The following is a 139,441-nucleotide window of genomic DNA, read 5'->3' as shown; positions in this document are numbered from 1 at the left end:
ATTACATCAGCACTTTGTTTTTGAATGTATGCAGGACATTGTTGAAACAGGGAAAATTTGAAATTGATGGTGGTTGAATTGTATTATGAGATGAGTTTGAGTGAAAAATAGTGCATCCAATGCGTGTATTTATAGAGACGGGACAAAACATGGGGCGCTTGAGGATTCACGCCCACATGACAATCACATGCACCAGATGAAATTAGCGCCCACACAACCCAAATGCACCCCAGGCGACACTAGCATTGCGCTCATCATGAGGCCCAATGCAGGCGCCACTAGATTGGCGCCTCCTCATGAGGAGCGCAATGCATGCGCCAATGCTGTGGCGCTCAGCGGTGAGGAGCGCAATGCATGGCGCCAATGCTATTGACGCCTCCTCTTTATGCATTGGGGTGCCCCAGTTCATCTGAACGCATCCTCTACCAAACCTGGTTATTTTGATATTTTTTTAAATAATTAGTTATTTTGAAAAAAAATAAAAATAATTATTATTTTGAAAAAAAATTCCAAACGTTTTCCTACTGCATCTTCAAGAAACCCATATTAATGCCTATTTGAATCTGCTCAAACTTTAACAAAATTCAGAAACCGATATCCTGAATTTCACAAAATCCCAATATCTTTATATCTGAGTACAATTATCGGACTATGTAATCAAGCTTCATGTTAATCCTATCATAGAGGATATGAATTCTACTTTTTCATTACTTGTGCATAAGACAATGATTCAATTAGTAAAAAATCTGAGCCTACAAAAGTAATAGACAATCATGAAATAGGGTATCTATCGGTTATATATAACTGTCAACTGAATAGGGTTTCAGAGTTATAGATATATCCAAAACCAACAATGCTTAAAACCAACAGTGCAACAGTAACAATTGACCCCAAACTCCATATAATATAACTATATTAATTCGATTCAAAGCCATTAATTCAGAAAGAAAGGAAATAGCATAACATAACCAATTTCTTTTTCTACATATCATTACAATGACTTCAAGATAGCCCATGGTTCAAAAAGTTACGAATAATTAACCTGTAATTTAAAGCCTAGTGTCGAGGGTGAGGCACAAATTGTTATTATCTCCAGCTCAGCCAAGTGATTATGCATGAAAGGATACCACATTTTCTCTGGGAGAAGCAATTTAAGCATTCTAAGAGAAACTTGAGAAATACACATCAACTGCATAAAAATGCAGTAAGACATCAAAGAGTAAAGGTAATCAGAAGAACTGTTACCATGGTTTTTTAAACTGCTTTCCAAAGAACGGCGACAGTATGGTGACTACAAGTCTACAACCTAGCTTTTAAGATCTCAACAAGCACATCAAATCAAGCTATATCGACTACAATATTCTACATATCAATATTCATAACATAACCACCACAACTGTAATTAAAAAACTTACTTAATGATAACAAGATGTGGCATAAAGTAAACTAGGTTGTTACAATTTTTACATTACATGTTTTAATGAACCAAAATAAAAAAAAAGAACCGGCTTTTCCTTCTATTTTACAGGTAAACCGAATGCTAAATTAAGCCGATAAATAAGAGACTCGTCTGTCATCATCAAACTATGAAAATATGGATAAATACACAAAAATGCTCATCATCAATCCCACACTATCACTAATTACTACCACAATAACTAATAACTAACATGTGTGTGATCAAAACCATAAAAACACATCAAAACCAAGCCAACAACATATACAATTTCATCAATTACACCATATCTTGATAAAAACAAAAAATTGCCATTTAGATCTATGAAACACTGGCACATATATAGACACGACACACAGGGACTAGTTGAATAATGCGGTAATGCGGAATACCAAACAAACACATTCATCTAAAGTGTCAAGGCTACATCGTCATGATCAATCATCATCATCATGCATCACTCATCACTGAAAACCCAGCTTTCTGTTCCCTTTCTTCTTCGTCTTGTGTTGTTCCAAACCCTCATCATCATTTCTGTTTCTCCCAGAACCTTTCACCGCTTCATAATCCACAACAGAAGCCCAATTATCGTCAAACAGCTCCGCAGCAATCTGACCACCCTCCTCCTCCTCCATCATCCTCCTCTCCCCATACCTATCCCTCAGCCCACGAAATCCCCGTCGCGGCTTCTTAGGCTGAGGTCGCGGCCTCGGCCCCAACTGATTCTTAGGACACTCATACGACAAATGACAAGGCCCCCACACTCTTAGGCTGGGGGCTGAGGACGAAGCGCAGTAGCGGGTAGTAGAAAACGTCGTCGTCTTTATCGCTGGTCGCTGTGTTTTCGTTGTGTTTCTTCTTGCTTGACATTTTTTTCGGTTCAGGTTTTTTCTTTCCGGCAACGGCGTTCGGTTCCGGCGACGGAATTAGTTCTCGATGCTTCTTTAATCTATAGAGGAAATATGAGAGTGGAGAGTTCTATAATGCGTTGAGAACCCTAGAGAAGTGAAGCGAAAACTCCAAGCGGATCTGGGACATGGATCCAGATATTTTGGATTGGTTTCATATATGGTTATCCATTCTTATTTTTTATAAGCAGTACTATCCATAGTAAAGGGGACAACTTGTCACCGCCAGAGTACTTGTAAAGATAGCATAAAACTAAAAATTATTATGTTTTAATATTTTTTTCTTTAATTGGTAAGCCAACAATCTGCATATATACATGTTTTTTTAACTAATTTTTTGTTACTATGATGCTAGTTTTTAAGACAAAAATTTCTAGTCGTTAGATATACAATTTTATTATATTATTTTAGATTATATTTTATATCTAAGAAAATAGAGTTATTAAATTTAGCAAAATAGAATAGAGTGAAATAGAAATTTTATTACTTTATTATTTGAATACATTAGCGATAAAAACAAAGTAAGTTTTTGATTCTGCTCATATAAAAGAGAAACAATACTGATGGAAAGTGTGAAAATTTTCATTCTGCTCATATTAAAGGGAACAATCTCTGTAGAAAGTGATCAATACTAGTAGTAGAAATTGATGTAATTTTTATTCCTCATATCTAAGGGAAACAATGTAATGAAAAGTGATGAAATGAAATAAAATAGAATAATAAAATTTATTATACTGGATCTGATTTAATTAACTCAAACAATGTAATCTTATTCTAGTTCATTCATATCACTTCATATCATTCATTGCATCAATTTAAGCAAAACCTTAGTCTAATAACTTCAGTTTCAAACATTAAAAACTTTATGTAGAATTTGTCCAGAATTGAGAGGACTCATCTCTTACTAGAACTCAACAATTAATTTGTTTTCCAAAGTCATGCTTATTTATACGCTTAGATTATGTTTGGACATCTTAAATGAAGATATAAGAATATAAAAATGAAATAGTGAATCAACAAAATTAGAAGTACATACGATTTAAATGCATCAAAATCGATGACATCTTTTAAATTATTGAACTTTTCGCATTAGACTTTTTCTATTGTATTATTTTCAACATCATTTAATTTCTAGAACTCTTCAAGAACACCCATATTAATCCTATTTGAATCTGCTCAAACTTTAACAAAATTCAAGAAACCGATATCCTGAATTTCACAAAACTCCCAATATCTTATATCTGAGTACAATTATCGTACTATGTAATCAAGCTTCATGTTAATCCTATTCATAGAGGATATGAATCTACTATTTTCATTAACTTGGGCCATAAGACAATGATTCAATTAGTAAAAAATATGAGCATACAAAAGTATATAGACATCATGAATATGGTATCTATCGGTATATATACTGTCAACTGAATATGGTTTCAGAGTTATAGATATATCCAAAACCACCAATGCTTAAACCAACAGTGCAACAGTAACAATTGACCCCAAACTCCATAAATATAACTATACTTAATCGATTCAAAGCCATAATTCAGAAAGAAAGGAAATAGCATAACAATAACCAATTTCTTTTTCTACATATCATTACAATGACATTCAAGATTAGCCCATGGTTCAAAAAGTTACAGAATAATTAAACCTGTATTTAAAGCCTAGTGTCGAGGGTGAGGCACAAATTGGTATTATTCTCCAGCTCAGCCAAGTGATTATGCATGAAAAGGATACCACATTTCTCTGGGAGAAGCAATTTAAGCATTCTAAGAGAAACTTGAGAAATACTCATCAATCTGCATAAAATGCTCAGTAGACATCAAAGAGTAAAGGTAATCAGAAGAACTGTTACCCATGGTTTTAAACTGCTTTCCACAAGAACGGCGACAGTAATGTGACTACAAGTCTACAACCTATGCTTTTCAAGATCTCAACAAGCACATCAAATCCAGCTATATTGACTACAAATTCTACATATCAAATATCATAACATAACCACCACAACTGTAATTAAAAACCTTACTTATATGATAACAAGATGTGCATAAAGTAAACTAGGGTGTTACAATTTGATTACATTACATGTTTTAACTGAACCAAAATAAAAACATAACGAACAGGCTTTTCCTTTCTATTTACAGGTAAACCGAATGCTAAATTAAGCCGATAAATAAGAGAGTCTGTCATCATTCATTAACTATGAAATATGGAATACACAAAAATGCTCATCATCAATTCACCACCACTATCATAATTACTACCATAACTAAATAAACTAACATGTGCTGTGATCAAAACCATAAACACATCCAACCAAGCCAACAACATATAAACAATTTCATCAATTACACCATATCTTGATAAAAACAAAAAAATTGCCATTTAGATCTATGAAACACTGGCACATATATAGACACGACACACAGGACTAGTTGAATAATGCGTAATGCGGAATACCAAACACACACCTTCAATCGAAGTGTCAATGCTACATAGTCATGATCAATCATCATCATCATGATCACTCTCATCACTGAAATACCCAGCTTTCTTCCCTTTCTTCTTCGTCTTGTTGTTGTCCAAACCCTCATCATCATTTCTGTTTCTCCCCAGCAACTTCACCCGCTTCATAATCCACAACAGAAGCCCAATTATCGTCAACAGCTCCGCAACAATCTGACCACCTCCTCCTCCTCCTCATCACCTTCCTCCTCCCCATCCCTATCCCTCAGCCCACTAAATCCCCGTCGCGGCTTCTTAGGCTGAGGTCGCGGCCTCGGCCCCAACTGATTCTTAGGACACTCTACGATAAAGACCATCCCCCCACACTCTTAGGCTGGGGGTTGAGGACGAAGCGCAGTAGCGGTAGTAGAAAATGTCGTCGTCTTTATCGTGTCGTGTGTTTCGTTTGTGTTTCTTCTTGCTTAACAGTTTTTTTCGTTCAGGTTTTTCTTTCTGGCAAACGGCGTTCGGTTTCCGGCGACGGAATTAGTTCTTCGATGCTTCTTTAATCTATAGAGGAAATCTGAGAGTGGAGAGATTCTATAATGCATTTGAGAAACCCTAGAGAAGTGAAGCGAAACTCCAAGCGGATCTGGACATGGATCCAGATATTTTGGATTGGTTTCATATAGTTTTATCCATTCTTATTTTTTATAAGCAGTACTATCCATATGTAAATGGACAACTTGCTCACCGCCAGAGTACTTGTAAAGATAGCATAAAACTAAAAAATTATTATGTTTTAATATTTTTTTCTTTAATTGGTCAGCCACCCATTGCATATATAAAATTTTAATTTTTGTTAATGATGCTAGATTTTTTAAGACAAAAATTTATAGTTCGTTAGATATACAATTTTATTATATTATTTTAGATTATATTTATATCTTAAGATAAATAGAGTTATTGAAATTTAGCAAAAATAGAATAGAGTGAAATAGAAAATTTATTACTTTATTATTTGAATAATTAGCGATAAAAACAAAGTAAGTTTTTGATTCTGCTCATATAAAAGAGAACAATACTGATGGAAAGTGATGAAAATTTTCATTCTGCTCATATAAAGGGAACAATACTGTAGAAAGTGATCAATACTAGTAGAATTGATGTAATTTTTTATTCCTCATATCTAAGGGAAACAATGCTAATGAAAAGTGATGAAATGAAATAAAATAGAATAATAAAATTTATTATAGGATTGATTTTAATTAACTCAAACCATGTAATCTTATTCTATTTCATCTCATATCACTTCATATCATCATTGCATCAATTTAAGCAAAACTTAGTCTAATAACTTCAGTTTCACAACATTTAAAACTCTTATGTAGAATTTGTCCAGAATTGAAGAGGACTCATCTCTTATGTTTGGACATCTTAAAATGAAGATATAAGAATAAAAATGAACATAGTGAATCAACAAAATTAGAAGTACATACGATTAAAATGCATCGAAATCGATGACATCTTTTTAATTTATTGAACTTTTCGCATTAGACTTTTTTCTATTGTATTATTTTCAACATCATTTAATTTCTAGAACTCATGCATCCTATCCAAAAAAGCAAAGTTCTCACTCAGATGTTTCTTCCTTAAGACGTTCTCTCCATTCTACGAATGTTGGTGGTAGAGGACACCCTCGTTTCAAATAAGCTTGTATAAAATGCATCTTAGTAGCAATCTGTCTAATCAAGACAACCCGACCATTTAAATTATTTGGAGGGCAACTTAGCAGAGGGAAAACGATTTACGAAAAACTATGTCTTGTAAACTAAACTAAAACTCAGTCATATACATTTGATATAAGATGACTCATTTCAGAAAAATTCATCCACTTTATTGTCGTTGTGGGGACACCAATTTTACTAAGGATCAAAGGATTTTGAATAGCTTGTATTTGTGCATTAGTCATATAGAGTCGCATGTAATTGTCGCACCTCAAAAAAAGATGATAATGCGATCCCTCGCGATAGGACGCGGAAAAAAAATGTTGTTCGAAATAGAGTCGCCACCGAACTTTATTTATTCCAATGAAGGAATAGGAAAATATCGAGAAAACCTTTAGAAATAAGAATAATGGTCGTCGCAACCATATTCGGGTTCGGGAGTCGATTACGCAAGGGGAAGGTATTAGCACCCCTCACGTCCGTTGTACTCAACGGGAACCTTTTAGTCTGATTTTGCTATTTGACTGTTAATTGACTGTTTATCTGCTTGCTTCGAGTAATAGAATTGATGATAGATGTGGATGAAGACCTCAGGATGGGGGAATGGGAGGTTTTTTATTAGTGTGCTCACGAAGATACAACAATCTCCTGCCTACGTATCCTTATGGTGCAATAAGGAAATCAGAGCATTCTTAGTTCGGGCTACTACGAATATTGGTTGTGTTTGTTTTGATGAACGACTGTGTAGGTCGGCGTTCTAACGGCTAAACACTGGCTTGTCTACTCTCGGTGGAGCTCTAGCACTGGTTTGTTGTGCGCATTAGAAAGGATTGACAGTGTTCTTTTTGAAAGGGTTTTGGTCACGCGGGGGTGACGAGTTGAATTGACGTGTTTGGATTTGATTGGTTTCGATCGCTCGAGGGCGAGAAGTTAGGTTTGATTTGTTGATGATTTGAGGAACGACGAAAGATTGAGCAATATGGTGTACACCAATCGTTAAATTCTTTCGAGGAATAATAAGGCGAGCGCCTTCTATTCCCTTTTCGTTCGAATTGTTTTGAAAGTTTGTTTGTGGATGTTGAATACGCACGGTAGTGAGGCGTACACCTCCTACTTGCTTATTCAAAGAATAACGAGGCGTACGTCACCTATTCCCTTATCCAAGTTTATTTAACGTGTTTTAGTCGGAAGTCGATAATTTGTGCAATATGGCGTACGCCAATTATCCAAATAATCGAGAGACGGTGAGGCGTACGCCTCCCATTTTTATCACCCGAGGTTTAAATTGTAAAAAGATATGTTTAGATATTGTATTCAATTTATGAAGATAGCTTGAATTTGGGTTGGTAGGTTTGGGTTTGTCGATGATTTGAGCAAGGTGGCGTACCCAAATATTCAAATAATCAAGGAGTGGTGAGGCGTACGCCTCCCATTCTCTATTGAAGTTGTATAGTTTATTTTGTAAAATTGGGTTTGATATAAGAGGTGATTTGAGTTTATTCGATTGTGTTTTAAGTTTGATGACAAAAACTCGAGCAATATGGCGTACGCCAATTATTCGAATAATCGAAAGATAGTGAGGCGTACGCCTCCTATCCTCTTTATTATCATAAATTTAGAATTAAATGTTTTAGAATTTGTAGTTAATTTGGAAAATGATTTGAATATGATGGTTGAAGTTTAGAAATAATTTGAATTTAGAACTTATGTTTGATTTGAAAAATTGATTTGAAATTGTATGATTATTAGGGTTTTAATTGAATGACGAAAATCCGAGCAATATGGCGTACGCCAATTATTCGAATAATCGAGAGATAATGAAGCGGATGCTCACTATTCTCCTTTTCATTCAAAGATTAATTATTAAAAATAAAACTTTTAGAATTTATAATTAATTGGTGGAGTGATTTTAATTTTATGGAGTTTTAGGGTTTTAAATGAATGACGAAAATCCAAGCAATATGGCGTACGCCAATTGTTCGAATAGTCGAGAGATAGTGAAGCGGAGGCTTACTATTCCTTTTTCATTCAAAATTAAATTAAATAATTTTTAAGAGAATACTATTTAAATACGGTGAATTTGAATTTATTTAGAATTAATATACTTTTGGGAAAGACTATTTGGTATTGGACCAACGTCAAACTTATTTATTAGAAAATAAAGTAAATTATTTTTGACGTTAACCATTAATCCACCATTTAACTAATTATAATATTATTACAAGATAAAAAGGAGAGTTGAAAATAGTAATCGAAACCGAACTAATAAATATTTCTAATATTAGTGTTATCTTAATTTTAATTAAAACAATCAAGAATAGCTCATAAACCAAGTAGACCAAATTGGAATGTTTGGGAAATAAATAAAAAGTTAGGCCCTAAACATTGGATCAAAGAAGGCCCAAGGGACTTAAAGTAGTGTTATTTTCGGGATGGGCCACAAGGCCCAAAATCCTCTCCTACTCAGCCAAGTGGTATCGCCGAGAAGAGAAAAGGTTGGCCTCGGTTTACCTACCGCCACGCGCATCATTGTTCATTGATAACATCATAAAGATTTTTGGAACATAATCTGACAGCACCCAAGTATCTATCATCAATAACATTAATTTACTCTAATAATATTTTAAAAGAAGAAACAATCACCCTTAAAGCAAAGAATAAATCAAAATAATTTTGTCTCTCTCTCTTAAAACGACTCTTCATTCTTTCTGGAAAATATCCTCTCCCTATTAAATTGTGTGCATGGTCCCAATCCAAAACTGCAGAGAGAGATAAAAAATTTAAAGGAAACCGATGAACACCCTTCGGTGTTCATCCTCAAACAAACCAGGACTCTAACATGAAGTTCAAAACTTCCAACGTGACAAACGACCACAATCCCCTCAAACCTCCAAATCCTCGACGGGATCTAGAAAACAGTAGCGAATCGGAACCTCAAAGGAAAACATAATCTTAGCTTCTAACCGTTTCTATATCACAATCAACAGCAGAAATTAACGAGTCAAAATACAAGGTCAAAGCACTTTAAAGCAAAATAAAAGGGAAGATTCCGCCGGAGCATCGTAGCCCCGACGAAGACCTGACGGCCATGATTACCTTCGGTGAGTATGTATGACGTTGTCCCTCTTCTTTTGCTTGTTGTTTCAAGTTTCTTCCTTTTCTTTCTATCCTTCTGTATCCACTCCTTGTTTTCTGTCTGATTCTGACTTTCTCCTCTAATTGATTGTCATTTCCTTTTGCACGCGATTGAAGGGGTCAAGCTCTTCAAACCTGATTTTCATTGAAGGACAATCATGTTTCCAAGGTCTGCAACATGGCCTGCTGTGGGAGGATTACTCTGAACTTGCGTCTGTAGCCGTTTCTTGTTTTTTGGGTGTGACGGCTTGTTTTTGCTGTTTTACCGTTCGGTAGCTTGTGACAGTTTTTCTTCTTTTGATCATAATCTCTTTGGGAAAATCCTTACTCATTGTTTCTTTGAATCCTGCAGGTTTCACTCATGATACCAAGTTTATTGCTTCTGGAAGTGTTTTGGTGAAGAGAGTGCATGGAGTTGTCGTGGTCAACTGTCATGATGTTTTAAGCTTATATACTTTTTTATTGTAATGTCCTCAAGTCTTTAGATCATAGGCCATGGCTGTGTGTAAATCATGAGGTCTACCAATATAACTGTAAACTATGCCCCTTACAAAATTTATTCTCAGAAGGATCGTGCCCATATGGAAAAAGAATGGTTTTGTACATCTAAATTTGTATTTTTTGATCAAAAGTAACATTATTATGAAGTCCATAGAAAACTGTTTCATTTTCTTTCTTATAGGAATTAAAAGACATTGAATCTAAATCCTCAGGAAATTTTCTCAAGTCAGGACCAGGAAATGCAAATCCTAGGCCATCCGTTAAATAGCTCTTTAGACGTGGCCCGAGATGAGTAGAAAAAAATGCTCATTTAATAAGAATGCTCGCCATGAGACGTGATGGACCATAATAATGCACCAATCTTGTAGGTCGGCCAAAAGGACTTGTTGATATGAATCAATTTGTACTTATGAACCAAATGATGCTTTTTATAATCTTGAATTAATGAGACGTGAGCCTTCGAGGCAACCTATGCATGGAGTAGATGATGTCATTGATTTGTGATTATTCTAATCAGTTGATTATAGTGGATTAAATCTGTGTGTATAAGGTGAAATCACTTTGGAGGGTGGACTATAGTAGCTTTGAGTTTCAAGCGAACGATAATAAAATACTTGTGTTTTTATCTCTTTGTTATTAACTTTTAAGTGGTGTTCTTGAGTTGGTAAAAAACTTTTGTTTTATAAAACTCAATTCAAACCCCCTTTCTTATGTTTTTCACACCTTCGGGGTTTGTTTTAATTCTGACGGGGCTACCACTAGCAGATTGCTTACTAAGTGTGGGGGTGTTTTTCGTGACAGTCAAGAAAGATAACTTTGTGGCTTTCATAAGACTATTGGTGATTGCAATAGTCTTGCTACAGAATTCTGGGGTGTCCTTATGGGTTTGGAGCTTGCTTGGAAGAGAGATTTCAAGAACCTTATTGTTCAAGATGGCAAAAAGACAGTAGCAGATGCTCTCCAAGGGTCGCCTTTGAAGTCTAAACAAGGTTCGACTTTGGCTAGGCATATTCTTCTTCTCCTTCAGCATTTTAAAGAAGTGCATTCATTCACATTTTTAGAAAAACTATTAAGTGTGCTGATTTTTTAACCAAACTAGATTTGTCCAGTTTTGATGGTTGTATCTGATTCGATGATAATTTTTTAGTAACGGTTCAAATGTCTATGAGACATGCTGCCTAATGTCTCCTCATTTTAGACCTTTGATCCTCCCATTTTACTAATAAATAAATATATATTTGATTAAACAAACTTAAATTTTTTTTTTATTATATGAGTTAAATAGTTTAAGTTTCAAATTCTGAAACGTCCCCAAAAAAAACTATTTACTTACATTCTGAATTTAAAAGAATATACATTTCAAATTCTGAGTTGTCACCAAAAAAAATTCTATCAATGAAAGCCCTAATCGTCACCAAAAATATATATTATATTTTATATTTCAAAGAATTTAAATTTCAAATTCTGAATTTATTACCATCAATTACATCTAAAATTATTAGATTACTTTTCACAATATAAATTCATAATTTAAAAAACAAATACTTTTAAAATTACTGACTTAAATTTATTTATTTATCTTCTATTTTGCTAAAATTATATTTTTTTACTCTCCAATTTTTAAAACTAATATTTTGGTTCGCTATTGAACAACGCTGCATTATTTTTAGTTTTCAAAACTTTACTTTCATTAGAGAGGTACTTCATTTCAAAATTATTTTACCAAACAAAATTTATCTCAAAATAAACATCATTTTACTTTTTCAATATCAATTTCTTTCAGAATGCCATTAAATAATTAAAACTTCTTTCAAGTCATTATTCTCCTATACATTTATGACAATTTATAAAAACCTTAAACTATTCTTATTTTAGGATGGAATGAGTAAGCAATCAATAGACATTTATGAACTAATAAAATATATCATTGTTTTTATAATTAATTTTATTTTTTATTTTATTTGTATTAAAATATTACAAATATATTAAAACAAACTTTTAGAATTTTTTTTCAAAATAACCATTATTTTCAAAAATAATTCCAAAATAACCAATTATTCAAAAATATTACCAAAATAATCAGGTTTGATAGAGGATGCGGCAGATGAATTGACGTACCCCCAATGCATGAAGAGGAGGCGCCAATAGCATTGACGCATGCATTAGACTCCTCGTGAGGAGGCGCCAATGCTAGTGGCGCCTACATTGGGCCTCATGAGGAGGCGCCAATGTTAGTGGCGCCTATGTATGTTTGATTGGTGTATGCGCCAATTCATCTGGCGCATACACCCCCTGCTATTTTTTTTTAATTATTAATATTTAATTTTTATTATTTAATAAAAAAGAAATAGTAATGAAAAAAAATTCATTGATGATGTAATAATTGGTTACATTGGACTGACAATAAACTAATGACCCGTCCGATTATAACGTCCCCCTGTTCCACATCCCGGTGCGTTAGTTTATCTCCTAGGTCTTCCACGATTTTCTTGAGGTGTTTGGGGTCTTTGTGTGCTGACCTGATCGAGCGATGGTTGGTTGGAAGGTCCAACGGAAGTTCCAGCGGTATTTGATAGATGTGTCATCATTTGCTCCCAATATCCGGAGGGGCTCTGGCCAACGGCGCTTCCGTAATGGAGTTCGGTGCCCATGTCATCGTAGTTAGGGCGTTGTGGTTGAGTGAATTGGGGACGATATAGTTGCCCAAATTGGGTCATTGAGTCGTTTTGGAAACAAAGCAATGGTTTCTGGGGCGACTATAGTTAAACAATGGTTGGGTGTTATTGATGGGGGGCTACGATGAAGTGACCCATATGAATCATCTGGGCTATAGACAGTTGTGGTTGCGGGGTTTGATTCTTGGTTTTGTGTTTGAGTGAGAGGTATGAATGGATTGCGACGTTGGATGGTTGGTTGTTGGGTGGTTGGCATGAACGGGTTGCGATGTTGGGTGTTTGGTTGTTGTGTGTATGTGGTTGGTTGATGTTGTATGGTTGGTTGTTGGGTTTGGGTGGGTTCACATTGGTGTTGGGTGGTGAATTGTTGTGGGGCATACGATGACGAAGCATGTTGGCGTGGATCCATCAAATACCGCGGCTCAGATACAAATTGTTGAGTTGTTACCGATCTAAACCATGCCATATATTTTGTTGAGTCGGTCTTGCACCATGGATATCTGGTTCGTTCAAGATGTGTTGTCTTTGATTCCTCTATGGACGACACATGTCTTTTGCAAAGTCTCTCCAATCAGAATAATCCCATTGTGCATCAACCCTTTTTTGATGTCAATTCCCCAAACACGTGGGAGATTCTGGAATCTGTTGTAGCATTCAGAACTGCAGTTTGACCCGGTCACTCTGGTGCATTTCCACCATAGTGAATCGGATAACCGGTGTCTTCGTTGTCCAAACTGCAGCATCGTCATGGTTCACATCATGATCCAGACCCAGATATGGCCTCCAGACAAACTGTAAAACAATACGAAACGATTAGATGGAAAATAATTTGAGAAGTATTTTTAAATTAAAATATAGTTGGGTAGGATTATTACATCGTCATGTCCAATGTGGTCCAATAGATTTCGATAGACTACAATAGCGTGTTTCAGACACCTGTTGTAGTTCATTCCCCTTACTGACCACCTAAGATAAAAAGAAGTGAAAAATATTATTTACTATTAATTATAATATAAAATATAATTAACTAAATGGTGAATGGTAAAGTGTTAGACTTACTTGGTTGCAAACGGGAACACGAATGGGCGCTCATTTATCGGGGCGAGCGACGACATTCTTGACCAACCCCAAGCTTGAAGCAAATACGCACATGAAAAAAAATATAGGTATTCTTTTTTGTAGTTCTATACATTGCACTATATAGATGGGCCAATACAGCTGAACCCTAACTATAAGTGTTTACCTTATTAATGTTGCGTAATAAAGGTAAATACATTATATTTACAAAATTACCTGTACTTTCTGGAAACAAAAAATTATCAAATAAAATCATAATATAACACCAAGCTTTTATTATTTTCTCATACTCGGTTGAATCGTCGGGAATTACTATACTGGCATAATATTGTTTAAGGTATTTTAAACTTATACCTTGCCCCCTTGCTTGACCGGACGTGTCTCCCTCAGTTTCGTCGTCTAGCAAATGGGCACCCAATAATTCATTGCAGATATTGTTGTCTTGGTTAACTCGATCATTCACTGCCTTTCCATCTATACGGAGACCCAACAACATGTACACGTCCTCAAGTGTGACGGTACACTCACCAATCGGAAGGTGAAATGTGTGGGTCTCGGGTCTCCACCTCTCCAACAAAGTTAGAATGAACTTGTAGTCCACCGAGTACGAAACAATGTTGAGTAGATTTCCAAATCCACATCCTCTAATATATGGTTCTATTAAAGGATCGTGGGGTACATATTCATGTACACGACATCTAAACCGCTTCGGATCCTAATAATAAAAAAGTAAGAAAATGCAATTAGAAGAAGAAATACATAATCAACAAGCACAACTCTATAAGAAGTAAGAAAAACATAGATAACAAAGGTATAAGACTAAAAATAGAAAAAGTAAAAAGAGAGAGATGACATACAAATGCCGATATATTCTCGAGCGTGCCTCTATGTTCATCGCCCATAGTCAACAAAGACATGATTTGATTTTGCAAAGCTTGAGTGTGGTAGAGGAAACAAGTGTGGTAGAAGAATATAATTGAGTATTGATGAAGATGATTTGATATTGTTGATATGAGAGGCTATTTATAGATGAATGAGTGAGTAGGTTTGCAACCTAAGATGAATGTGATTGGTTGCATGGAATGGCAAGAGAAGACAAGGGAATGACAAACTTCAGAAAGCATGTGAGAGATAGCATGTAAGGGAAGATGCGCCATTCCTCTTGGCGCCTACATGTGATTCTTCACATGCAAGGAAGAGGCTCCCTTCCTCTTGGCGCCTTAGTGTAGGGCAATGGGAAGGGGCGCCCTTCCTAGTGGCGCATAAGACCAATTTTTGTGAAGAGGCACCCATCCTTTTGGCGCCCCAGTTACTTTATGGCGCCTAGGGAATGGGCGCCTAGGTGGGAATCTCAGGGCTCAGGCGCATGTGTGTTCTTGTCACTCTTTTCTCTGCATGGTTGATTCTTTCTACTACATGCATGGTCAAGTTTGTACAAACAATGACCAAGTTATCAATGCAACGACCAAGTTAGCAATGAAACATTATTTATGTTGTGTGGATGAACAACTTAGCAATGCATTCAATTCCCTTAAAGATATCTACATATTTAATATTTCAACAAAATGTCTTCCACACAACATTACATGATCAGTGCCCATGTCGAAGGTGAAATATTTGATCATCAGTTGTTCGGTTTTTGTTTTCGAAACACAGAGGTAACTCGGTTTACAATAAATCGACGATCAAATTTTTCACATCTGAAACAAAGAATAGAAAAGAAATTGCAATGCAGTAATGTGGGCCAAATCATCTATAAAAATCCGGTTTGGTTTGTAGAAAACCAGGTTAAATTTTATCAGAAGAAGATTCGAGATGATGATGATATTCAGCATATGTTTGTCAGTCACGAACAATCTGGTTACAACGATATAGAGTTGTATATATTACCACATCAACAACAGGTGTCTCTGTACATTGATCAGTCACAAGTGTTTTGTGAGACTGATGACGAACAAGCTGAGGTGAATGTTCTAGATGACAAAGAAGAAGAATCTGAGATCATGGTTGATTCGATGGTGAACGCTGAAGAGGAAGAGGAGCCAATACCAACAAGTTATGTATACTGCCCACCCCAACAGATGACAAGGTTAAATTTGGGTTCAGATGAACCTTTAGCAGATGTATGGTACAATCCTTACGTGCAGATGCAAGGATCTTTGAAACAAGGAGACACATTTCGCACAAAAGAGGAATGTGTAAGAGCCATTAAGAAATTCCACATGCAACTATCAGCTGATTTCAGAGTTGACAGAACTGACGCATCGAGGTATAAAGTTTATTGTCCGAATGAGCACTGCCTTTTTATGTTGTCAGCTTCGTACCGGAAGAGGAGCGAGTCTTGGGAGATTGGATCAATGGGTCCAGATCACACATGCATGCTGACAAACCCAATCCAGGATCATCGTAAATTAAGCTCTCAGCTAATATGTGATGAAATATTATCTGTTATTAGCGACAATCCATCATTAAAGGTGAGTACAATAATCTCGCATATTAGGGCAGAGTACGAGTACACTCCATCATATAGGAAGGCATGGATAGCTAGGACAAAATCTATTGAAAAAGTGTTTGGCAATTGGGAGGAGTCTTACAAACAACTTCCAAAATACTTGTTGGCTCTAAAACAATATGCTCCCGGGACAATTGTCAAGCTGGAAACAAATTGTCCGCCTATACACCAGATGGTACGTGTGCTGTTGGAAATAAAATATTTCACCGTCTATTCTGGGTGTATCAACCAGGTATCATAGGTTTTTCTTTCTGTAAACCAATTATACAAACTGATGGTACATGGTTGTACGGAAAATACAAAGGAACGTTACTGATGGTAGTGGCACAAGATGGGAACATCAATATTTTTTCAATCGTCTTTGCCCTAGTTGAAGGGGAGACTGCTGAGGGATGAAGTTTTTTCCTAAGAAATCTCTGATTGCACGTTGCACCTCAGCCTAACTTATGTTTGATCTCCGACAGACACCCTTCAATCATCAGTGCATATAATAACATTGACAACGGCTGGCAAAATCCTCCTTCGACGCATGTGTTATGTAATAGACATATTGCTCAGAATTTCATGCGGGAAATCAAAGATAAGACGTTGCGGAAGAAGGTTGTCAATGCAGGTTACGCATTATCAGAACCTTCTTTCAAACACTACCGCAAGGAAATAAGATTGTCAAACGAAGATGCGGTACGGTGGATCCATGGTATTCCTTTGGAGAAGTGGACTAGGGCATACGACAACGGTCAACGTTGGGGCCACATGACAACAAATCTTGTGGAATCAATGAACTCTGTCTTCAAAGGCATCCGTAACCTACCAATAATCGCTTTGGTGCATGCTACATATTTCAGGCTAAGGGCGTTGTTTGAAACCAGACGCTTAAAATGGAGTTCAGTGTTGCAATCTGGACAGTTGTTCAGTGATGCTTCGATGAAATTCATCAGACATGAAGCTGCCAAAGCAAACACACATGTGGTTACGGTCTTTGACCGAAGTAAAGGTTGGTTTAGTGTTGTCGAGTCCATGGATCACAATGAGGGCATGCCGATGGGACAGTACAGAGTCGAACTAGATAGAGGTTAGTGCGACTGCAGAAAGTTCCAAGCCTTTCGTACCCCCGCTCCCATGTCCTTGCGGCATGCTCAAAGGTTCGAAGGGATCCATCATACTTGTTATCTGAAGTTTACAAAATCGTCAGTCTTTCAAATGTTTATAAAATTAGTTTTTTCGTAGTGGCAAAAGAGGATTATTGGCCAGAATATCAAGGGGACATCGTCTGGCACAACGAAGTTATGCGAAGGAAGAAAAAGGGTCGCCCAAACAGCATCCGAATTCGAACCGAAATGGATACGGCGAACAAAATGGTTAGACTATGTAGTTCATGCCGTCAACTAGGTCACAATCGTAATAACTGTCCTAGTGTTAGAATGAGCACAACCAGATAAATTTACATGTACCTCTATTGCAATATATGAAAAATTAAATTTATTTCATATTAGACGTCTGTCACGAAAGTACCATTGCATAAACAGTAACACATATAATTATAACAAATACAAGAACTATGCAATTACAACAAGCAAAACAATTTTGAACATGTAATGCATCATCCTACGAGCGTCTTGGTCTGTCTTAATATCCACCAATTCGCGTAATTCTCCGTGTTGGTTGAACGTGGACCCTCTCCAATTTCTCCCTCTAACCAATTGTACAACGTCCAATTAAGACGTTCAAACATATTTGTGTTCCAAAGTCGAATCTGTACCGGAGCCGCAACGGCAGAAAATATTACATCAGCACTTTGTTTTTGATTGTATGCAGACATTGTTGAAACAGGGAAAATTGAAATTGATGGTGGTTGAATTGTATTAGGAGATGAGTTTGAGTGAAAAATATTGCATCCAATGCGTGGTATTTATAGACACGGACAAAACATGTGGGCGCTTGAGGGATTGACGCCCACATGACCATCACATGCAGCCAGATGATTTAGCGCCCACACAACCAAATGCACCTAGGCGCCACTAGCATTGACGCCTCCTCATGAGGCCCAATGCAGGCGCCACTAGTATTGGCGCCTCCTCATGAGGAGCGCAATGCATGCGCCAATGCTAGTGGCGCCTCCTCGTGAGGAGCGCAATGCATGCGCCAATGCTATTGACGCCTCCTCTTTATGCATTGGGGGTGCCCCAGTTCATCTGACGCATCCTCTACCAAACCTGGTTATTTTGATAATTTTTTTAAATAATTAGTTATTTTGAAAAAAAAATAAAAATAATTATTATTTTGAAAAAAAATTCCAAACTTTTACCTACTTCCTCTTCAAGAACACCCATATTAATCCTATTTGAATCTGCTCAAACTTCAACAAAATTCAAGAAACCGATATCCTGAATTTCACAAAACTCCCAATATCTTTATATCTGAGTACAATTATCGTACTATGTAATCAAGCTTCATGTTAATCCTATTCATAGAGGATATGAACTCTACTATTTTCATTAACTTGTGCCATAAGACAATGATTCAATTAGTAAAAAATATGAGCATACAAAAGTATATAGACAATCATGAATATGGTATCTATCGGTTATATATAACTGTCAACTGAATATGGTTTCAGAGTTATAGATATATCCAAAACCAACAATGCTTAAAACCAACAGTACAACAGTAACAATTGACCCCAAACTCCATATAATATAACTATACTTAATCCGATTCAAAGCCATAATTCAGAAAGAAAGGAAATAGCATAACAATAACCAATTTCTTTTTCTACATATCATTACAATGACATTCAAGATTAGCCCATGGTTCAAAAAGTTACAGAATAATTAAACCTATAATTTAAAGCCTAGTGTCGAGGGTGAGGCACAAATTGGTATTATTCTCCAGCTCAGCCAAGTGATTATGCATGAAAAGGATACCACATTTTCTCTGGGAGAAGCAATTTAAGCATTCTAAGAGAAACTTGAGAAATACTCATCAATCTGCATAAAAATGCTCAGTAGACATCAAAGAGTAAAGGTAATCAGAAGAACTGTTACCCATGGTTTTAAACTGCTTTCCACAAGAACGGCGACAGTAATTGTGACTACAAGTCTACAACCTATGCTTTTCAAGATCTCAACAACCACATCAAATCCAGCTATATCTGACTACAATATTCTACATATCAAATATCATAACATAACCACCACAACTGTAATTAAAAACCTTACTTATATGATAACAAGATGTGCATAAAGTAAACCAGGGTGTTACAATTTGATTACATTACATGTTTTAACTGAACCAAAATAAAAAACATAACGAACAGGCTTTTCCTTTCTGTTTTACAGGTAAACCGAATGCTAAATTAAGCCGATAAATAAGAGACTCGTCTGTCATCATTCATTAACTATGAAAATATGGAATACACAAAAATGCTCATCACCAATTCACCACCACTATCACTAATTACTACCACAATAACTAATAACTAACATGTGCTTGTGATCAAAACCATAAACACATCCAACCAAGCCAACAACATATAAACAATTTCATCAATTACACCATATCTTGATAAAAACAAAAAATTGCCATTTAGATCTATGAAACACTGGCACATATATAGACACGACACACAGGACTAGTTGAATAATGCGGTAATGCGGAATACCAAACACACACCTTCAATCTGAAGTGTCAATGCTACATAGTCATGATCAATCATCATCATCATGATCACTCTCATCACTGAAATACCCAGCTTTCTTCCCTTTCTTCTTCGTCTTGTTGTTGTCCAAACCCTCATCATCATTTCTGTTTCTCCCCAGCAACCTTTCACCCGCTTCATCATCCACAACAGAAGCCCAATTATCGTCAAACTGCTCCGCAGCAATCTGACCACCCTCCTCCTCCTCCTCATCACCTTCCTCCTCCCCATCCCTATCCCTCAGCCCACTAAATCCCCGTCGCGGCTTCTTAGGCTGAGGCCGCGGCCTCGGCCCCAACTGATTCTTAGGACACTCATACGACAAATGACCATGCCCCCCACACTCATAACACAAAGCAGTCTCAGTATTGTACACGCGCTTCCGAATAAACTCCGGAGCACGTCCATTATCAGCAGCAATAGAAGCAGTTAGAGTCCTTCCATTGAGAATCTTCTTATTCATCTCCGCCACGGCGCGTTGGGCGTCATTACGAGAAACGAATTGGACAAACGCGACACCGCGGCTTAGGCGCGTGTGACGGTCTTTGAGAACGGTTACACGCGCGATGCGGCCGAAAGTAGAGAAGAGCGTATGGAGATCGGAGTTTGTTAGGGAGTAATCTAGATTAGAAACGTATAGCGTCGATTTTGATGGTGCTAAGGGTTCACCTGTTCCTCCTATTGATGATCCTTTGTTGTTCGGTTTTGATTGGGGTTGATTACTGGATGTGGTGCCGGTGGTGGTGTTGGGGGTTGAGGACGAAGCGCAGTAGCGGTAGTAGAAAACGTCGTCGTCTTCATCGCTGTCGCTGTGTTTTCGTTTGTGTTTCTTCTTGCTTGACATTTTTTTCGGTTCAGGTTTTTTGTTTCCGGCAACGGCGTTCGGTTTCCGGCGACGGAATTAGTTCTCCGATGCTTCTTTAATCTATAGAGGAAATCTGAGAGTGGAGAGATTCTATAATGCGTTTGAGAAACCCTAGAGAAGTGAAGCGAAACTCCAAGCGGATCTGGACATGGATCCGGATATTTTGGATTGGTTTTATATATGGTTTTATCCATTCTTATTTTTTTATAAGCAGTACTATCCATATGTAAATGGACAACTTGCTCACCGCCAGAGTACTTGTAAAGATAGCATAAAACTAAAAATTATTATGTTTTAATATTTTTTTATTTAATTGGTCAGCCACCCATCTGCATATATAAATTTTAATAATTTTTTGTTAGTATGATGCTAGATTTTTTAAGACAAAAATTTCTAGTTCGTTAGATATACAATTTTATTATATTATTTTAGATTATATTTTAATATCTTAAGATAAATAGAGTTATTGAAATTTAGCAAAAATAGAATAGAGTGAAATAGAAATTTTATTACTTTATTATTTGAATAATTAGCGATAAAAACAAAGTAAGTTTTTGATTCTGCTCATATAAAAGAGAAACAATACTGATGGAAAGTGATGAAAATTTTCATTCTGCTCATATTAAAGGGAACAATACTCGTAGAAAGTGATCAATACTAGTAGAAAGTGATGTAATTTTTTATTCCTCATATCTAAGGGAAACAATGCTAATGAAAAGTGATGAAATGAAATAAAATAGAATAATAAAATTTTATTATACTGGATCTGATTTTAATTAACTCAAACAATGTAATCTTATTCTATTTCATCTCATATCACTTCATATCATCTCATTGCATCAATTTAAGCAAAACCTTAGTCTAATAACTTCAGTTTCACAACATTTAAAAACTCTTATGTAGAATTTGTCCAGAATTGAAGAGGACTCATCTCTTACTAGAAACTCAACAATTAATTTGTTTTCAAAAGTAATGCTTTATTTATACGCTTAGATTATGTTTGGACATCTTAAAATGAAGATATAAGAATAAAAATGAACATAGTGAATCAACAAAATTAGAAGTACATACGATTAAAATGCATCAAAATCGATGACATCTTTTTAAATTTATTGAACTTTTCGCATTAGACTTTTTTCTATTGTATTATTTTTCAACATCATTTAATTTCTAGAACTCATGCATCCTATCCAAAAAAGCAAAGTTCTCACTCAGATGTTTCTTCCTTAAGACGTTCTCTCCATTCTACGAATGTTGGTGGTAGAGGACACCCTCGTTTCAAATAAGCTTGTATAAAATGCATCTTAGTAGCAATCTGTCTAATCAAGACAACCCGGCCATTTAAATTATTTGGAGGGCAACTTAGCAGAGGGAAAACGATTTACGAAAAACTATGTCTTGTAAACTAAACTAAAACTCAGTCATATACATTTGATATAAGATGACTCATTTCAGAAAAATTCATCCACTTTATTGTCGTTGTGGGGACACCAATTTTACTAAGAATCAAAGGATTTTGAATAGCTTGTATTTGTGCATTAGTCATATAGAGTCGCATGTAATTGTCGCACCTCAAAAAAAGATGATAATGCGATCCCTCGCGATAGGACGCGGAAAAAAAAATGTTGTTCGAAACAGAGTCGCCACCGAACTTTATTTATTCCAATGAAGGAATAGGAAAATATCGAGAAAACCTTTAGAAATAAGAATAATGGTCGTCGCAACCATATTCGGGTTCGGGAGTCGATTACGCAAGGGGAAGGTATTAGCACCCCTCACGTCCGTTGTACTCAACGGGAACCTTTTAGTCTGATTTTGCTATTTGACTGTTAATTGACTGTTTATCTGCTTGCTTCGAGTAATTAGAATTGATGATAGATGTGGATGAAGACCTCAGGATGGGGGAAATGGGAGGTTTTTTATTAGTGTGCTCGCGAAGATACAGCAATCTCCTGCCTACGTATCCTTATGGTGCAATAAGGAAATCAGAGCATTCGTAGTTCGGGCTACTACGAATATTGGTTGTGTTTTGTTTTGATGAACGACTGTGTAGGTCGGCGTTCTAACGGCTAAACACTGGCTTGTCTACTCTCGGTGGAGGCTCTAGCACTGGTTTGTTGTGCGCATTAGAAAGGATTGACAGTGTTCTTTTTGAAAGGGTTTTGGTCACGCGGGGGTGACGAGTTGAATTGACGTGTTTGGATTTGATTGGTTTCGATCGCTCGAGGGCGAGAAGTTAGGTTTGATTTGTTGATGATTTGAGGAACGACGAAAGATTGAGCAATATGGTGTACACCAATCGTTCAATTCTTTCGAGGAATAATAAGGCGTGCGCCTTCTATTCCCTTTTCGTTCGAATTGTTTTGAAAGTTTGTTTGTGGATGTTGAATACGCACGGTAGTGAGGCGTACGCCTCCTACTTGCTTATTCAAAGAATAACGAGGCGTACGCCACCTATTCCCTTATCCAAGTTTATTTAACGTGTTTTAGTCGGAAGTCGATAATTTGTGCAATATGGCGTACGCCAATTATCCAAATAATCGAGAGACGGTGAGGCGTACGCCTCCCATCTTTTATCACCCGAGGTTTAAATTGTAAAAAGATATGTTTAGATATTGTATTCGATTTATGAAGATAGCTTGAATTTTGGGTTGGTAGGTTTGGATTTGTCGATGATTTGAGCAAGGTGGCGTACGCCAATTATTCAAATAATCAAGGAGTGGTGAGGCGTACGCCTCCCATTCTCTATTGAAGTTGTATAGTTTATTTTGTAAAATTGGGTTTGATATAAGAGGTGATTTGAGTTTATTCGATTGTGTTTTAAGTTTGATGACAAAAACTCGAGCAATGTGGCGTACGCCAATTATTCGAATAATCGAAAGATAGTGAGGCGTACGCCTCCTATCCTCTTTATTATCATAAATTTAGAATTAAATGTTTTAGAATTTGTAGTTGATTTGGAAAATGATTTGAATATGATGGTTGAAGTTTAGAAATAATTTGAATTTAGAACCTATGTTTGATTTGAAAAATTGATTTGAAATTGTATGATTATTAGGGTTTTAATTGAATGACGAAAATCCGAGCAATATGGCGTACGCCAATTATTCGAATAATCGAGAGATAATGAAGCGGATGCTCACTATTCTCCTTTTCATTCAAATATTAATTATTAAAAATAAAACTTTTAGAATTTAGAATTAATTGGTGGAGTGATTTTAATTTTATGGAGTTTTAGGGTTTTAAATGAATGACGAAAATCCGAGCAATATGGCGTACGCCAATTGTTCGAATAGTCGAGAGATAGTGAAGCGGAGGCTTACTATTCTCCTTTTCATTCAAAATTAAATTAAATAATTTTTAAGAGAATACTATTTAAATACGGTGAATTTGAATTTATTTAGAATTAATATACTTTTGGGAAAGACTATTTGGTATTGGACCAACGTCAAACTTATTTATTAGAAAATAAAGTAAATTATTTGTTGACGTTAACCATTAATCCACCATTTAACTAATTGTAATATTATAACAAGATAAAAAGAAGAGTTGAAAATAGTAATCGAAACCGAACTAATAAATATTTCTAATATTAGTGTTATCTTAATTTTAATTAAAACAATCGAGAATAGCTCATAAACCAAGTAGACCAAATTGGAATGTTTGGGAAATAAATAAAAAGTTAGGCCCTAAACATTGGATCAAAGAAGGCCCAAGGGACTTAAAGTAGTGTTATTTTCGGGATGGGCCACAAGGCCCAAAATCCTCTCCTACTCAGCCAAGTGGTACCGCCGAGAAGAGAAAAGGTTGGCCTCGGTTTACCTACCGCCACGCGCATCATTGTTCATTGATAACATCATAAAGATTTTGGGAACATAATCTGACAGCACCCAAGTATCTATCATCAATAACATTAATTTACTCTTAATAATATTTTAAAAGAAGAAACAATCACCCCTTAAAGCAAAGAAATAAATCAAAATAATTTTGTCTCTCTCTCTTAAAACGACTCTTCATTCTTTCTGGAAAATATCCTCTCCCTATTAAATCGTGTGCATGGTCCCAATCCAAAACTGCAGAGAGAGAAAAAAAATTGAAAGGAAACCGATGAACACCCTTCGGTGTTCATCCTCAAACAAACCAGGACTCGAACATGAAGTTCAAAACTTCCAACGTGACAAACGACCACAATCCCCTCAAACCTCCAAATCCTCGACGGGATCTAGAAAACAGTAGCGAATCGGAACCTCAAAGGAAAACCTAATCTTAGCTTCTAACCCGTTTTCTATATCACAATCAACAGCAGAAATTAACGAGTCAAAATACAAGGTCAAAGCACTTTAAAGCAAAATAAAAGGGAAAGATTCCGCCGGAGCATCGTAGCCCCGACGAAGACCTGACGGCCATGATTACCTTCGGTGAGTATGTATGACGTTGTCCCTCTTCTTTTGCTTGTTGTTTCAAGTTTCTTCCTTTTCTTCTATCCTTCTGTATCCACTCCTTGTTTTCTGTCTGATTCTGACTTTCTCCTCTAATTGATTGTCATTTCCTTTTGCACGCGATTGAAGGGGTCAAGCTCTTCAAACCCTGATTTTCAGTGTGAAAATCAGAGTTGAAATACAGAGTTTTAGCGGAGCTTTTCGGTGTAAGGTTCGTTTGGGATTTCAGCAGAGTGACGGTATTTTTCTTCTCTCCTTTTTCAATCGATTAGCTTTCCTTTTTATAGAGTGAAATGAGCTCCCCAAAATCGTGTGTGGATCCTTGGCAGATGGTGCAAAAAGGAATCATTCCGTTAGCATCAAATCTTTCTTTAGATTTTGGTGGGGACCAATGTAAATGTGGTAGGAAACGGATTTGATTGTGGTCCCAAAAAATCTCCAAATGCGTGGCCGTCTTCACTGAATCTCCCATCTAGTTTTTACTGCGGTGAAACCTTCAACAATTGAGGTAAGGAAATTGGTATTTACTGGCATATATTTTAACCTTAATTGATGACTTCTCAACTTCGATTCACAACACTTCTTCCGTTTTTGCTGATGTGAGGACTTAATACATTTAGGTATGAATTGCTGCTCAAGTATTTTCGAATCCTGTGAATCTTTGCCTTTGGTTTATCATAACAATTGTGTGCTTACAAGTCTTATGACCATTAAATTGATGCCATGTTTGATACTTGGTTTGGTATTTGGTAGGTGATCTGAATGATATTCAGGATGCTTGATGATACTTGTATGGATGTTAACCTTGTTGATGGCTGAGCTTGGATTGCTAGTCTGTTGTGTTTTACATGGTGGTAGTCATGATTGCTCCTGTGATTCTATTACCATGAGGTTAGTCATATGCTGAAAACCTGTTAACTTGGAATGTGATGTTGTTAGCTATTGTGTTAGAAGTTTGAATGAAATTTTGCTATGGTAATGATTATTTTTGTTTTGGATACTTTGCTTGTGCGTGAGCTGATTTGTGGGTTGCTATGCTTGGTGATGCAATAGTGGTTTGTGCAGTTTTTAGATCGTATATTTGATCAAGGTTAGATGGTTTGGTAACAGGTTTCTTCTTTCATGGTTCAGCATCTGTCATGGTTCTCTGATAATAGGTTCTATTGTAACAGGTTTTTTTTTGAAGCATACCCTGGCACTGTTTTGGTTTGGAGCATTATGGCGTTTAAACCAATCCCGTCTTTAATTGATGATTCATAATGCAATGGTCCTGCCGCTATAGCTAAACCTTATGTCCCAAAAAGGTGAATCTTTAAATGTATCCTCATTTCCAAGTGTAGGCTAAGAGATACTCTCAACTGTGTTTAGCATGTTAGTTTTCTCGATTGTTTAACATCTCTGCTACCGACCAAATCCCTATCCAGTTATTAACATCAACATTCTGGAACTGAATCATCTGTCTTGGAGTTGTTAACCATCCTGCCATTGAAGGACAATCATGTTGCCAAGGTCTGCAACATGGCCTGCTGTGGGAGGAATACTCTGAACTTGCGTCTGTAGCCGTTTTTTGTTTTTTGGGTGTGACGACTTGTTTTTGCTGTTTTGCCGTTCGGCAGCTTGTGACAGTTTTTCTTCTTTTGATCATAATCTCTTTGGGAAAATCCTTACTCATTGTTTCTTTGAATCCTGCAGGTTTCACTCATGATACCAAGTTTACTGCTTCTGGAAGTGTTTTGGTGAAGAGAGTGCATGGAGTTGTCGTGGTCAACTGTCATGATGTTTTAAGCTTATATACTTTTTTATTGTAATGTCCTCAAGTCTTTAGATCATAGGCCATGGCTGTGTGTAAATCATGAGGTCTACCAATATAACTGTAAACTATGCCCCTTACAAAATTTATTCTCAGAAGGATCGTGCCCATATGGAAAAAGAATGGTTTTGTACATCTAAATTTGTATTTTTTGATCAAAAGTAACATTATTATGAAGTCCATAGAAAACTGTTTCATTTTCTTTCTTATAGGAATTAAAAGACATTGAATCTAAATCCTCAGGAAATTTTCTCAAGTCAGGACCAGGAAATGCAAATCCTAGGCCATCCGTTAAATAACTCTTTAGACGTGGCCCGAGATGAGTAGAAAAAAATGCTCATTTAATAAGAATGCTCGCCATGAGACGTGATGGACCATAATAATGCACCAATCTTGTAGGTCGGCCAAAAGGACTTGTTGATATGAATCAATTTGTACTTATGAACCAAATGATGCTTTTTATAATCTTGAATTAATGAGACGTGAGCCTTCGAGGCAACCTATGCATGGAGTAGATGATGTCATTGACTACAATGACATGTACCATGCTCAATGAATGAATAACAATAATATGCATCTTAATCCAGTGATCCACTTAATAAACAAAAGCTTCTTTGTGATTATTCTAATCAGTTGATTATAGTGGATTAAATCTGTGTGTATAAGGTGAAATCACTTTGGAGGGTGGACTATAGTAGCTTTGAGTTTCAAGCGAACGATAATAAAATACTTGTGTTTTTATCTCTTTGTTATTAACTTTTAAGTGGTGTTCTTGAGTTGGTAAAAAACTTTTGTTTTATAAAACTCAATTCAAACCCCCTTTCTTATGTTTTTCACACCTTCGGGGTTTGTTTTAATTCTGACGGGGCTACCACTAGCAGATTGCTTACTAAGTGTGGGGGTGTTTTTCGTGACAGTCAAGAAAGATAACTTTGTGGCTTTCATAAGACTATTGGTGATTGCAATAGTCTTGCTACAGAATTCTGGGGTGTCCTTATGGGTTTGGAGCTTGCTTGGAAGAGAGATTTCAAGAACCTTATTGTTCAAGATGGCAAAAAGACAGTAGCAGATGCTCTCCAAGGGTCGCCTTTGAAGTCTAAACAAGGTTCGACTTTGGCTAGGCATATTCTTCTTCTCCTTCAGCATTTTAAAGAAGTGCATTCATTCACATTTTTAGAAAAACTATTAAGTGTGCTGATTTTTTAACCAAACTAGATTTGTCCAGTTTTGATGGTTGTATCTGATTCGATGATAATTTTTTTAGTAACGGTTCAAATGTCTATGAGACATGCTGCCTAATGTCTCCTCATTTTAGACCTTTGATCCTCCCATTTTACTAATAAATAAATATATATTTGATTAAACAAACTTAAAAAATTATTATTTTATTATGAGTTAAATAGTTTAAGTTTCAAATTCTGAAACGTCCCCAAAAAAACTATTTACTTACATTCTGAATTTAAAAGAATATACATTTCAAATTCTGAGTTGTCACCAAAAAAAATTCTATCAATGAAAGCCCTAATCGTCACCAAAAATATATATTATATTTTATATTTCAAAGAATTTAAATTTCAAATTCTGAATTTATTACCATCAATTACATCTAAAATTATTAGATTACTTTTCACAATATAAATTCATAATTTAAAAAACAAATACTTTTAAAATTACTGACTTAAATTTATTTATTTATCTTCTATTTTGCTAAAATTATATTTTTTTACTCTCCAATTTTTAAAACTAATATTTTGGTTCGCTATTGGACAACGCTGCATTATTTTTAGTTTTCAAAACTTTACTTTCATTAGAGAGGTACTTCATTTCAAAATTATTTTACCAAACAAAATTTATCTCAAAATAAACATCATTTTACTTTTTCAATATCAATTTCTTTCAGAATGCCATTAAATAATTAAAACTTCTTTCAAGTCATTATTCTCCTATACATTTATGACAATTTATAAAAACCTTAAACTATTCTTATTTTAGGATGGAATGAGTAAGCAATCAATAGACATTTATGTACTAATAAAATATATCATTGTTTTTATAATTAATTTTATTTTTTATTTTATACCATTATTTTCAAAAAATTATTCCAAAATAACCAGTTATTCAAAAATATTACCAAAATAATCAGGTTTGATAGAGGATGCGGCAGATGAATTGACGTACCCCCAATGCATGAAGAGGAGGCGCCAATAGCATTGACGCATGCATTAGACTCCTCGTGAGGAGGCGCCAATGCTAGTGGCGCCTACATTGGGCCTCATGAGGAGGCGCCAATGTTAGTGGCGCCTATGTATGTTTGATTGGTGTATGCGCCAATTCATCTGGCGCATACACCCCCTGCTATTTTTTTTTAATTATTAATATTTAATTTTTATTATTTAATAAAAAAGAAATAGTAATGAAAAAAAAATTCATTGATGATGTAATAATTTGTTACATTGGACTGACAATAAACTAATGACCCGTCCGATTATAACGTCCCCCTGTTCCACATCCCGGTGCGTTAGTTTATCTCCTAGGTCTTCCACGATTTTCTTGAGGTGTTTGGGGTCTTTGTGTGTTGACCTGATCGAGCGATGGTTGGTTGGAAGGTCCAACGGAAGTTCCAGCGGTATTTGATAGATGTGTCATCATTTACTCCCAATATCCGGAGGGGCTCTGGCCAACGGCGCTTCCGTAATGGAGTTCGGTGCCCATGTCATCGTAGTTAGGGCGTTGTGGTTGAGTGAATTGGGGACGATATAGTTGCCCAAATTGGGTCATTGAGTCGTTTTGGAAACAAAGCAATGGTTTCTGGGGCGACTATAGTTAAACAATGGTTGGGTGTTATTGATGGGGGGCTACGATGAAGTGACCCATATGAATCATCTGGGCTATAGACAGTTGTGGTTGCGGGGTTTGATTCTTGGTTTTGTGTTTGAGTGAGAGGTATGAATGGATTGCGACGTTGGATGGTTGGTTGTTGGGTGGTTGGCATGAACGGGTTGCGATGTTGGGTGTTTGGTTGTTGTGTGTATGTGGTTGGTTGATGTTGTATGGTTGGTTGTTGGGTTTGGGTGGGTTCACATTGGTGTTGGGTGGTGAATTGTTGTGGGGAATACGATGACGAAGCATGTTGGCATGGATCCATCAAATACCGCGGCTCAGATACAAATTGTTGAGTTGTTACCGATCTAAACCATGCCATATATTTTGTTGAGTCGGTCTTGCACCATGGATATCTGGTTCGTTCAAGATGTGTTGTCTTTGATTCCTCTATGGACGACACATGTCTTTTGCAAAGTCTCTCCAATCAGAATAATCCCATTGTGCATCAACCCTTTTTTGATGTCAATTCCCCAAACACGTGGGAGATTCTGGAATCTGTTGTAGCATTCAGAACTGCAGTTTGACCCAGTCACTCTGGTGCATTTCCACCATAGTGAATCGGATAACCGGTGTCTTCGTTGTCCAAACTGCAGCATCGTCATGGTTCACACACCTGTTGTAGTTCATTCCCCTTACTGACCACCTAATATAAAAAAGAAGTGAAAAATATTATTTACTATTAATTATAATATAAAATATAATTAACTAAATGGTGAATGGTAAAGTGTTAGACTTACTTGGTTGCAAACGGGAACACGAATGGGCGCTCATTTATCGGGGCGAGCGACGACATTCTTGACCAACCCCAAGCTTGAAGCAAATACGCACATGAAAAAAAATATAGGTATTCTTTTTTGTAGTTCTATACATTGCACTATATAGATGGGCCAATACAGCTGAACCCTAACTATAAGTGTTTACCTTATTAATGTTGCGTAATAAAGGTAAATACATTATATTTACAAAATTACCTGTACTTTCTGGAAACAAAAAATTATCAAATAAAATCATAATATAACACCAAGCTTTTATTATTTTCTCATACTCGGTTGAATCGTCGGGAATTACTATACTGGCATAATATTGTTTAAGGTATTTTAAACTTATACCTTGCCCCCTTGCTTGACCGGACGTGTCTCCCTCAGTTTCGTCGTCTAGCAAATGGGCACCCAATAATTCATTGCAGATATTGTTGTCTTGGTTAACTCGATCATTCACTGCCTTTCCATCTATACGGAGACCCAACAACATGTACACGTCCTCAAGTGTGACGGTACACTCACCAATCGGAAGGTGAAATCTGTAGGTCTCGGGTCTCCACCTCTCCAACAAAGTTAGAATGAACTTGTAGTCCACCGAGTACGAAACAATGTTGAGTAGATTTCCAAATCCACATCCTCTAATATATGGTTCTATTAAACGATCGTGGGGTACATATTCATGTACACGACATCTAAACCGCTTCGGATCCTAATAATAAAAAAGTAAGAAAATGCAATTAGAAGAAGAAATACATAATCAACAAGCACAACTCTATAAGAAGTATGAAAAACATAGATAACAAAGGTATAAGACTAAAAATAGAAAAAGTAAAAAGAGAGAGATGACATACAAATGCCGATATATTCTCGAGCGTGCCTCTATGTTCATCGCCCATAGTCAACAAAGACATGATTTGATTTTGCAAAGCTTGAGTGTGGTAGAGGAAACAAGTGTGGTAGAAGAATATAATTGAGTAGGTTTGCAACCTAAGATGAATGTGATTGGTTGCATGGAATGGCAAGAGAAGACAAGGGAATGACAAACTTCAGAAAGCATGTGAGAGATAGCATGTGACGAATCTCTTCTAGGCGCATGTGAAGAATCAACATGTAAGGGAAGATGCGCCATTCCTCTTGGCGCCTACATGTGATTCTTCACATGCAAGGAAGAGGCTCCCTTCCTCTTGGCGCCTTAGTGTAGGGCAATGGGAAGGGGCGCCCTTCCTAGAGGCGCATAAGACCAATTTTTGTGAAGAGGCACCCATCCTTTTGGCGCCCCAGTTACTTTATGGCGCCTAGGGAATGGGGGCCTAGGTGGGAATCTCAGGGCTCAGGCGCATGTATGTTCTTGTCACTCTTTTCTCTGCATGGTTGATTCTTTCTACTACATGCATGGTCAAGTTTGTACAAAAAATGACCAAGTTATCAATGCAACGACCAAGTTAACAATGAAACATTATTTATGTTGTGTGGATGAACAACTTAGCAATGCATTCAATTCCCTTAAAGATATCTACATATTTAATATTTCAACAAAATGTCTTCCACACAACATTACATGATCAGTGCCCATGTCGAAGGTGAAATATTTGATCATCAGTTGTTCGGTTTTTGTTTTCGAAACACAGAGGTAACTCGGTTTACAATAAATCGACGATCAAATTTTTCACATCTGAAACAAAGAATAGAAAAGAAATTGCAATGCAGTAATGTGGGCCAAATCATCTATAAAAATCCGGTTTGGTTTGTAGAAAACCAGGTTAAATTTTATTAGAAGATTCGAGATGATGATGATATTCAGCATATGTTTGTCAGTCACGAACAATCTGGTTACAACGATATAGAGTTGTATATATTACCACATCAACAACAGGTGTCTCTGTACATTGATCAGTCACAAGTGTTTTGTGAGACTGATGACGAACAAGCTGAGGTGAATGTTCTAGATGACAAAGAAGAAGAATCTGAGATCATGGTTGATTCGATGGTGAACGCTGAAGAGGAAGAGGAGCCAATACCAACAAGTTATGTATACTACCCACCCCAACAGATGACAAGGTTAAATTTGGGTTCAGATGAACCTTTAGCAGATGTATGGTACAATCCTTACGTGCAGATGCAAGGATATTTGAAACAAGGAGACACATTTCTCACAAAAGAGGAATGTGTAAGAGCCATTAAGAAATTCCACATGCAACTATCAGCTGATTTTAGAGTTGACAGAACTGACGCATCGAGGAATAAAGTTTATTGTCCGAATGAGCACTGCCTTTTTATGTTGTCAGCTTCGTACATGCATGCTGACAAACCCAATCCAGGATCATCGTAAATTAAGCTCTCAGCTAATATGTGATGAAATATTATCTGTTAGTAGCGACAATCCATCATTAAAGGTGAGTACAATAATCTCACATATTAGGGCAGAGTACGAGTACACTCCATCATATAGGAAGGCATGGATAGCTAGGACAAAATCTATTGAAAAAGTGTTTGGCAATTGGGAGGTGTCTTACAAACAACTTCCAAAATACTTGTTGGCTCTAAAACAATATGCTCCCTGGAAACAAATTGTCCGCCTATACACCAGATGGTACGTGTGCTGTTGGAAATAAAATATTTCACCGTCTATTCTGGGTGTATCAACCAGGTATCATAGGTTTTTCTTTCTGTAAACCAATTATACAAACTGATGGTACATGGTTGTACGGAAAATACAAAGGAACGTTACTGATGGTAGTGGCACAAGATGGGAACATCAATATTTTTTCAATCGTCTTTGCCCTAGTTGAAGGGGAGACTGCTGAGGGATGAAGTTTTTTCCTAAGAAATCTCTGATTGCACGTTGCACCTCATCCTAACTTATGTTTGATCTCCGACAGACACCCTTCAATCATCAGTGCATATAATAACATTGACAACGGCTAGCAAAATCCTCCTTCGACGCATGTGTTATGTAATAGACATATTGCTTAGAATTTCATGCGGGAAATCAAAGATAAGACGTTGCGGAAGAAGGTTGTCAATGCAGGTTACGCATTATCAGAACCTTCTTTCAAACACTACCGCAAGGAAATAAGATTGTCAAACGAAGATGCGGTACGGTGGATCCATGGTATTCCTTTGGAGAAGTGGACTAGGGCATACGACAACGGTCAACGTTGGGGCCACATGACAACAAATCTTGTGGAATCAATGAACTCTGTCTTCAAAGGCATCTGTAACCTACCAATAATCGCTTTGGTGCATGCTACATATTTCAGGCTAAGGGCGTTGTTTGAAACCAGACGCTTAAAATGGAGTTCAGTGTTGCAATCTGGAGAGTTGTTCAGTGATGCTTCGATGAAATTCATCAGACATGAAGCTGCCAAAGCAAACACACAAGTTGTTACGGTCTTTGACCGAAGTAAAGGTAGGTTTAGTGTTGTCGAGTCCATGGATCACAATGAGGGCATGCCGATGGGATAGTACAGATTCAAACTAGATAGAGGTTAGTGCGACTGCAGAAAGTTCCAAGCCTTTCGTACCCCCGCTCCCATGTCCTTGCGGCATGCTCAAAGGTTCGAAGGGATCCATCATACTTGTTATCTGAAGTTTACAAAATCGTCCGTCTTTCAAATGTTTATAAAATTAGTTTTTTCGTATTGGCAAAAGAGGATTATTGGCCAAAATATCAAGGGGACATCGTCTGGCACAACGAAGTTATGCGAAGGAAGAAAAAGGGTCGCCCAAACAGCATCCGATTTCGAACCGAAATGGATACGGCGAACAAAATGGTTAGACTATGTAGTTCATGCCGTCAACTAGGTCACAATCGTAATAACTGTCCTAGTGTTAGAATGAGCACAACTAGATAAATTTACATGTACCTCTATTGCAATATATGAAAAATTAAATTTATTTCATATTAGACGTCTGTCACGAAAGTACCATGGCATAAACAGTAACACATATAATTATAAAAAATACAAGAACTATGCAATTACAACCAGCAAAACAATTTTGAACATGTAATGCATCATCCTACGAGCGTCTTGGTCTGTCTTAATATCCACCAATTCGCGTAATTCTCCGTGTTGGTTGAACGTGGACACAAGCCATTGTATTCTTCTAATCCGTTCACCCTCTCCAATTTCTCCCTCTAACCAACTGTACAACGTCCGATTAAGACGTTCAAACATATTTGTGTTCCAAAGTCGAATCTGTACCGGAGCCGCAACGGCAGAAAATATTACATCAGCACTTTGTTTTTGAATGTATGCAGACATTGTTGAAACAGGGAAAATTGAAATTGATGGTGGTTGAATTGTATTAGGAGATGAGTTTGATTGAAAAATATTGCATCCAATGCGTGGTATTTATAGAGATGGACAAAACATGTGGGCGCTTGAGGGATTGACGCCGACATGACCATCACATGCAGCCAGATGAATTAGCGCCCACACAACCAAATGCACCTAGGCGCCACTAGCATTGGCGCCTCCTCATGAGGCCCAATGCAGGCGCCACTAGTATTGGCGCCTCCTCATGAGGAGCGCAATGCATGCGCCAATGCTAGTGGCGCCTCCTCGTGAGGAGCGCAATGCATGCGCCAATGCTATTGACGCCTCCTCTTTATGCATTGGGGGTGCCCCAGTTCATATGACGCATCCTCTACCAAACCTGGTTATTTTGATAATTTTTTTAAATAATTAGTTATTTTGAAAAAAAAATAAAAATAATTATTATTTTGAAAAAAAATTCCAAACTTTTACCTACTTCCTCTTCAAGAACACCCATATTTATCCTATTTGAAACTGCTCAAACTTCAACAAAATTCAAGAAACCGATATCCTGAATTTCACAAAACTCCCAATATCTTTATATCTGAGTACAATTATCGTACTATGTAATCAAGCTTCATGTTAATCCTATTCATAGAGGATATGAACTCTACTATTTTCATTAACTTGTGCCATAAGACAATGATTCAATTAGTAAAACATATGAGCATACAAAAGTATATAGACAATCATAAATATGGTATCTATCGGTTATATATAACTGTCAACTGAATATGGTTTCAGAGTTATAGATATATCCAAAACTAACAATGCTTAAAACCAACAGTACAACAGTAACAATTGACCCCAAACTCCATATAATATAACTATACTTAATCCGATTCAAAGCCATAATTCAGAAAGAAAGGAAATAGCATAACAATAACCAATTTCTTTTTCTACATATCATTACAATGACATTCAAGATTAGCCCATGGTTCAAAAAGTTACAGAATAATTAAACCTATAATTTAAAGCCTAGTGTCGAGGGTGAGGCACAAATTGGTATTATTCTCCAGCTCAGCCAAGTGATTATGCATGAAAAGGATACCACATTTTCTCTGGGAGAAGCAATTTAAGCATTCTAAGAGAAACTTGAGAAATACTCATCAATCTGCATAAAAATGCTCAGTAGACATCAAAGAGTAAAGGTAATCAGAAGAACTGTTACCCATGGTTTTAAACTGCTTTCCACAAGAACGGCGACAGTAATTGTGACTACAAGTCTACAACCTATGCTTTTCAAGATCTCAACAACCACATCAAATCCAGCTATATCTGACTACAATATTCTACATATCAAATATCATAACATAACCACCACAACTGTAATTAAAAACCTTACTTATATGATAACAAGATGTGCATAAAGTAAACCAGGGTGTTACAATTTGATTACATTACATGTTTTAACTGAACCAAAATAAAAAACATAACGAACAGGCTTTTCCTTTCTGTTTTACAGGTAAACCGAATGCTAAATTAAGCCGATAAATAAGAGACTCGTCTGTCATCATTCATTAACTATGAAAATATGGAATACACAAAAATGCTCATCACCAATTCACCACCACTATCACTAATTACTACCACAATAACTAATAACTAACATGTGCTTGTGATCAAAACCATAAACACATCCAACCAAGCCAACAACATATAAACAATTTCATCAATTACACCATGTCTTGATAAAAACAAAAAATTGCCATTTAGATCTACGAAACACTGGCACATATATAGACACGACACACAGGACTGGTTGAATAATGCGGTAATGCGGAATACCAAACACACACCTTCAATCTGAAGTGTCAATGCTACATAGTCATAATCAATCATCATCATCATGATCACTCTCATCACTGAAATACCCAGCTTTCTTCCCTTTCTTCTTCGTCTTGTTGTTGTCCAAACCCTCATCATCATTTCTGTTTCTCCCCAGCAACCTTTCACCTGCTTCATCATCCACAACAGAAGCCCAATTATCGTCAAACTGCTCCGCAGCAATCTGAACACCCTCCTCCTCCTCCTCATCACCTTCCTCCTCCCCATCCCTATCCCTCAGCCCACTAAATCCCCGTCGCGGCTTCTTAGGCTGAGGCCGCAGCCTCGGCCCCAACTGATTCTTAGGACACTCATACGACAAATGACCATGCCCCCCACACTCATAACACAAAGCAGTCTCAGTATTGTACACGCGCTTCCGAATAAACTCCGGAGCACGTCCATTATCAGCAGTAATAGAAGCAGTTAGAGTCCTTCTATTGAGAATCTTCTTATTCATCTCCGCCACGGCGCGTTGGGCGTCATTACGAGAAACGAATTGGACAAACGCGACACCGCGGCTTAGGCGCGTGTGACGGTCTTTGAGAAAGGTTACACGCGCGATGCGGCCGAAAGTAGAGAAGAGCGTATGGAGATCGGAGTTTGTTAGGGAGTAATCTAGATTAGAAACGTATAGCGTCGATTTTGATGGTGCTAAGGGTTCACCTGTTTCTCCTATTGATGATCCTTTGTTGTTCAGTTTTGACTGGTGTTGATTACTGGATGTGGTGCCGGTGGTGGTGTTAGGGGTTGAGGACGAAGCGCAGTAGCGGTAGTAGAAAACGTCGTCGTCTTCATCGCTGTCGCTGTGTTTTCGTTTGTGTTTCTTCTTGCTTGACATTTTTTTCGGTTCAGGTTTTTTGTTTCCGGCAACGGCGTTCGGTTTCCGGCGACGGAATTAGTTCTCCGATGCTTCTTTAATCTATAGAGGAAATCTGAGAGTGGAGAGATTCTATAATGCGTTTGAGAAACCCTAGAGAAGTGAAGCGAAACTCCAAGCGGATCTGGACATGGATCCGGATATTTTGGATTGGTTTTATATATGGTTTTATCCATTCTTATTTTTTTATAAGCAATATTATCCATATGTAAATGGACAACTTGCTCACCGCCAGAGTACTTGTAAAGATAGCATAAAACTAAAAATTATTATGTTTTAATATTTTTTTATTTAATTGGTCAGCCACCCATCTGCATATATAAATTTTAATAATTTTTTGTTAGTATGATGCTAGATTTTTTAAGAAAAAAATTTCTAGTTCGTTAGATATACAATTTTATTATATTATTTTAGATTATATTTTAATATCTTAAGATAAATAGAATTATTGAAATTTAGCAAAAATAGAATAGAGTGAAATAGAAATTTTATTACTTTATTATTTGAATAATTAGCGATAAAAACAAAGTAAGTTTTTGATTCTGCTCATATAAAAGAGAAACAATACAGATGGAAAGTGATGAAAATTTTCATTCTGCTCATATTAAAGGGAACAATACTCGTAGAAAGTGATCAATACTAGTAGAAAGTGATGTAATTTTTTATTCCTCATATCTAAAGGAAACAATGCTAATGAAAAGTGATGAAATGAAATAAAATAGAATAATAAAATTTTATTATACTGGATCTGATTTTAATTAACTCAAACAATGTAATCTTATTCTATTTCATCTCATATCACTTCATATAATCTCATTGCATCAATTTAAGCAAAACCTTAGTCTAATAACTTCAGTTTCACAACATTTAAAAACTCTTATGTAGAATTTGTCCAGAATTTAAGAGGACTCATCTCTTACTAGAAACTCAACAATTAATTTGTTTTCAAAAGTAATGCTTTATTTATACGCTTAGATTATGTTTGGACATCTTAAAATGAAGATATAAGAATAAAAATGAACATAGTGAATCAACAAAATTAGAAGTACATACGATTAAAATGCATCAAAATCGATGACATCTTTTTAAATTTATTGAACTTTTCGCATTAGACTTTTTTCTATTGTATTATTTTTCAACATCATTTAATTTCTAGAACTCATGCATCCTATCCAAAAAAGCAAAGTTCTCACTCAGATGTTTCTTCCTTAAGACGTTCTCTCCATTCTACGAATGTTGGTGGTAGAGGACACCCTCGTTTCAAATAAGCTTGTATAAAATGCATCTTAGTAGCAATCTGTCTAATCAAGACAACCCGGCCATTTAAATTATTTGGAGGGCAACTTAGCAGAGGGAAAACGATTTACGAAAAACTATGTCTTGTAAACTAAACTAAAACTCAGTCATATACATTTGATATAAGATGACTCATTTCAGAAAAATTCATCCACTTTATTTTCGTTGTGGGGACACCAATTTTACTAAGAATCAAAGGATTTTGAATAGCTTGTATTTGTGCATTAGTCATATAGAGTCGCATGTAATTGTCGCACCTCAAAAAAAGATGATAATGCGATCCCTCGCGATAGGACGCGGAAAAAAAAATGTTGTTCGAAGTAGACATCATGCTTAGTCTATCAAGTATAGACATCAGAGTCAAAGTAGTTCGGACTGGGGAAACGACACATGCTCGCTAGGATATCGCATCCTATGCATACGTATCTCCTTGGACGAAGAAGAATCAGAGCATTCGTAGCTCGGCTAACACGCACACAAACAAACACAGGCAAAGGCAAACGTGGAGCCTGAATGCCAATCACTGGACTTACATCAGCATCCGAACCAAACAAACCCACACTAGAACCCGAATGCCACTCGATGGACTTACATCAGCTTCCAAGCACACAACAACACACACAGAGGGGTTGAGGGCACAAAGGGTGGAAAAAGAAAAAGGGCGCCCAGAGAGATCAGCTCATCTCCTGCCTACGTACCTCATCTGGTATGAGGATCAGGGCGACGTAGTTCCCCTACGGAGGGAAAAAGGACTAGCCTAACCATATAATAGAGGGAGACACAACTAGGGAGACTACGACTCGAGCCTAGATGTTATCATGCAAAATCATCCCTAAGTTAAGGTTTCTAGCTAACTTGCACATGAAGCAAGCTTATCCTAAACATGACTTGCACAGGAAGCAAGCCACACCTAACCTAAGTTGCATAGGAAGCAAGTCAAACTAAACCTAACTTGCACAGGAAGCAAGTCAAACAAACACACAAGCACAAGTAGCACACACTATATACAAGCAATGGGCTCAAACAAGGGTAGGTTTTAGTCGAGGGGTCATATCAACCTCAACAAACAAACCACTGGAACTGGGTAGTGTTAGCTCTTAACCTTGCCATTGAGGGGCTAAGGTGAAGCAGATGAAAGGAGATGAGGGGTGTGCCTCATTGCTCTTATCCCTGGTCAGGGAGAGCATTTGAATCTCAGAAGGTGTGGGAGTTCATAAAGTAGGAACTCTCTCCACAAGTTAGACTCTATAGATCTTGGGTTTTTACTCACTATGCATCAACACAGGTAGTGTGAGCAAGGTGAGTGACACACAGAATAGAAGGGGATAGATTTCATATCCCTTGGGTTCTGCCAATTGCCTCTTCACTTAGGAGGTCTTTGCATATGTACAGGGACAATTTTAAACAGTCACAAACATTGCCTCTTAAGGAGGACTTCAGACAGTTGCCTGGCCAAGTAACAGGCCAGGTCTTCCAGACTACATGAAGATAAGAAATTATACCTCAATGCAAATTTCTCTTAAGCAAAGCAAATCAAAGTTCACAAGGAACTATAAGCAACTAAAGGTACCTGAAACCAGTCAGACAACATCAGTATACAAGTCAAAGTTAAAGCAAAATGAGATAAGGATCAACAGTCTACACAATCAGTTTAACTGTGCAATGCACAAGGCTCAAGCACATGAGCCAAGCAAGCTACAAAACAAACAAGTTAGTCATGATAATCAATCAAGCATCAATCAATTTTTATTGATCTCTCTAAGGCAACTGCTTCTTATCCTGAAAAAATGAACTCAAACATGAGCAACAGGACCACTAGGACAAGCCTAGGGCCAAAAGGGGATGATAAAGTCAAAACAGCAAATGAAATCCAATCAAAATCATATTCAAACAATCAAGAAGCAAACTCAATTGGTTCCACAATCATATCATTCATCATCATCATTTCATGAACAAATTAGGTCAAAGCATGGCATATGGAAGCTCATAGAAGTCAACAGCAAGACTCAGTTCAAAACCAATCATAAACAATTCCAAAAATCATCAAATAAATCATGATCCAACATAATCCCTAGCATGGTAAGCACACCAAATTTCAGCTCAATTGGATCATGGGAGGTAGGGAAATGAAAATCAGAAAGGCAGGGCAAGTTCAAACATGCTCAAAGAAGTCAACCAAACATGCACCAATTTGAATAAATCATACATCAGAGATAGCAAATGATAAATGAATGGGACTAACACCATTATAAAGCTTAAGATGTCTAATAATCACATGTCAAATTTCATGTCCATCCAATAATGTATGAGAATTTCACAAAACAAATGGCATCATGTGTCACAAAAGTCAACATTTTGGTCAAACAGGGGAGAAAATTCCAAACAATTAGGAAATACAATCAAAAATTCCATAAAAAATCACATGTAAGCTAGACATCCCTAAGTATGTTCATGCAAAAAATCGGACCAAATTGAGTTCAATAGGCTAGGTAAATAAAATCATGAAATTGGACATCAATGGTGTGACACAAATTGTCACACCCTAATTCAAAAAATCATAACACACAAACCAGCAATGATAAATTCACAAACTCTTTACCAAAATCACCATGAATGTGTCTAGTTCAAGCACAAAAAATTTCAAAGCCATTGGATAAAGCATCATCATTTCACAATTGATTTGGCAAAGTGTACAAAAAATGGACACATGAACAAAACCCTATCACAAATAAAAATCCGTCCATGCCAAAAATCTGGAAAATATATGATAAAAAACTAGAGATTATGATGAACAATTTGCAAAGAGTCTCATTAATTTTGGATCAAAATTGGAGGTGCTATGATTTTTCAAAGGTTGTGTAACAAAATGAAATAAAAATTAAAAAAAACATGAATTAATGGATTAAATGGCACGGGAATGGCACTTTAGTAATTATAGGGAACTTTTAGTGAAACGCAGTGCAGCGAACATAAGCGTGTCGCTCAGCCATTGGTTCACGGGCAACGGAATAGGACTTTCATGCAAAACAACAAAACCAGCAGCAAACGTGAAATCTGGAAACGTGAACTAGGGTTTATGTGTACAGTGCTCATGTTCATCATCTCCAACAATCGTGCAAATTTACTTTTCCAGAAAATGAAATCAAATACACCATTCGACACATCTAACAACACACATCAACATTCCAAAAGCCATTTTCCCTAATTCAACTTATCATGGAAGAATCATGCAAAAACATTTTCATACATCAAGTTTCAAATCAACATTTCTCCCTAATTACTCAACCATTTTCAGTGGTTTAAAGCTCAATAGAATCATGGCAAAGAGATCTATCCAATGCATATCATGGTTTTAAGAAATGGGAGAGTCAAATTCTTACCAAAATTGAAGTACAGTCGTGATTCAGGTGTTGTTTGGTCGTGTAAGCTCAAAACAGTTGCTCTTCAAGCTCCCAAATGATGAATGGAGGAGGAAATTTGGCTCAGCAATGCTTGATTGTGCTTCACTTGAAATCTGCCATGGATGAAGCTCTTCCAAAACAGTCCATGAACAAGGCTTTACAGCTGAGATATACCACTTGCAATGAGCTCAAAAATGGTGGTGAGTGATGAAGCAAACAAGACCAGCTCGTGTTCTTTGGAGTTTTTCAAGAATGGTTCAAAAATGCAAAAATGAGGGTTTGAGAGAATAGAGCTTTTTTTGATCTGTTTGTGAGAGTGTGCTAGGGCTTTTCAGAGTCCAAATGATGCATATATACTCTGTTTAAGGGTTGTGTTAGTTGGTTAATGGAAATGGTAATCCAAATTGCTAATGAAGTGTGTTTTTGCTAATTGACCAAATTCACTTAAGTTGCATGGTGCATGGCTATACAGTGCGAATTTGGGCCTCAAACATGTCCAAAATGTGATTTGTGATCAATTCCAAGTGGTAAAAGTGGTTGAAAATGTTTATTTCAAAAGTTCATTTTTTTACCTCACTTGAAATAATTCAAGTCACTTCAAAAAGTGCCATTTTGATTGTTGAGTTTTTGGTAAATGGTGATGACAAATTTGGAAAGAGGGCATCAAATGTGACTTGTAGCAAAAAACCCCACCCAATTTGTCCCAATGGTTTGATCATAACTTCTGAAAATGCCTCATTGAAGTTCAAAAATTTCTGAAAATGATTTGATCATAACTTGCCAACCATACATGGGAATTGAGTGTTCTTGGACTTTTTGGAAATGGGAGAGCAAGATCTTCAACTTTCATGTTGGGCAAAAATTCATTTGAAGCTTGTATCATGATGTAAGTTTGAGGATCAAGACTTTCCATTTTTGGCAAATTCCAATTACAGGTCAACTTTCTATTTTTGGAAATTTCTTGTCTGGCTTCAAATTCTTCCATGATGATGTTTGACATGTTATATGAAGACTATATGGACATGAATGAGACCTCTCAAACCAATTTCCACCATCAAATCACTGATTAAATGCACAGTTGACCAACAGTTGACTTTTTAGGGTTTCTGGTGAACTGATCCATGACTGATGACTTCTGAACATCCAATCCTTGACCAAAACACTCCAAAAGGACCCCTAGGTCATGTGAACATGTTGGACCAACCCTAGGGCCTTGTCTCCTTGAAAATTGTACTTGCTTGCTTGACTGACTGATCTCCTGACCAGTTTGACCTAATCTGTCTGATGATCTTACACTTGGGGCAAAGGACAATGCAATGCTATGCAGTGGACTATGTTAAATGTTAATGACCTAATAATGAAAATGTATGTACAATGATAGGTGCAAATTTGAGGTGCTACAGCTGCCCCTATTCAATCAGCTGGGAACCCGAACGGATGATTGCAACGGCTGTCAGACTTTCAGGGTAAACAGGGATTGAATACCAAGAACCGTAGAAATTTGCCCTCTGCCGGATATGATACAAGAAGAACCACGTCATTTACCGATGACGCCTGCAATTGACAACTTCAGAAAAGCGAAACCATTTACCGATGGTTAGAAACTGGAAACTTGATATTTACCGATATCAACTTCAGCAAGACCATTTACCGATGGCTGCTGGGAAACAACTCTGATGTAAAAGGAAGCAAGACCATTTACCGATGGTGGCTTCAAAGAAACTTGACATTTACCGATATCAACTTCAACTCGACCATTTACCGATGGCTACTGCAACTGGGGATCCGATATTTACCGATATCGAAGAAAACAGGGCCATTTACCGATGGCGGATAAAACTGGGCATTCAATATTTACCGATATTGAAGCATACGGGGCCATTTACCGATGGCGTCTCCACTTGGGGAGGAACAAAATCTTTCTGGTGTAATCAGACAAGGCGTTTACCGACGACTTCTGGGGATCTTGATTTTATCAACAAGGAAACAAAGCATGACCAGACATTTACCGATGACTGGGATGAGACTCGACGTTTACCGACATCGAAAGATGATGTTTACCGACATCCAAAAACGACCAGACATTTACCGATGACCGGGGAACACTTCACTAAGGGAAAAAACATATATTTGCAGCTGGAAACCAGATAGGACATTTACCGATGACTCTACTGGGGATCTCTAGCTGGGGATTATCAGACATTTACCGATGACTACAGAAAAGACTCGATGTTTACCGACATCGAAAGATGATGTTTACCGACATCAAAAAATGACCAGACATTTACCGATGACTGGGGAGAAAACCCGATGTTTACAGACACCGAAACAATGGTGTTTACCGACACCAAAAATGATGACCAGACATTTACTGATGACTGGGGAGAATACCCGATGTTTACAGACACCGAAACAATGGTGTTTACCGACACCAAACAAAGAAACAGATGCGGGTGCTGGCATGACACTTACCGGTATCACAAGAACGACATCTTAGATATGTCAAGGCAAGGTTGACCACTTGCTGGGGGTCTCACTGGGGAGAAACAAACTTTCTGTCACCAACGGGTGAGGTAATAAACCTCTGTGGGGATATCAATCCTGAATGCTGTCAAGAGCAACTGTAGCAGACTTGTTGTGCTGATGTTGAATGAAATGATCCGCCTCTGCCGGGGATACGGTCTGGTGAGGTTACCACATGAATGCATATGTTTGATTTTTCTATGGCGTAATGCTCCATATGGAATGGAAATGCTACGCAGTTTGAGGATGCAATGATTACTACATGCAAAATGCAAAATGATGAGAACTCCGCTGAGGGATACACAGGACGACTGTGCTGAAAAATCATCGATACAAATCTGCTGGGGAGAAAAACAAGGCAACTGCCGGGGAACCATCAATACAACTCCGCTAGGGGGAGACAAGGCAACTCGCTGGGGAATAATAAAGCAACTTGCTATTGACAAAACCGACAACTTTGCTGGGGACGGCCCAACCAATCCACAAGTAGGATGAACTCTGCTCTGGGAAATAACTGCTCCGCTGGGGAAGATAAACCAGGCAACTCTTTGGGGATAATACTCGACGGGAGTAACAAGACTTTACCGGGGAGTGATAAGGCGACTTCACTGAGGAAGACTCAAACAAGCCTCAAGTGGGATAAACCCTGCTTTGGGGAATAACTACTACTCCGCCGGGGACGACCCACGCAATCCACCGGTAGAATAGATTCAAGTTGGGGATGCACACCGATCTGATACTGAAACCTGTCCAATCCACTGGTAGGATGAACTCTGGTGGAGAGATATTTCATGAAACCCGCTCCACTCGGGGATGATCTAACCAATCCATAGTTAGGTGAAAAGCTTTGTTCTGGGAAATAAACTGCTGGGGAAAGCTCACAGATGACGACCTGCAAAGCGGAATAACAAATGCCCCCAGGGGATACACGGACAAGATACGCTCAAGTGTCCTCAACATTCAAAATGATTTTCAAATGTTTTAATCTCTTGCACGTTATTGTTTTAGCCTTCATGTTTTTATATGCAATGTTTATCAAAAATTCGGACGTTTTTGCAAACAAAACAGTAAAAGTAAAAATAAGAGCAATTTATCTGAATAACGACTTTTATTGATTGAACATGTGCCTGAAAAGGCAAATACATTGGGAAGCAATTCCTAGGAAGAGGTAATTGCGCACAAAAGGAAAATAAACTATCCTAATGGCAATGTGAACACGGCATCCACTGTTTCCTAACTCTGTTATAACTCATAGATCGTCAAATTTCCTCCCAACTCCTTGCTTTCTGAGAAGACTGACTGGACCGATCACATCTTTCGAGATGGCAGCTGACGAAGCGCGATGAAGTACAGATAACTCAGACTGTAGTCTTCGCTCTAATCCCTCTTTTGGCTGGATCGCCCTTTCGGGTTTTCAATCCACCGGGATACCCATTTTTGCCTAAGCCGCCCTTGCGGGTTTTCGACTTACCGGGTGTACAAATTCTTTTTATTTTTATCCCTAATTTTTGCCCGAACCTTTTCTTTCTGTTTTTTGGTTCGCCGGGATGCCCATTTTTGCTTGGACTTTTTTATTCTTTTTGTCCAGCGGTTCAATTTATGCGAAGTATTTTTTGACTACGTCTGAGTTAACAGGGGAAGGAAAATCTTCACCATCCATTGTTGTAAGCATCAAGGCTCCACCGGAGAAGACCTTCTTCACAACATACGGACCTTCGTAATTAGGAGTCCACTTGCCCCTGTTATCTGTACCGGGAGGAAGGATCCTCTTCAGAACTAGATCACCAGTCTGAAATGTCCGAGGACGCACTTTCTGATCAAAGGCTCGTTTCATCCTTCTCTGGTATAACTGCCCATGACACACAGCTGCTAACCGTCTTTCTTCGATAAGGCTTAACTCATTAAACCTTGTACGAATTCACTCGGCTTCGTCCAGCTTGACATCTAATAATACCCTCAGAGAAGGGATCTCCATTTCAACAGGTATGACTGCTTCCATACCATACACAAGGGAGTAGGGGGTTGCCCCGGTCTTTGTACGTACTGAAGTACGGTACCCATGCAAAGCGAAAGGCAACATCTCATGCCAATCTTTGTACGTAACGACCATCTTCTGCATAATCTTCTTGATATTCTTGTTAGCCGCCTCTACAGCACCATTCATCTTCGGTCTGTAAGGAGAAGAATTGTGATGTTCGATTTTGAAATCTTTGCAAAGTTCTTTCATCATCTTGTTGTTGAGATTTGAACCATTGTCAGTGATGATTCTCTCAGGGACTCCATAACGACAAATGATTTCTTTCTTGATGAACCGGGCAACCACTTGTTTGGTAACACTAGCAAAGGAAGCTGCTTCTACCCATTTGGTGAAGTAGTCAATCGCAACCAGGATGAAGCGATGTCCATTCGAAGCAGTAGGCTCAATCATCCCAATCATGTCAATGCCCCACATGGCAAACGGCCAAGGCGAGTTCATGACATTCAACGGGCTTGGTGGTACATGCACCTTATCAGCATAGATTTGACACTTATGGCACTTCCGAGCGTACTTGAAACAATCGGATTCCATAGTCATCCAGTAATAACCGGCTCTCAACAGTTTCTTCGACATTGCATGACCACCAGCATGGGTACCAAACGAACCTTCGTGCACTTCTTGCATCAACATGTCTGCTTCGTTTCTATCCACGCATCTGAGCAAGACCATGTCAAAGTTCCTCTTATACAACACATCATCCTGATTCAAGTAAAAGCTTCCAGCTAGCCTTCTCATGGTCTTCTTATCATTCTTCGATGCACCTTCAGGATACTCTTGAGTCTTGAGGAAGTTCTTGATGTCATAATACCACGGTTTCTCATCAATCGTCATAGACTCGGCTGCAAACACATACGCAGGCCTCTCGAGTCGATTCACCGCAACATGTGGCACATGATTCCACCAATGAACTTTTATCATGGATGATAAAGTAGTTAAAGCATCAGCCATCTGATTCTCATCCCGGGGGACGTGATACAATTTCACCTTCTTGAAGAACGTCAGTATTCTTCTGGTGTAATCTCTATACGGAATCAAATGTGGCTGATTTGTATTCCAATCTCCATTGACCTGATTGATCACTAGAGCTGAATCTCCAAAAATGTCAAGAGTTTTGATCCTCAGATCAATGGCTTCTTCTATCCCCATGATACAAGCCTCATACTCAGCTTCGTTGTTGGTGACATCAAAAGTCAATCTGGCAGAAAAAGGCATATGAGCACCTTTAGGATTGATCAGCACTGCACCAACACCATTACCATTCATATTCACAGCCCCATCAAACATCAGTGTCCACTTGTCATCCGGATCCGGTCCTTCCTCGACAAGCGGCTCTTCACAATCTTTCATCTTCAGATACAAGATGTCTTCATCAGGGAATTCAAACATCATCGGCTGATAATCATAAATTGGTTGCTCGGCAAGGTAGTCTGACAGAATACTACCCTTGATGGCCTTCTGTGACGTGTACTGAATGTCATATTCTGTTAAAATCATCTGCCATCGAGCAACGCGCCCGGTGAGAGCCGGCTTCTCAAAGATGTACTTTACTGGATCCATCTTAGAAATCAACAAGGTAGTATGGTTCAACATATACTGCCTTAGTCGGCGAGCAGCCCAGGCCAAAGCACAGCAAGTTTTCTCGAGCAGTGAATATCTTGTTTCACAGTCGGTAAACTTTTTGCTAAGGTAGTATATGGCATGCTCTTTTCGACCAGACTCGTCATGCTGACCCAATACACACCCCATCGAGTTCTCAGTAGCTGACAGGTACATTATCAATGGTCTCCCTGGAACTGGAGGTATCAGGATTGGAGGTTTCTGTAAATACTCTTTTATCTTGTCAAAAGCTTTCTGACAGTCGTTATTCCACTTGATCGCCTGATTCTTTCTAAGCAGTTTGAAAATTGGTTCACACGTGGCAGTTAGGTGAGATATGAACCTTGCAATGTAGTTCAACCTCCCTAAAAACCCACGGACTTGCTTTTCCGTTTTCGGTTCAGGCATCTCTTGAATAGCTTTGACCTTTGCTGGATCAACCTCAATCCCTTTCTCATTGACAATGAAGCCTAACAGCTTCCCTGATCTCACCCCAAACGTACATTTGTTCGGATTCAGCCTCAGTTTGAACTTGACCAATCTGTCAAACAACTTCTGCAAATTAACCAGGTGCTCCTCTTCTGTATGCGACTTTGCAATCATATCATCCACGTACACTTCGATCTCTTTGTGCATCATGTCATGAAAGAGAGTCGTCATTGCCCTCTGATAGGTAGCACCGGCATTCTTCAGCCCAAATGGCATCACTTTGTAGCAGAACGTGCCCTAAGGTGTAATGAATGTCATCTTTTCCATGTCCTCTAGCGCCATCTTGATCTGATTATAGCCTGAGAAACCGTCCATGAAAGAGAATACCAAGGATTGAGCCGTATTATCCACCAATACATCGATGTGAGGTAATGGGAAATCATCTTTCGGACTCGCTCTGTTCAAATCCCGGTAGTCGACACACATTTTGACTTTGCCATCCTTCTTCGGCACAGGAACGATGTTGGCCACCCACGGTGGATAACTGGTAACAGCCAGAAAACCTGCATCCCACTGCTTCTGAACCTCTTCCTTGATCTTGACAGCCATATCAGGACTTGTTCTGCGAAGCTTCTGCTTGACCGACGGACACTCTTCTCTAAGAGGTAGTCGATGCACCACAATGTCCGTATCCAACCCAGGCATATCTTGATATGACCAGGCGAATATTTCCACATATTCTCTTAGCATCTCAATTAGCCTCCTCTTGACAGAGTCTTCTAAAGCAGCCCCAATCTTGATCTCTCTTCTGGCGTCCTCAGTACCCAGATTAACAATCTCCAACTCCTCCTGATGAGGTTGGATGACCCTTTCCTCTTGCTTCAGTAATCTGACCAATTCTGCGGGGAGTTCACAGTCTTCCTCACTCTCCTCTTCGGCTTGGAAGATGGGATTATCAAAATCATATTGAGCCATAACAGGATTGTTCACAGTGGATTCCATGATATCACTTCTGCATGTTAATGCCTTATTTTAGAAAAAGAGTTTGAAAAAAGTCACAAAAAACAAAAACATTGCCAGTTTTATTATTTTGAAAAAGTGAAAACAAAAATAGAAAGACAAAGATCTCAAAATTTGATTGCAAAACGTCCTTTATTTATGATAATCATTAAAACATGATGAGGCCCTACAATGAACCACTACGCCTTGGGCAGAGCGCAAGGTTTTCATGCAAAATGATAAAAACAAAGGAAAATTACTCTGTCTGAAGAGTAACTTGAACCACTTCTTCAGCCGTCCAATTATTGATAGACTCCCCTGGTGCACATGGGCGAATCCAGATGTCCAAATCACAGTCACTATCACAGTCTTCCCCACCGGTTGCAAAGACGTCTCCATGATTCATCAGCCCGGCGCTGGTAAAGGTACTTGGACCCACACTCTGCTCTGCTTGGAGAGGCTCGTAACCGATACCAAACTTGTCCCCCTTGATAGGCAAGTCTACCATCTTGCCCCAGCCCTCTGCTCTACCGGAGTCAACCACCTCCTTGGCTTGCTTGTATGAAGCAATCGAAGCACCTGGCTTCCTCTGCTCAGCATAGGCTACCGTCTCAAGCGCCACAGTCTCAAATGCCTGGCATAATGTTTCGTGGATCTCGCCATCTACCTCGACATACTTGAACGAGGACAGGTGACTCACCAGAATCTCTTCTTCGCCACATACGGTCACAATCTGACCGTTCCAGACATACTTGAGTTTTTGGTGGAGAGTCGACGAGACTGCCCCTGCTGCGTGAATCCACAGACGCCCCAACAGACAGCTGTAGGCGGGCTGAATGTCCATCACATAGAAAATGACATCGAAAACTTCGGGACCTATCTTCACCGGCAAGGTAACTTCACCAAACACAGAATGTTTGGATCCGTCAAAAGCACGCACAATAAGGTCACTGGGAGTGAGCACAACTCCCTCAACATCAATCTTCTTCAAAATCTGCTTCGGCAGGACATTCAGGGACGACCCGGTGTCTACCAACACGTGAGACAGAACAGCACCCTTGCACTCCATAGTGATGTGCAAGGCTTTGTTATGATTACGACCTTCAGGCGTCAAGTCTAGGTCAGTGAAACCTACACCGTGCCTGGTGCTCACGTTGGCCAACACACCCTCTAGTTGGTTGACGGAGATCTCTTGCGGGACGTATGCCATGTTCAACATCTTCAACAAAGCATCACGATGTGCCTCAGAGCACAACAGCAAAGAGAGAATTGAAATTTTGGATGGAGTTTGATTGAGCTGATCTACAATCTTGTAGTCACTCTTCTTTATGATTTTCATGAATTCTTCCACATCCTTTTCAAATGAACCCTCAGTCTCCTTCTGAGCCGGTTCCTCGTCAACAGCAACTTGTTTACCCTTCGCCCTAGCAGATGCCTCAGCATTAGCATCCCTCAACGGCTGAGGAGCAAACAGTCGTCCACTCCGGGTAAAACCTCCTGGTCCCCCAACATTGTCCACCACAGGACTTGCAACCACATGAGTTTTTACCGGTGCACTGATTGTCACAGGCGCTTGACTTACTGGCCTCATCTGATTATCAGCCCTCCGATTGTTGCGATAGGCATTATCATATCTCCAAGGCACAGCCCTACTATTCTCAACCGGTCTTCTGCCAGACGCCACGATAGTAGTTGGAGCATTGATGGTTACTGGAGTGGAAATGGTAACTGGAGTACCACTTGCTGCAGATGAACTTACGACCCCTTGTCCTCGTCCTTCAGACGGCTTAAAGTAGATAGTGACAGTCGACACTGACCCATTATCTTTGACAGCCCGACTGAACTGGAGACAACCTTCATCAATCATCCTTTGAATACCAGCCCTCAACTGGTCACAACCATTAGCAGCCTCAACACAGTCCAAACAACCCTCATTACAGCCCGGGTAGACACCCCCCTTCAGTAAACGGCCCTTCACAACTGATAAAGAAGTCTGAACATTATCAACATTATCAACCAAATCTTCAGCTTCTCCCCCTTCGATATTATTTACCCTATGCCCACCATGTTGAGGCATAGGATTGTTCACTACATTGGGTACCGGAGCGAAATTGATCGCCTTGGCATCGATCAAGTCTTGAACCTTGTGTTGCAAAGCCTGGCATTTCTCAGTATGATGGCCTGGTGCCCTAGAATGAAAGTCACAGCGGACGTTCGCATCGTATCCAGGTGGCAACACTGTTGGAGGAGCCATGGTACGCAACTCGACAAATCCCAACCTGAGTAGTTCGGGCAATAGTTCGGGGTACGACATTGGCAAAGGATCAAAATGTCGATCAGCCACTCTCTGTCTGGGCTGATACGGACGTTGTTGCTGTTGTTGTTGTTGTTGCGGTTGTTGAACCCTTTGTTGTTGTTGTTGACGAGGCTGAGGTGCAGGAATGGTCACTGCAGCAACTGGACGATACTGATCTCTGTTTACAACTCCTCTGTACACATTCCCTCGGTGGACAGCATTGGTCTCTCCTTCTCTACGGCGAGGTGCCCCAGAGAAAGGTTTCTTCGATGACGAAGAAGACCCCACATCATGAATTCTGCCAGCCTTGATTAAACTCTCTGTTCTCTCGCCACAGATGACGACATCATAAAAACTTCCGAATGGGCAGCTTCCCATCCGGTCCATATACATGCCTTGAAGAGTGCTGATAAACATATCCGTCAACTCCCTTTCCAGCATAGGGGGTTGAACTCTCGCAGCAAGCTCGCGCCATCTCTGGGCGTACTCTTTAAAACTCTCATTGTTTTTCTGACACAGACTCTGCAGCTGAGTCCGGGTCGGCGCCATATCCATGTTATGTTTATACTGTCTGAGGAATGCTTCACCCAAATCCCTCCAGCATCTGATCGAATCCCTCTTCAACTCCATGTACCAGTCCAAAGACGCCCCAGATAGGCTGTCTTGGAAAAAATACATCCACATCTTCTCGTCGTCAGTATACGCCGAGATCTTTCGATAATATGCTTGCACATGAGTACGAGGACAGGAGGTGCCATTGTACTTATCAAAGGACGGTGCCTTAAACTTGTGCGGGATTCTCAAGCCTTCAACCAATCCCATATTAGTAACATCAAAACCGAGGGAGTTTTGACATTCCATAGCACGGATCTTCTCAGCGAGGGCCTCAACTTTACGATCTCTCGCATCATTTCTTCCCAAAATATCTTCATCTTCGCTGAGCAAAGTAAACATATCCTCTTGTCTGTCAACAATCGGAATTCTGTTACGGGCCGGAGCATGGATTACCCTGGCATTAGCAGCATCTGGAGCAATTGGTTGACCGTCAACTCGGATACCCCTCAACTCTTCACCTTCAGCATAGTTGTTGATGGGCACAGCAGCAGCAGGAGTGTCATGGACTGGATTTCCTTCCTGCAGAGGTGGATTGACTGGTGGCAATGTAGCTTCTTGCCTCTGAACCAGAGCTCGGAGTTCTTCTTGTCCTTGCGCAACCCCTTGCATCATGTGTATGAACTGGGCCATGTTAGCCCTCATCTCAGCTAACTCAGCTTGCAGTTGATCCATGTTCCTCTGATGGTTAAGTCTCGTTGAGTAGCGGTGCGGTCTCTGATCAGCTATCCTGCCTGAACACAGGAACCAAAGTGAGAAGTCGGAACAAGAACACCTGTTATGCAAATGAGATGAGTATGATGTTAATGATGTGTATGATGCACATGATATGCTCATTTCTCAGGCATTCAAAGAGCCTGATCCAACCTTAAAAGATGGCAACCTGCAGCAACAAAGGAATACTAGATACAAGGAAAATGAGAACAACAGGGAAATACCAACAACCTTATCTACAAATAAGGGCAATAAGATCTTACAACCAAGTCAACAAATATTCGACAAACAGAGTACAAACAAAATGAATCCCATCCAACAAGCCTGGAGGTGATTCTCAACAACAAAGATCCAAAGAACGGAGCACAAACAAATGAATCCCATCCAACAAGCCTGGAGGTGATTCTCAACAAATACATCTAAGACAGACGGTCTTCCGGAATGAGGGTCTTCAGGTAATGGCACTGGTCTATCAATAGTGTGCATTCTGAACATTATGGTAGAGGGGTGATCTTCTCCTTCAGCTGTCTTCTAAGCTCCATGACTTCTCCTCCAAGATAGTTCTCTGATGTCTGTCTCAAATCAAACTCTTTCTTCAACTGAATGTCTTTGTCTCTGAGTTGCTTCTCTAGGTCTCTGATCTTCTTCTGATAGCTGGCTTCAGCTCTCTGTAGTCTTAAACATTCCCGATGCTCTGCATCCAACATGGACTCCATCTCCTCGTAGGATCTCTTCCTGCTCCTTGCTCTGCTAGCATCCTCTCCTTGCATTTCCCTGAGTTGATGGGCCAAGTGCAACCTATCAGCTTTGGCTTTGTAGAGCTCCATCTGGGTGTCTTGCTCCTTCTCTCTCAAACAGCGACTCTCCATCAGAGCTTGCTTATAGTGCTCAGCAGGCACACTTTCAGCAAGGACCAACGGTGGTTGCTCCTGCAACGGCTCCATCCTATCGTAGGGGAGCAACAAAGTTTCCACTCTCTTCTTTACCCAATCAGTGTAATCAGGCATTGCAATGGCAAACTTCATCCCTAAAACGGATCCATCCTTCACTCCAACGGATCTCCAAGCTCTTCCTATCTGCTCCAATCTAGTCGGGTCACTCTGCTTCTCAAAATACACACTTCCAGCTACTTCAGCCTCAAGTGGTTTTCCCTTCATTACAAACCCTAACTGACGAAGAGAAAGAACTGGATTATAGTTTATACAACCCTTGGTCCCCACGAGTGGCACGTTCCGGAATTCTCCACAGCTCATAATAACATTCTTCACGTCCATTCGGTAGGATTGCCATCTGATGTCATAGGATGTGAGCGACATGACCCTCTGAGTCCACTTAAGAGTGCTCTGAGTATCCATAAAGGGTCCACCGGCTGGCAGGAGAGATAAGAACCATCTGAGCAGAAGAGGTAGACAGCATCTGATAGCTCCACCCTTACCATGCCTACTGTGAATAGCATAGTAAGTGTTAGCTAACAGAGTGGGAACTGGATTCCTTCCCATGAAGATACTGATGGCAGCATGGTCAATGAAATTGGGCATGCTTGGGAATAGGACGATCCCATAGATCATAGCAGTAAGCTGGGCATGAAAAACTTCCCAATTCCCCTTCTCGGCTTCATCTCTGGCAAACCTCAAGAGAAACTTCAACGGCAGACCCACAACTCCCCCACTGGACTTCCAATTATCACAAACTTCCTTAACACTCAACCGGAGAGCTCTGGCAACAACTCTAAAGTCAACCTCCTTAGGCACGTCCAGGAAAGGAACCTGATGCTGAATAGGGACACCCAACAGGATAGAATACTCCTCGAGAGTAGGCGCCAACTGGTAGTCTTTAAAGGTAAAACATCTGAGCTCCGGGTCATAGAACTGAAGAAGTGTCTGCAGCGGTACCGGATCAACCACCGTCTTCAATAAAGTCAGAATATCCCCAAACTGTCCAACAAAACCCTTCAGACGATCATTAGTCACGAGGCTACCCAACTCTATCAATGAAGTCAACGGCTCACGATGAAAGCTGTAGGAACAGGTCTTCCGCTTCGGCTCTGGGACTGGTGCCATCTCTATCAGTGGACAAGCTCTGGAATGTACCTGAGAAATGATATGCATGCAGAGATTAGTTTTTTTCTTTTTTCTTTTTTTTCTTCTTTTCTTTTCTTTTTTTTTTAATATTTTTTTTGTATCGCGTTTCTTTTGAAAAATAAATATGCTATGATGCAAATGATGCAGACTGGACTGGCTGGTTGTATCTCTGAATCACAAGGTTGAAGCTTCGGCCTAAATTCAGAACCCAAATCCAACTTGAAAACCCAAGGTCCACTGAGATAACTGTTGTCTGAACCCAAAGTCACCAACAGAACCACGAGTCACCAACGGTACCTGTAATAATCAACCCTTCCCCACTCACGGGTGTCGTCTAGGCCAGGGTAAGGTCGAGAGAAACACAACATAAATAACCTTTCGCAGAATACCATCATATACACACCTGAAGTATGCAACGACAATATCCCACCAGGGTCTGAACTGTTCGTGATATCAATGTTCCGCTAAGTGGCGCAATACCACCCGCTTCCCATGAATCACTCTATTCCTAAGCATCCTAGATTTCACTCATGGTCTGGGTATTGGACCTTTTACCTCAAGTGACTCCCACTTCAACAAAGAGAAACAAACAACCAGCCAGGCAGATGAATAATGAATGTGAATGAATGCAAACATAATTACAAACATAAATGCAAACAATAAATGAAATGAACAAATAATGAATGCAATAAACAAACACAGCACAAAGCAACCAAAACCTTAACCTAGAGAGCGCTAGGAGAGACTCGCTTAGGGAAGATGGACCAGCATAGGTCAACTTTTCTAGTTCCCCAGCAGAGTCGCCAGATGTCGCATTACGCGAAAAACCGGCGGGAAAACAAGAACAACAGAGCCGCCACCGTGCGTTATTTATCCCAAAAGAGGGAAAGGAAACGCTCGAAGTAAACCTGGGAAAAGACATGGTCTCGCGACCAAAGAGAATGGGTTCGGGAGTCGGTTATGCAAAGGGAAGGTATTAGCACCCCTACGCATCCGTCGTACTCGACGGGATCCACGCACAATAGGAAGGAAAATGGTTGCTAAAACACTGCTCACACACACACACTGGCTGAAAGAGACACAGGAAACAAACAAGACTGAAACTGACTCGGCAGGATACTGCATCCTGGGCCTACTTAGTCTATCAAGTATAGACATCAGAGTCAAAGTAGTTCGGACTGGGGAAACAACACATGCTCGCTAGGATATCGCATCCTATGCATACGTATCTCCTTGGACGAAGGAGAATCAGAGCATTCGTAGCTCGGCTAACACGCACACAAACAAACACAGGCAAAGGCAAACGTGGAGCCTGAATGCCAATCACTGGACTTACATCAGCATCCGAACCAAACAAACCCACACTGGAACCCGAATGCCACTCGATGGACTTACATCAGCTTCCAAGCACACAACAACACACACAGAGGGGTTGAGGACACAAAGGGTGGAAAAAGAAAAAGGGCGCCCGGAGAGATCAGCTCATCTCCTGCCTACGTACCTCATCTGGTATGAGGATCAGGGCGACGTAGTTCCCCTACGGAGGGAAAAAGGACTAGCCTAACCAGATAACAGAGGGAGACACAACTAGGGAGACTACGACTCGAGCCTAGATGTTATCATGCAAAATCATCCCTAAGTTAAGGTTTCTAACTAACTTGCACAGGAAGCAAGCCTATCCTAAACATGACTTGCACAGGAAGCAAGCCACACCTAACCTAACTTGCACAGGAAGCAAGTCAAACTAAACCTAACTTGCACAGGAAGCAAGTCAAACAAACACACAAGCACAAGTAGCACACACTATATACAAGCAATGGGCTCAAACAAGGGTAGGTTTTAGTCGAGGGGTCATATCAACCTCAACAAACAAACCACTGGAACTGGGTAGTGTTAGCTCTTAACCTTGCCATTGAGGGGCTAAGGTGAAGCAGATGAAAGGAGATGAGGGGTGTGCCTCATTGCTCTTATCCCTGGTCAGGGAGAGCATTTGAATCTCAGAAGGTGTGGGAGTTCAGAAAGTAGGAACTCTCTCCACAAGTTAGACTCTATAGATCTTAGGTTTTTACTCACTATGCATCAACACAGGTAGTGTGAGCAAGGTGAGTGACACACAGAATAGGAGGGGATAGATTGCATATCCCTTGGGTTCTGCCAATTGCCTCTTCACTTAGGAAGTCTTTGCATATGTACAGGGACAATTTTAAACAGTCACAAACATTGCCTCTTAAGGAGGACTTCAGACAGTTGCCTGGCCAAGTAACAGGCCAGGTCTTACAGACTACATGAAGATAAGAAATTATACCTCAATGCAAATTTCTCTTAAGCAAAGCAAAGCAAAGTTCACATGGAACTATAAGCAACTAAAGGTACCTGAAACCAGTCAGACAACATCAGTATACAAGTCAAAGTTAAAGCAAAATGAGATAAGGATCAACAGTCTACACAATCAGTTTAACTGTGCAATGCACAAGGCTCAAGCACATGAGCCAAGCAAGCTACAAAACAAACAAGTTAGTCATGATAATCAATCAAGCATCAATCAATTTGTATTGATCTCTCTAAGGCAACTGCTTCTTATCCTGAAAAAATGAACTCAAACATGAGCAACAGGACCACTAGGACAAGCCTAGGGTCAAAAGGGGATGATAAAGTCAAAACAGCAAATGAAATCCAATCAAAATCATATTCAAAAAATCAAGAAGCAAACTCAATTGGTTCCACAATCATATCATTCATCATCACCATTTCATGAACAAATTAGGTCAAAGCATGGCATATGGAAGCTCATAGAAGTCAACAGCAAGACTCAGTTCAAAACCAATCATAAATAATTCCAAAAATTATCAAATAAATCATGATCACACATAATCCCTATCATGGTAAGCACACCAAATTTCAGCTCAATTGGATCGTGGGAGGTAGGGAAATGAAAATCAGAAAGGCAGGGAAAGTTTAAACATGCTCAAAGAAGTCAACCAAACATGCACCAATTTGAATAAATCATACATCAGTGATAGCAAATGATAAATGAATGGGACTAACACCATGATAAACCTTAAGATGTCTAATAATCACATGTCAAATTTCATGTCCATCCAATAATGTATGAAAATTTCACAAAACAAATGGCATCATGTGTCACAAAAGTCAACATTTTGGTCAAACAGGGGAGAAAATTCCAAACAATTAGGAAATACCATCAAAAATTCCATAAGAAATCACATGTAAGCTAGACATCCCTAAGTATGTTCATGCAAAAAATAAGACCAAATTGAGTTCAATAGGCTAGGTAAATAAAATCATGAAATTGGACATCAATGGTGTGACACAAATTGTCACACCCTAATTCAAAAAATCATAACTCAAGAACCAGCAATGATAAATTCACAAACTCTATACCAAAATCACCATGAATGTGTCTAGTTCAAGCACAAAAAGTTTCAAAGCCATTGGATAAAGCATCATCATTTCACAATTGATTTGGCAAAGTGTACAAAAAATGGACACATGAACAAAACCCTATCCCAAATAAAAATCCGTCCATGCCAAAAATCTGGAAAATATATGATAAAAAACTAGAGATTATGATGAACAATTTGCAAAAAGTCTCATTGATTTTGGATCAAAATCGGAGGTGCTATGATTTTTCAAAGTTTGTGTAACAAAATGAAATAAAAATTAAAAAAAACATGAATTAATGGATTAAATGGCACGGGAATGGCACTTTAGTAATTATAGGGAACTTTTAGTGAAACGCAGTGCAGCGAACATAAGCGTGTCGCTCAGCCATTGGTTCACGGGCAATGGAATAGGACTTTCATGCAAAACAACAAAACCAGCAGCCAACGTGAAATCTGGAAACGTGAACTAGGGTTTATGTGTACAGTGCTCATGTTCATCATCTCCAACAATCGTGCAAATTTATTTTTCCAGAAAATGAAATCAAATACACCATTCGACACATCTAACAACACACATCAACATTCCAAAAGCCATTTTCCCTAATTCAACTTATCATGGAAGAATCATGCAAAAACATTTTCATACATCAAGTTTCAAATCAACATTTCTCCCTAATTACTCAACCATTTTCAGTGGTTTAAAGCTCAATAGAATCATGGCAAAGAGATCTATCCAATGCATATCATGGTTTTAAGAAATGGGAGAGTCGAATTCTTACCAAAATTGAAGTACAGTCGTGATTCAGGTGTTGTTTGGTCGTGTAAGCTCAAAACAGTTGCTCTTCAAGCTCCCAAATGATGAATGGAGGAGGAAATTTGGCTCAGCAATGCTTGATTGTGCTTCACTTGAAATCTGCCATGGATGAAGCTCTTCCAAAACAGTCCATGAACAAGGCTTTACAGCTGAGATATACCACTTGCAATGAGCTCAAAAATGGTGGTGAGTGATGAAGCAAACAAGACCAGCTCGTGTTCTTTGGAGTTTTTCAAGAAAGGTTAAAAAATGCAAAAATGAGGGTTTGAGAGAATAGAGCTTTTTTTGATCTGTTTGTGAGAGTGTGCTAGGGCTTTTCAGAGTCCAAATGATGCATATATACTCTGTTTAAGGGTTGTGTTAGTTGGTTAATGGAAATGGTAATCCAAATTGCTAATGAAGTGTGTTTTTGCTAATTGACCAAATTCACTTAAGTTGCATGGTGCATGGCTCTACAGTGCGAATTTGGGCCTCAAACATGTCCAAAATGTGATTTGTGATCAATTCCAAGTGGTAAAAGTGGTTGAAAATGTTTATTTCAAAAGTTCATTTTTTTACCTCACTTGAAATAATTCATGTCACTTCAAAAAGTGCCATTTTGAATGGTGAGTTTTTGGTAAATGGTGATGAAAAATTTGGAAAGAGGGCATCAAATGTGACTTGTAGCAAAAAACCCCACCCAATTTGGCCAAATGGTTTGGAAGATATGCCTCTTTGAAGTTCAAAAATTTCTGAAAATGATTTGATCATAACTTGCCAACCATACATGGGAATTGAGTGTTCTTGGACTTTTCGGAAATGGGAGAACAAGATCTTCAACTTTAATGTTGGGCAAAAATTCATTTGAAGCTTGTATCATGATGTAAGTTTGAGGATCAAGACTTTCCATTTTTGGCAAATTCCAATTACAGGTCAACTTTCTATTTTTGAAAATTTCTTGTCTGGCTTCAAATTCTTCCATGATGATGTTTGACATGTTATATGAAGACTATATGGACATGAATGAGACCTCTCAAACCAATTTCCACCATCAAATCACTGATTAAATGCACAGTTGACCAACAGTTGACTTTTTAGGGTTTCTGGTGAACTGAGCCATGACTGATGACTTCTGAACATCCAATCCTTGACCAAAACACTCCAAAAGGACCCCTAGGTCATGTGAACATGTTGGACCAACCCTAGGGCCTTGTCTCCTTGGAAATTGTACTTGCTTGCTTGACTGACTGATCTCCTGACCAGTTTGACCTAATTTGTCTGATGATCTTGCACTTGGGGCAAAGGACAATGCAATGCTATGCAGTGGACTATGTTAAATGTTAATGACCTAATAATGAAAATGTATGTACAATGATAGGTGCAAATTTGAGGTGCTACAGCTTCGAGTAATTAGAATTGATGATAGATGTGGATGAGGACCTCAGAATGGGGGAAATGGGAGGTTTTTTATTAGTGTGCTCGCGAAGATACAACAATCTCCTGCCTACGTATCCTTATGGTGCAATAAGGAAATCAGAGCATTCGTAGTTCGGGCTACTACGAATATTGGTTGTGTTTTGTTTTGATGAACGACTGTGTAGGTCGGCGTTCCAACGGCTAAACACTGGCTTGTCTACTCTCGGTGGAGGCTCTAGCACTGGTTTGTTGTGCGCATTAGAAAGGATTGACAGTGTTCTTTTTGAAAGGGTTTTGGTCACGCGGGGGTGACGAGTTGAATTGACGTGTTTGGATTTGATTGGTTTCGATCGCTCGAGGGCGAGAAGTTAGGTTTGATTTGTTGATGATTTGAGGAACGACGAAAGATTGAGCAATATGGTGTACACCAATCGTTCAATTCTTTCGAGGAATAATAAGGCGTACGCCTTCTATTCCCTTTTCGTTGGAATTGTTTTGAAAGTTAGTTTGTGGATGTTGAATACGCACGGTAGTGAGGCGTACGCCTCCTACTTGCTTATTCAAAGAATAACGAGGCGTACGCCACCTATTCCCTTATCCAAGTTTATTTAACGTGTTTTAGTCGGTAGTCGATAATTTGTGCAATATGGCGTACGCCAATTATCCAAATAATCGAGAGACGGTGAGGCGTACGCCTCCCATCTTTTATCACCCGAGGTTTAAATTGTAAAAAGATATGTTTAGATATTGTATTCGATTTATGAAGATAACTTGAATTTTGGGTTGGTAGGTTTGGATTTGTCGATGATTTGAGCAAGGTGGCGTACGCCAATTATTCAAATAATCAAGGAGTGGTGAGGCGTACGCCTCCCATTCTCTATTGAAGTTGTATAGTTTATTTTGTAAAATTGGGTTTGATTTAAGAGGTGATTTGAGTTTATTCAATTGTGTTTTAAGTTTGATGACAAAAACTCGAGCAATGTGGCGTACGCCAATTATTCGAATAATCGAAAGATAGTGAGGCGTACGGCTCCTATCCTCTTTATTATCATAAATTTAGAATTAAATGTTTTAGAATTTATAGTTGATTTGGAAAATGATTTGAATATGATGGTTGAAGTTTAGAAATAATTTGAATTTAGAACCTATGTTTGATTTGAAAAATTGATTTGAAATTGTATGATTATTAGGGTTTTAATTGAATAACGAAAATCCGAGCAATATGGCGTACGCCAATTATTCGAATAATCGAGAGATAATGAAGCGGATGCTCACTATTCTCCTTTTCATTCAAAGATTAATTATTAAAAATAAAACTTTTAGAATTTATAATTAATTGGGGGAGTGATTTTAATTTTATGGAGTTTTAGGGTTTTAAATGAATGACGAAAATCCGAGCAATATGGCGTACGCCAATTGTTCGAATAGTCGAGAGATAGTGAAGCGGAGGCTTACTATTCTCCTTTTCATTCAAAATTAAATTAAATAATTTTTAAGAGAATACTATTTAAATACGGTGAATTTGAATTTATTTAGAATTAATATACTTTTGGGAAAGACTATTTGGTATTGGACCAACGTCAAACTTATTTATTAGAAAATAAAGTAAATTATTTGTTGATGTTAACCATTAATCCACCATTTAACTAATTATAATATTATAACAAGATAAAAAGAAGAGTTGAAAATAGTAATCGAAACCGAACTAATAAATATTTCTAATATTAGTGTTATCTTAATTTTAATTAAAACAATCAAGAATAGCTCATAAACCAAGTAGACCAAATTGGAATGTTTGGGAAATAAATAAAAAGTTAGGCCCTAAACATTGGATCAAAGAAGGCCCAAGGGACTTAAAGTAGTGTTATTTTCGGGATGGGCCACAAGGCCCAAAATCCTCTCCTACTCAGCCAAGTGGTACCGCCGAGAAGAGAAAAGGTTGGCCTCGGTTTACCTACCGCCACGCGCATCATTGTTCATTGATAACATCATAAAGATTTTGGGAACATAATCTGAAACTGCAGAGAGAGAAAAATTTTTTTGAAAGGAAACCGATGAACACCCTTCGGTGTTCATCCTCAAACAAACCAGGACTCAAACATGAAGTTCAAAACTTCCAACGTGACAAACGACCACAATCCCCTCAAACCTCCAAATCCTCGACGGGATCTAGAAAACAGTTGCGAATCGGAACCTCAAAGGAAAACCTAATCTTAGCTTCTAACCCGTTTTCTATATCACAATCAACAGCAGAAATTAACGAGTCAAAATACAAGGTCAAAGCACTTTAAAGCAAAATAAAAGGGAAAGATTCCGCCGGAGCATCGTAGCCCCGACGAAGACCTGACGGCCATGATTACCTTCGGTGAGTATGTATGACGTTGTCCCTCTTCTTTTGCTTGTTGTTTCAAGTCTCTTCCTTTTCTTTCTATCCTTCTGTATCCACTCCTTGTTTTCTGTCTGATTCTGACTTTCTCCTCTAATTGATTGTCATTTCCTTTTGCACGCGATTGAAGGGGTCAAGCTCTTCAAACCCTGATTTTCAGTGTGAAAATCAGAGTTGAAATACAGAGTTTTAGCGGAGCTTTTCGGTGTAAGGTTCGTTTGGGATTTCAGCAGAGTGACGGTATTTTTCTTCTCTCCTTTTTCAATCGATTAGCTTTCCTTTTTATAGAGTGAAATGAGCTCCCCAAAATCGTGTGTGGATCCTTGGCAGATGGTGCAAAAAGGAATCATTCCGTTAGCATCAAATCTTTCTTTAGATTTTGGTGGGGACCAATGTAAATGTGGTAGGAAACGGATTTGATTGTGGTCCCAAAAAATCTCCAAATGCGTGGCCGTCTTCACTGAATCTCCCATCTAGTTTTTACTGCGGTGAAACCTTCAACAATTGAGGTAAGGAAATTTGTATTTACTGGCATATATTTTAACCTTAATTGATGACTTCCCAACTTCGATTCACAACACTTCTTCCGTTTTTGCTGATGTGAGGACTTAATACATTTAGGTATGAATTGCTGCTCAAGTATTTTCGAATCCTGTGAATCTTTGCCTTTGGTTTTTGATAACAATTGTGTGCTTACAAGTCTTATGACCATTAAATTGATGCCATGTTTGATACTTGGTTTGGTATTTGGTAGGTGATCTGAATGATATTCAGGATGCTTGATGATACTTGTATGGATGTTAACCTTGTTGATGGCTGAGCTTGGATTGCTAGTCTGCTGTGTTTTACATGGTGGTTGTCATGATTGCTCCTGTGATTCTATTACCATGAGGTTAGTCATATGCTGAAAACCTGTTAACTTGGAATGTGATGTTGTTAGCTATTGTGTTAGAAGTTTGAATGAAATTTTGCTATGGTAATGATTATTTTTGTTTTGGATACTTTGCTTGTGCGTGAGCTGATTTGTGGGTTGCTATGCTTGGTGATGCAGTAGTGGTTTGTGCAGTTTTTAGATCGTATATTTGATCAAGGTTAGATGGTTTGGTAACAGGTTTCTTCTTGTCATGGTTCAGCATTTGTCATGGTTCTCTGATAATAGGTTCTATTGTAACAGGTTTTTTTTTAAGCATACCCTAGCACTGTTTTGGTTTGGAGCATTATGGCGTTTAAACCAATCCCGTCTTTAATTGATGATTCATAATGCAATGGTCCACCCGCTATAGCTAAACCTTATGTCCCAAAAAGGTGAATCTTTAAATGTATCCTCATTTCCAAGTGTAGGCTAAGAGATACTCTCAACTTGTGTTTAGCATGTTAGTTTTCTCGATTGTTTAACATCTCTGCTACCGACCAAATCCCTATCCAGTTATTAACATCAACATTCTGGAACTGAATCATCTGTCTTGGAGTTGTTAACCATCCTGCCATTGAAGGACAATCATGTTGCCAAGGTCTGCAACATGGCATGCTGTGGGAGGAATACTCTGAACTTGCATCTGTAGCCGTTTTTTGTTTTTTGGGTGTGACGACTTGTTTTTGCTGTTTTGCCGTTCGGCAGCTTGTGACAGTTTTTCTTCTTTTGATCATAATCTCTTTGGGAAAATCCTTACTCATTGTTTCTTTGAATCCTGCAGGTTTCACTCATGATACCAAGTTTACTGCTTCTGGAAGTGTTTTGGTGAAGAGAGTGCATGGAGTTGTCGTGGTCAACTGTCATGATGTTTTAAGCTTATATACTTTTTTATTGTAATGTCCTCAAGTCTTTAGATCATAGGCCATGGCTGTGTGTAAATCATGAGGTCTACCAATATAATTGTAAACTATGCCCCTTACAAAATTTATTCTCAGAAGGATCGTGCCCATATGGAAAAAGAATGGTTTTGTACATCTAAATTTGTATTTTTTGATCAAAAGTAACATTATTATGAAGTCCATAGAAAACTGTTTCATTTTCTTTCTTATAGGAATTAAAAGACATTGAATCTAAATCCTCAGGAAATTTTCTCAAGTCAGGACCAGGAAATGCAAATCCTAGGCCATCCGTTAAATAGCTCTTTAGACGTGGCCCGAGATGAGTAGAAAAAAATGCTCATTTAATAAGAATGCTCGCCATGAGACGTGATGGACCATAATAATGCACCAATCTTGTAGGTCGGCCAAAAGGACTTGTTGATATGAATCAATTTGTACTTATGAACCAAATGATGCTTTTTATAATCTTGAATTAATGAGACGTGAGCCTTCGAGGCAACCTATGCATGGAGTAGATGATGTCATTGACTACAATGACATGTATCATGCTCAATGAATGAATAACAATAATATGCATCTTAATCCAGTGATCCACTTAATAAACAAAAGCTTCTTTGTGATTATTCTAATTAGTTGATTATAGTGGATTAAATATGTGTGTATAAGGTGAAATCACTTTGGAGGGTGGACTATAGTAGCTTTGAGTTTCAAGCGAACGATAATAAAATACTTGTGTTTTTATCTCTTTGTTATTATCTTTTAGGTGGTGTTCTTGAGTTGGTAAAAAACTTTTGTTTTATAAAACTCAATTCAAACCCCCTTTCTTATGTTTTTCACACCTTCGGGGTTTGTTTTAATTCTGACGGGGCTACCACTAGCAGATTGCTTACTAAGTGTGGGGGTGTTTTTCGTGACAGTCAAGAAAGATAACTTTGTGGCTTTCATAAGACTATTGGTGATTGCAATAGTCTTGCTACAGAATTCTGGGGTGTCCTTATGGGTTTGGAGCTTGCTTGGAAGAGAGATTTCAAGAACCTTATTGTTCAAGATGGCAAAAAGACAGTAGCAGATGCTCTCCAAGGGTCGCCTTTGAAGTCTAAACAAGGTTCGACTTTGGCTAGGCATATTCTTCTTCTCCTTCAGCATTTTAAACAAGTGCATTCATTCACATTTTTAGAAAAACTATTAAGTGTGCTGATTTTTTAACCAAACTAGATTTGTCCAGTTTTGATGGTTGTATCTGATTAGATGACAATTTTTTTAGTAACGGTTCAAATGTCTATGAGACATGCTGCCTAATGTCTCCTCATTTTAGACCTTTGATCCTCCCAGTTTAGTAATAAATAAATATATATTTGATTAAACAAACTTAAAAAATTATTATTTTTATTATATGAGTTAAATAGTTTAAGTTTCAAATTCTGAAACGTCCCCAAAAAAAACTATTTACTTACATTCTGAATTTAAAAGAATATACATTTCAAATTCTGAGTTGTCACCCAAAAGAATTCTATCAATGAAAGCCCTAATCGTCACCAAAAATATATATTATATTTTATATTTCAAAGAATTTAAATTTCAAATTCTGAATTTATTACCATCAATTACATCTAAAATTATTAGATTACTTTTCACAATATAAATTCATAATTTAAAAAACAAATACTTTTAAAATTACTGACTTAAATTTATTTATTTATCTTCTATTTTGCTAAAATTATATTTTTTTACTCTCCAATTTTTAAAACTAATATTTTGGTTCGCTATTGAACAACGCTGCATTATTTTTAGTTTTCAAAACTTTACTTTCGTTAGAGAGGTACTTCATTTCAAAATTATTTTACCAAACAAAATTTATCTCAAAATAAACATCATTTTACTTTTTCAATATCAATTTCTTTCAGAATGCCATTAAATAATTAAAACTTCTTTCAAGTCGTTATTCTCCTATACATTTATGACAATTTATAAAAACCTTAAACTATTCTTATTTTAGGATGGAATGAGTAAGCAATCAATAGACATTTATGAACTAATAAAATATATCATTGTTTTTATAATTAATTTTATTTTTTATTTTATTTGTATTAAAATATTACAAATATATTAAAACAAACTTTTAGAATTTTTTTTCAAAATAACCATTATTTTCAAAAATAATTCCAAAATAACCAATTATTCAAAAATATTACCAAAATAATCAGGTTTGATAGAGGATGCGGCAGATGAATTGACGTACCCCCAATGCATGAAGAGGAGGCACCAATAGCATTGACGCATGCATTAGACTCCTCGTGAGGAGGCGCCAATGCTAGTGGCGCCTACATTGGGCCTCATGAGGAGGCGCCAATGTTAGTGGCACCTATGTATGTTTGCTTGGTGTATGCGCCAATTCATCTGGCGCATACACCCCCTGCTATTTTTTTTAATTATTAATATTTAATTTTTATTATTTAATAAAAAAGAAATAGTAATGAAAAAAAAAATTCATTGATGATGTAATAATTGTTTACATTGGACTGACAATAAACTAATTACCCGTCCGATTATAACGTCCCCCTGTTCCACATCCCGGTGCGTTAGTTTATCTCCTAGGTCTTCCACGATTTTCTTGAGGTGTTTGGGGTCTTTATGTGCTGACCTGATCGAGCGATGATTGGTTGGAAGGTCCAACGGAAGTTCCAGCGGTATTTGATAGATGTGTCATCATTTGCTCCCAATATCCGGAGGGGCTCTGGCCAACGGCGCTTCCGTAATGGAGTTCGTTGCCCATGTCATCGTAGTTAGGGCGTTGTGGTTGAGTGAATTGGGGACGATATAGTTGCCCAAATTGGGTCATTGAGTCGTTTTGGAAACAAAGCAATGGTTTCTGGGGCGACTATAGTTAAACAATGGTTGGGTGTTATTGATGGGGGGCTACGATGAAGTGACCCATATGAATCATCTGGGCTATAGATAGTTGCGGTTGCGGGATTTGATTCTTGGTTTTGTGTTTGAGTGAGAGGTATGAATGGATTGCGACGTTGGATGGTTGGTTGTTGGGTGGTTGGCATGAACGGGTTGCGATGTTGGGTGTTTGGTTGTTGTGTGTATGTGGTTGGTTGTGTTGTATGGTTGGTTGTTGGGTTTGGGTGGCTTCACATTGGTGTTGGGTGGTGAATTGTTGTGGGGCATACGATGACGAAGCATGTTGGCGTGGATCCATCAAATACCGCGGCTCAGATACAAATTGTTGAGTCGTTACCGATCTAAACCATGCCATATATTTTGTTGAGTCGGTCTTGCACCATGGATATCTGGTTCGTTCAAGATGTGTTGTCTTTGATTCCTCTATGGACGACACAAGTCTTTTGAGAAGTCTCTCCAATCAGAATAATCCCATTGTGCATCAACCCTTTTTTGATGTCAAGTCCCCAAACACGTGGGAGATTCTAGAATCTGTTGTAGCATTCAGAACTGCAGTTTGACCCGGTCACTCTGGTGCATTTCCACCATACTGAATCGGATAACCGGTGTCTTCGTTGTCCAAACTGCAACATCGTCATGGTTCACATCATGATCCAGACCCAGATATGGCCTCCAGACAAACTGTAAAAGAATACGAAACGATTAGATGGAAAATAATTTGAGAAGTATTTTTAAATTAAAATATAGTTGGGTAGGATTATTACATCGTCATGTCCAATGTGGTCCAATAGATTTCGATAGACTACAATAGCGTGTTTCAGACACCTGTTGTAGTTCATTCCCCTTACTGACCACCTAAGATAAAAAAGAAGTGAAAAATATTATTTACTATTAATTATAATATAAAATATAATTAACTAAATGGTGAATGGTAAAGTGTTAGACTTACTTGGTTGCAAACGGGAACACGAATGGGCGCTCATTTATCGAGGCGAGCGACGACATTCTTGACCAACCCCAAGCTTGAAGCAAATACGCACATGAAAAAAATATAGGTATTCTTTTTTGTATAATGTTGCATAATAAAGGTAAATACATTATATTTACAAAATTACCTGTACTTTCTGGAAATAAAAAATTATCAAATAAAATCATAATATAACACCAACCTTTTATTATTTTCTCATACTCGGTTGAATCGTCGGGAATTACTATACTGACATAATATTGTTTAAGGTATTTTAAACTTATACCTTGCCCCCTTGCTTGACCGGACGTGTCTCTCTCAGTTTCATCGTCTAGCAAATGGGCACCCAATAATTCATTGCAGATATTGTTGTCTTGGTTAACTCGTTCACTCACTGCCTTTCCATCTATACGGAGACCCAACAACATGTACACGTCCTCAAGTGTGACGGTACACTCACCAATCGGAAGGTGAAATTTGTGGGTCTCGGGTCTCCACCTCTCCAACAAAGTTAGAATGAACTTGTAGTCCACCGAGTACGAAACAATGTTGAGTAGATTTCCAAATCCACATCCTCTAATATATGGTTCTATTAAAGGATCGTGGGGTACATATTCATGTACACGACATCAAAACCGCTTCGGATCCTAATAATAAAAAAGTAAGAAAATGCAATTAGAAGAAGAAATACATAATCAACAAGGACAACTCTATAAGAAGTAAGAAAAACGTAGATAACAAAGGTATAAGACTAAAAATAGAAAAAGTAAAAAGAGAGAGATGACATACAAATGCCGATATATTCTCGAGCGTGCCTCTATGTTCATCGCCCATAGTCAACAAAGACATGATTTGATTTTGCAAAGCTTGAGTGTGGTAGAGGAAACAAGTGTGGTAGAAGAATATAATTGAGCATTCATGAAGATGATTTGAGATTGTTGATATGAGAGGCTATTTATAAATGAATGAGTGAGTAGGTTTGCAACCTAAGATGAATGTGATTGGTTGCATGGAATGGCAAGAGAAGACAAGGGAATGACAAACTTCAGAAAGCATGTGAGAGATAGCATGTGAGGAATCTCTTCTAGGCGCATGTGAAGAATCAACATGTAAGGGAAGATGCGCCATTCCTCTTGGCGCCTACATGTGATTCTTCACATGCAAGGAAGAGGCTCCCTTCCTCTTGGCACCTTAGTGTAGGGCAATGGGAAGGGGCGCCCTTCCTAGTGGCGCATAAGACCAATTTTTGTGAAGAGGCACCCATCCTTTTGGCGCCCCAGTTACTTTATGGCGCCTAGGGAATGGGCGCCTAGGTGGGAATCTCAGGGCTCGGGCGCATGTGTGTTCTTGTCACTCTTTTCTCTGCATGGTTGATTCTTTCTACTACATGCATGGTCAAGTTTGTACAAACAATGACCAAGTTATCAATGCAACGACCAAGTTAGCAATGAAACATTATTTATGTTGTGTGGATGAACAACTTAGCAATGCATTCAATTCCCTTAAAGATATCTACATATTTAATATTTCAACAAAATGTCTTCCACACAACATTACATGATCAGTGCCCATGTCGAAGGTGAAATATTTGATCATCAGTTGTTCGGTTTTTGTTTTCGAAACACAGAGGTAACTCGGTTTACAATAAATCGACGATCAAATTTTTCACATCTGAAACAAAGAATAGAAAAGAAATTGCAATGCAGTAATGTGGGCCAAATCATCTATAAAAATCCGGTTTGGTTTGTAGAAAACCAGGTTAAATTTTATCAGAAGAAGATTCGAGATGATGATGATATTCAGCATATGTTTGTCAGTCACGAACAATCTGGTTACAACGATATAGAGTTGTATATATTACCACATCAACAACAGGTGTCTCTGTACATTGATCAGTCACAAGTGTTTTGTGAGACTGGTGACGAACAAGTTGAGGTGAATGTTCTAGACGACAAAGAAGAAGAATCTGAGATCATGGTTGATTCGATGGTGAACGCTGAAGAGGAAGAGGAGCCAATACCAACAAGTTAAGTATACTGCCCACCCCAACAGATGACAAGGTTAAATTTGGGTTCAGATGAACCTTTAGCTGATGTATGGTATAATCCTTACGTGTAGATGCAAGGATCTTTGAAACAAGCAGACACATTTCGCACAAAAGAGGAATGTGTAAGAGCCATTAAGAAGTTCCACATGCAACTATCAGCTGATTTCAGAGTTGACAGAACTGACGCATCGAGGTATAAAGTTTATTGTCCGAATGAGCACTGCCTTTTTATGTTGTCAGCTTCGTACCGGAAGAGGAGCGAGTCTTGGGAGATTGGATCAATGGGTCCAGATCACACATGCATGCTGACAAACCCAATCCAGGACCATCGTAAATTAAGCTCTCAGCTAATATGTGATGAAATATTATCTGTTATTAGCGACAATCCATCATTAAAGGTGAGTACAATAATCTCGCATATTAGGGCAGAGTATGAGTACACTCCATCATATAGGAAGGCATGGATAACTAGGACAAAATCTATTGAAAAAGTGTTTGGCAATTGGGAGGAGTCTTACAAACAACTTCCAAAATACTTGTTGGCTCTAAAACAATATGCTCCCTGGAAACAAATTGTCCGCCTATACACCAGATGGTACGTGTGCTGTTGGAAATAAAATATTTCACCGTCTATTCTGGGTGTATCAACCAGGTATCATAGGTTTTTCTTTCTGTAAACCAATTATACAAACTGATGGTACATGGTTGTACGGAAAATACAAAGGAACGTTACTGATGGTAGTGGCACAAGATGGGAACATCAATATTTTTTCAATCGTCTTTGCCCTAGTTGAAGGGGAGACTGCTGAGGGATGAAGTTTTTTCCTAAGAAATATCTGATTGCACGTTGCACCTCAGCCTAACTTATGTTTGATCTCCGACAGACACCCTTTAATCATCAGTGCATATAATAACATTGACAACGGCTGGCAAAATCCTCCTTCGACGCATGTGTTATGTAATAGACATATTGCTCAGAATTTCATGCGGGAAATCAAAGATAAGACGTTGCGGAAGAAGGTTGTCAATGCAGGTTACACATTATCAGAAGCTTCTTTCAAACACTACCACAAGGAAATAAGATTGTCAAACGAAGATGCGGTACGGTGGATCCATGGTATTCCTTTGGAGAAATGGACTAGGGCATACGACAACGGTCAACGTTGGGGCCACATGACAACAAATCTTGTGGAATCAATGAACTCTGTCTTCAAAGGCATCCGTAACCTACCAATAATCGCTTTGGTGCATGCTACATATTTCAGGCTAAGGGCGTTGTTTGAAACCAGACGCTTAAAATGGAGTTCAGTGTTGCAATCTGGACAGTTGTTCAGTGATGCTTCGATGAAATTCATCAGACATGAAGCTGCCAAAGCAAACACACATGTGGTTACGGTCTTTGACCGAAGTAAAGGTTGGTTTTGTGTTGTCGAGTCCATGGATCACAATGAGGGCATGCCGATGGGACAGTACAGAGTCGAACTAGATAGAGGTTAGTGCGACTGCAGAAAGTTCCAAGCCTTTCGTACCCCCGCTCCCATGTCCTTGCGGCATGCTCAAAGGTTCGAAGGGATCCATCATACTTGTTATCTGAAGTTTACAAAATCGTCAGTCTTTCAAATGTTTATAAAATTAGTTTTTTCGTAGTGGCAAAAGAGGATTATTGGCCAGAATATCAAGGGGACATCGTCTGGCACAACGAAGTTATGCGAAGGAAGAAAAAGGGTCGCCCAAACAGCATCCGATTGCGAACCGAAATGGATACGGCGAACAAAATGGTTAGACTATGTAGTTCATGCCGTCAACTAGGTCACAATCGTAATAACTGTCCTAGTGTTAGAATGAGCACAACCAGATAAATTTACATGTACCTCTATTGCAATATTTGAAAAATAAATTTATTTCATATTAGACGTCTGTCACGAAAGTACCATTGCATAAACAGTAACACATATAATTATAACAAATACAAGAACTATGCAATTACAACCAGCAAAACAATTTTGAACATGTAATGCATCATCCTACGAGCGTCTTGGTCTGTCTTAATATCCACCAATTCGCGTAATTCTCCGTGTTGGTTGAACGTGGACACAAGCCATTGTATTCTTCTAATCCGTTCACCCTCTCCAATTTCTCCCTCTAACCAACTGTACAATGTCCGATTAAGACGTTCAAGCATATTTGTGTTCCAAAGTCGAATCTGTACCGGAGCCGCAACGGCAGAAAATATTACATCAGCACTTTGTTTTTGAATGTATGCAGACATTGTTGAAACAGGGAAAATTGAAATTGATGGTGGTTGAATTGTATTAGGAGATGAGTTTGAGTGAAAAATATTGCATCCAATGCGTGGTATTTATAGAGACGGACAAAACATGTGGGCGCTTGAGGGATTGACGCCCACATGACCATCACATGCAGCCAGATGAATTAGCACCCACACAACCAAATGCACCTAGGCGCCACTAGCATTGACGCCTCCTCATGAGGCCCAATGCAGGCGCCACTAGTATTGGCGCCTCCTCATGAGGAGCGCAATGCATGCGCCAATGCTAGTGGCGCCTCCTCGTGAGGAGCGCAATGCATGCGCCAATGCTATTGACGCCTCCTCTTTATGCATTGGGGGTGCCCCAGTTCATCTGGCGCATCCTCTACCAAACCTGGTTATTTTGATAATTTTTTTAAATAATTAGTTATTTTGAAAAAAAATTTAAAAAAAATATTATTTTGAAAAAAAATTCCAAACTTTTACCTACTTCCTCTTCAAGACCACCCATATTAATCCTATTTGAATCTGCTCAAACTTCAACAAAATTCAAGAAACCGATATCTTGAATTTCACAAAACTCCCAATATCTTTATATCTGAGTACAATTATCGTACTATGTAATCAAGCTTCATGTTAATCCTATTCATAGAGGATATGAACTCTACTATTTTCATTAACTTGTGCCATAAGACAATGATTCAATTAGTAAAAAATATGAGCATACAAATGTATATAGACAATCATGAATATGGTATCTATCGGTTATATATAACTGTCAACTGAATATGGTTTCAGAGTTATAGATATATCCAAAACTAACAATGCTTAAAACCAACAGTACAACAGTAACAATTGACCCCAAACTCCATATAATATAACTATACTTAATCCGATTCAAATCCATAATTCAGAAAGAAAGGAAATAGCATAACAATAACCAATTTATTTTTCTACATATCATTACAATGACATTCAAGATTAGCCCATGGTTCAAAAAGTTACAGAATAATTAAACCTGTAATTTAAAGCCTAGTGTCGAGGGTGAGGCACAAATTGGTATTATTCTCCAGCTCAGCCAAGTGATTATGCATGAAAAGGATACCACATTTTCTCTGGGAGAAGCAATTTAAGCATTCTAAGAGAAACTTGAGAAATACTCATCAATCTGCATAAAAATGCTCAGTAGACATCAAAGAGTAAAGGTAATCAGAAGAACTGTTACCCATGGTTTTAAACTGCTTTCCACAAGAACGGCGACAGTAATTGTGACTACAAGTCTACAACCTATGCTTTTCAAGATCTCAACAACCACATCAAATCCAGCTATATCTGACTACAATATTCTACATATCAAATATCATAACATAACCACCACAACTGTAATTAAAAACCTTACTTATATGATAACAAGATGTGCATAAAGTAAACCAGGGTGTTACAATTTGATTACATTACATGTTTTAACTGAACCAAAATAAAAAACATAACGAACAGGCTTTTCCTTTCTGTTTTACAGGTAAACCGAATGCTAAATTAAGCCGATAAATAAGAGACTCGTTTGTCATCATTCATTAACTATGAAAATATGGAATACACAAAAATGCTCATCACCAATTCACCACCACTATCACTAATTACTACCACAATAACTAATAACTAACATGTGCTTGTGATCAAAACCATAAACACATCCAACCAAGCCAACAACATATAAACAATTTCATCAATTACACCATATCTTGATAAAAACAAAAAATTTCCATTTAGATCTATGAAACACTGGCACATATATAGACACGACACACATGACTAGTTGAATAATGCGGTAATGCGGAATACCAAACACACACCTTCAATCTGAAGTGTCAATGCTACATAGTCATGATCAATCATCATCATCATGATCATTCTCATCACTGAAATACCCAGCTTTCTTCCCTTTCTTCTTCATCTTGTTGTTGTCCAAACCCTCGTCATCATTTCTGTTTCTCCCCAGCAACCTTTCACCCGCTTCATCATCCACAACAGAAGCCCAATTATCGTCAAACTGCTCCGCAGCAATCTGACCACCCTCCTCCTCCTCATCATCACCTTCCTCCTCCCCATCCCTATCCCTCAGCCCACTAAATCCCCGTCGCGACTTCTTAGGCTGAGGCCGCGACCTCGGCCCCAACTGATTCTTAGGACACTCATACGACAAATGACCATGCCCCCCACACTCATAACACAAAGCAGTCTCAGTATTGTACACGCGCTTCCGAATAAACTCCGGAGCACGTCCATTATCAGCAGCAATAGAAGTAGTTAGAGTCCTTCCATTGAGAATTTTCTTATTCATCTCCGCCACGGCGCGTTGGGCGTCATTACGAGAAAAGAATTGGACAAACGCGACACCGCGGCTTAGGCGCGTGTGACGGTCTTTGAGAACGGTTACACGCGCGATGCGGCCGAAAGTAGAGAAGAGCGTATGGAGATCGGAGTTTGTTAGGGAGTAATCTAGATTAGAAATGTATAGCGTCGATTTTGATGGTGCTAAGGGTTCACCTGTTCCTCCTATTGATGATCATTTGTTGTTCGGTTTTGATTGGGGTTGATTACTGGATGTGGTGTCGGTGGTGGTGTTGGGGGTTGAGGACGAAGCGCAGTAGCGGTAGTAGAAAACGTCGTCGTCTTCATCGCTGTCGCTGTGTTTTCGTTTGTGTTTCTTCTTGCTTGACATTTTTTTCGGTTCACGTTTTTTGTTTCCGGCAACGGCGTTCGGTTTCCGGCGACGGAATTAGTTCTCCGATGCTTCTTTAATCTATAGAGGAAATCTGAGAGTGGAGAGATTCTATAATGCATTTGAGAAACCCTAGAGAAGTGAAGCGAAACTCCAAGCGGATCTGGACATGGATCCGGATATTTTGGATTGGTTTTATATATGGTTTTATCCATTCTTATTTTTTTATAAGCAGTACTATCCATATGTAAATGGACAACTTGCTCACCGCCAGAGTACTTGTAAAGATAGCATAAAACTGAAAATTATTATGTTTTAATATTTTTTTATTTAATTGGTCAGCCACCCATCTGCATATATAAATTTTAATAATTTTTTGTTAGTATGATGCTAGATTTTTTAAGACAAAAATTTCTAGTTCGTTAGATATACAATTTTATTATATTATTTTAGATTATATTTTAATATCTTAAGATAAATAAAGTTATTGAAATTTAGCAAAAATAGAATAGAGTGAAATAGAAATTTTACTACTTTTCTATTTGAATAATTAGCGATAAAAACAAAGTAAGTTTTTGATTCTGCTCATATAAAAGAGAAACAATACTGATGGAAAGTGATGAAAATTTTCATTCTGCTCATATTAAAGGGAACAATACTCGTAGAAAGTGATCAATACTAGTAGAAAGTGATGTAATTTTTTATTCCTCATATCTAAGGGAAACAATGCTAATGAAAAGTGATGAAATGAAATAAAATAGAATAATAAAATTTTATTATACTGGATCTGATTTTAATTAACTCAAACAATGTAATCTTATTCTATTTCATCTCATATCATCTCATTGCATCAATTTAAGCAAAACATTAGTCTAATAACTTCAGTTTCACAACATTTAAAAACTCTTATGTAGAATTTGTCCAGAATTGAAGAGGACTCATCTCTTACTAGAAACTCAACAATTAATTTGTTTTCAAAAGTAATGCTTTATTTATACGCTTAGATTATGTTTGGACATCTTAAAATAAAGATATAAGAATAAAAATGAACATAGTGAATCAACAAAATTAGAAGTACATACGATTAAAATGCATCAAAATCGATGACATATTTTTTAATTTATTGAACTTTTCGCATTAGACTTTTTTCTATTGTATTATTTTTCAACATCATTTAATTTCTAGAACTCATGCATCCAATCCAAAAAAGCAAAGTTCTCACTCAGATGTTTCTTCCTTAAGACGTTCTCTCCATTCTACGAATGTTGGTGGTAGAGGACACCCTCGTTTCAAATAAGCTTGTATAAAATGCATCTTAGTAGCAATCTGTCTAATCAAGACAACCCGGCCATTTAAATTATTTGGAAGGCAACTTAGCAGAGGGAAAACGATTTACGAAAAACTATGTCTTGTAAACTAAACTAAAATTCAGTCATATACATTTGATATAAGATGACTCATTTCAGAAAAATTCATCCACTTTATTGTCGTTGTGGGGACACCAATTTTACTAAGAATCAAAGGATTTTGAATAGCTTGTATTTGTGCATTAGTCATATAGAGTCGCATGTAATTGTCGCACCTCAAAAAAAGATGATAATGCGATCCCTCGCGATAGGACGCGGAAAAAAAAATGTTGTTCGAAACAGAGTCGCCACCGAACTTTATTTATTCCAATGAAGGAATAGGAAAATATCGAGAAAACCTTTAGAAATAAGAATAATGGTCGTCGCAACCATATTCGGGTTCGGGAGTCGATTACGCACGGGGAACGTATTAGCACCCCTCACGTTCGTTGTACTCAACGGGAACCTTTTAGTCTGATTTTGCTATTTGACTGTTAATTGACTGTTTATCTGCTTGCTTCGAGTAATTAGAATTGATGATAGATGTGGATGAAGACCTCAGGATGGGGGAAATGGGAGGTTTTTTATTAGTGTGCTCGCGAAGATACAGCAATCTCCTGCCTACGTATCCTTATGATGCAATAAGGAAATCATAGCATTCGTAGTTCGGGCTACTACGAATATTGGTTGCGTTTTGTTTTGATGAACGACTGTGTAGGTCGGCGTTCTAACGGTTAAACACTGGCTTGTCTACTCTCGGTGGAGGCTCTAGCACTGGTTTGTTGTACGCATTAGAAAGGATTGACAGTGTTCTTTTTGAAAGGGTTTTGGTCACGCGGGGGTGACGAGTTGAATTGACGTGTTTGGATTTGATTGGTTTCGATCGCTCGAGGGCGAGAAGTTAGGTTTGATTTGTTGATGATTTGAGGAACGACGAAAGATTGAGCAATATGGTGTACACCAATCGTTCAATTCTTTCGAGGAATAATAAGGCGTGCGCCTTCTATTCCCTTTTCGTTCGAATTGTTTTGAAAGTTTGTTTGCGGATGTTGAATACGCACGGTAGTGAGGCGTACGCCTCCTACTTGCTTATTCAAAGAATAACGAGGCGTACGCCACCTATTCCCTTATCCAAGTTTATTTAACGTGTTTTAGTCGGAAGTCGATAATTTGTGCAATATGGCGTACGCCAATTATCCAAACAATCGAGAGACGGTGAGGCGTACGTCTCCCATCTTTTATCACCCGAGGTTTAAATTGTAAAAAGATATGTTTAGATATTGCATTCGATTTATGAAGATAGCTTGAATTTTGGGTTGGTAGGTTTGGATTTGTCGATGATTTGAGCAAGGTGGCGTACGCCAATTATTCAAATAATCAAGGAGTGGTGAGGCGTACGCCTCCCATTCTCTATTGAAGTTGTATAGTTTATTTTGTAAAATTGGGTTTGATATAAGAGGTGATTTGAGTTTATTAGAGGTGAAAAATTGATTTGAAATTGTATGATTATTAGGGTTTTAATTGAATGACGAAAATCCGAGCAATATGGCGTACGCCAATTATTCGAATAATCGAGAGATAATGAAGCGGATGCTCACTATTCTCCTTTTCCTTCAAAGATTAATTATTAAAAATAAAACTTTTAGAATTTATAATTAATTGGTGGAGTGATTTTAATTTTATGGAGTTTTAGGGTTTTAAATGAATGACGAAAATCCGAGCAATATGGCGTACGCCAATTGTTCGAATAGTCGAGAGATAGTGAAGCGGAGGCTTACTATTCTCCTTTTCATTCAAAATTAAATTAAATAATTTTTAAGAGAATACTATTTAAATACGGTGAATTTGAATTTATTTAGAATTAATATACTTTTGGGAAAGACTATTTGGTATTGGACCAACGTCAAACTTATTTATTAGAAAATAAAGTAAATTATTTGTTGACGTTAACCATTAATCCACCATTTAACTAATTATAATATTATAACATCAATTACATCTAAAATTATTAGATTACTTTTCACAATATCAATTCATAATTTAAAAAACAAATACTTTTAAAATTACTGACTTAAATTTATTTATTTATCTTCTATTTTGCTAAAATTATATTTTTTTACTCTCCAATTTTTAAAACTAATATTTTGGTTCACTATTGAACAACATTGCATTATTTTTAGTTTTCAAAACTTTACTTTCATTAGAGAGGTACTTCATTTCAAAATTATTTTACCAAACAAAATTTATCTCAAAATAAACATCATTTTACTTTTTCAATATCAATTTCTTTCAGAATGCCATTAAATAATTAAAACTTCTTTCAAGTCATTATTCTCCTATACATTTATGACAATTTATAAAAACCTTAACCTATTCTTATTTTAGGGTGGAATGAGTAAGCAATCAATAGACATTTATGAACTAATAAAATATATCATTGTTTTTATAATTAATTTTATTTTTTATTTTATTTGTATTAAAATATTACAAATATATTAAAACAAACTTTTAGATTTTTTTTTCAAAATAACCATTATTTTCAAAAATAATTCCAACATAACCAATTATTCAAAAATATTACCAAAATAATCAGGTTTGATAGAGGATGCGGCAGATGAATTGACGTACCCCCAATGCATGAAGAGGAGGCGCCAATAGCATTGACGCATGCATTAGACTCCTCGTGAGGAGGCGCCAATGCTAGTGGCGCCTACATTGGGCCTCATGAGGAGGCGCCAATGTTAGTGGCGCCTATGTATGTTTGATTGGTGTATGCGCCAATTCATCTGGCGCATACACCCCCTGCTATTTTTTTTTAATTATTAATATTTAATTTTTATTATTTAATAAAAAAGAAATAGTAATGAAAAAAAAATTCATTGATGACCTGATCGAGCGATGGTTGGTTGGAAGGTCCAATGGAATTTCCAGCTGTATTTGATAGATGTGTCATCATTTGCTCCCAATATCCGGAGGGGCACTGGCCAACGGCGCTTCCGTAATGGAGTTCGGTGCCCATGTCATCGTAGTTAGGGCGTTGTGGTTGAGTGAATTGGGGACGATATAGTTGCCCAAATTTGGTCATTGAGTCGTTTTGGAAACAAAGCAATGGTTTCTGGGGCGACTATAGTTAAACAATGGTTGGGTGTTATTGATGGGGGGCTACGATGAAGTGACCCATATGAATCATCTGGGCTATAGACAGTTGTGGTTGCGGGGTTTGATTCTTGGTTTTATGTTTGAGTGAGAGGTATGAATGGATTGCGACGTTGGATGGTTGGTTGTTGGGTGGTTGGCATGAACGGGTTGCGATGTTAGGTGTTTGGTTGTTGTGTGTATGTGGTTGGTTGATGTTGTATGGTTGGTTGTTGGGTTTGGGTGGGTTCACATTGGTGTCGGGTGGTGAATTGTTGTGGGGCATACGATGACGAAGCATGTTGGCGTGGATCCATCAAATACCGCGGCTCAGATACAAATTGTTGAGTTGTTACCGATCTAAACCATGCCATATATTTTGTTGAGTCGGTCTTGCACCATGGATATCTGGTTCGTTCAAGATGTGTTGTCTTTGATTCCTCTATGGATGACACATGTCTTTTGCAAAGTCTCTCCAATCAGAATAATCCCATTGTGCATCAACCCTTTTTTGATGTCAATTCCCCAAACACATGGGAGATTCTGGAATCTGTTGTAGCATTCAGAACTGCAGTTTGACCCGGTCACTCTGGTGCATTTCCACCATAGTGAATCGGATAACCGGTGTCTTCGTTATCCAAACTGCAGCATCGTCATGGTTCACATCATGATCCAAACCTAGATATGGCCTCCAGACAAACTGTAAAACAATACGAAACGATTAGATGGAAAATAATTTGAGAAGTATTTTTAAATTAAAATATAGTTGGGTAGGATTATTACATCGTCATGTCCAATGTGGTCCAATAGATTTCGATAGACTACAATAGCGTGTTTCAGACACCTGTTGTAGTTCATTCCCCTTACTGACCACCTAAGATAAAAAAGAAGTGAAAAATATTATTTACTATTAATTATAATATAAAATATAATTAACTAAATGGTGAATGGTAAAGTGTTAGACTTACTTGGTTGCAAACGGGAACACGAATCGGCGCTCATTTATCGGGGCGAGCGACGACATTCTTGACCAACCCCAAGCTTGAAGCAAATACGCACATGAAAAAAAAATATACGTATTCTTTTTTGTAGTTCTATACATTGGACTATATAAATGGGCCAATACAGCTGAACCCTAACTATAAGTGTTTACCTTATTAATGTTGCGCAATAAAGGTAAATACATTATATTTACAAAATTACCTGTACTTTCTGGAAACAAAAAATTATCAAATAAAATCATAATATAACACCAAGCTTTTATTATTTTCTCATACTCGGTTGAATCGTCGGGAATTACTATACTGGCATAATATTGTTTAAGGTATTTTAAACTTATACCTTGCCCCCTTGCTTGACCGGACGTGTCTCCCTCAGTTTCGTCGTCTAGCAAATGGGCACCCAATAATTCATTGCAGATATTGTTGTCTTGGTTAACTCGATCATTCACTGCCTTTCCATCTATACGGAGACCCAACAACATGTACACGTCCTCAAGTGTGACGGTACACTCACCAATCGGAAGGTGAAATGTGTGGGTCTCGGGTCTCCACCTCTCCAACAAAGTTAGAATGAACTTGTAGTCCACCGAGTACTAAACAATGTTGAGTAGATTTCCAAATCCACATCCTCTAATATATGGTTCTATTAAAGGATCGTGGGGTACATATTCATGTACACGACATCTAAACCGCTTCGGATCCTAATAATAAAAAAGTAAGAAAATGCAATTAGAAGAAGAAATACATAATCAACAAGCACAACTCTATAAGAAGTAAGAAAGACATAGATAACAAAGGTATAAGACTAAAAATAGAAAAAGTAAAAAGAGAGAGATGACATACAAATGCCGATATATTCTCGAGCGTGCCTCTATGTTCATCGCCCATAGTCAACAAAGACATGATTTGATTTTGCAAAGCTTGAGTGTGGTAGAGGAAACAAGTGTGGTAGAAGAATATAATTGAGTATTGATGAAGATGATTTGATATTGTTGATATGAGAGGCTATTTATAGATGAATGAGTGAGTAGGTTTCCAACCTAAGATGAATGTGATTGGTTGCATGGAATGGCAAGAGAAGACAAGGGAATGACAAACTTCAGAAAGCATGTGAGAGATAGCATGTGAGGAATCTCTTCTATGCGCATGTGAAGAATCAACATGTAAGGGAAGATGCTCCATTCCTCTTGGAGCCTACATGTGATTCTTCACATGAAAGGAAGAGGCTCCCTTACTCTTGGCGCCTTAGTGTAAGGCAATGGGAAGGGGCGCCCTTCCTAGTGGCGCATAAGACCAGTTTTTGTGAAGAGGCACCCATCCTTTTGGCACCCCAGTTACTTTATGGCGCCTAGGGAATGGGCGCCTAGGTGGGAATCTCAGGGCTCAGGCGCATGTGTGTTCTTGTCACTCTTTTCTCTGCATGGTTGATTCTTTCTACTACATGCATGGTCAAGTTTGTACAAACAATGACCAAGTTATCAATGCAACGACCAAGTTAGCAATGAAACATTATTTATGTTGTGTGGATGAACAACTTACCAAGGCATTCAATTCCCTTAAAGATATCTACATATTTAGTATTTCAACAAAATGTCTTCCACACAACATTACATGATCAGTGCCCATGTCGAAGGTGAAATATTTGATCATCAGTTGTTCGGTTTTTGTTTTCGAAACACAGAGGTAACTCGGTTTACAATAAATCGACGATCAAATTTTTCACATCTGAAACAAAGAATAGAAAAGAAATTGCAATGCAGTAATGTGGGCCAAATCATTTATAAAAATCCGGTTTGGTTTGTAGAAAACCAGGTTAAATTTTATCAGAAGAAGATTTGAGATGATGATGATATTCAGCATATGTTTGTCAGTCACGAACAATCTGGTTACAACGATATAGAGTTGTATATATTACCACATCAACAACAGGTGTCTCTGTACATTGATCAGTCACAAGTGTTTTGTGAGACTGATGACGGACAAGCTGAGGTGAATGTTCTAGATGACAAAGAAGAAGAATCTGAGATCATGGTTGATTCGATGGTGAACGCTGAATAGGAAGAGGAGCCAATACCAACAAGTTATGTATACTGCCCACCCCAACAGATGACAAGGTTAAATTTGGGTTCAGATGAACCTTTAGCAGATGTATGGTACAATCCTTACGTGCAGATGCAAGGATCTTTGAAAGAAGGAGACACATTTCGCACAAAAGAGGAATGTGTAAGAGCCATTAAGAAATTCCACATGCAACTATCAGCTGATTTCAGAATTGACAGAACTGACGCATCGAGGTATAAAGTTTATTGTCCGAATGAGCACTGCCTTTTTATGTTGTCAACTTCGTACCGGAAGAGGAGCGAGTCTTGGGAGATTGGATCAATGGGTCCAGATCACACAAGCATGCTGACAAACCCAATCCAGGATCATCGTAAATTAAGCTCTCAGCTAATATGTGATGAAATATTATCTGTTATTAGCGACAATCCATCATTAAAGGTGAGTCCAATAATCTCGCATATTAGGGCAGAGTACGAGTACACTCCATCATATAGGAAGGCATGGATAGCTAGGACAAAATCTATTGAAAAAGTGTTTGGTAATTGGGAGGAGTCTTACAAACAACTTCCAAAATACTTGTTGGCTCTAAAACAATATGCTCCCGGGACAATTGTCAAGCTGGAAACAAATTGTCCGCCTATACACCAGATGGTACGTGTGCTGTTGGAAATAAAATATTTCACCGTCTATTCTGGGTGTATCAACCAGGTATCATAGGTTTTTCTTTCTGTAAACCAATTATACAAACTGATGGTACATGGTTGTACGGAAAATACAAAGGAACGTTACTGATGGTAGTGGCACAAGATGGGAACATCAATATTTTTTCAATCGTCTTTGCCCTAGTTGAAGGGGAGACTGCTGAGGGATGAAGTTTTTTCCTAAGAAATCTTTGATTGCACGTTGCACCTCAGCCTAACTTATGTTTGATCTCCGACAGACACCCTTCAATCATCAGTGCATATAATAACATTGACAACGGCTGGCAAAATCCTCCTTCGACGCATGTGTTATGTAATAGACATATTGCTCAGAATTTCATGCGGGAAATCAAAGATAAGACGTTGCGGAAGAAGGTTGTCAATGCAGGTTACGCATTATCAAAACCTTCTTTCAAACACTACCGCAAGGAAATAAGATTGTAAAACGAAGATGCGGTACGGTGGATCCATGGTATTCCTTTGGAGAAGTGGACTAGGGCATACGACAACGGTCAATGTTGGGGCCACATGACAACAAATCTTGTGGAATCAATGAACTCTGTCTTCAAAGGCATCCGTAACCTACCAATAATCGCTTTGGGGCATGCTACATATTTCAGGCTAAGGGCGTTGTTTGAAACCAGACGCTTAAAATGGAGTTCAGTGTTGCAATCTGGACAGTTGTTCAGTGATGCTTCGATGAAATTCATCAGACATGAAGCTGCCAAAGCAAACACACATGTGGTTACGGTCTTTGACCGAAGTAAAGGTTGGTTTAGTGTTGTCGAGTCCATGGATCACAATGAGGGCATGCCGATGGGACAATACAGAGTCGAACTAGATAGAGGTTAGTGCGACTGCAGAAAGTTCCAAGCCTTTTGTACCCCCGCTCCCATGTCCTTGCGGCATGCTCAAAGGTTCGAAGGGATCCATCATACTTGTTATCTGAAGTTTACAAAATCGTCAGTCTTTCAAATGTTTATAAAATTAGTTTTTTCGTAGTGGCAAAAGAGGATTATTGGCCAGAATATCAAGGGGACATCGTCTGGCACAACGAAGTTATGCGAAGGAAGAAAAAGGGTCGCCCAAACAGCATCCGAATTCGAACCAAAATGGATACGGCGAACAAAATGGTTAGACTATGTAGTTCATGCCGTCAACTAGGTCACAATCGTAATAACTGTCCTAGTGTTAGAATGAGCACAACCAGATAAATTTACATGTACCTCTATTGCAATATAAGAAAAATTAAATTTATTTCATATTAGACGTCTGTCACGAAAGTACCATTGCATAAACAGTAACACATATAATTATAACAAATACAAGAACTATGCAATTACAACCAGCAAAACAATTTTGAACATGTAATGCATCATCCTACGAGCGTCTTGGTCTGTCTTAATATCCACCAATTCGCGTAATTCTCCGTGTTGGTTGAACGTGGACACAAGCCATTGTATTCTTCTAATCCGTTCACCCTCTCCAATTTCTCCCTCTAACCAACTGTACAACGTCCGATTAAGACGTTCAAGCATATTTGTGTTCCAAAGTCGAATCTGTACCGGAGCCGCAACGGCAGAAAATATTACATCAGCACTTTGTTTTTGAATGTATGCAGACATTGTTGAAACAGGGAAAATTGAAATTGATGGTGGTTGAATTGTATTAGGAGATGAGTTTGAGTGAAAAATATTGCATCCAATGTGTGGTATTTATAGAGACGGACAAAACATGTGGGCGCTTGAGTGATTGACGCCCACATGACCATCACATGCAGCCAGATGAATTAGCGCCCACATGACCATCACATGCAGCCAGATGAATTAGCGCCCACACAACCAAATGCACCAAGGTGCCACTAGCATTGACGCCTCCTCATGAGGCCCAATGCAGGCGCCACTAGTATTGGCGCCTCCTCATCAGGAGCGCAATGCATGCGCCAATGCTAGTGGCGCCTCCTCGTGAGGAGAGCAATGCATGCGCCAATGCTATTGACGCCTCCTCTTTATGCATTGGGGGTGCCCCAGTTCATCTGACGCATCCTCTACCAAACCTGGTTATTTTGATAATTTTTTTAAATAATTAGTTATTTTGAAAAAAAAATAAAAATAATTATTATTTTGAAAAAAAATTCCAAACTTTTACCTACTTCCTCTTCAAGAACACCCATATTAATCCTATTTGAATCTGCTCAAACTTTAACAAAATTCAAGAAACCAATATCCTGAATTTCACAAAACTCCCAATATCTTTATATCTGAGTACAACTATCGTACTATGTAATCAAGCTTCATGTTAATCCTATTCATAGAGGATATGAATTCTACTATTTTCATTAACTTGTGCCATAAGACAATGATTCAATTAGTAAAAAATATGAGCATACAAAAGTATATAGACAATCATGAATATGGTATCTATCGATTATATATAACTGTCAACTGAATATGGTTTCAGAGTTATAGATATATCCAAAACCAACAATGCTTAAAACAAACAGTGCAACAGTAACAATTGACCCCAAACTCCATATAATATAACTATACTTAATTCGATTCAAAGCCATAATTCAGAAAGAAAGGAAATAGCATAACAATAACCAATTTCTTTTTCTACATATCATTACAATGACATTCAAGATTAGCCCATGGTTCAAAAAGTTACAGAATAATTAAACCTGTAATTTAAAGCCTAGTGTCGAGGGTGAGGCACAAATTGGTATTATTCTCCAGCTCAGCCAAGTGATTATGCATGAAAAGGATACCACATTTTCTCTGGGAGAAGCAATTTAAGCATTCTAAGAGAAACTTGAGAAATACTCATCAATCTGCATAAAAATGCTCAGTAGACATCAAAGAGTAAAGGTAATCAGAAGAACTGTTACCCATGGTTTTAAACTGCTTTCCACAAGAACAGCGACAGTAATTGTGACTACAAGTCTACAACCTATGCTTTTCAAGATCTCAACAACCACATCAAATCCAGCTATATCTGACTACAATATTCTACATATCAAATATCATAACATAACCACCACAACTGTAATTAAAAACCTTACTTATATGATAACAAGATGTGCATAAAGTAAACTAGGGTGTTACAATTTGATTACATTACATGTTTTAACTGAACCAAAATAAAAAACATAACGAACAGGCTTTTCCTTTCTATTTTACAGGTAAACCGAATGCTAAATTAAGCCGATAAATAAGAGACTCGTGTGTCATCATTCATTTGCTTGTGATCAAAAAATGCTCATCACCAATTCACCACCACTATCACTAATTACTACCACAATAACTAATAACTAACATGTGCTTGTGATCAAAACCATAAACACATCCAACCAAGCCAACAACATATAAACAATTTCATCAATTACACCATATCTTGATAAAAACAAAAAATTGCCATTTAGATCTATGAAACACTGGCACATATATAGACACGACACACAGGACTAGTTGAATAATGCGGTAATGCGGAATACCAAACACACACCTTCAATCTGAAGTGTCAATGCTACATAGTCATGATCAATCGTCATCATCATGATCACTCTCATCACTGAAATACCCAGCTTTCTTCCCTTTCTTCTTCGTCTTGTTGTTGCCCAAACCCTCATCATCATTTCTGTTTCTCCCCAGAAACCTTTCACCCGCTTCATCATCCACAACAGAAGCCCAATTATCGTCAAACTGCTCCGCAGCAATCTGACCACCCTCCTCCTCCTCATCACCTTCCTCCTCCCCATCCCTATCCCTCAGCCCACTAAATCCCCGTCGCGGCTTCTTAGGCTGAGGACGCGGCCTCGGCCCCAACTGATTCTTAGGACACTCATACGAAAAATGACCATGCCCCCCACACTGATAACACAAAGCAGTCTCAGTATTGTACACGCGCTTCCAAATAAACACCGGAGCACGTCCATTATCAGCAGCAATAGAAGCAGTTAGATTCCTTCCATTGAGAATCTTCTTATTCATCTCCGCAACGGCGCGTTGGGCGTCATTACGAGAAACGAGTTGGACAAACGCGACACCGCAGCTTAGGCGCGTGTGACGGTCTTTGAGAACGGTTACACGCGCGATGCGGCCGAAAGTAGAGAAGAGCGTATGGAGATCGGAGTTTGTTAGGGAGTAATCTAGATTAGAAACATATAGCGTCGATTTTGATGGTGCTAAGGGTTCACCTCCTATTGATGATCCTTTGTTGTTCGATTTTGATTGGGGTTGATTACTGGATGTGGTGCCGGTGGTGGTGTTGGGGGTTGAGGACGAAGCGCAGTAGCGGTAGTAGAAAACGTCGTCGTCTTTATCGTTGTCGCTGTGTTTTCGTTTGTGTTTCTTCTTGCTTGACATTTTTTTCGGTTCAGGTTTTTTGTTTCCGGCAACGGCGTTCGGTTTCCGGCGACGGAATTAGTTCTCTGATGCTTCTTTAATCTATAGAGGAAATCTGAGAGTGGAGAGATTCTATAATGTGTTTGAGAAACCCTAGAGAAGTGAAGCGAAACTCCAAGCGGATCTGGACATGGATTCGGATATTTTGGATTGGTTTTATATATGGTTTTATCCATTCTTATTTTTTTATAAGCAGTACTATCCATATGTAAATGGACAACTTGCTCACCGCCAGAGTACTTGTAAAGATAGCATAAAACTAAAAATTATTATGTTTTAATATTTTTTTATTTAATTGGTCAGCCACCCATCTGCATATATAAATTTTAATAATTTTTTGTTAGTATGATGCTAGATTTTTTAAGACAAAAATTTCTAGTTCGTTAGATATACAATTTTATTATATTATTTTAGATTATATTTTAATATCTTAAGATAAATAGAGTTATTGAAATTTAGCAAAAATATAATAGAGTGAAATAGAAATTTTATTACTTTATTATTTGAATAATTAGCGATAAAAACAAAGTAAGTTTTTGATTCTGCTCATATAAAAGAGAAACAATACTGATGGAAAGTGATGAAAATTTTCATTCTGCTCATATTAAAGGGAACAATACTCGTAGAAAGTGATCAATACTAGTAGAAACTGATGTAATTTTTTATTCCTCATATCTAAGGGAAACAATGCTAATGAAAAGTGATGAAATGAAATAAAATAGAATAATATAATTAACTCAAACAATGTAATCTTATTCTATTTCATCTCATATCACTTCATATCATCTCATTGCATCAATTTAAGCAAAACCTTAGTCTAATAACTTCAGTTTCACAACATTTAAAAACTCTTATGTAGAATTTGTCCAGAATTGAAGAGGACTCATCTCTTACTAGAAACTCAACAATTAATTTGTTTTCAAAAGTAATGCTTTATTTATACGCTTAGATTATGTTTGGACATCTTAAAATGAAGATATAAGAATAAAAATGAACATAGTGAATCAACAAAATTAGAAGTACATACGATTAAAATGCATCAAAATCGATGACATCTTTTTAAATTTATTGAACTTTTCGCATTAGACTTTTTTCTATTGTATTATTTTTCAACATCATTTAATTTCTAGAACTCATGCATCCTATCCAAAAAAGCAAAGTTCTCACTCAGATGTTTCTTCCTTAAGACGTTCTCTCCATTCTACGAATGTTGGTGGTAGAGGACACCCTCGTTTCAAATAAGCTTGTATAGAATGCATCTTAGTAGCAATCTGTCTAATCAAGACAACCCGACCATTTAATTTATTTGGAGGGCAACTTAGCAGAGGGAAAACGATTTACGAAAAACTATGTCTTGTAAACTAAACTAAAACTCAGTAATATACATTTGATATAAGATGACTCATTTCAGAAAAATTCATCCACTTTATTGTCGTTGTGGGGACACCAATTTTACTAAGAATCAAAGGATTTTGAATAGCTTGTATTTGTGCATTAGTCATATAGAGTCGCATGTAATTGTCGCACCTCAAAAAAAGATGATAATGCGATCCCTCGCGATAGGACGCGGAAAAAAAATGTTGTTCGAAACAGAGTCGCCACCGAACTTTATTTATTCCAATGAAGGAATAGGAAAATATCGAGAAAACCTTTAGAAATAAGAATAATGGTCGTCGCAACCATATTCGGGTTCGGGAGTCGATTACGCAAGGGGAAGGTATTAGCACCCCTCACGTCCGTTGTACTCAACGGGAACCTTTTAGTCTGATTTTGCTATTTGACTGTTAATTGACTGTTTATCTGCTTGCTTCGAGTAATTAGAATTGATGATAGATGTGGATGAAGACCTCAGGATGGGGGATATGGGAGGTTTTTTATTAGTGTGCTCGCGAAGATACAGCAATCTCCTGCCTACGTATCCTTATGGTGCAATAAGGAAATCAGAGCATTCGTAGTTCGGGCTACTACGAATATTGGTTGTGTTTTGTTTTGATGAACGACTGTGTAGGTCGGCGTTCTAACGGCTAAACACTGGCTTGTCTACTCTCGGTGGAGGCTCTAGCACTGGTTTGTTGTGCGCATTAGAAAGGATTGATAGTGTTCTTTTTGAAAGGGTTTTGGTCACGCGGGGGTGACGAGTTGAATTGACGTGTTTGGATTTGATTGGTTTCGATCGCTCGAGGGCGAGAAGTTAGGTTTGATTTGTTGATGATTTGAGGAACGCTGAAAGATTGAGCAATATGGTGTACACCAATCGTTCAATTCTTTCGAGGAATAATAAGGCGTGCGCCTTCTATTCCCTTTTCGTTCGAATTGTTTTGAAAGTTTGTTTGTGGATGTTGAATACGCACGGTAGTGAGGCGTACGCCTCCTACTTGCTTATTCAAAGAATAACGAGGCGTACGCCACCTATTCCCTTATCCAAGTTTATTTAACGTGTTTTAGTCGGAAGTCGATAATTTGTGCAATATGGCGTACGCCCATTATGCAAATAATCGAGAGACGGTGAGGCGTACGCCTCCCATCTTTTATCACCCGAGGTTTAAATTGTAAAAAGATATGTTTAGATATTGTATTCGATTTATGAAGATAGCTTGAATTTTGGGATGGTAGGTTTGGATTTGTCGATGATTTGAGCAAGGTGGCGTACGCCAATTATTCAAATAATCAAGAAGTGGTGAGGCGTACGCCTCCCATTCTCTATTGAAGTTGTATAGTTTATTTTGTAAAATTGGGTTTGATATAAGAGGTGATTTGAGTTTATTCGATTGTGTTTTAAGTTTGATGACAAAAACTCGAGCAATGTGGCGTACGCCAATTATTCGAATAATCGAAAGATAGTGAGGCGTACGCCTCCTATCCTCTTTATCATCAAAAATTTAGAATTAAATGTTTTAGAATTTGTAGTTGATTTGGAAAATGATTTGAATATGATGGTTGAAGTTTAGAAATAATTTGAATTTAGAACCTATGTTTGATTTGAAAATTTGATTTGAAATTGTATGATTATTAGGGTTTTAATTGAATGACGAAACTCCGAGCAATATGGCGTACGCCAATTATTCGAATAATCGAGAGATAATGAAGCGGATGCTCACTATTCTCCTTTTCCTTCAAAGATTAATTGTTAAAAATAAAACTTTTAGAATTTATAATTAATTGGTGGAGTGATTTTAATTTTATGGAGTTTTAGGGTTTTAAATGAATGACGAAAATCCGAGCAATATGGCGTACGCCAATTTTTCGAATAGTCGAGAGATAGTAAAGCGGAGGCATACTATTCTCCTTTTCATTCAAAATTAAATTAAATAATTTTTAAGAGAATACTATTTAAATACGGTGAATTTGAATTTATTTAGAATTAATATACTTTTGGGAAAGACTATTTGGTATTGGACCAACGTCAAACTTATTTATTAGAAAATAAAGTAAATTATTTGTTGACGTTAACCATTAATCCACCATCTAAGATAAAAAGAAGAGTTGAAAATAGTAATCGAAACCGAACTAATAAATATTTCTAATATTAGTGTTATCTTAATTTTAATTAAAACAATCAAGAATAGCTCATAAACCAAGTAGACCAAATTGGAATGTTTGGGAAATAAATAAAAAGTTAGGCCCTAAACATTGGATCAAAGAAGGCCCAAGGGACTTAAAGTAGTGTTATTTTCGGGATGGGCCACAAGGCCCAAAATCCTCTCCTACTCAGCCAAGTGGTACCGCCGAGAAGAGAAAAGGTTGGCCTCGGTTTACCTACCGCCACGCGCATCATTGTTCATTGATAACATCATAAAGATTTTGGGAACATAATCCGACAGCACCCAAGTATCTATCATCAATAACATTAATTTACTCTTAATAATATTTTAAAAGAATAAACAATCACCCCTTAAAGCAAAGAAATAAATCAAAATAATTTTGTCTCTCTCTCTTAAAACGACTCTTCATTCTTTCTGGAAAATATCCTCTCCCTATTAAATCGTGTGCATGGTCCCAATCCAAAACTGCAGAGAGAGAAATTTTTTTTGAAAGGAAATCGATGAACACCCTTCGGTGTTCATCCTCAAACAAACCAGGACTCGAACATGAAGTTCAAAACTTCGAACGTGACAAACGACCACAATCCCCTCAAACCTCCAAATCCTCGACGGGATCCAGAAAACAGTAGCGAATCAGAACCTCAAAGGAAAACCTAATCTTAGCTTCTAACCCGTTTTCTATATCACAATCAACAGCAGAAATTAACGAGTCAAAATACAAGGTCAAAGCACTTTAAAGCAAAATGTCGTACCTCGAAAAAAAATGGGGATACGACCTCAAAGCGAAGCGCGATCGCACGCTCGCAATGATGGACTGAACAGAGTCGCCACCGAACTTTATTTATTCCTAAAAAGGAAAGGGAAAATATCGATAAAACCCAAGACAAAAGAAAGGATAAGATATGGTCATCGCAACCAATATCAAGGTTCGGGAGTCGATTACGCAAGGGGAAGGTATTAGCACCCCTCACGTCCGTTGTACTCAACGGGAACCATTAGGTCAGTTGTGTGCGTTAATGTTAGTTTGAAATGTTAGGCTTTTCAGTTTATTAGGTGGGAAAGAAAGAATAGGAGAAAGAAGAAATGTTTTTGGATTTTTCGACGAAGGACTAAACCTAAGTTTTTTATTAGTGGGCCTGACAAGATTTTAAAATCCTGCTCCTACGTATCTCAAAAGAGAAATCAAGGCTTACGTAGTTCTGGGTAGAAAAATGTTTGTTTGTTGGTCGATTTTAGTGAAAGCTACTTTGTGTCAAATCGACGAAAACATTGTTGGACTACCCAAAACAGGTGGAAAAACATTGCCTTGCATTGTTTTGAAACAAAGTACCTTTCGTTTGAAAAAGGTTTAAGGGACAATCGCACGGCGGCGAGGAAAAAAGTTGATTGGTTTGATGTGTTTTGAATAATGGCGAGAACTTGGATGAGCGAGATATACATCTCGAATCCTAGTCTCAGGAGTGCATGGCATACGCCATGTTCCATTTCCATCTTTGTTGAAAAAGTATTAAGTTAGGAATTAGGTATTTTGAAGTTTGAAAGACGAGTGCTTGTGACCTACAAGCTCTTACAGCTTGGGTCTAGTACTCGAGATTACGTCTGGACATTCCACCCAGGCAATCTGTTTCTTTCCAATATTTGTTAAGAAAATGATTCGAACATTTATAAATGTTTTGGAGGGAAGACGAGTATTTATGGCTTGCAAGCTCTTACAGCTTGAGCCTAATACTCGGGATTACAACTGGATATTCCCTCCAGGTAATCTTTTTCTTCCAACTTTATTAAGAAGAGATTTTGAATCTTGGAGTGTGAAAGAGAAGACGAATATTTATGGCTTGCAAGCTCTTACAGCTTGAGCCTAATATTCGGGATTACGACTGGATATTCCCTCCAGGTAATCTTTTTCTTCACGTTTTATTTAGAAAATGATTTGAATAATTGAGCGTTAAAGAGAAGACAAATATTAACGGCTTGCAAGCTCTTACTGCTTGAGCCTAATATTTGGGATTACGACTGGACCTTCCATCCAGGTAACCTTTTTCTTCCAACTTTTATTTAGAAAAGTGATTTGAATATTAGAGTGAAGACGAATATTAATGGCTTGCAAGCTCTTACAGCTTGAGCCTAATATTCGGGATTACGACTGGACATTCCATCCAGGTAACCTTTTTCTTCACATTTTACTTTGAAAATGATTTGAATATTAAATTAAAACAAATAAAGTACCGAGGTTTGAAATTATTGGAAGTTTAGTTGATGTTGCTTAAGAGCTCATTGTAAGAAGGATGCAATTAAAGGATACCAAATTTATGTTATTATGTGATATTTATCATTATTATTTTTTTGAATGGTTTTTCTTTTTATCAAAGCCATTAAGATGACTTATCATGATTTAAACACACCTCACCTAAAAAAATTATATTTTACATAAATCCCAAAGAAAGAAAAAAAAATCATTTAAGTTATATTAAAAATAAAATAATAAAGATGATTAAACATTGAAAAAACATTTAAGTTTTATCAAAGCCATTAAAAAACATTAAAGAAAACCCCACACAACACAACTGGGTATCGAACCCAGGACCAAAGGGTAGCTAAGCTAGCTCCATCTCCATCAGGCCATGAATGGTCGGTTATTAACTTAACAACAATTTAAGTATATAAACAAGAATAGATAAAGGTAAATTAAAATAAAAACTAACTAAAATGGGTTGTTTAAACTAATGGGCAACTAAAGCCCACGAAAATGGTGAGAGAATCCCAAAAGCCACCCTAGCCGCTGGCTGTTGGGTGGAGATAACAAGGTTGACCATCATCAATGCCAGCAGTGGTTAACGAAAAGTTGCAAGGAAATACCAAACAGTCATTAAATGGCACAGTCCCTCACAAGTGGGTTTTGAATGCCTTAAAATAAATAAAAAGGACAAATCTGAAGGGAAGTGAAACAAACATAACAAATTCGTTCATCTTCCACAAACGGATACCAACCATGCAGAAAGGGATAACTTAATAAGAGAAGTGATTACCGGCGACGAACGAACGGGTACTTTCACAGATGATGGAGGCGAACGGTGCGAGTAGGAAGGTGCTTCTGAGCGTTCAACGGAAGCGACGGTTTTATCGGTGACACAGAGTCGATCTGGAGATTCCAAACGGTGACGTACCGGAGATGTCCTGATTGCTCTTTCCGAGTGTGGATCAAAGCGAGTTCGTGAGAAGCGATTTCGTGGAGGAGGTCGCCTTTTTTTCGGTTAGGGTTTTTTGTATTTAATTCCTCTAGGGTTTTTTGTATTTAATTCCTCTAGGGTTTTTTTTTTCTGAACTGTAGCCGCTCTCCCTCTTATACTCATCTGATTAGGGTTTTTTGATTCAGCTTCTCCAGATCAAAATGGCATGCTCTTGGGAGTGCTTTAAGGTGCTCAGCTTGTTGGTCTCAAATTGGTACTCAATCTGAAGAGGTAATACAATTCTACACTTTCTTGCTTTGAATTTGTCCCAATTCCTTTTTTGGATTTCTGGTGTAAAATTTTTTTACCGCTTGCTGAGTTAACTTGTCTTTTTCACCGCAGTGAATTTCTCTTGCAAAAATGAACTTTCTTATTTCATCTTAGCTGTTGATATTGGTGTGGTGCATGGTCTGTTGATGATGCGGTAGAGATTGTATTGTATCCACCACTGATGATGTATGCTTTTGACAAGGTAAGGGCCATATGATCAATCCTTACCATATTACACTCTTGTTTATTTGCAAATTCCAGAGCTGTAGGAAGATTTTATTCTGATGATGATTTCTCTTCTAAAGCATTCACATTGGATTTGGCTATTAGATTATCTAATTCATTTGCTACTATCACCATCGTGTTCTTTGTACAGGATTTACGAGACATCAACGATAACAAGAGCGACACCCCATTTTCCTTGGCTTAAGTAGTGTTGTAGCAAGATTCAACTTATCTTCCTCTACAAGGGATGAACCAATTAAAAGACTTTTTGCCTTGTGAAATGTGAAGATCCCTCCACCGAGAAGAAGCATGTCAACTTTTTCTAGAAGCGACTCAATCACACCAATTTTAGATGAGACTTTGGAACCACCCACAATTGTAGCAAATGGCCTTTGAAGGATTTCTATCTAAAGCTGCTCTGCATACATATTGAAAAGTTGCTCTCTTCTGCTCATCAGGTTAGTACTGGTCTGAATTTTGACTCCCTTTAATAGCCCGAATACGCATATGGTCGGATCAAAACCTTCATGGCTTATATCTCATATTGCAAACTTGCTTTTTATGAGTTTAAAACTTAAGTCCCTTTACTGATTTCAGGTGTTTGGCAGAAGTTAAAGACAGTTTGGTGCCAAAACTAAAACCAGGCCTGCTGTTACACCACTGTCCAATTACCGCATAATTGGTGCGTAAGGGACTACTGTCATGCTTGAACAAACATCTCAGATGTTGACAGGGGAGGAAAACCATGTCCTTCATGCATCTTGGTAGCATATGAAGACATAGATCCATAACCATTGTCTGGCATCGAGTAAGAAACATATCCGCAATGACTGTTAGAAGAGTGCATGCCCAGTCCAGTTCCATAATTTTGTCTACAACAAAACTCCTGTAGCTCATAGCTTTTTCAGACTCACTGAAGTTTTGAACAAACAAGCCAATATGAAATAATGCTTTTCAATGTGGCATTCCATAGTACTGTTTTGTCAAAATCCTCTACGATAATTGACATGAGTTTCTTCAAAATATTTTCAAATGTTGATTTTGGTATTGGGAAAACATCTAGATGAAACATTGCCAGAATCAGCAAACCCTTCACTCCAATGTATATATCAAGATCAGGGGGACATCTGTCATCACTTACTGCTAGGACTGAACCAAAGGCATTAAATAGAACTGCTGAGAAACTATGAAGTATGGTGCAATATGTCCCATATTTTTCCTCAGACAAAGTAACTAATTCCCTGCATCCTGCAAGCAGTTCTATACAGAGATAGAGGAATCCGAAGTTAACACTTTGTGAGGCAAAACTACCACCATTTTGCAAGCCATCGGTGTTACTAGCAGAAAATCCCAAATTATCCATCATTCTTGAGAGAAGACTTTGAAACACGGCATTGCAGGAAGGAATGGAAGTCTTGGCAGTAAGATAGAGAATACGACCAATAGCATGTAATTTCTTCTTTTCTTGTACAGAAATAGTGTTGTAATTCTCATAAGAGGAAATGTTATTGATAATAAAATTGACATCCTCATCATCAATTATCAAGCTAATTAACTGACTGCTATTTTGCACAATAAGCTCTTGAAGGAGGGACAAAACTTCAATTACAACTTCATTCTTTGGAAAGTCAATACCATCTATGGGTGCTAGGCTAAAAGACAAATCTGGCTCATCCAAGTAAGTATTTATGGTGTCTTTTAATGAAGACCAAATCGCCTTAGCATATTTTGCAATTCTCTCAGATCCATACTTGACGGAGCAAGCTCTAAGATATTGTAAGGAATCAATCTTTGCTGAATGTAGTGAAGAAGAAAGTTTCTCAAGAAACAGAGGAATAACAAATGGTTCAAAAACTGGTGTAGAAGAGAATGCATGCATCAGAGTTCTTGACAGCATAAGGGCTGTCAAATGATCAATCTCAGGCCTGGTGAAAGTCTTCTGCTTTAACAGCTTCTCAAGTTCAATTAATCCACCTTGATCTGAGTCAGAACAATTAATTTGAACATTACTTTCACCAACTGCTCCTTGCTGATTTCCAGGAGATTTATTAGCAACCTGTCTAGCTTCTTCTTGAAGACTGTCCTGCCAGTAACTTCAGTAATATGTCCACTCCTCCAGGTTGAATTGTTGAGTTCCAGAATCCCTCAGCACTGCTGGAGAGATTTTTCAATGTTCCTGTCAATAAACTTTCAACTACATTTTCCGTTTTCAAGCCAATTCGCAACTACTCCAAAGCACGGCTACTACTCCTTCAGTTGAAAATATTTTGGAACCAACGTAACCTTTTTCACCACCTTGAGAGACAGCATATATAGTCTTTGCAGTGACAATTCCCGTTTTTCTTCCATAAGCCATCACAATAATTACAAGCTCATCACCTTTGTTTCTGTTTGAAGTTATTACAAAAGCCGAAAAGCCGAGTGAGTGGTGTGCCGTTGATGTTGAAGAACCAAAAGCCGATGAACTGAAAGCAAGAGCTGAAGTTCCAAATCCAGAAGAAAATGTTGAAGCCTTTTGGTGAAAATGGGTTAGAATTAGGTGTTGTGCTAGAGAAAGGATTGGCTGATGATTGACCAAATACAGGTGATGGAGAAAAGGCATTTGTTTGTGTCGTAGATGAATTAAAGCCTGCCACACCAGTTGGCTGTGGTGCAGAGGCAAATGGTCCTCCTTTATCCCCCAATTGATAGTCCTCCCATCTTAGCTCCTTTGCAACCAGTTCACATTCCTTCCTGATTTTGGAGATGGGTTGGATTTTGTCCAAATGCTAATTTTTTTTTTGTAAATTATGTATGTTTTTTTGGATAATTTATGATTTGCAAATGAAAATTGGTGTTTCTTATAGCAAGACAAAGATCTCTCTTTGCATTTTAGAGACCTTATATACGATGAATTAATCATATGCTATGTAAATGGTGGACAATGCTTGAATAAATGAATGAAATAAATAAAAATATGGATGAGGATGTGGAAATTTTTGAACATGAATGAATAGAAAATCTCAATATGAAATGAAGAAAATATGAATGCAAATTTTTAAAAAATGTGAAAAACGTAAAAATATGAAATAGTAAATATGAAGATGAATGAAGGATATGAATGTGAATGAAGAAAGAATGCAAACGAGTGATTGATGAGAAAAAATTTCAGGGCCAAAATCGGGGTATGACAGTTGCCCCTATTTAAACATCCTCCACCAGAGAAAAATGAAACAGTACTTTTCATCGGATCGCAGTGGGGGATGGTTAAATACCATGGAGACCCAGATTTTGAACCTGAAAAATGAAGATGTTATGATATGATATGCATGGATGAAAGATTTTTTTTATTTTTTTGAATTTATCTGTTAGGGATACGGGGAATCCTTACAAGGAGCATGCTACTGAACAGACCCATCTGTGGGGAGTACGGATGATCCACAGGGAGACAAACAAATGGTAAAAACAAACTCGCTGGGGAAAACAAACCTGCTTGAGACTCAGACACACACTAGAGAGTACTCAAAGTGAAATTCGATGAACGACACTTAGAATACAAGAGATTTCGGCAGTAAGTTCACACATGACTCACTAAAACCGAATAAGAAAAATTTCTACAACAGGTTCATATATGACCTGATAACACTGAAACAAAAAGAGAAAGATTCTTCAAGATAGGTTCATACATGACCTGGTAATACTGGAATAAAGGCTCAACAGCAGGTTCATACATGACCTGACAATGCTGGGGAATACCAAGAAATTCTGATAGCAAGTTCAAACATGACTTGACAACAAACAGAAAAATTCAAAAAGGGGTATACCAACAGGTTCAAACATGACCTGGTAACAAACTTGAACATTTTGAGAAAATTTCCACAACAAGTTCATACATGACTTGACAATATTGGAACAAAGAGTCCAGCAACAGGTTCATACATGACCTGGTAAAAACTGGAACAAAGGCTCAACAGCAACAGGTTCATACATGACCTGACAATGCTGGAGAAAATCAAGAAGTTCTGACAGCAGGTTCAGACATGACCTAACAAACTCAGAAAAATTCAAGAAGAGTATATCAACAGGTTCATACATGACCTGATGACAAACTTGAACATTTTGAGAAAATCTCCACAACAAGTTCATACATGACTTGATGACATTGGAATACTCAAAGAAAAAGATTCTTCCAAAACAGGTTCATACATGACCTAGTAGTATTGGAATAAAGGCTCATCAGCAGGTTCATACATGACCTCACAATGCTGAGGCAATCAAAGAATTTTCTGACAGCAGATTCAGACATGACCTAACAAACTCAGAAAAATTCGAAAAAGAGTATATCAACAGGTTCATACATGACCTGATGACAAACTTGAATACTCTGAGAAAACTTCCACAACAAGTTCATACATGAGTTGACAAACTGGAACAAAAGGTTCAGTAACAGGTTCATACATGACCTGGTAATACTGAAATAAAAGCTGAACAACAGGTTCATACATGACCTGACAAAACAGGAACGTTCAAAGAATTTTCAATAACAGGTTGATACGTGACCTGGCAACACTTGACCATTCAAAGAATATTCAATTAACAGGTTCATACATGACCTGACAATACTGGAATGAAAGTTCAACAACAGGTTCATACATGACCTGAATAGCACTGAACAAAAACCCAAAGAAAACTTCAACAACAGATTCATACATGACCTGCTGATATTGGAAAACATACAAAGCAACATCATTGGAGTTTTCTAACACGAAAAACCTCCAAGCTTATGGAAATTCCTCAAGATGATAAGTCATACATGACTTTCACGGAACCATCAGGAAAGACCGGGTAATTAAACTTTCTGTACGTGCCAACAACAATTGGACTTTGACCATAAGCAATGGATTACAACCAGATTCTAACGGATAGATGCCAGCAACAACTGGACTTGACGAAAGTCACTAGTAAACCAATATTGGCTACAACGGAGTTTGCCAGCAACAACTGGACTTGAAATGATGTTGGCGACAACAAAACTTCAGATATCAATCACAAATGTATTTACAAACAGACTGACAGTGATGCCAACGACAATTGGGTGAAAATAAATGTTGGTTACAACCCGACCTTTAAAGGATACCAGTTACAAATGGATTTGGTCAAAAACACTGGTGACAACCAGACTTAACAGACGATGCCAGTAACAACTGGTCTCAGAGGTCAAGGGATACAATCAACAACGAGACCTGAGATCATGCAAATGAGCGCGAAGCACTTCGGGCTATGCATGATTTGGATTTTGCTTATATGCATGATGTATGAATGATCATGAAATGCAAATCCTGACAATATACAGACTGGAAATTAGGGAAAGCTTTATGGAGGTACTGAATCCTCAACACCAATAACTCAACCAAAGGTGTGTGTAAATGCATCAAAGGAGGATCCGTCAAGCTGAACAGTTACAACTGGCTCAATAATCCTTCCAGAGAATGATAAATTTGAGCTCTCTGGAAATAGATGTTGATCATCCAAGGGGAGTCTTGCAACTTGAGACTTGCGGGGAAAGACGAAAGATTTCCTTTAAATATTTCCACATGTCAAAGCAAAATTGTGTTTTTCCATTATGTTGAAAAATTCTTTTTGAGTTCAAAATCCATTATTAACAAGTGAATGACATTTTGCATAACAAAGAAAATCAGAGAAAAACAGAAAATGATAGAATTTGATAGGCAAACTTGTATTTATTCAAGAATGGTAGCACGCAAATGGCGTAGCTCCATGGAATGTTACAAATTTGAAAATGGCAATAGGGAAAGGTTTACATCGAATCACAATGACTACTACTATTCCTAATAATAATGACTCCATGAGGCCTCGCTTCTGAAGGGAGTAACTAGATTGATCTTCCATTTTTAACTCTTCTGTGTTGATCAGTGACGAACTGATGCAGTCTATGCCTTTTGTCCCTAATTTTTGCCTGGATCGCCCTTTCGGGTTTTCAATCCACCGGGACGCTCCTTTTTGCCTAAGTCGCCCTTTCAGGTTTTCAACTTAGCGAGCTACCATTTTTTTTATTATTTTTTTTTTATCCCTAACTTTTGCCTGGACCGCCCTTTCGGGTTTTCAGTCCACCGGGATTTGTCAGGCATAGTATCTTTTGACTGCATCAGAGTTCACAGGGTGACTGAGCTATTCGCCATCCATAGTTGTGAGAAATAGAGCACCTCCAGAGTATGCTTTCTTTACAACGTAAGGGCCTTCATAGTTGGGGGTCCACTTCCCACGTGAATCTTTGTGTACTGGCAAGATCTTCTTGAGCACGAGATCTCCTTCCTTGAACTCTCGAGGACGGACCTTTTTGTCAAAAGCTTTCTTGATTCGTTGCTGGTACAATTGTCCATGGCATAGAGCGGTCACACGCTTCTCATCAATGAGATTGAGTTGATCATAGTTGTTTTGGATCCATTCAGCTTCGTCCAATTTGGCTTCCATCAATATTCTCGTGGAAGGTATCTCTACTTCGATTGGGAGAACTGCGTCCATCCCATATACTAAGGAGAATGGGGTTGCCCCTGTTGAAGTGCGGACTGAGGTCCGGTATCCATGCAAAGCAAAGGGTAGCATATCGTGCCAATCCTTATAAGTTTTCACCATCTTTTGCAGGATCTTCTTGATATTTTTGTTGGCAGCTTCAACAGCACCATTCATCTTTGGACGGTATGGAGAAGAATTATGGTGGTCAATCTTGAAACTCTCACATAATTTTGTCATTGTCTTGTTGTTCAAGTTTGAACCATTGTCCGTGATGATCTTGCTTGGGATTCCATAGCGGCAGATAATCTCCTTCTTGATAAAGCGAGCAACCACATGTCTCGTCACATTGGTGTAGGAAGCAGCCTCTACCCATTTAGTAAAGTAATCGATGGCAACCAGGATGAAACGGTTACCGTTGGAAGCCTTAGGCTCTATAGCACCAATCATGTCGATGCCCCACATTGAGAAAGGCCAAGGTGATGTCAAAACATTCAACAGTGTTGGCGGCACATGCACCTTATCAGCATAAATTTGGCATTTATGACATTTCCTTGCATAGCTGAAACAATCAGACTCCATGGTCAACCAGTAGTAGCCAGCTCTCAAAATCTTTTTGGCCATGGCATGTCCATTAGCATGGGTTCCAAAGGATCCTTCATGAATCTCCCTGATTAACATGTCTGCTTCGTGTCTATCCACGCATCTGAGCAGAACCATGTCATGGTTTCTCTTGTAAAGCACATCATTGCTCAAAAAGAATTTGGATGATAACCTCCTCAGAGTTTTCTTATCCAACAATGTAGCATCTTCTGGATACTCTTGACTTAAAAGATATCGCTTGATGTCATGAAACCATGGTTTACCATCAGTTTCTTCTTCAATCAGCTGACAGTAGGCAGGCTCATCTCTTCGCTCGATTCGAATAAGTGGAGCTTCATTGTGAAATCTGACTTGGTACATCGATGCTAAGGTTGCCAAAGCGTCAGCCACTTGATTTTCTACTCTTGGGATGTGATGGAAAGTGATATCGTCGAAGTATTCTATCATCTTCACAACATGAGCGCGATACGGGATCAGCTTCGCATCGCGGGTCTCCCATTCACCTTTGACCTGATAGATCACCAAGGCTGAATCTCCATACACCTCAAGGATCTTGATTCGGAGATCAATTGCAGCTTCAAGACCAAGGATACAAGCTTCATACTCAGCGACATTATTCGTACAATCGAAGCACAACCTTGCTGTGTAAGGAGTAAAGCCACCATTTGGGTTCATCAAAACAGCTCCCACACCATGACCACTATAATTGGAAGAACCATCGAACGCGAGCTTCCATCGAGATCCTGGTTCTGGTCCTTCATCTGGGCCTGGGATCTCACAATCCTTTATCACCATTATATCCTCATCGGGGAAATCAAACTTCAATGGTTGATAGTCTTCAACTGGTTGGTGAGCAAGATACTCTGCTAACACACTTCCCTTGATTGCCTTCTGGGTTACGTACTGGATGTCGTACTCTGACAAAAGCATCTGCCAACGGGCAAGTCTTCCAGTCAAGGCAGGTTTCTCAAAGATATACTTTATTGGATCCATCTTCGAGATCAACAAAGTAGTATGGCAAATCATGTACTGCCTCAAACGACGAGCGGCCCATGCTAGCGCACAACAAGTTTTCTCCAAAAGTGAATATCGGCTTTCACAATCGGTAAACTTTTTACTCAGATAGTAAATAGCATGTTCTTTCCGACCAGTTTCGTCATGCTGCCCCAGCACGCATCCCATTGATCCTTCAAGCACAGTCATATACATGATTAATGGCTTTCCTGGGACAGGTGGAATTAAAATAGGAGGCTCTTGCAAGTATTGACGAATCTTCTCAAAAGCATTTTGACAATCAGAGTTCCATTCAACAGCTTGATCTTTTCGAAGCAATTTGAAGATAGGCTCACACGTGGCCGTCATGTGTGAGATAAACCTTTAGATATAATTCAAACGGCCAAGGAAACCTCTGACTTCTCGCTCGGTGCGTGGAGCAGGCATTTCTTGTATAGCTCGGACCTTGTCAGGGTCTACCTCAATTCCTCGTTGACTAACAATGAAACCAAGCAACTTCCCTGAACGGACACCAAATGTGCATTTCGCAGGGTTTAATCGTAATCTAAACTTTCTGAGGCGTTCAAATAGCTTCTTCAGATGGCTCATATGATCTTCTTCATTCTGAGATTTAGCGATCATGTCGTCAACATAGACCTCTATCTCCTTGTGCATCATATCATGGAAGAGAGTGACCATAGCTCTTTGGTAAGTTGCCCCAGCATTTTTGAGACCGAAAGGCATTACCTTGTAGCAAAATGTGCCCCAAGGGGTAATAAAAGTGGTCTTCTCCATGTCATCTGGAGCCATCTTGATTTGATTGTATCCCGAAAAACCATCCATAAAGGAGAAGACAGCAAATCTTGCAGTGTTGTCTACCAAAGTATCAATGTGTGGTAGAGGGAAGTCGTCTTTTGGACTAGCTCTGTTCAAATCCCTATAGTCAACACACATCCTCACCTTTCCATCCTTTTTGGGCACAGGTACAATGTTAGCTACCCATTGTGGGTACTTCGCCACTGCGAGGAAACCAGCGTCAAATTGTCGTTTGACCTCTTCACGAATCTTCAGAGCCATATCTGGTCTTGTTCTTCGGAGCTTCTGTTTTACTGGTGGGCATTCTGGCTGAAGCGGAAGCTTGTGCTCAACGATGTCGGTGTCTAGACCTGGCATATCCTGGTATGACCATGCAAATACATCCACATATTCTTGTAGCAGCTTAACCAATCTCTCTTTGATGCTGACTTCAAGTGTGGTGCCGATCTTGACTTCTTTCTTCTCTTCCTCTGTGCCAAGGTTGATCGTTTCCACCGGTTCTTCATGTGGCTGAAGGGCTTTGGACTCGTGCTCGAGCAGCCTTGCCAGTTCGTCGGGGATGTAACAATCTTCTTCACCCTCTTCTTCCGCTTGGTAGATAGGGGAGTCAAAGTTATGAGAGGTAGTAAAGTCATTGGATTCAACGGGGTTATCATTTATTCTGCATGTTTGAATGATTGATTTCTTTTAGAAAAAAGTAAAAATAAAAAACGCATAAGTGAAATATTTTTTGTTTTTGAAAAGATTGCCATTTTCTTATGAGAAAGCCAAGTAAATGAATAAAAAGAATTTAACAAAATGTCTTTCATTCATTGATAATGATTATTTGAAAATGAAAAGGGGCCCTATAACATGATCCATTAGCCTTGGGCAGAGCTAAGGATTTGAAAGGAAAATACAACAATTATTACTTTGACAAAAGAAAAATTTCGGGGATCTCAACCGCCTTCCAGTTGTTCAAAGCTGTCTCACACCGGTAAACCAAACATGGCTCATCTTCATTTGCGGTGCTATCTTCGATTGCATTGACTTGATCTCCGTGGATGAATCCCGTGCTGAGGAATACTTCCTGGATGCTTCGGATGTTGTCCTTTGCAGGGACTCGGGCTCCTTTCGCAGCGGAAGGCACATATCCCAAACCAAAGCGATCATGCTTCTCACGAATATCAATAAGCTGACCCCAACCTTCAGGGTTTCCACCTTCAATGCTAGACTTTGCGCTTTTCAGAGAAGCGAAAGATGAACAAGCTTTCCCAATCGGGTCCTTCATTACCACAAAAGTGGCATTGGCTATTTCAAGAGCTTGGAAAGAAGTTTCCAAAGCGTCCTCATCAGCCTCAATGTATCTGAAGGATGAAAGGTGACTGACCACGAAGTCCTCCTCTCCAGAAATGATGATTAATTGATTGTCTACTACAAACTTCATTTTTTGATGTAAGGTGGAGGTAACTGCCCCTGCAGCATGAATCCAGGGACGCCCCAATAAGCAGCTATATGCTGGATTAATATCCATGACTTGGAAATTAATTGGGAATACATGAGGGCCAATCAATATGGGCAACTCCACCTCTCCAATCACGGTTCTCCTGGAACCATCAAAAGCTTTCACTACCAAGGCACTAGGCTTCATAGCCGGCCCTTGATAAGATAACTTGGCGAGTGTTCTCTTTGGCATAACATTCAGAGAAGATCCGGTATCAACCAACACTCTTGCCAAAGCATCATCTTTGCATTTTACTGAGATATGGAGAGCACGATTGTGATTTTGTCCATCCTCAGGTAACTCCTCTCCACTGAAACTCAAAGTATTGCAGGCTGTGATATTTGCAACTACTCCATCAAATTGGTCTACTGTTATGCTTTGTGTTACATGAGCTTGAGCAAGCACTTTTAACAAAGCCTCCCTATGGGCTTGGTAGTTCAATAGCAGAGACAGAATAGAGATCTTAGATGGTGTTTGATGCAACTGGTCCACAACCTTGTAGTCACTTTTCTTGATCCACTTCGGGTTCTTTAGTGGGAGTTACAACTGTTGATTCCTTGTTTGGCCCTTGAGGAGTCGCATTGAATTCAGGCGTATAGATTCGACCACTGCGGGTCATTCTGCTCATTCCCGCAATATTGGTGACATCTTCACTTACAGCTTCTGTCACTTCAGCATCTGAACTTCCTTCAACCACCTTATCCACAGCAGTAATCTCATATTTCCAAGGCACGGCCTTGGTGCTCTCATACGGAAAAGGTGCGGGCATACATATTTCCACAGGCGACGGATGACTATCCTCAGGCGCCACCTTTCTGCTACAGTAAGGGATTTCCACTGGTTCAGGTAAATTGAAGCAAGGTTCAATTACCAACACATCTTCATTCTTCACAGCACTAGATATTTGAAGCACTCCTTTATCCATCAAATCTTGAATATTGTCTCGTACCACCTGACATCCTCTCGGGTGTGTGGCACACTCTTCACAGTTGTCATGATCAACATTAACGAGGCCAGCTTCCACCAATCGGGCATGGAATGCTGCCAAAGGAGTCTTTACATCCTCCACCTTCTCAACCGTAACACCAACAGAAGCGTCTTCAATGGCGTTGACTTCAGGATTTCCATGGGGAGGAAGGGGATTGTTCTTCACATTCGGTCCCATGTCCTTAAAAGACAAGATCTTGCTCTCAATCAATTCCCGAACCCTATGCTTTAGAGCGTAACAACCCTCTAGGTCATGCCCGGGGGCGCCTTCGTGAAAAGGACAGTGTGCATTAGGGTTGTACAATGGAGGAAGACGATCAGGTGGAGGTCCCATAGGTCTGGGAACCACCAAACCCTTTTGCAATAGGGAAGGATACAACTCAGTGTAGGACATTGGGATTGGATTGAAGGTCACCCTCTCCCCTTGTCTCCTATTTTGGTTCTGAGCATTCTGCCTCGGCGCTTGAGCTCTTGGTTGTTGAGTGACAGGAGCTGCTGGTGCTTGTTGATAAACTGGCGGAGTCGCAGGACGTTGCTGAACTGGAGCTGGTCGATAAGCTGGAGGCGCTTGATAAGCCTGAGCAGGCTGTTGATTGAATGTGGGTGTCACGGCAGCCACATATGGTTGTGGAGCATACTGGACGGGATACATGGGTTGTTGGTAAGGAATTGGTTGTTGAACATATTGCTGAGGTGGATATAGGTGTGGTCTCCTTCTCGGAGGAGCTCTTCCTTGACCAGCAATCACATCATTTGTTTCCCCTTCCTTCTTCCTAGGAAACCCTCCAGAGAACTTCTTTGGATTAGCATTTGAAGTTCCAGCTACAGCCGCCAGTTTTCCATTCCTTACACCATATTCAACGCGAGCTCCTATAGCAACAAGCTCGGAGAATCCCAAAGAAGCACTTCCCACCATCTTCTCATAGAATTGAGGTTGGAAAGTGTCGATAAACAGTTCGGCCAATTCCTTCTCAGCCAGAGGTGGTTCAACCTGAGAAGCCAGTTCCCTCCATCTTTGAGCGTATTCTTTAAAGGACTCTTTGTCATGTGGGAACATGCTCTGCAGCTGTCTTCTGTCAGGCGCCATATCCATGTTATACTTGTAGTGTTTTATGAACGCATCTGACAGGTCTTGGAAACACCTGATCCTGTTCTGATCCAGACTTAGATACCACTTGGAAGGAGCCCCACTCAAGCTGTCCTGAAAACAGTGGATCATCAGCTTGTCGTCCTCCACGTGTGCAGCCATTTTGCGGTAATACATGATAAGATGGCTTTTTGGACAAGTCTGCCCCTTGTATTTGTCGAAGTCTGGAGTTTTGAATTTTGCTGGAATCACCAATCCGGATACAAGGCACATCTCTTTGGCAGCAGATCCAAAGACGTGGTCTCCCTCTAAATCTCGGAACTTCTTCTCAAGGAGCTGCATGTTCTCCTTTACCTCCCTGAAGTCTTCAAACCTTACTTCGTCACCAGCAACAGTTGAGTCAACGGTCTGATACATGTGGTTTTGATCTTCATAATGAGGAACATGCCTAGCATAGGCAGCTGGTGGAACCACAGTATGGATGACTGGACGTGCGTCGGTGTAAACTGGTAATGGCACGGCTTGTTGGACAGATTGCCCCATTTCGTGCACCACCTCCGCTCGGGGAACGAAGTCATAAGGTAGCCCATACGGAGGAAGGGTTGAGGGTAACGTCCTCTGAGGTGGGACTTCTACTGCTGGGCCCGTGGTCTCTTAAATCACGGTCGCCTGTGGAATCTCAAACCTGAAGGTTAAAGCTTGCAGCATCTCTCGCATCTGGGACATGCCTCCCTTGATTTCGTCTAGTTCAGCTCTAACTCGGGCGCTCTCTTGTTCTTGTTCAGCCATTCTCTGTCTTGCTCTGGCGCGAGTATTATACTGGTGTTGAAAATTCAGCGTGAAACTGGTGGAAGAAAGGGCGGAGTGAGACTCTTTTTTTTTTGAAAATGTATGAATGCATGTATGGATGCATTTGTTTGCAAAACTCTTAGTTATCTTTATTATTTGTTCAAGCAATGTTAGAATATAAGAATAACATGTAATAATTGAGAACTAAAATGACAACTTCCATTAATAAAAATCAGATTCGAATACAAAGGGATTTAACTTCAAGTACACATGATTTGAATACAAAAAGATTTAAACACCAACAATTCAAATTCAAGTACAAGTAAACCTAAGTTCTGTCTCAGCTCTTAAGATCGTAGCCAGATCTGTGGTGAGCTCATTCATCATCTTCTTGATAAACTTGACGAAGTTGAAAACCTGAGGAGGCGTGTTTTCTGGACACATACACCAATCCGCTTCCTGGAGTTTTTCTGGGAGTTCCAACATGTTGAGGTTAACAAACCTAGCCAAATTGCGGAACTTGCCATTCCATTCAACATAGAGCTCTTGGAGTTTCTTGATGACCTTTTGATCTTCATCTAAGGTTGCTCTAGCTTCTCTGTACAACCTCTTCCAGTACACACAATCATTTTTTAGGAGTAAGTAGGCTGCATCTCCTTCCTGGCTCTCCAAAACTGCAAACCTCCTCGTATCCTCTTCCAACTGGTACCTGAGATGATGACAGTTTCTTTCAGCTTCTTCTTTTTGGAGGATCTCGCGAGACAACTTTTCCTCGCGTTTCTTCAAAGCGTCCCTCAAGTCGCGGATCTGTGCCTCAAAGTCAAGCTTAATTTCCTTTTTATCCATAAGAGATTTATCCAACAATCTCCCTAGCTCACAGATCCTATACTCAGCTTTCTTGAGCTCCTCCTTCCTGGTTCGGATCACTGATGTGGAACCCAATAAGATATGATCAAGATCATCTTTCTGGTCTTCCAAAAGCCTAGCTCTCTTGTTGCTATCCTCAAGTTCTTGGGCTTTTCCCTTACGTTCCTCTTTCAAATTCTGATTTTCCAAGATAACTCGGTTCATCTGAATTCGTAATTCGGCATTCTCCACTTCGAGCTCTTTAACCTTAGTAACGAGTTTCTCCACGTCCTCAGGGAGTATGGGCTCGGGGTCAGGAGTTTTAGGAAAAGCTGGAGCCTTTAAGATATATGGCAACTGGATTTTCTCAACTCTTTCTTTCACCCATTGCGTGTAAGGTTCTTTGGCAAGAATGTTTCTCTTTCCAAACTCTTTACCCATTCTTACAACCTTTAACCAAGCCTTTCGTACTGATCTTACATCAGGATTGCTTGCTTGGATGTCAGAGAGCACAAATGGCTGTAAGTCCTTTGCGTCAGGAGGACCATCCATGGAGTAACCGTGTTGTAATCGAGATAACATAGGGTTATAGTTGATGCAACCCTTGGTGCCCAACGACGGTACATTAGGAAATTCCCCACAGCTGACTATAATGTCTGGGGTTTCCCACTCTCGGATATACCATCTGATGGAACTTGCGGTGAGAGAAGCTAATTTCTGAGGAGACTTAAGTTCTTTTGCCACAAAAGGACCTTCTTCAGGCATGTGTTGCATGAACCAAGTGTAAATCAACGGAGCACAACACAACAACATTCCACCCCTCTTTTCATGTCGAGTGTGAAGGGCATAGTAAATATCAGCTAAGAGGAACGGTACTGGATTGCCAGAGAGAAAGACTTCTATGGCCACTTGATCCACAAATTTTTCAACATTTGGGAATAACACAATCCCATGGATCAATAAAGCCACCACAGCATAGAATGCATTCCAATTTCCACTTTTCTTGAACTTTAAAGCTAAATCCTCCAAAAACATCGCGGCAAAACCTTTGCAACCCCCTTTTTCAGCCCAATTGTCTCGAACAGTCGGGACATTGATACTTAGGGCCGAAGCTATCTTCTTTGGGCCCATATCTTCTTCGAGCTTTGGAAACGGATTAAAATCTTTCAACTTGAGTCCCACGATCCTCTCAACTTCTTCCAAAGTAGGAGCTAGCTGGAAATCAGCGAATGTGAAACAACGCAGAGGTGGATCATAATATTGTGCCAGAGAGCCGATGATTCCATAGTCCACTTTCTTATTTAGCAGGCTCAAAATTTTCCCATAGCTCTTTCCAAAATCATCACGTCTGCTGAGAGACAAATCAGAGATCAAACCCTTCAGACTATCCAACTTAGGTTCCTTGTACTTGAGCGTGAAAGTGTGTCTCATTGAAGTTGTCATTTTCAAGTTCTCAATTCCTGAAACAAATAAGAGGTAACTAAGAGTTTGCTTTTTATGATGTTGATGCAATGTATGAATGTGATGCATTTTTTGTATAGGTTCAATGGGCTTAAGGCATGGATAAGTCTGATTGCTTTGTATAGAACATGGTTCTCACCGGGTATGGTCTAAGTTTTTTTTTGAAAAAGTTCCTAGAGTCATGGATCCATTAGACTGTTTGCTACCTGCGGCAACTTACTTGCCGGGCATCAACTCCATCTAAAGAATCTACTCTAAGTGAGGTTCTCGTATCGATCCAACGAGAAATACATCTCGCAGACCCACACTACGCAACCATCTTTCCTAGTTGGGAAAAGAACTAACGTTCTACAAATGGTTCTCAGAGTCATGGATCCTAAAGAAAATATCGAAGCTTACGGCAACTTACTTGCCGAGCGACAACATCCTCTCAAGAATCTACTCTAAGTGAGGTTCTCGTACCGACCCAACGAGAAATACATCTCGCGGACCCGCACTACTCAACCTCGTCCTATCTTATGTTTTTACTCGAGACTCGGGTAAAAAGCCTTTCCCACAAGGTTTGTAATCAGATTATCCAAGTACCACCCCATAATCGAACCAATACAACAAATTCATATCAATATGACAATAGAGATAGTAAAAACAATAAAGAAAAGCCACATAGGTAAACACACAAAGGCACACAAACGACCTAACTAGGCTTGACTCGCTTAGGGATTGGGTGTAGTCCCCAGCAGAGTCGCCATCTGTCGTACCTCGAAAAAAAATGGGGATACGACCTCAAAGCGAAGCGCGATCGCACGCTCGCAATGATGGACTGAACAGAGTCGCCACCGAACTTTATTTATTCCTAAAAAGGAAAGGGAAAATATCGATAAAACCCAAGACAAAAGAAAGGATAAGATATGGTCATCGCAACCAATATCAAGGTTCGGGAGTCGATTACGCAAGGGGAAGGTATTAGCACCCCTCACGTCCGTTGTACTCAACGGGAACCATTAGGTCAGTTGTGTGCGTTAATGTTAGTTTGAAATGTTAGGCTTTTCAGTTTATTAGGTGGGAAAGAAAGAATAGAAGAAAGAAGAAATGTTTTTGGATTTTTCGACGAAGGACTAAACCTAAGTTTTTTATTAGTGGGCCTGACAAGATTTTAAAATCCTGCTCCTACGTATCTCAAAAGAGAAATCAAGGCTTACGTAGTTCTGGGTAGAAAAATGTTTGTTTGTTGGTCGATTTTAGTGAAAGCTACTTTGTGTCAAATCGACGAAAACATTGTTGGACTACCCAAAACAGGTGGAAAAACATTGCCTTGCATTGTTTTGAAACAAAGTACCTTTCGTTTGAAAAAGGTTTAAGGGAAAATCGCACGGCGGCGAGGAAAAAAGTTGATTGGTTTGATGTGTTTTGAATAATGGCGAGAACTTGGATGAGCGAGATATACATCTCGAATCCTAGTCTCAGGAGTGCATGGCATACGCCATGTTCCATTTCCATCTTTGTTGAAAAAGTATTAAGTTAGGAATTAGGTATTTTGAAGTTTGAAAGACGAGTGCTTGTGACCTACAAGCTCTTACAGCTTGGGTCTAGTACTCGAGATTACGTCTGGACATTCCACCCAGGCAATCTGTTTCTTTCCAATATTTGTTAAGAAAATGATTCGAACATTTATAAATGTTTTGGAGGGAAGACGAGTATTTATGGCTTGCAAGCTCTTACAGCTTGAGCCTAATACTCGGGATTACAACTGGATATTCCCTCCAGGTAATCTTTTTCTTCCAACATTATTAAGAAGAGATTTTGAATCTTGGAGTGTGAAAGAGAAGACGAATATTTATGGCTTGCAAGCTCTTACAGCTTGAGCCTAATATTCGGGATTACGACTGGATATTCCCTCCAGGTAATCTTTTTCTTCACGTTTTATTTAGAAAATGATTTGAATAATTGAGCGTTAAAGAGAAGACAAATATTAACGGCTTGCAAGCTCTTACAGCTTGAGCCTAATATTTGGGATTACGACTGGACCTTCCATCCAGGTAACCTTTTTCTTCCAACTTTTATTTAGAAAAGTGATTTGAATATTAGAGTGAAGACGAATATTAATGGCTTGCAAGCTCTTACAGCTTGAGCCTAATATTCGGGATTACGACTGGACATTCCATCCAGGTAACCTTTTTCTTCACATTTTACTTTGAAAATGATTTGAATATTAAATTAAAACAAATAAAGTACCGAGGTTTGAAATTATTGGAAGTTTAGTTGATGTTGCTTAAGAGCTCATTGTAAGAAGGATGCAATTAAAAGATACCAAATTTATGTTATTATGTGATATTTATCATTATTATTTTTTTGAATGGTTTTTCTTTTTATCAAAGCCATTAAGATGACTTATCATGATTTAAACACACCTCACCTAAAAAAATTATGATTTACATAAATCCCAAAGAAAGAAAAAAAAATCATTTAAGTTATATTAAAAATAAAATAATAAAGATGATTAAACATTGAAAAAACATTTAAGTTTTATCAAAGCCATTAAAAAACATTAAAGAAAACCCCACACAACACAACTGGGTATCGAACCCAGGACCAAAGGGTAGCTAAGCTAGCTCCATCTCCATCAGGCCATGAATGGTCGGTTATTAACTTAACAACAATTTAAGTATATAAACAAGAATAGATAAAGGTAAATTAAAATAAAAACTAACTAAAATGGGTTGTTTAAACTAATGGGCAACTAAAGCCCACGAAAATGGTGAGAGAATCCCAAAAGCCACCCTAGCCGCTGGCTGTTGGGTGGAGATAACAAGGTTGACCATCATCAATGCCAGCAGTGGTTAACGAAAAGTTGCAAGGAAATACCAAACAGTCATTAAATGGCACAGTCCCTCACAAGTGGGTTTTGAATGCCTTAAAATAAATAAAAAGGACAAATCTGAAGGGAAGTGAAACAAACATAACAAATTCGTTCATCTTCCACAAACGGATACCAACCACGCAGAAAGGGATAACTTAATAAGAGAAGTGATTACCGGCGACGAACGAACGGGTACTTTCACAGATGATGGAGGCGAACGGTGCGAGTAGGAAGGTGCTTCTGAGCGTTCAACGGAAGCGACGGTTTTATCGGTGACACAAAGTCGATCTGGAGATTCCAAACGGTGACGTACCGGAGATGTCCTGATTGCTCTTTCCGAGTGTGGATCAAAGCGAGTTCGTGAGAAGCGATTTCGTGGAGGAGGCCGCCTTTTTTTCGGTTAGGGTTTTTTGTATTTAATTCCTCTAGGGTTTTTTGTATTTAATTCCTCTAGGGTTTTTTTTTCTGAACTGTAGCCGCTCTCCCTCTTATACTCATCTGATTAGGGTTTTTTGATTCAGCTTCTCCAGATCAAAATGGCATGCTCTTGGGAGTGCTTTAAGGTGCTCAGCTTGTTGGTCTCAAATTGGTACTCAATCTGAAGAGGTAATACAATTCTACACTTTCTTGCTTTGAATTTGTCCCAATTCCTTTTTTGGATTTCTGGTGTAAAATTTTTTTACCGCTTGCTGAGTTAACTTGTCTTTTTCACCGCAGTGAATTTCTCTTGCAAAAATGAACTTTCTTATTTCATCTTAGCTGTTGATATTGGTGTGGTGCATGGTCTGTTGATGATGCGGTAGAGATTGTATTGTATCCACCACTGATGATGTATGCTTTTGACAAGGTAAGGGCCATATGATCAATCCTTACCATATTACACTCTTGTTTATTTGCAAATTCCAGAGCTGTAGGAAGATTTTATTCTGATGATGATTTCTCTTCTAAAGCATTCACATTGGATTTGGCTATTAGATTATCTAATTCATTTGCTACTATCACCATCGTGTTCTTTGTACAGGATTTACGAGACATCAACGATAACAAGAGCGACACCCCATTTTCCTTGGCTTAAGTAGTGTTGTAGCAAGATTCAACTTATCTTCCTCTACAAGGGATGAACCAATTAAAAGACTTTTTGCCTTGTGAAATGTGAAGATCCCTCCACCGAGAAGAAGCATGTCAACTTTTTCTAGAAGCGACTCAATCACACCAATTTTAGATGAGACTTTGGAACCACCCACAATTGTAGCAATTGGCCTTTGAAGGATTTCTATCTAAAGCTGCTCTGCATACATATTGAAAAGTTGCTCTCTTCTGCTCATCAGGTTAGTACTGGTCTGAATTTCGACTCCCTTTAATAGCCCGAATACGCATATGGTCGGATCAAAACCTTCATGGCTTATATCTCATATTGCAAACTTGCTTTTTATGAGTTTAAAACTTAAGTCCCTTTACTGATTTCAGGTGTTTGGCAGAAGTTAAAGACAGTTTGGTGCCAAAACTAAAACCAGGCCTGCTGTTACACCACTGTCCAATTACCGCATAATTGGTGCGTAAGGGACTACTGTCATGCTTGAACAAACATCTCAGATGTTGACAGGGGAGGAAAACCATGTCCTTCATGCATCTTGGTAGCATATGAAGACATAGATCCATAACCATTGTCTGGCATCGAGTAAGAAACATATCCGCAATGACTGTTAGAAGAGTGCATGCCCAGTCCAGTTCCATAATTTTGTCTACAACAAAACTCCTGTAGCTCATAGCTTTTTCAGACTCACTGAAGTTTTGAACAAACAAGCCAATATGAAATAATGCTTTTCAATGTGGCATTCCATAGTACTGTTTTGTCAAAATCCTCTACGATAATTGACATGAGTTTCTTCAAAATATTTTCAAATGTTGATTTTGGTATTGGGAAAACATCTAGATGAAACATTGCCAGAATCAGCAAACCCTTCACTCCAATGTATATATCAAGATCAGGGGGACATCTGTCATCACTTACTGCTAAGACTGAACCAAAGGCATTAAATAGAACTGCTGAGAAACTATGAAGTATGGTGCAATATGTCCCATATTTTTCCTCAGACAAAGTAACTAATTCCCTGCATCCTGCAAGCAGTTCTATACAGAGATAGAGGAATCCGAAGTTAACACTTTGTGAGGCAAAACTACCACCATTTTGCAAGCCATCGGTGTTACTAGCAGAAAATCCCAAATTATCCATCATTCTTGAGAGAAGACTTTGAAACACGGCATTGCAGGAAGGAATGGAAGTCTTGGCAGTAAGATAGAGAATACGACCAATAGCATGTAATTTCTTCTTTTCTTGTACAGAAATAGTGTTGTAATTCTCATAAGAGGAAATGTTATTGATAATAAAATTGACATCCTCATCATCAATTATCAAGCTAATTAATTGACTGCTATTTTGCACAATAAGCTCTTGAAGGAGGGACAGAACTTTAATTACAACTTCATTCTTTGGAAAGTCAATACCATCTATGGGTTCTAGGCTAAAAGACAAATCTGGCTCATCCAAGTAAGTATTTATGGTGTCTTTTAATGAAGACCAAATCGCCTTAGCATATTTTGCAATTCTCTCAGATCCATACTTGACGGAGCAAGCTCTAAGATATTGTAAGGAATCAATCTTTGCTGAATGTAGTGAAGAAGAAAGTTTCTCAAGAAACAGAGGAATAACAAATGGTTCAAAAACTGGTGTAGAAGAGAATGCATGCATCAGAGTTCTTGACAGCATAAGGGCTGTCAAATGATCAATCTCAGGCCTGGTGAAAGTCTTCTGCTGTAACAGCTTCTCAAGTTCAATTAATCCACCTTGATCTGAGTCAGAACAATTAATTTGAACATTACTTTCACCAACTGCTCCTTGCTGATTTCCAGGAGATTTATTAGCAACCTGTCTAGCTTCTTCTTGAAGACTGTCCTGCCAGTAACTTCAGTAATATGTCCACTCCTCCAGGTTGAATTGTTGAGTTCCAGAATCCCTCAGCACTGCTGGAGAGATTTCTCAATGTTCCTGTCAATAAACTTTCAACTACATTTTCCGTTTTCAAGCCAATTCGCAACTACTCCAAAGCACGGCCACTACTCCTTCAGTTGAAAATATTTTGGAACCAACGTAACCTTTTTCACCACCTTGAGAGACAGCATATATAGTCTTTGCAGTGACAATTCCCGTTTTTCTTCCATAAGCCATCACAATAATTACAAGCTCATCACCTTTGTTTCTGTTTGAAGTTATTACAAAAGCCGAAAAGCCGAGTGAGTGGTGTGCCGTTGACGTTGAAGAACCAAAAGCCGATGAACTGAAAGTAAGAGCTGAAGTTCCAAATCCAGAAGAAAATGTTGAAGCCTTTTGGTGAAAATGGGTTAGAATTAGGTGTTGTGCTAGAGAAAGGATTGGCTGATGATTGACCAAATACAGGTGATGGAGAAAAGGCATTTGTTTGTGTCGTAGATGAATTAAAGCCTGCCACACCAGTTGGCTGTGGTGCAGAGGCAAATGGTCCTCCTTTATCCCCCAATTGATAGTCCTCCCATCTTAGCTCCTTTGCAACCAGTTCACATTCCTTCCTGATTTTGGAGATGGGTTGGATTTTGTCCAAATGCTAATTTTTTTTTTGTAAATTATGTATGTTTTTTTGGATAATTTATGATTTGCAAATGAAAATTGGTGTTTCTTATAGCAAGACAAAGATCTCTCTTTGCATTTTAGAGACCTTATATACGATGAATTAATCATATGCTATGTAAATGGTGGACAATGCTTGAATAAATGAATGAAATAAATAAAAATATGGATGAGGATGTGGAAATTTTTGAACATGAATGAATAGAAAATCTTAATATGAAATGAAGAAAATATGAATGCAAATTTTTAAAAAATGTGAAAAACGTAAAAATATGAAATAGTAAATATGAAGATGAATGAAGGATATGAATGTGAATGAAGAAAGAATGCAAACGAGTGATTGATGAGAAAAAATTTCAGGGCCAAAATCGGGGTATGACACAAAATAAAAGGGAAAGATTCCGCCGGAGCATCGTAGCCCCGACGAAGACCTGACGGCCATGATTACCTTGGGTGAGTATGTATGACATTGTCCCTCTTCTTTTGCTTGTTGTTTCAAGTTTCTTCCTTTTCTTTCTATCCTTCTGTATCCACTCCTTGTTTTCTGTCTGATTCTGACTTTCTCCTCTAATTGATTGTCATTTCCTTTTGCACGCGATTGAAGGGGTCAAGCTCTTTAAACCCTGATTTTCAGTGTGAAAATCAGAGTTGAAATACAGAGTTTTAGCGGAGCTTTTCGGTGTAAGGTTCGTTTGGGATTTCAGCAGAGTGACGGTATTTTTCTTCTCTCCTTTTTCAATCGATTAGCTTTCCTTTTTATAGAGTGAAATGAGCTCCCCAAAATCGTGTGTGGATCCTTGGCAGATGGTGCAAAAAGGAACCATTCCGTTAGCATCAAATCTTTCTTTAGATTTTGGTGGGGACCAATGTAAATGTGGTAGGAAACGGATTTGATTGTGGTCCCAAAAAATCTCCAAATGCGTGGCCGTCTTCACTGAATCTCCCATCTAGTTTTTACTGCGGTGAAACCTTCAACAATTGAGGTAAGGAAATTGGTATTTACTGGCATATATTTTAACCTTAATTGATGACTTCTCAACTTCGATTCACAACACTTCTTCCGTTTTTGCTGATGTGAGGACTTAATACATTTAGGTATGAATTGCTGCTCAAGTATTTTAGAATCCTGTGAATCTTTGCCTTTGGTTTATCATAACAATTGTGTGCTTACAAGTCTTATGACCATTAAATTGATGCCATGTTTGATACTTGGTTTGGTATTTGGTAGGTGATCTGAATGATATTCAGGATGCTTGATGATACTTGTATGGATGTTAACCTTGTTGATGGCTGAGCTTGGATTGCTAGTCTGCTGTGTTTTACATGGTGGTAGTCATGATTGCTCCTGTGATTCTATTACCATGAGGTTAGTCATATGCTGAAAACCTGTTAACTTGGAATGTGATGTTGTTAGCTATTGTGTTAGAAGTTTGAATGAAATTTTGCTATGGTAATGATTATTTTTGTTTTGGATACTTTGCTTGTGCGTGAGCTGATTTGTGGGTTGCTATGCTTGGTGATGCAGTAGTGGTTTGTGTAGTTTTTAGATCGTATATTTGATCAAGGTTAGATGGTTTGGTAACAGGTTTCTTCTTGTCATGGTTCAGCATCTATCATGGTTCTCTGATAATAGGTTCTATTGTAACAGGTTTTTTTTTGAAGCATACCCTGGCACTGTTTTGGTTTGGAGCATTATGGCGTTTAAACCAATCCCGTCTTTAATTGATGATTCATAATGCAATGGTCCTGCCGCTATAGCTAAACCTTATGTCCCAAAAAGGTGAATCTTTAAATGTATCCTCATTTCCAAGTGTAGGCTAAGAGATACTCTCAACTGTGTTTAGCATGTTAGTTTTCTCGATTGTTTAACATCTCTGCTACCGACCAAATCCCTATCCAGTTATTAACATCAACATTCTGGAACTGAATCATCTGTCTTGGAGTTTTTAACCATCCTGCCATTGAAGGACAATCATGTTGCCAAGGTCTGCAACATGGCCTGCTGTGGGAGGAATACTCTGAACTTGCGTCTGTAGCCATTTTTTGTTTTTTGGGTGTGACGGCTTGTTTTTGCTGTTTTGCCGTTCGGCAGCTTGTGACAGTTTTTCTTCTTTTGATCATAATCTCTTTGGGAAAATCCTTACTCATTGTTTCTTTGAATCCTGCAGGTTTCACTCATGATACCAAGTTTACTGCTTCTGGAAGTGTTTTGGTGAAGAGAGTGCATGGAGTTGTCGTGGTCAACTGTCATGATGTTTTAAGCTTATATACTTTTTTATTGTAATGTCCTCAAGTCTTTAGATCATAGGCCATGGCTGTGTGTAAATCATAAGGTCTACCAATATAACTGTAAACTATGCCCCTTACAAAATTTATTCTCAGAAGGATCGTGCCCATATGGAAAAAGAATGGTTTTGTACATCTAAATTTGTATTTTTTGATCAAAAGTAACATTATTATGAAGTCCATAGAAAATTGTTTCATTTTCTTTCTTATAGGAATTAAAAGACATTGAATCTAAATCCTCAGGAAATTTTCTCAAGTCAGGACCAGGAAATGCAAATCCTAGGCCATCCGTTAAATAGCTCTTTAGACGTGGCCCGAGATGAGTAGAAAAAAATGCTCATTTAATAAGAATGCTCGCCATGAGACGTGATGGACCATAATAATGCACCAATATTGTAGGTCGGCCAAAAGGACTTGTTGATATGAATCAATTTGTACTTATGAACCAAATGATGCTTTTTATAATCTTGAATTAATGAGACGTGAGCCTTCGAGGCAACCTATGCATGGAGTAGATGATGTCATTGACTACAATGACATGTACCATGCTCAATGAATGAATAACAATAATATGCATCTTAATCCAGTGATCCACTTAATAAACAAAAGCTTCTTTGTGATTATTCTAATCAGTTGATTATAGTGGATTAAATCTGTGTGTATAAGGTGAAATCACTTTGGAGGGTGGACTATAGTAGCTTTGAGTTTCAAGCGAACGATAATAAAATACTTGTGTTTTTATCTCTTTGTTATTAACTTTTAAGTGGTGTTCTTGAGTTGGTAAAAAACTTTTGTTTTATAAAACTTAATTCAAACCCCCTTTCTTATGTTTTTCACACCTTCGGGGTTTGTTTTAATTCTGACGGGGCTACCACTAGCAGATTGCTTACTAAGTGTGGGGGTGTTTTTCGTGACAGTCAAGAAAGATAACTTTGTGGCTTTCATAAGACTATTGGTGATTGCAATAGTCTTGCTACAGAATTCTAGGGTGTCCTTATGGGTTTGGAGCTTGCTTGGAAGAGAGATTTCAAGAACCTTATTGTTCAAGATGGCAAAAAGACAGTAGCAGATGCTCTCCAAGGGTCGCCTTTGAAGTCTAAACAAGGTTCGACTTTGGCTAGGCATATTCTTCTTCTCCTTCAGCATTTTAAAGAAGTGCATTCATTCACATTTTTAGAAAAACTATTAAGTGTGCTGATTTTTTAACCAAACTAGATTTGTCCAATTTTGATGGTTGTATCTGATTCGATGATAATTTTTTTAGTAACGGTTCAAATGTCTATGAGACATGCTGCCTAATGTCTCCTCATTTTAGACCTTTGATCCTCCCATTTTACTAATAAATAAATATATATTTGATTAAACAAACTTAAAAAATTATTATTTTTATTATATGAGTTAAATAGTTTAAGTTTCAAATTCTGAAACGTCCCCAAAAAAAACTATTTACTTACATTCTGAATTTAAAAGAATATACATTTCAAATTCTGAGTTGTCACCAAAAAAAATTCTATCAATGAAAGCCCTAATCGTCACCAAAAATATATATTATATTTTATATTTCAAAGAATTTAAATTTCAAATTCTGAATTTATTACCATCAATTACATCTAAAATTATTAGATTACTTTTCACAATATAAATTCATAATTTAAAAAACAAATACTTTTAAAATTACTGACTTAAATTTATTTATTTATCTTCTATTTTGCTAAAATTATATTTTTTTACTCTCCAATTTTTAAAACTAATATTCTGGTTCGCTATTGAACAACGCTGCATTATTTTTAGTTTTCAAAACTTTACTTTCATTAGAGAGGTACTTCATTTCAAAATTATTTTACCAAACAAAATTTATCTCAAAATAAACATCATTTTACTTTTTCAATATCAATTTCTTTCAGAATGCCATTAAATAATTAAAACTTCTTTCAAGTCATTATTCTCCTATACATTTATGACAATTTATAAAAACCTTAAATTATTCTTATTTTAGGATGGAATGAGTAAGCAATCAATAGACATTTATGAACTAATAAAATATATCATTGTTTTTATAATTAATTTTATTTTTTATTTTATTTGTATTAAAATATTACAAATATATTAAAACAAACTTTTAGAATTTTTTTTCAAAATAACCATTATTTTCAAAAATAATTCCAAAATAACAAATTATTCAAAAATATTACCAAAATAATCAGGTTTGATAGAGGATGCGGCAGATGAATTGACGTACCCCCAATGCATGAAGAGGAGGCGCCAATAGCATTGAGCCTCGTGAGGAGGCGCCAATGCTAGTGGCGCCTACATTGGGCCTCATGAGGAGGCGCCAATGTTAGTGGCGCCTATGTATGTTTGATTGGTGTATGCGCCAATTCATCTGGCGCATACACCCCCTGCTATTTTTTTTAATTATTAATATTTAATTTTTATTATTTAATAAAAAAGAAATAGTAATGAAAAAAAATTCATTGATGATGTAATAATTGGTTACATTGGACTGACAATAAACTAATGACCCGTCCGATTATAACGTCCCCCTGTTCCACATCCCGGTGCGTTAGTTTATCTCCTAGGTCTTCCACGATTTTCTTGAGGTGTTTGGGGTCTTTGTGTGCTGACCTGATCAAGCGATGGTTGGTTGGAAGGTCCAACGGAAGTTCCAGCGGTATTTGATAGATGTGTCATCATTTGCTCCCAATATCCGGAGGGGCTCTGGCCAACGGCGCTTCCGTAATGGAGTTCGGTGCCCATGTCCTCGTAGTTAGGGCGTTGTGGTTGAGTGAATTGGGGACGATATAGTTGCCCAAATTGGGTCATTGAGTCGTTTTGGAAACAAAGCAATGGTTTCTGGGGCGACTATAGTTAAACAATGGGTGGGTGTTATTGATGGGGGGCTACGATGAAGTGACCCATATGAATCATCTGGGCTATAGACAGTTGTGGTTGCCGGGTTTGATTCTTGGTTTTGCGTTTGAGTGAGAGGTATGAATGGATTGCGACGTTGGATGGTTGGTTGTTGGGTGGTTGGCATGAACGGGTTGCGATGTTGGGTGTTTGGTTGTTGTGTGTATGTGGTTGGTTGATGTTGTATGGTTGGTTGTTGGGTTTGGATGGGTTCACATTGGTGTTGGGTGGTGAATTTTTGTGGGGCATACGATGACGAAGCATGTTGGCGTGGATCCATCAAATACCGCGGCTCAGATACAAATTGTTGAGTCGTTACCGATCTAAACCATGCCATATATTTTGTTGAGTCGGTCTTGCACCATGGATATCTGGTTCGTTCAAGACGTGTTGTCTTTGATTCCTCTATGGACGACACATGTCTTTTGCAAAGTCTCTCCAATTAGAATAATCCCATTGTGCATCAACCCTTTTTTGATGTCAATTCCCCAAACACGTGGGAGATTCTGGAATCTGTTGTAGCATTCAGAACTGCAGTTTGACCCGGTCACTCTGGTGCATTTCCACCATAGTGAATCGGATAACCGGGGTCTTCGTTGTCCAAACTGCAGCATCGTCATGGTTCACATCATGATCCAGACCCAGATATGGCCTCCAGACAAACTGTAAAACAATACGAAACGATTAGATGGAAAGTGTTAGACTTACTTGGTTGCAAACGGGAACACGAATGGGCGCTCATTTATCGGGGTGAGCGACGACATTCTTGACCAACCCCAAGCTTGAAGCAAATACGCACATGAAAAAAAATATAGGTATTCTTTTTTGTAGTTCTATACATTGCACTAAATAGATGGGCCAATAGAGCTGAACCCTAACTATAAGTGTTTACCTTATTAATGTTGCGTAATAAAGGTAAATACATTATATTTACAAAATTACCTGTACTTTCTGGAAACAAAAAATTATCAAGTAAAATCATAATATAACACCAAGCTTTTATTATTTTCTCATACTCGGTAGAATCGTCGGGAATTACTATACTGGCATAATATTGTTTAAGGTATTTTAAACTTATACCTTGCCCCCTTGCTTGACCGGACGTGTCTCCCTCAGTTTCGTCGTCTAGCAAATGGGTGTGGCACCTTAAATTTGCACCTACCTTTTGTACATTCATTTTCAAGATTAGGTCATTAACATAACATAGTCCACTGCATAGCATTGCATTGTCCATTGCCCAAGTGCAAGTCATCAGACAAGATTAGGTCAAGATGATTAGGAGAATCAGTCCATCAAGCAAACATGTGCAATTTCTATTGAGACAAAGCCCTAGGGTTGATTTATCAAGTTCATATGACCTAGGGATTATTTTGAAGTGATTTGGCGAAAGATTGGATGATCAAAGCTCAACAGTCAAGCTGAAATTCATCTGAAACCCTAGAAAGTCAACTGTGGTCAACTGTGGTCAACTGTGCATGAAATCATGGATTTGAAGGTGGGAGATGGTTTGAAAAGCTGCATTCATGTCCATACAAGTCTCATTTGACATTTCAAAGATCAAGATTGAAGAATTTGAGGTCAGATGAAAAGTTTCCAAAAATAGTAAGTGACCTGTAATTTCAAACTGCCAAAAATGGAAAGTTCTTCTCCTCAAATTTACATCATCATGCATGCTTCAAATGAAATTTTGTCCAACATGAAAGTTGAATATCTTCCTCTCACCTTTCCAAAAAGTCCAAGAACACTCATTTATCATGTGTGGTTGAGAAATTATGATCAAATCATTGTCAAGAGAAGTTGAACTTCAAAGTGGCATAACTCTTGAACCATTTGGCCAATTTGAGTGATTCTTTTTTGAGCAAACTCCATTTGACATGCACTATCATAATCCATCATTACATTTCATCAAAAATCATCACATAAAAAGTCCATTTTTCAAGTGAACCAATTTGAATTTTGGTGGGAAAAAAGGTCATTTTGAAAACTACATACAATTTTCATGCCAAACCAATTGCAATTGCTTCTAAACAAAATTTGTGACTTGCCTCAAATGAATTTTTAATGTTCCATTGGTTCTATTTGAAAAAGGGAATTTTGGCATTTTTGCATAACATGAGCATTTCACTAACCCATTTCCATTTTGCTAATCATGTTTAATAAGTGGATTAACAGGTGGTATAAAGTACTAATTGTAACAGAATTCTGAAATGAGCAATCACAATTTCAGATCCAAACAGAAAATTCTCAAAATTCTCTCAAATCCTTTCAAAATTTTTCAACTCTTTCCATTGAATTTCTTGATTTCTTTGCTTGTTCCTTGCTCTAACCTTCATCTGCAGGCATTGTGGAATTGAATTGAAGCAAAACATTGGAGAATTCATGCTGAATTGGAACTGTTGAAGAGTGAAGATTCACATGGCAGTTGCAAATTCCCTCGAATCTGAGCATTGTTGAGCCAAAGATTTGATTTCATTCATCTTCTACATCATCATTAAGCATCTGTTTCAAGCTCACACTTCCAAAAAACTCCAAATCAAGACCTGCACTTCACACAAGGTACCTTAGTTGCTATAGTTCGCTTGTGAACTTGTTCTTGCTTTGCTTGATAGCTTGAGCATTGAGGTATAATGATCTCTTCTCCATGTAGTCTGGAAGACCTGGCCTGTTACTTGGCCAGGCACCTGTCTGAAGTCCTCCTTAAGGGGCAATGCTTGTGCTTGTTTAATTTTGTCCCCAAGCAGGAAAAGACCTTTTGATAAGGTAATTGGCAGATACAAGGGATGTGCAATCCATCCCCTACTATTCTTGTTGAGTCATCCCTCTGCTCACACAACCGGTGTTGATGCATTGTGGATAGTAACCCAAGATCTTTGTACCGTTGTACAGTTGAGTCAGTGTCATAAGTGTAGAAGGGTTCCCACTTTCTGAACCCACACTTCATTGTTTGAAGCTCTCCCTGGCCAGGGATAAGAGCTGTGAAGTCTCATCTTCACTCACCTTTCCTCTGCTTCACCCTGACTCTCAATGTCAGTGGTTAAGAGCAAATCACACCTCTGTACAGTTGGCTTGCTTTGCAGCCTAACCTTTGTTTGAGCCCCACTTTGTGTGTATATAGTGTGTGTTGTTTGTGATTGTGTGCTGTTTACCTGTGCTGAATAGGATAGCTTGCTCCCTGTGCAAGTTAGCTAGAAACCTTGACTTAGGGATGATTTTGCATGATAACATCTAGGCTCGAGTCGTAGTCTCCCTAGTTGTGTCTCCCTTTGTTATCTGGTTAGGCTAGTCCTTTTTCCCTACGTAGGGGAACTACGTCGCCCTGATCCTCATACCAGATGAGGTACGTAGGCAGGAGATTGAGATGATCTCTCCGGGCAACCTTTTTGTTTTCAACCCCCGTTGTGTGTGTTTGTTGTGTGCTTGGAAGCTGATATAAGTCCAGCGATTGGCATTCGGGTTCCAGTGTGGGTTTGTTTGGTTCGGGCGCTGATATAAGTCCAGCAATTGGCATTCGGGTCCCATGTTTGCCATTTTTGTGTGGAGTCTGACGTAAGTCCAGCGATTGGCAGTCGGTTTCCTGTGTGCGTTTTGTTTTGTCTTGCGTGCGTGAGCCGAGCTACGAATGCTCTGATTCTTCTTCGTCCAAGAAGATACGTATGCATAGGATGCGACATCCTAGCGAGCATGTGTTTTCCCTAGTCCGAACTACGTCGACTCTGATGTCTATGCCTGATAGACTACGTAGGCTCAGGATGCGATATCCTGCCGAGTTAGTTTCTTTTGTTTTCTGTGTCTCTTTCAGCCAGTGTGTGTGTGTGAGCAGTGTTTTAGCAACCATATTCCTTCCTTTTGTGTGTGGATCCCGTCGAGTACGACGGATGCGTAGGGGTGCTAATACCTTCACTTCGCATAACCGACTCCCGATCCCATTCTCTTTGGTCGCGAGACCATGTCTTTTCCAAGTTTACTTCGAGCGTTTCCTTTCCCTCTTTTTGGATAAATAACGCACGGTGGCGGCTCTGTTGTTTCGTTTTCCCGCCGGTTTTTCGCGTAATGCGACAGCTGGCGACTCTGCTGGCGACTCCAGAAGTTGACCTCTTGCTGGTCCATCTTCCCTAAGCGAGTCTCTCCTAGCGTTCTCTAGGTTAGGGTTTTGGTTGCTGATTGCTGTGTTATTTATTGCATTCATTTGTATATATGTGCATTTATTGTTTGCATTTATTGTGTGCATTAATGTTTGCATTCATTCATATTCATCTGCTGGCTGTGCTGTGTCTCTCTGTTTGGGGGTGGGAGTTATTCGAGGTAAAAGGCCCAATACCCAGGCTATGAGTGAAATCTAGGACACCTAGGAATAGAGTGATTCATGGGAAGTGGGTGGTATGCGCCACTTAGCGGAACATTGATATCACGAGCAGTTCAGACCCTGGTGGGATATTATCGTTACATACTTCGGGTGTGTATATGATGATATTCTGCGAAAGGTTATTTATGCTGCGTTTCTTTCGACCTTACCCTGGCCTAGATGACACCCGTGAGTGGGGCGGGAATGATCATTTTAACAGGTACTGATGGTGACTGTTGGTGACTGTTGGTGACTCAGCTCCTCAGATTTGGGTTCAGATGACAGTTGATCAGATTACTTTGGGTTTCAGATGATTGTGTTCAGAATTCGAGCCGAAGCTTCGATCCTGTGTTCTGAGATGCACAGCTTGCCAGTCGTGTCTGCATCATGTGCATCATAGCATGTGTATTTTCAAAAGAAATGCAACAAAAAAAATTTTGAAAAAAAAGAAAAAAAGAAAAAAAAAACTAATCCCTGCATGCATATCATTTCTCAGATACATTCCAGAGCTTGGTTCACTGATAGAGATGGCAACAGTTCCCGAGCCGAAGCGGAAGACCTATTCCTACAGCTTTCATAGTGAGCCTCTGACGTCTCTGATTGAGTTGAGCAGCCTTATGACCAGTGATCATCAGAAGGGGTTTGTTGACCAGTATGGGGATTTGTTGACTCTGTTGAAGATGGTAGTTGACCCGATACCGTTGTAGACTCTTCTTCAGTTCTACGACCCAGAGCTTCGATGTTTCACTTTTCAGGATTATCAGTTGGCACCTACTCTCGAGGAGTACTCCATTCTGTTGAGTGTCCCGATTCGGCATCAGGTTCCTTTCTTGGACGTCCCGAAGGAGGTTGATTTCAGGGGTATAGCCAGAGCTCTTCATCTGAGTATCAAAGAAATTAGTGATAGTTGGAAAACCAGTGGGGATGTCATGGGTCTGCCCTTGAAGTTTCTACTAAGAGTTGCCCGAGGAGAAGTAGAGAAGGGGAATTGGGAAGCTTTTCACGCCCAGCTTGCTGTTATGATCTATGGGATCGTTCTGTTTCCGAGTATGCCCAACTTTGTTGACTATGCTGTAGTCTGCATCTTCATTGGAGGGAATCCGGTCCCTACTCTGTTAGCTGACATTTACTATGCTATCCACAGTAGGCATGGTAAGGGTGGAGCTATCAGGTGTTGCCTTCCTCTTTTGCTCAGATGGTTCGTGTCTCTCCTGCCAGTCAGTGGACCGTTTGTGGATGCTCAGAGCACTCATAGGTGGACTCAGAGAGTCATGTCTCTTACTTCATATGATATCAGATGGCAGTCATACCGGATGGATGTGCGTGATGTTATCATGAGTTGTGGAGAGTTCCGGAACGTGCCACTTGTAGGGACTAAGGGTTGCATCAATTACAACCTGGTTCTTTCTCTTCGCCAGTTGGGGTTCGTGATGAGTGGAAGACCACTTGAAGCTGAGATAGCTGAGAGTGTGTATTTTGAGAAGCGAAGTGACCCTGTTAGATTGGAGCAGATTGGAAGAGCTTGGAAGTCTATTGGTGCTAAGGATGGAGCTGTCTTAGGGAAGAAGTTTGCCATTGCAATGCCTGATTACACTGATTGGGTAAAGAAGAGAGTGGAAACTTTGTTGCTACCCTATGATAGGACGAAGCCGTTGCAAGAGCAACCACCTTTGATTCCTATTGAGAGTGTACCTGCTGAGCAGTACAAGCAAGTCCTGATGGAGAATCGCCGTCTGAAGGAGAAAGAGTAAGATGCCCAGATGGAGTTGTATCAAGCCAAAGCTGATAGGTTAAATCTAACTCACCAGCTCAGAGACATTCAGAGTGCAAATGTTGGTGGAGTAAGGAGCAAGAAGAGATCTTATGCAGAGATGGAGAGCTTGCTGAACGCAGAGCACAGAGAGTGTTTGAGATTGCAAAGAGCTGAGGCCAGTTATCTGAAGAAGATCAGAGACTTGGAGAAACAACACAGAGACAAAGATATCCAGTTGAAGAAGGAAGTCGACCAAAGACTTGCATCAGAAACCCAGCTTGGGCAGAAGTTGTAGAGCTTAGAAGACAGTTGAAGGAGAAGATCACTCCATTACCAGAATGTTCAGAGTGTGAACTGTTGATAGACCAGTGTCAGTACTTGAATACGCTCATTCCTGGAAGTCGTCTATCTTAGCTTGTACTTTCTGATGTTTATGTTGAGAATCACCCCCAGGCCTGTTGGGTGGGATTCATTGTTGTATTTTGTTTCCTTTGGATCTTTGTTGACTTTGTTGTATGATCCTGTTGGTCATTTATAGATGATATTGTTGGCTTTACTCTGTACCCATTGCTCTTGTATGGTGATGTTCCTGTTGCTTCTGTGATGTTGCAGGTTGTCATCTTTTGAAGATGAACCAGGCTCTTTGAATGCATGGGGAATGAACATTTCATGTGCATCATATGCATTAGCATCATACTCATATCATATTGCATAACAGGTGTTCTCGTTCCGACTTCTCACTCTGGTTCCTGTGTCAGGAAGGATAGCTGATCAAAGACCGCACCGGTATTCTACCAGACTCAATAAACAGAGAAGTATGGATTAGGTTCAGACTGAGTTGGCTGAGATGAGGGCGAACATGGCCCAGTTTATGACGATGATGCCAGGGGTTGCGCAGGGTCAGGAAGAGCTCCGAGCCTTGGTTCAGAGGCAAGAGACTGTGATTCAGACTTCCAACCGTGCTTTGCCTGTTGCCGCACCTGCTCATGAGACCATCAATGTTGCTGCTCCCGCTAACGACTATGCTGTCGGGGATGAACTCAGAGGAATAAGGATCAACGGACAGCCTCTTGCTGCAGAGACTGTCAATGCCAGAGCTACCCGGGCTCCGGTTCGTCATCTAGCTCCGATTGTCGATAGACCAGAGGACATGTTCATGCTTCTGAGTGAAGATGATGAGGTGGTCAGAGTTGAGGATAGGGATCGTAAGGTTGATGCCCTGGCTGAAATGATTCGTGCGATGGAATGTCAAAATTCCCTTGGGTTTCATGTGACTAATATGGGATTAGTTGAAGGCTTGAGAATCCCATAAAAGTTCAAAGCGCCGTCCTTTGACAAGTACAACGGTACTTCTTGCCCTCGCACCCATGTGCAGGCATACTATCGGAAGATCTCCGCGTATACTGACGACGAAAAGATGTGGATGTACTTTTTCCAAGATAGTCTATCTGGGGCATCTTTGGACTGGTACATGGAATTGAAGAGAGATTCGATCCGATGCTAGAGGGATTTGGGAGAAGCTTTCCTCAGGCAATATAAGCACAACATGGATATGGCACCTAGCCGGACTCAGCTGCAGAGTCTGTGTCAGAAATCCAGTGAGAGCTTTAAAGAGTACGCCCAGAGGTGGCGCGAACTTGCTGCTAGAGTTCAACCCCCTATGCTGGAAAGGGAGTTGACTGACATGTTCATCGGCACACTTCAGGGAGTGTTTATGGACCAAATGGGGAGCTGCCCATTTGGAAGCTTTTCCGATGTTGTAATATGTGGTGAGAGGACGGAGAGCTTGATCAAGGCTGGAAAGATCCAAGATGCTGGCTCCTCTTCATCAAAGAAACCTTTTTCGGGGGCACCTCGCCGTAGAGATGGTGAAACGAATGTTGTTCAGCACCGCCGGGTTCAGAACAGAAATCAATATCGCCAGGTTGCTGTAGTGACCATTCCTGCACCTCAACAACGTCAACCTCCGCAACAACCGAGACAACAGCAACAACAACAACAGCAGCAACGTCCGTATCAGCCGAGGCAGAGGCTTCCTGATAGGCGTTTTGACCCACTGCCAATGACCTACACTGAGTTACTGCCTGAGTTGCTCAGACTAGGGTTCGTTGAGTTGAGAACGATGGCTCCGCCAACAGTGTTGCCTCCGGGGTACGATGCCAATGTCCGGTGTGATTTCCACTCTGGGGCACCAGGGCACCATACTGAGAAGTGTCGGGCTTTCCAGAACAAAGTCCAAGATTTGATCGATGCCAAGACGATCAACTTCGCTCCGGTGCCTAACATTGTAAACAATCCTATGCCTCAGCATGGGAGGCATAGGGTAAATTGTGTTGAAGGGGAAGAAGCGGAAGATCTTGTGGTTAGTGTTGGTGAGATTCAGACTTCTCTGCTGGTTGTCAAGGGCCGTTTGCTAGATGGTGGTGTCCACCCAGGCTATGATGAAGATTGTTTGGGCTGTCCAAAATCTGATAATGTGTGTGAACAGTTGCGGGCTGGCATTCAGAGTTTGATAGACGAGGGTTGTGTCCAGTTTGCCCGGGCTGATAATAGAGATCGTGGGGCAGTGTCAACTGTCACTATATTTTTCAAACTGTCTGAAGGACGTGCGCCTACAACAAGTAGTAATCCAGTTACCATCTCTGCACCAGTTTCTGCCAGTAATCCTACGACAATTGTCGCTCCGGTCAGAAGGGCTGAGAATAGTAATGTTGTGCCTTGGAAATACGATAATATGTACCGAAGCAACAAAAGGGCCGAGAATCGGGTTAAGCCGTCGAATCAAGCGCCTGTGACAATCAGTGCACCAGTTAGTAAAACTCCTGTGGTTGTGAGTCCCGTTGTGGACAACGTTGGTGGACCAGGGGGTTTTACTCGCAGTGGACCACTGTTTGCGCCTCAACCGTTGAGGCATGCTAATGCTGAGGCATCTGCTAGAGCTAAGGGCAAACAGGCCGTGGTGGGCGAGGAGCCTGCTCAAACGAATGTGCCTGGTGGCTCGTTTGAAAAGGACGTGGAGGAGTTCATGAGAATCATAAAGAAGAGTGATTACAAGATTGTAGATCAACTCAACCAAACTCCGTCCAAAATCTCTATTCTCTCATTACTGTTGTGCTCTAAGGCACATCACAACGCCTTGCTGAAAATGTTGAATATGGCGTATGTACCTCAAGAGATATCAGTCAACCAGCTGGAGGGTGTAATTGCTAACGTGAGCACCAGGCACGGCATGAGGTTCACTGATCTTGATTTGACGCCTGAAGGATGAAACCATAACAAGGCCTTGCACATCACTATGGACTGCAAGGGGGCGGTGTTGTCTCACGTGCTGGTAAACACCGGTTCTTCTCTGAATGTGCTGCCGAAGCAAATCCTGAAGAAGATACCTGTTGAAGGGGTTGTGCTTACTCCTAGCGACCTGATTGTTCGTGCTTTTGACGGATCCAAACGGTCTGTCTTTGGTGAAGTTACCTTGCCCGTGAAGATAGGTCCTGAGGTGTTTGACATCATCTTTTATGTCATGGACATCCAACCGGCCTACAGTTGTTTGTTGGGGCGTCCATGGATTCATGCAGCAGGGGCAGTCTCGTCGACTCTCCACCAAAAACTCAAGTATGTCTAGAACGGTCAGATCGTGACCGTATGCGGTGAAGAAGATATCTTGGTGAGTCACCTGTCCTCGTTCAAGTATGTAGAGGTGGATGGCGAGATCCACGAAACCTTGTGCCAGGCGTTTGAGACGGTTGCTCTCGAGAGAGTGGCGTACGCTGATTAGAGGAAGTCGGGTACTTCAATCGCTTCGTATAAGCAGGCTAAGGAGGTTGTTGACTCTGGCAAGGCTGAAGGCTGGGGCAAGATGGTGGACTTTCCGGTTAAGGAAGACAAGTTTGGTGTTGGCTATCAACCCTTGCAGGCGGAGCAGGTTGGTCAAGCAGGTCCAAGTACCTTTACCAGCGCTGGGCTGATGAATCACGGTGACGTCTTCGCAGCTGATGTTGAAGATGGGGACAGTGATTGTGATCTCGACTGCTGGGTTCGCCCGAGTGCACCAGGGGAAGTGATCAACAATTGGACAGCAGAAGATGTAGTCCAAGTTACTCTTCAAACAGAGTAATTTTCTTTTGTTTTTTCATGCTGCACAAAACCCTACGTTCTGCCCAAGGCGTAGTGGTTCATTGTAGGGCCTCATGTTTTCAATGATCATCATTAATAAAGGACGTTTTGCAAACAATTTTGTGATCCCTGTCTTTCTATTTTTGTTTTCATTTTCCAAAAAAAAATAAAAATGGCAATGTTTTTGTTTTTGTGACTTTCTTGAACTCTTTTTCTAAAACAAAGCATTAAACATGCAGAAGTGATCTTATGGCATCCACTATGAACAAATTTGTTATGGCTCAGTATGATTTCGACAATCCCATCTACCAAGCTGAAGAGGAGAGTGAGGAAGACTGTGAACTCCCGAAAGAATTGGCTAGATTGTTGAAGCAAGAGGAAAGGGTCATCCAACCTCATCAGGAAGAGTTGGAGATTGTGAATCTTGGTACTGAGGACGCCAGAAGAGACATCAAGATCGGGGCTGCTTTGAAACCTGATGTCAAGAGCAGGTTGATCGAGATGCTGAGAGAGTATGTGGAGATATTCGCCTTGTCTTATCAAGATATGCCTGGGCTGAATACTGATATTGTGGTTCATATACTACCTCTCAGAGATGATTGTCCTTCGGTCAAGCAGAAGCTTCGCAGAACGAGTCCTGATATGGCAGTGAAGATCAAGGAAGAGGTTCAGAAGCAGTTCGATGCTGGTTTCTTGTCAGTAACAACTTATCCACCGTGGGTAGCCAACATCGTTCCCGTGCCAAAGAAGGATGGCAAAGTCAGAATGCGTGTCGATTACCGGGATTTGAATAGGGCGAGTCTGAAAGATGATTTCCCATTACCTCACATCGATGTATTGGTTGATAACACGGCTCAATCCTCGGTGTTCTCCTTCATGGATGGTTTCTCGGGCTATAACCAGATCAAGATGGCGCCAGAGGACATGGAAAAGACGACATTCATTACCCCTTGGGGCACGTTCTGCTATAAGGTGATGCCCTTTGGGCTGAAGAATGTCGGTGCTACCTATCAGAGGGCAATGACGACTCTCTTTCATGACATGATGCACAGAGAGATTGAAGTGTACGTGGATGATATGATTGCAAAGTCACAGACAGAAGAGGAACACTTGGTTAATTTGCAGAAGTTGATTGACAGATTGGTCAAGTTCAAACTGAGGCTGAATCCAAACAAGTGTACGTTTGGAGTGAGATCTGGGAAGCTGTTGGGCTTCATTGTCAGTGAGAAAGGGATTGAGGTTGACCCGGCAAAAGTCAAAGCTATTCAAGAAATGCCTGAGCCGAAAACAGAAAAGCAGGTTCGTGGGTTTTTAGGGAGATTGAACTACATTGCAAGGTTTGTATCTCACCTAACTGCCACGTGTGAACCGATATTCAAATTGCTTAGAAAGAATCAAGCAATCAGGTGGAATGATGATTGTCAGAAAGCTTTTGACAAGATAAAAGAATATTTACAGAAACCTCCAATCCTGATTCCTCCAGTTCCAGGGAGACCATTGATAATGTACCTGTCAGTGACCGAGAATTCGATGGGGTGTGTATTAGGACAGCATGACGAGTCTGGTCGAAAAGAGTATGCCATATACTACCTTAGCAAAAAGTTTACCGACTGTGAAATCAAATATTCACAGCTTGAGAAAACTTGTTGTGCTTTGGCCTGGGCTGCTCGCCGACTGAGGCAGTATATGTTGAACCATACTACCTTGTTGATTTCTAAGATGGATCCAGTGAAATACATCTTTGAGAAGCCGGCTCTCACCGGACGTGTTGCCCGTTGGCAAATGATCTTAACAGAATATGATATCCAGTACACGTCGCAGAAGGCTATCAAAGGTAGTGTTTTGTCAGACTATCTCGCCGAGCAACCGATTGACGATTATCAGCCGATGATGTTTGAATTCCCTGATGAAGACATCATGTATCTTAAGATGAAAGATTGTGAGGAGCCTCTTGTCGAGGAAGGACCGGATCCTGATGACAAGTGGACATTGATGTTTGATGGGACTGTGAATGTCAATGGTAATGGTGTTGGTGCAGTGCTGATCAATCCTAAAGGTGCTCATATACCCTTTTCTGCTAGATTGGCTTTTGATGTCACCAACAACGAAGTTGAGTATGAGGCTTGTATCATGGGGATAGAAGAAGCCATTGATCTGAGGATCAAAACTCTTGACATATTCGGAGATTCAGCTCTAGTGATCAATCAGGTCAATGGAGATTGGAATACCAACCAGCCGCATTTGATTCCGTATAGAGATTACACCCGAAGAATACTGACGTTCTTCAAGAAGGTGAAGTTGTATCATGTCCCCCGGGATGAGAATCAGATGGCTGATGCTTTGGCTACTTTATCCTCCATGATAAAAGTTCATTGGTGGAATCATGTGCCACATGTTGCGGTAAATCGACTCGAGAGGCCTGCGTATGTGTTTGCAGCCGAGTCTGTTGTTGATGAGAAACCGTGGTATTATGATATCAAGAACTTCCTCAAAAGCCAGGAATATCCTGAAGGTGCGTCAAGAATGACAAGAAAACCCTGAGAAGGCTAGCTGGAAGCTTTTATTTGAATCAGGATGATGTGCTGTATAAGAGGAACTTTGACATGGTCTTGCTCAGATGTGTGGATAGACACGAAGCAGACATGTTGATGCAAGAAGTGCATGAAGGTTCGTTTGGTACCCATGCTGGTGGTCTTGCAATGTCGAAGAAACTGTTGAGAGCCGGTTATTACTGGATGACTATGGAATCCGATTGTTTCAAATACGCTCGGAAGTGCCATAAGTGTCAAATTTATGCTGATAAGGTGCATGTGCCACCAAGCCCTCTGAATGTCATGAACTCGCCTTGGCCGTTCGCCATGTGGGGCATTGACATGATTGGGAAGATAGAGCCTACTACTTCGAATGGACATCGCTTCATCTTGGTTGCGATTGATTACTTCACCAAGTGGGTGGAAGCAGCTTCCTATGCTAATGTTACCAAACAAGTGGTTGCCCGGTTCATCAAGAAAGAAATCATCCGTCGTTATGGAGTTCCTGAGAGAATCATCACTGACAATGGTTTGAATCTCAATAACAAGATGATGAAAGAGCTTTGCAGAGATTTCAAGATTGAACATCACAATTCTTCTCCTTACAGACCAAATATGAATGGTGTTGTAGAGGAGGCTAACAAGAATATCAAGAAGATTGTGCAGAAGATGGTCGTAACTTACAAGGATTGGCATGAGATGCTGCCTTTCGCTTTGCACGGGTACCGTACCTCAATACGTACGTCGACCGGGGCAACCCCGTACTCCCTTGTGTATGGTATGGAAGCAGTCCTACCTGTTGAAGTGGAGATCCCGTCTCTGAGGGTTTTGTTAGATGTCAAGTTGGATGAAGCCGAGTGGATTCGAACAACGTTTAACGAGTTGAGCCTTATCGAAGAGAGACGGCTAGCAGCTGTGTGCCATGGGCAATTGTATCAGAGAAGGATGAAGCGAGCCTTTGATCAGAAAGTGCGTCCTCGGACTTATCAGACTGGTGATCTAGTTTTGAAGAGGATCCTTCCTCCCGGTACAGATAACAGGGGCAAGTGGACTCCTAATTATGAAGGTCCATATGTTGTGAAGAAGGTCTTCTCCGGTGGAGCCTTGATGCTTACAACTATGGATGGTGAAGATTTTTCGTCCCCTGTTAACTCAGACGTAGTCAAAAAATACTTCGCATAAATTGACCCGCTGGACAAAAAGAATAAAAGAGTCCAGGAAAAAAAGGGCATCCCGGCGAACCAAAAAACAGAAAGAAAAGGTTCGGGCAAAAATTAGTGATAAAAATGAAAGAATTTGTACACCCGGTAAGTCAAAAACCCGCAAGGGCGGCTTAGGCAAAAATGGGTATCCCGGTGGATTGAAAACCCGAAAGGGCGATCCAGCCAAAAGAGGGATTAAAGCGAAGACTACAGTCGGAGTTATTTGTACTTCATCGCGCTTCGTCAGCTGCCATCTCGAAAGATGTGATCGGTCCAGTCATTCTTCTCGGAAAGCAAGGAACTTGGGAGGAAAACTGATGATCTGTGGGTTATAACATAATTGGGAAATAGTGGATGCGGTATTCACATTGCCATTAGGATAGTTTATTTTCCTTTTGTGCGCAATTACCTCTTTCTAGGAATTGCTTCCCAATGTATTCGCCTTTTCAGGCACATTTTCAATCAATAAAAGTCGTTATTCAGATAAATAGCTCCCTTTGTTTTATTTTTACTGTTTTGTTTGCAAAAACGTCCGAATTTTTGATAAACATTGCATATAAAAACATGAAGGCTTAACAATAACTTGCAGGAAGATGAAACATTTGAAAATCACTTTGAATGTTGAGGACACTTGAGCGTATCATGTCCGTGCACCCCTGGGGCATTTGTTGTACTGTTTTGCAGGACGTCATCTGTGAGCATTTCCCCAGCAAGTATTCTCCAAGCAAGTTTGAGAGCTGTCAGAGCTATGTTCCCCTGTAGAGATGTCTGTGGATAGTACCTTTTTTCCTCAGCAGATCTAAGGATTGCCTGTCCCCAGCGGGCCGGTGTTTGCAGATTCCCCAGTGGGTGTATTCCCCAGCGAATATTTCCCCAGTTGAGATCCCCCGCTGAGTACCTGGTAGGTGTTTTCCCCAGGAGAGTTCCCCAGCGGAGTCTATCAAGGGAGTGTTGTTCCCCAGCAATCAGGTTTGTGATACTGTTATCCCCAGCGTGGTTATGAGCGCTCATCCCCAGCAGGGTGGTGGATGTCTTTCCCCAGCGCAGGGTCGGATATGTGTTTTTTTACCCACCAGAGTTATACTCTTCCTCAGCAGAGAGGTGTGTTATCCCCAACAGGGTTTTCCCTAGCAGATCTCCCGAGTAGAGATTGGTGTTGATTTTTCCTCAGCGAGTCCCCGAGTGGAGCGGGTTTCAATGAAATATTTCTCCAGCAAAGTTCATCCTACTTATGGATTGGACGAGTTTCCGTAGCAGATTGATATTTGCACCCCCAGCTGAGTCTATCCTACTTGTGGATTAGAGGGGTTGACCCCAGTGGAGTAGCAGTTATTCCCTGTAGTAGAGTTTATTCTACCTAAGGATTGGTTGAGTTCTTCCCCAGTGAAGTCGCTTTATCATTCCCCAGTAAAGTCGTCTTGTTACTCCCTAGCGAGTAGTTTCTTTACTTTACCAGAGAGTCGCCTGGTCTGTTCCCCAGCGGAGTATTGATTGCTTCCCAAGCGGAGTCCCCGAGTGGATTGGGTCCTGTGAAGGATGTTCTCCAGTGGAGTCTATTCTTTCCCCGGCAACAGTTTGGTTTCTCCAGCATGAGTGAGAAGTCGGTGCTTTCTCCGCAAAGCATTCCCCAGTAAGAGTCTCCCCGCAGAGTATTCTTCAAGCAGAGTCTCCC

The 139,441-nt window shown here is 39.1% G+C and overlaps 4 protein-coding genes and 1 pseudogene across 4 annotated transcripts; all 5 read right to left on the bottom strand.

The window, feature by feature from the left end:
- Positions 1-19,883: 19,883 nt before the first annotated feature.
- Positions 19,884-21,133, bottom strand: LOC127135547 (U11/U12 small nuclear ribonucleoprotein 31 kDa protein). Its single transcript, XM_051062212.1, has one exon. The coding sequence runs from the start codon at positions 20,978-20,980 to the stop codon at positions 20,147-20,149; it is 834 nt and encodes a 277-aa protein (XP_050918169.1). The 5' UTR covers positions 20,981-21,133; the 3' UTR covers positions 19,884-20,146.
- Positions 21,134-37,047: 15,914 nt separating this feature from the next.
- On the bottom strand, positions 37,048-76,628 carry LOC127137502 (U11/U12 small nuclear ribonucleoprotein 31 kDa protein-like; annotated as a pseudogene).
- Positions 76,629-88,411: 11,783 nt separating this feature from the next.
- Positions 88,412-89,236, bottom strand: LOC127137501 (U11/U12 small nuclear ribonucleoprotein 31 kDa protein). Its single transcript, XM_051063961.1, has one exon. The coding sequence runs from the start codon at positions 89,234-89,236 to the stop codon at positions 88,412-88,414; it is 825 nt and encodes a 274-aa protein (XP_050919918.1).
- Positions 89,237-107,446: 18,210 nt separating this feature from the next.
- On the bottom strand, positions 107,447-109,561 carry LOC127137500 (uncharacterized). The gene has a single exon (XM_051063960.1). It carries the CDS (start codon positions 109,559-109,561, stop codon positions 107,447-107,449), a length of 2,115 nt encoding a protein of 704 aa, XP_050919917.1.
- A 7,190-nt stretch (positions 109,562-116,751) lies between these two features.
- LOC127137499 (MMS19 nucleotide excision repair protein homolog) lies at positions 116,752-118,197 on the bottom strand. Its single transcript, XM_051063959.1, has 2 exons — positions 118,120-118,197; positions 116,752-117,924 (listed from the first exon to the last, which is right to left on the bottom strand). Exons 1-2 carry the CDS (start codon positions 118,195-118,197, stop codon positions 116,752-116,754), a joined length of 1,251 nt encoding a protein of 416 aa, XP_050919916.1.
- Between the last annotated feature and the right edge of the window lie 21,244 nt (positions 118,198-139,441).

This window comes from Lathyrus oleraceus, chromosome 4 (assembly GCF_024323335.1).
Source record: "Lathyrus oleraceus cultivar Zhongwan6 chromosome 4, CAAS_Psat_ZW6_1.0, whole genome shotgun sequence".
Taxonomy (NCBI): Eukaryota; Viridiplantae; Streptophyta; class Magnoliopsida; order Fabales; family Fabaceae; genus Lathyrus; species Lathyrus oleraceus.
Note: the sequence above shows the minus strand (reverse complement) of the source record. Positions and strands in the feature narration are given on the sequence as shown.

Excerpts from the sequence above, each read along its gene's own strand:
- LOC127135547 (XM_051062212.1), bottom strand. The coding sequence starts at position 20,980 with ATGTCAAGCAAGAAGAAACACAAACGAAAACACAGCGACAGCGATGAA.
- LOC127137501 (XM_051063961.1), bottom strand. The coding sequence starts at position 89,236 with ATGTCAAGCAAGAAGAAACACAAACGAAAACACAGCGACAACGATAAA.
- LOC127137500 (XM_051063960.1), bottom strand. The coding sequence starts at position 109,561 with ATGGGGCAATCTGTCCAACAAGCCGTGCCATTACCAGTTTACACCGAC.
- LOC127137499 (XM_051063959.1), bottom strand. The coding sequence starts at position 118,197 with ATGGCTTATGGAAGAAAAACGGGAATTGTCACTGCAAAGACTATATAT. Across the intron at positions 117,925-118,119 it reads AAGGTGGTGAAAAAGGTTAC|GACAGTCTTCAAGAAGAAGC; the intron begins GTTGGTTCCAAA and ends AGTTACTGGCAG.